Source organism: Cydia amplana, chromosome 8 (assembly GCF_948474715.1).
Source record: "Cydia amplana chromosome 8, ilCydAmpl1.1, whole genome shotgun sequence".
Lineage (NCBI taxonomy): Eukaryota > Metazoa > Arthropoda > Insecta > Lepidoptera > Tortricidae > Cydia > Cydia amplana.
In genome coordinates, this window is record NC_086076.1 from 14,742,924 (window position 1) to 14,856,851 (window position 113,928).

A 113,928-nucleotide genomic window follows, 5' to 3' on the forward strand; every position below is an offset into this window, starting at 1 on the left:
AAAAAAGTGATTTTTAATAAAACTATATACACGTCAAGATCGCTTACCTTCTTTCTAATGCAAAAAAACGGACAATATCAACGATTGTCATCTTGGCTAGGTCCCTGGTCTAAGATAGAGACGACCAGGCCCGCGCAAAATGTTTTTTTTTTGTTTTTAAATGACCGAAAACAATATTGAATCTGTCCGCATATTCATGCAAGGATAAAGTAAACAATTTTAGATATATAGTCTCAAGATTTACTTTGTCATGAAAATACAAGAATTATTGTAAAATGTTAAAATATAAAAGTCAGTATATTATTAAAATGTCATCACTCCATTACACATCATTCTATATAACAGAATAACTCTGGTCAGATACAGTTAAGAATAAGTACACAATAATTACTTACTTAAAAGATACACACTACACAGGCATTAGATTACTGTCATCTTACCAGTACAATACAGCATATACAGGATGCTTCCTGTAACAGGAGCAATAAATTAAACTAAAGGCTGTACTCCTCAAACTGACCAACATTTGTTCAGCAACTTTCAAAAATTATGAATACTTTACTTCCACTTATTCATACAAAATAAATATTGCCTTTAATGTACGCTGACATCAGTCTGTTTGACGTTGCTTGTCACGCTTTAAACATAACAAAATTTGCAATACATTGCGCCTTAGAATAAACTTAAAAGTGTAATAAAAATCAAAACATGAGTTATTTTAAAAAGTTGCTGAACAAATGTTGGTCAGTTTGAGGAGTACAGCCTACAGTTTAATTTATTGCTCCTGTTACAGGAAGCACCCTGTATATAGCCTTTTGTACAACATCTTGGCTACATAATATATATTATCATTTTATTAATATCTAATAACAACTCTATTGTTAGAATTTTAGATATTGCACAATTGCACTTTGTTATACATAGGTATATGTATAACAAAGTGCAATTGTACGAGTATGTATAATACCGCAAAAATCATGTCTTAATTAAGGCGATTCCAGTAAGAATGATAAATGTAATAAAACAACCTCAATTTAAAAAATACGACTGCCGCAGTAACATTAGAAATTCTCGCTTTACCAAAATAAGTCTTAAACGCGTATCCAAGTTAATTAATAGTCTTTCGAAGCTCTTTATTTTGATATCCCATTTGATAGGTTTGTAAGAATATAAGATTAGGAATACTAAGCCATATTGATTTTATTGTAACGTCACAATACATATTCTATGACGAAAGGGTTCTAATGGTAAGTACCTCATACGTCTAAGATATTGATTAATAAGGTTTTTAAACGTCATTAGCATCACTACATAGTATAAAACAAAGTCACTTCCCGCTGTCTGTCCCTATGTATGCTTAGATCTTAAAAACTACGCAACGGATTTTGATGCGGTTTTTTTTTAATAGATAGAGTGGTTCAAGAGGAAGTTTTATGTACCTATAATTTGTTAACCCGTGCTAGTGATGAAATAAGGTAACTGACATAGGTACAAACAAACATGAACATTGAATACTATATAAAAATTTTTGGGCAGTCGTATAAAAACTGGGGCAAATCCCTTTTTTAATTCGATTCTAACACATTGACGCCGGTTCTATTATATGTCAATATTACATTTTTCCTGCTTTGAGCTTTTTAAGTAATTAAGTCAATCGGATATACCTAAATACAAATCGAGAGTCATTTCCCGCTTGTTAAATATCTTTGTTCACTAGAATCACTATAAATGGAACGTATTTTCATTTCTATTACAGAATATTGTCATTCACGTTGTTTGACACAACGTTACATTAATTTATATTATACATTATTTGGATATCGCTTTACATACGAGTCGATATCAAAAAACTTTTGTGCATGATACAATGGGTTTCAAACGAGACCTGAATAGGGTAGAAATCAATGCGATATATAAAACAATTCAGTCAAGAAATGTGAAAAGCTTTCTTACAAATACTTGTTCGACGGTTTCGACACAATCATATGATATTTACGTGTAAATTCAACATTCAGTATACATTCTCAATCCTGTTATTTCAATACATTTAACGAATAACAATCTTTGATCAGATAACATTTGATTTATTTATACCTACGTGCAGAAAATATAGCATTTAATCACCAACGTAAATGCGAGATATATCCAGGTCGATTTGGATATTATTTTATTAAAATATATTCTTTTTTTATTAAAGGAATAATGGAAAAAAAAACACTGTATCGGAGAAAACTCAATCTTGCGACCTAAAACATGTTTCGTTTATTACTAAATAGATAGTTTAAGTGACAAACTTACTGTTACACAAAAAGGCTTGGGTATACGTCGCCTTATTTGTATTAAATTAAATAATAATATTGCCCTGCAAAATGATTGAAGCTTAAAATGATTTGGTTTTGTAATCCTTAGGGCTTAATTTATAAATGTGATGTTAGACATACATACAATAGGTATAGAGATGTTAATCCACAAAAAGTTTAAATATATGTCTTACTCTAACTTCTTATGGTGCATACTTGTTAACTACGACGTATTTGCCCAAATATTGCATTACTTTCTTGAGTATTAGGCAGGGCTCCTTTAAGAGACGGAATATGTAGACGAAGCTCTCGGTACATTTTTGACTTCTAAATTTAATCTTCTAATAACGATCCATATGACTGACACTTATCTGACACATATCACTGAAAGTTATCCCTCCTCATAGTAGTATTACTCGTACAGTCAGCAGCACAAGTTGCTAAGCGGGCGAGGTGTTCAAAATTACCTTGACACGCTCTTATTCTCTTAACAATAAAGGCGCGTCAAGATCATTTTGAACACCTCGCCCGCTTAGCAACTTCTGCTGCTGACTGTACATACGGACGGAATAGACAAAACGCTGACATTGCTGACGAACTAGTTTCCATATTTCTGTTCCGCAGAATTCAAGCCAAAGAAAGCCCTGTTGAATATTTTACTTTGAATTTTAATACAAAAATATTCCTATGAGGATTCATATCTTCGACTTTTCTTATTATCTGGTTATTTTAATAAATTCCCTGAAACTAGACTTCATACCTTAGCTTTGATACCATATTTACTCAGAATTGTCACTCAGAGTTACTCAGAGTTGCCCGCTATTCTAATAAAAGATTTTTAACCAAATTTACAGTAGGTACATGTATGGTGCTACTGTACCGCCCTAGTGCGGTAATTAGCACTATACGTGCCTATGTCTGACATTTAAAGGGCCATAACGTACTGAAAAACGGTGTACGATACACGTGCGAATGATGATGATCCTTCCGGTTGATTTCGGCCACGACCACTTCGACTCCTAGTTTGCTCGGCGCTCGTGCGCATGAAGATGGCTGACGTAGGTGTTCTTCGAGGTGAACCCCCGCTATTAGTTATTCTGTGCCCCCGCGCACCTTGAGGGCACGTGAGCAGTAAATGGGAGCAGTGTAGAATTCGCAACTCGTGTCGATGTAAAACAGTTGTATCGCCGCTCGTTGTGAATTTCCTCCTTTTCGCACTTGTATCGTAATTATTCCCATTGAAACTTTTCCCACTGCACGTGTGTCAATCCAATTATTACCAAACTATAATTTAGGTAGTTTAATTTTTGTCAAATCTTTTATTTAGACTTAATAAAATTAGCAAATTTTTGTTAAACCACTACGAAAAATTTTTTATCCAAAGTAATGGTTAGTCAAAGTTTTTTTTAATTATAAGTTGCATTATAATATGTTAAGTATACCATATCCCTTTTTTACTCGTCATTCAAAATACAACCACGCATTATCACAAGAGGTCAAAGGACGGATATTAGATTTTTATAAAAAGTGAAAAATATGTTCCTTCATCACTCAAAGTTAACCCAAAATGTTTTAGGAATGCCGGGTTGCCGCAAACATTCGTTCCACGCCTCAGCGTTAACTGACTTCTCGTCGATGCTCGCTTTACCGAGGATCTCCTTCTTCGCCATCTTGGTCTTGCAACCGAGGCTTATATAAATGCTGACTTTGCACAAACTGGCTCTGAACACCGACAGCTTTACCGTCGCAGACTTCGGGTCCCACCTGGCCGATATAGTGGGAACGAATCTGTCACTTTTCCAATAACATTCCGCTTTGTTGGCTTCCAATATTGTGGCTTTCAAATACAGCGGGGCTGAAACAGACAATAAAACGAAGTTTAGTTTCGTTGTCATTCGTAATAAGGCAAGCTAGGAGACGTCTGGCGAGTAAATTGCGGGTGTTGTCACGCGATTATAATTACTCGTTTACTGTCAATTATTTACGGGTTACACACGCTAACGTGTCATCAGTGACTTAACTCAAGACAAGATTAGAAACAAAGTTCCATAAAACAGAAATGGCAAAAATATGAACCTTTTTTTACTAGGTAAGTAGTATTATGTAAAACGAAAATGAAAAATGGATTAAGTTAGGTTTCGTATTTAGGAGTATGTATTCTATTTTAAGACAAGCTTAGGAACAGTGTCCCGAGCCCTAAACTAGGTAAACCCGTAGGTATTATAGGGATCAGGGAATAAAGCACCGATATTTCTAGCAATGCAGCAAATAGTAGATTGTTAACGCCTACAAACTCTTACATACTTAGACATGTTTTTACTCTAAGAGTTTTTTATTTTGTGTGTTATCTACGCGTGTAACATTACTATAGCATTAGGTTAGATATAGACTGACCCAAATCTATTTGTATCGGTAAATTTGTGCACAGGTGCTCCAAAAACCCTTTCGATCCATATTCAGCGGTCGTTCGTCACATTTGCGTTGTTTTCCATGATTTACATTCAGAGCTACTTTCATATGAGAAATTATTTGTTGTACGAAAGTAGTGACAAATTATTTTTCATACGAAAGTAGCTCTAAATGTAAATCATGGGACGCAAGTGACGAACAACCGCTGAATATGAATCGAAAGGGTTATTAGATATTGTAGCGGGACAATATTTGTACGTAAAAATTCAAATATTGTCCCTTCACTAGCACACGACACGTGCCGATAGAATAATTGCTTTTTACAGTGTAGGTACAGTCAAGTGTAAAAATATGGGTGCACTCATCATACTCAAAAATATGTCCCTTATGTCAGCGAATTAACAACTATGGGACATATTTTTGAGTAAGTTGTGTGCACCCATATTTTTACAATTGACTGTACAAATACATAAGGCACTGTGCAGGCGATCAAGCGTGCTTGACAAGCATGTTGCGCCATAGGCTTGTCAGTCGCGATTGATAATTGCCAGCGTATTGGTCAACCTATTTGCACACATTATTTGAAAACCAATACAGTCTCTGCTGATCAAAATCGACTGAGGCCAAACGGCGCTTGGCTTGCATCACATATGCTTGATTGCCTGTGCGTCCCCTAAAAGTAGCACTTCATGGTACCAACTTAGGACATTTAAAAGCAGATAGAGTAGTAACGTACCTACACGATAAGGAATATAAATGCCAAAATATGTAATGTAGTTTAGGTTCTGCAGCAAATCTATTTTTTATATTTCTTAGGTGGGCAGGTTTTATTGTGTTGAAACCTGGCACCTCAAGATTCCACTGTTGAAAACACTCACTTTTAAGTACCCTCGCTACCCTTCGCTACCCGTTCAACGCTGGCGTCTAATAATATTTTCGGATAATAACAAAAAATAAGTATTGTGTTTACGCAAATATGTGGGCGTAACTACAATAATGTTTTTTCACGTGCCCTTACGCTGTCCGGATTTCTTCATATTAACTTGCCTTTTGATTGATGGTCGTTACGTCTACGGGAGCGCGGATGGCCATTAATCATGGTGCAACCATCACGCTCCTGTATTGTTGCGCCATTTAAGGTCCTAACTAAATTGGTTGTTCAATACTTACGCTATAGAATTTCCAATTTAGCAAGAACCCTAAATGGCATAACAATCCCGTGTAGTGACTGTGACTATAAACATAGTACCCATTACCATTGGGTAATCGTAACCAAACAATGTGTTTACTTTTCTTACTGACATATACATATTTCGTCGAGACAGAGATATGTGTCGAGGAAATGGTGGATGGACTGTGTGAGAGATGATATGAAACGAACGCAAGTGAATGATGAGATGACGAGCGACAGAGGTATGTCATCTACATAAACAAAATTCGCTTAGTCGTAATTTGTCAAAATTCAAATAGTATTGAAAAGTCTCTAGGTTTCTACCCAACTCATTGTTCAAACTTCAGCGACTACAAACAGAACTAGGGCAAGATAAATTGAAAATAATCCACATCCTTCCATTAATCGTATTTACCGACTCTTTGAAGTGAACTTTCCATTTCGTAATAGACTCCCACATAGTGATGTACCGATTTCACAGAAAAATCTCCTAATGTCCTGGGCCGTAGCGGTTATTTTCCAATGACGTGTGATGATTGTAGACGCACGACAACTCTCTCCTTTTTAATAAGCAAAGAGCATCGCGCGAGTCGAGGGGCCTTTTCACTGCAATGCAATGCATTCCCTGTAGTGGTCAATGTGAGAGATTCTTTGTAAGAAGTCTCAATAAGAAGGTGCATTATCAATCTTAAGGTGCAGTAGGTTCAGAAAACGGATAAAAAAGTAGTAGCGCTCTTTTGGATCACAGTACGGCTGCTATAAATTTAATTAGCAATCTTGAGGCCTTTCTCTGGAGACTTCAGAGATTCGAATCCTGAGTTGAAATTGTTTCGAAAAAAGAGCAATAATATGTTTGAGGGAACTCAGGGATTACCTACTTATTTATTTTTAAAACACACGAAAAATTTAAATTTAAAAACATATGATCGCTCCCGGCTAGCACGCACTTCCATCTCGCTCTCGCTTACGCTCAGTGAGAGTGAGAGAAGATCACGAACTTACTGCACCTTAATAAGGAGTACTATTTATTTTTCAAGTCCATTCACAGGTATCCTATACATCGCCATTAAGCCCGTGAACCCTTCGACAACAGGCACTTATGTAGATTCCAAATGGACTTTTGAATTGCGGGGTAGCTTAATGGACCTCTCTATCAGCCGAGCTTTTTTTAGCTAGCCCTACCCTAAAAGTATACAGTTGATATCAAAAGTACATGTACTATATACTCGTAGTTACCTCGTCCCTACACATATTCCAGAAATAGTAGTTTATGTGACTGCTACATAATGAGAGGCATTAAAATACTTGAATGAGTTTCTTAATAGTATCACACGAGTGTTTTCATGCCTAATTATGTACAGTTACATACACTACTTTATCTAAACACAAACTTAAAACTAATTAAAAGATAAACTGTACGTCAAATGGCGGTGAATTAAAACTTTTTTCACGCATGTCACGCATCCATAGTTGTTTTAATTCCTAGACAAAAGAATGAAGTCCCTATTCTCATGTCATTCGAGATCAAATATCGTGCGGTTTATATTAAAAAACATACTAAATTGACGTTTCGTATCGATAACTGTTTTAATATCTATGGATACTAGAATAGACACCCACTTGAGTTTTGACTGCTGTTCCAAATTTAAACTCATAACCTTACAAAAATCTATAACGTTATGTACATATGTACTTGGTCAACCAGATCTTGTCAGTAGAAAAAGGCGGCAAATTTGAAAAATGTAATAGGCGCGAAGGCATATCCACCATCATATATAGGACACCATCGCAAGCGCGGACTTCTGGCCGAAGGGGGTGGTGTTTCGACGGTTCCGGAACCCTACGCCGAGTCAGACGACGCAATGGAGCCACGCTGTTATGTCGTTGCCTGTCGTCGCCCAAATCTAACATTTAATTTGTTTTTTGTTTTCATGTTTTGTAGTTTCACAGTGCATTGGTTTTACTGTAATGCTGTGTCACTTATTTGAGTAATAAATAAATAAATATCGTCACATAGAAAATTTGAATTTCGCGCCTTTTTCTACTGACAAGATTTGGTTGACCATCTATAAGTACAAATTTTTCTACTACCACAGATAAGAAAGTTCTCATAGTAAAATTGGTTGTAATAAAGCTTGTCATTTCCTACGGTTTCTGAACGCATTATAGAGCACTAGAGTTAGACCAAGAAAAGTCTGCAGCGATTTTGATAGCCCACGCAGTGCAAGTGTTATTTACACGTCATAATTTCATAGATGTTTGACGTTTAAAATGACACTTGCACTGCGCGGGCTATTAAAATCGCTGCAAACTTTTCTCGTTCTGGCTCTAATGACATGTGTGTAGATAAAAAATAATATGCGCTCAATAATTATGGCGTTATTCACAAACGTCTGTCAAATCTTACAAACCATTGATAATCGTTTGTTCCTATCCGTCATTTTGATTATTTCTGTTTGTTAGTAAAAGACAAAATTTAACACAACAAGACAAGAGGTTGATAACTTGATAAGTTTTATGAATTATTATTATACAGTATTTAGGGTCATATTCAGACATCTGATGTACTAATTGCACATTTTTTGACAATACTAACCAATCTGTAAGTTTTTAGTATATTAGTGCATTAGTTTTATTTTCAGTACGTATTATCATTTAATAAAATTTTATATAATTTAATTAGTAATACTGAGACAAAAAAACTATTACAATAAACTGAACAAAACCCTAAATTTAGATTATTGAAATTAAATTATAATTCCTGCGTTACCAAAAGTTGCAAAACTTATTTGAGTTGGGTCTTACAAACCAAGATGTTACCGAAGACATCGTAATTTATTTCAATTAGGAAAGTTATAAGCGTCCGAATCCAGATATGGAAGTAGTAGATTAATTAGATAATATTCCTTTACGTTATATCCGTATTCCTACACATCATCCACTTGTGCTTATTCAAGATTTAAGAAAAAAAAAACAACGGATTGCACTCCGGGAGTGCCGACAGAAGTGAAAACTCAATGACTCGTCCAAAATGTCTGCATCACTATGTAGGTATAATTAACCCATACTCCTTTCTATTGAAAAACTATAGTTCCGAAATTGCTCGTCAATGAGCTTTAATTTGTAGCGTTAATTGTTTAAAATTCGAATAGAAATTGTAAAGTGACTTGCAGACCTCGCATCTAAATATATTCATGGTCATGATATTTTGAGTTTTATTCACCAGTACTAGAGTTCACTTTTATTAGCGATTTCATCAAGATGTAGCTTTATTGAATTATATTTGAGTGATATGAAGTTAGAATGTAACTGTGAGATCCTCGTATTTCAGCCCGTACAAGATTAGAACATTGAACTTTACTGCTTAATATAAAAGTCCAGTTTTAAATAATTGACCTGATTATGATGTATTATGTTTTTATTCACTAAAGAATTATAGTCATAACGTTATGACTATAGTTCTTTGGTGAATAAAAACGAAACAGCAGGCTCAGGCATGCATTTTTGCCGCGCGGTAGAAAAGGAGGGTTATGTCTTACGCCTTACGGTCACCACTCACCTATTACGAGTTTAACATTTTTTCCCCATCACAAAAAGTGCACAGCGCCGCTAAAGAAGTTTTCACTTCAAAAATATCTGCTATGTCCTCGACTGTTGTACGTTTCTGGAGTGCTCAGAGATTGTGTTTTTTTCATACTCTTTTTAATTTCGGAAACCAGTTTTTGGTTCCCATATTTTGCTAAAATGACATATCGGTCAGACAAATTCAATGGAACTGTCATTTTAGTATCACGAAAATAATAAGAGGTATTTAAATATAATGGGTATTTTGTTTTAATAATTAAGTTCAAACCATTGTCTTCTCAATGAAAAGCCGTACCAATGCCATAGAGAAAAAAATACATAGAGTGCTCACTCCATACATCAGTCCTAGTGCCAAAAAGACTATTAGCATCTAGCATCGAGTAGCGGAACTATCAGTACTGCTACATCTATTGTCAAGTAGCAGTACTGATAGTTCCGCTACTCGATGCTAGATGTAGACACTGAAATTAATAGTCTGAACCGATGTATGGAGTGAGCACGCTTGTTTTACTATATTTAATTTTCTCTATGCCAATGCGCACATCATCAGCCAAAATATCGAAATACTCGTTTCGACTGATGAAAGTTTTCCAACCGCAAATATTTAAGCGTTTACTACAAAAGTCGACTTTATGTTCTATGGGTTAATGTAGTGTTTACAATGGGAGGCAGGAGAAGTAATCAAGTAACATTACCTATTACTCACTAGACTGGATATCTCTCGATGTTCACCGAGTTTTTTTGTCATTTTACGCATCATCAAACAGGCTTATTACACGAAAACATAGAGAAAAAAATACATAGATTGCTCACTCCATACATCAGTTTTGATACCAAAAAGACTATTAATTAATGCTTACAACATAAGACTTTCCGGTCGCTGCTACATCTATTGTCAAGTAGCAGTACTGATAGTTCCGCTACTCGATGTAGACACTGAAATGAATAGTCTTTTTGGTATCAAAACTGATGTATGGAGTGAACACTCTTGTCTTACTATATTTCTCTATGATGAAAATGAAACAAAAAGGTCGGACCAAGCTAAGTCTGCATGACATTTGCAAAGACAAAGTGTCAAATTTCTATGAAAATTACGTTTATAATGACACTCTCTCACTTTGTTCTATACAAGTCGGTGTAGGTAAAGTTAGCTTAGACGGTCACTAGTTCTCAAGATATTATAAGGGGAACTCTTGCTTTCAGTACTAAGTTTACTAGTAGTTTACAACTTCTAACGTGTGTGCAAGTTTTGACATACCTACGTTTAATTTATCATGTATATAATTTGCATAATAGACATTATATGCGACTGGGAATCGCACAAAATGTACAGTCACGCTCCGTGATTGTTGAGCGATTTAGGGTTTTAGCTAAATTGGTTGTTGATTACTTGAAATTTCTACCAAACTTGTCTGGCGTAGGTCGCGGTTTGGTAGAAACTTGCTGGCGCATTTTTTGCGCAAAAATCACTGTGCAGAGAGGAAACGCGGCCAGTGTCCTGGGAACTAATGCCTCAGGTTAATTTAGGTTTAAACTTATTGATCATTCGTTTAATCTCTGTTTTAATAAATATATATATATGTACGTTTTAACATTCCATATGTTAAATTTAGCTAGAACCCTAAATGGCTCAACAATCACGGAGCGTGATGTAGGTACTTATAGTCATAGTTGTTTTTTCACCACACCAGCTCGGAAAGACTTACGTTGCACTTCAAAAACCGATAGCAAATTTGCATTTTATTCATATGTGAGGCCTTTGCCTCAAATGCAAATTTTGAGTTATTTTCTTATTTTTTCTGGTAGAATTGACTTTTAAATGATGATTTTGGATGATAAATATTTAATAACTTTCATTTGTAATTGATTTGGTTTGATTTTGTTTGATATTTTACATTTAATATTTGCTTCGGGTTGGTGTGGTGAAAATTTTTGTGTTTCACTCGAGGGGCAAATTTTGTTTAACCCTCGTGCTTTGAAACCCTCGCAACGCTCAAGATTCTATTAATCGAACCACTCGCTACGCTCGTGGTTCATTTCTGGAATATTTCGCTTGCTCGGGTGTCAATATTAGCACGAGCGGTTAAACAACAACTTTGCCCCCTTGTAAAACAAATAACTATTCAAACATAATGGTCTCAAACCAGCCACTGCAATGTAGATTTTGCACGTTGCTGACCATTTAACATCAATTTACTTCTCGCTTAACGAAATCCGTAGAGGTATAGTCTCTCATAAAGGAACTTCATCAGTATTTTTTTTCAGCTTAATCGGAAATCGGTAAAAGGGTCAAATTTAGCGTCCAAGATTTGACACACCTTATATACATACTAACAGGGCAAGTTAAATAAAAGCTGGTAAAAAGCGGTAAGTTTTTTTCAAAAACTCGGCTGGATGAACCTACTGCAACTAAAAACGGAAAAGAACAGAAATCCGAATCGTTAACCTTTTCACCCTTCCGGCATGTGACGTAAATCTAATGTTTTATCCATTTATCATCCGATACATTCTCCCATTTTCCACATTACGTTTTTTGTGACCTTAGTCACATACGGCAGTTTGTTGGCATTGCGAAGTGTGTTGGCAGTTAACATGAATATATAACTCGTGGAAGTCCCGGGTTCGATCCCGGTAAGGGCATTTATTTCTGTGTTTATCAAGGGTTATGGATATTTTCTATGTATCTAATTATTTATTTATCTAAATATATAAGTACCTGTGCATATTGTCGCCTGGGGGTCTAGCAAAGATGGCCTGGCTAGCTAATGGTGTTAGTTTATTTTGCTGGCATTTGCAGAAAACGAAACGCTAAATTGTCTCTCTAGCTCTCTTCTATATTAAGTAGTGCGATAGAGACAAATAGCGTTTCGTTTCAGTAACGATTGTCATGTTGACTAGGCCCCCTGGTACCCAAAGTACAAGCTTTGCTTAGTTTGGGGATAGATGAGTATCTGTGTAAGATTGCCCCCAAATATTATTTGTTTAATTGGCTGTTACCTTTTCACGGCTAACGTATGAATTGAATCAATTTTGATGAGGTTTAGGATGTAGGTACCTTATTAAGTCATGGGGATAAATATAAATTACGTATACAAGGGAAGCGTTCTCGGAAAGGATGAGGAAATAAGGCCCTATACACAGTTTTAGAACAAAAGTTTCAACTCCTATGAAACTGGCTCTACATTCAGTAGTTTCAGACTATTGTAAATTACCGTCACAGACCCTCACATGTATTATCATAATGATAACAAATTATACATCGTCGTCCACGCGAGACTCAAAAAATGTTTAACCAATACTGTCGTGAGCGCTGCGCTGTTTCATCGACTGTGCTTTGGTGTTATCTCTTTCACACCTTTGTTCATAAAAGTACACAGTTTCAAAACAACCATATTTGTGTTTAAACGCAGGTCTGCTTTTCCAATGGCCGTTATGATTGTTATACGAGGTAGGACAAGTAATTATGATTCAATCAGAAATTGCTCTTGTTTGAAATCAGGAATTGCTTGTTCATAATAATTTAATTATAACAATTAGTGCCCTGCAATGGTCAATGATTTAACCTCGAACATTCGTGAAAACTGCAATTTGTGTGCAATAACAGAAAATTGGGAAGCACAGCGCATTGAACAAATTAACGCTAAGAGTTTACCTTAGTTTTCGGTTTATTTATTGGGACTTCTGGTAAAGGGATTTTTTTTACGTGCAGTAAATCTCCTTATTACAATTTCGTAGTTTTACAAATATGTCATTTTATAAACTCATCTTATATTGGGGGTGAAAAATCGACCTAGCTAGGTTTTATCTCTGGGAAAACGCGAATTTTTGAGTTTTTATATGTTTTGCGAGCAAAGCTCGGTCTCCCAGATATTCATAAATTAAAGTTGAAAGAAACTTGATTACAAGTCGATACATAAGTAGGTACATATAGATTTAATGTATTCTTGAAGTAAAAGAGATGAACGTGACGTAGAAATGACTGGCGTAAAGTTAATACATTTGCTAAGGCTTCTACAGACATTGCAACTAATGGCATGGGATTTTAGAGAATTGCTGGCTAAGTAGGAGCAAAGAATTCAATCGATCGATCAAATACGGCAATGTATATCGGTGACGTCAGAAGGGGCCATTAGATAAACTTGAATGCAGTTAGCGACTTTACCTGTACAAGTACAGAAATAACAATAAGTACTAGTAGCATGCTTTTCATAGTTTCATTTCAATATATCTTTGTAACAGCGGCTACCGAACCCTAACCTGCGCATGGCCGGTTTTATTGTATTCGTCGGATGCCAGACACTACGATTGGACATAAACAAGAAAGGGCGACGTGCTTTTTGCGTGTTTCGAACCTATAAAAGAAGATTAGAAGCCTTTAGAACTTGGTGCGGCGGGTATAGGCACGTAGTAGGTATTTTGAAGAAGTAATCAAGGGTGACACATACTTTGTGTTTTATGTTTGTCCTTTGTCATTGTATTTGTCTAGGCAACTATTTTATTTAACTATGAGTAGCTGAGTAGGTACACATATGACCATCACTTCATGCAACATAAGTTTATAATAATATCGTGGTTGCAAGTTTGTGACCATAGCGCACAACAGCTTGCAGTTTACGCATATTCGCTACGTGCACAACTGGTGCTGCCCTCATTTTGTCGGACTTTCGACGTTAAATCTCATGGAGTAAAATTAGTTCAAGCGGCTGCCGCTAGTACTAATATCGGACATTCCATAAGATTACCTGTGTTTGTGACGATCAACGCCACTTCCCCCTCCACCGACTTCGCACATTGCCAATAAGTAACTACTTACAATTAATTAAGCAATCTAATTTATTTGTTAACTGTTGGTAATGTTTTATTTCTGGATTTCTTCTTTGTTTGTTTTTGTTATTGTTATAATGTTTTTATTGTTGACTGATTGATTAAGTATTTATTTGATATTTTATTATTGTATTTGAATGGCTTTTGTCTATATTCGCAAATAAAGAACTGAATACTGCATACTGAATACTGAATACTGAATACAGCTGGGTTGCAGTACTGGCAGCCTCAGTAATCAGCCCTAAAATTTAGGACCCGCCCTTTAAAAGCGAAAGATAGAAATCTCAATCTGACTGACATGTAATTTGGCACGGACTTGTTCCTACCCTAATAAAAAACCGTTTAGACCAAAATTTACGACGTTCAATAAAAGGGCAAATAAATGTTGAATTCATTCTTGAGCTCGTCTTCATTGGCTTTCAGTGGACGCTGTTATTTGTGGATCTGTCCTTTATATTGATCTTGTTCACATGGTAAGTACGCTGCAGTGCAGTGTTGGTGGGGAGCGTGTCGTTGTTCCTAATCTGTGTACAACCACAGAATAAATAATAGTACTAGGTACAGAAGACTCACTCTCTAACGCTACGGCTTACGTAGGCGGACAACGCGCGAACGCGGCGCGGCGCGGCGAGGATGAAACAAACCGTTGATACGTATAGGTATGTCCTACTCGTACGTGAGCGATTTAGACGCGAAGCGGCGCGGCGGCCGCGCGGCGTTCGCGCGTTGTTCGCCTACGTAAGACGTAGCGTAACAAAACTCGTCTGTTACGATCAGGACAGATATGGCCGCTAGGTGGCGACAGCGCCACGCGCGGCTTATGGCTAGCCACCAAAATCGGTGTGGAACGTATGTACTTTTAGCTACCTGTAGCAAAGCGACGAAATCGCGGAGTGAGCCACGCCTGGTACAACAGGGTCCAGTGTACCATTGTTCCCTTTCCCTATGGACAGGAGCGCACTATTTACCTGTTGGCGACGAATCTGACTGCATCCTTAATCCATTAGGTTAACTTTCAGTCGACCGTTCCTGATCTCTATGGAGTTAAGCTCTTTTATTGCTTATATTGCTCGCAATATTTACCTTTATATTGCTCTTGTTCCTGCATGGTGAGCACGCTGCACCGTAGCCTGTTGACTGTGAGCGTGACCACGTCGTTGAGGCCATCTTCGCTCGCTGTGTATAACAGGGTCACTTCCAGTTGACCCTTCTTGTTCTCTCTCTGTGGACATGGACAAATTATTTAGGTAAGGTTCCTGACAGCATATCCATTAATTCAAAACTATGCACTTAAATGTACTTTGTAACTAGTCATTTATACTACTTCTTAAGCCGCAAAGTACTCGACAGCGTGCGCTGCTTACTCAAATGCACTTGCTTAACCCAGTTTGACTTTTTAGTAGATGTAGCAACCTCACTGCAGACCTTTACTGAGTCGTGTTTTGGAAACTTGATTCCGGAGCCATTCGCGCATAGTAAGTTTATAAGTACGCATTAGTAGTTAGTAGTGAGTGACATATGACAAAAGTTGAGATAGGCACTGTGTTTCACTACGTGATAAACTGACAAATATTGTACTACCATACTACCTACTACTTCTACTGCTGTGGCGCCTATGTCGCAATAACCCGAAGTTGACCTCAAGAACACCATGCTACTCTGTCCAAAGCCGTTTCTGTCCAGACTCCGCAAGAACCATGAGACAAATATTGTACCCAGTTTGATTTGAGCCTGCCATGAGCAGCTGACATGATGAACGTAGGAGCTGTATGCTTGTTTAGGACAAACTGTGCGTTTTTGATGCAAAGGAAATGTACATATAAACAACGTAGGTAAACATTGTACTCTTCCTACAGCCTTTGCAAATGACCTTATCACTGATTTATCACAAATTCTTTACGAAGAACCGCAAATAGATCAATGAACTCCCTTTTGGGCATAAACGAAAACATTATTTTTTGCGTAAGGTAAACAAAATAATCAATCTCTGTGGTACAGTCTCCGTTTCATCGTGGATAAAAATAGCTGTTTAATTTTAAATAAGTACCTAGTACAATATTTATTTAGGATACCTACTCTTTGCGTCATGTATTCAGGAAGTAATCAATCAAACATTTTATTCTCGTTCATTTGATATCCAACGCGATAAACGATATCTAACATGACAATTATTCTTATTGACAAATTCGGAGGCGGACTTCTGTTGATCATTTTATGGTCTTATGGTGTAACGCTTAACAAGTCTAGCAAGCCCTTCAAGTACAAAATAAGAATTTTGCCAAATATTTAAGAATTAAGGACCTCCTGTTTCGAAGTTCGGAAGTTGGTTAAAAATTCAAACCTTTAATTTGATTACTGAAACCCTGCTCTTACTGTCTTTTATTTATTCAATTCAGTTACTTTTAAATTCAATTGATTAACTTGACCCAGGCTTTAAATTCAATTGGTTGTCGAAGAGTAATTACGCGCTACATTGTACACTCAGCAGCAAAAGTTAGTTAAGTAAGTCAGGAAAAAAGTTGTTAAAAATGCTATGTAGGTGCTCTATCAATTTTTTTTTTAGCAGTTCATAACAGAGCTAGTTTAGTAGCTGACTGTACATACAATAAGTATACGAACACACAATATAGCAATTAAATGATTATTCATCTGGGGGCACGGCAGTGCCCCCGCCAAGTCGAGCAAAACAAAGAGGCACGGCCGTACCATCCTTTTCTCGAAGCGATTCAGGCCATTTTCGACGTCCTCTAATTTTGTGCTGGCTGAAGCTAGAACCCCGAATTTTCAGTAATATATAGGGCTTAACATGCTTAAGATATATTCTCAAAAACATTCAATTTGAACTTGTAGTTTAAGAATTATTGTACGTCAAAGTTCCTTATTTTCGACACTGACACACTCACGATCATCATAATTCTAAGGTACTTCTAGCATACCCACAAGCTTCAAATTTTAAACATAAGTAGTTTTCAGCTTATCAAGCCATAGAAAACCTAGAAATATTGCAATATCAGTCACGTTTTAAAGATCTAAGAACTGCATTAAGTAAGTTTGTAATCCCATATAAATATATGCTATTACAATGTTACTGTTGCAGTTCCTACAAATAGTAGGTAAAGTAAAGGTACACTACGATGCACGATGTGAGTATGAATGAAGATGTATTTAGTTATGATATGTGTATACATAGTATGGGTATGAGTACCCGAAAAGAAGGACTGCCTACAAAAAGAGATGAGATCCCATCAAAAACATTACTTACATGTAAAAAGGTGCATGTCTCGCAACGCTTCTACTACAAAAAAGTTTTGAGATGTAATGTGAAACCAAGTCGGTTATTTTAATCAGTGCCAGGGGGTGTTAAAACTGTATCAAATATATATCTTCAATTTGTAATACATATAATGACTTGGCAATCGCACATAATGCTTTACTCGTACCGTACTCGTAAATATGTGTAATGCTCAAACTGCAATTAGCGCTAGCGTTATGTTCAATTAGAATTATTTTTAATAGGTGACGATGATACTTATGTCATTATGCAGCCGTGCGATGGCCAAGTCATTTTACGTATTACAAATTAAAGATATCTTATTGATACGGTTTTAACACCCCCTGGCACTGATTAAAATAACCGACTTGGTTTCACATTACATCTCAAAACTTTTTTGTAGTAGAAGCGTTGCGAGACTTGCACCTTTTTACATGTAAGTAATGTTTTGATGGGATTATTTTAATGTTAGTTAATTTAAGTAGTCAAACCCCGAAACCCCGGCAATCCTAATCCTAAGACTGAACTGATCAATCCGACACACAGGCGCGTTTTCCGGGCGGGGCGTGAGCGTTTTATATGTAAAAGCGGTGCGCCCCGCTCACGCCCCGCCCGGAAAACGCGCCTGTGTGACGAAGCCTTTAGACAGTTTAGCCTCAAAACAAGGAGATTACGTTAGTTGGGTTTGTCAGTTTTGAAGTCAAAGCCGAAATACATACTGGATTTAAGCTTTGACCGAGACCACTAGGTAAACCTAGATGTTCTGGTGTTTCAGGGCTTGATTACAACATACCCACCTAATTAACTAACTATAAGTACATATTCGGTTCGTTAGCTACTTTCCGGTACGTTGCTCAATCCGCTACGGTAAGCGAGGGGTAGAAGCAAGGTGAGGTGAGACGACATGTTATCTAAATTATTGCTCAGTCAAAAATATTTACATCTTAGAACAACCCCTGGATTAGAAGTATAGATGCATGTTTTGGGGATATAATTCTTGTATTTTTAAGAAGGGCGATAACAAGCAATGTCATAATTTGTAAAGTCGTTAATTTCTTAGATACGAACAATATTAAACCATAGAGATAAGGCGATAAAATCGCTTTTCGAGCAAATTTTATTTACGGGTTTGTAAGGCAACCGTGTTTTCGACAGTCAACCACAGTGCTCAAGAATACAATGGCTTTGTTTAAGGGATTAGGGTCCAAGCCAAAAATTCACTTCTTTTTATCCCTACTATACGTTACCTATTTGAAGATTTGAGAATCGTCGTCAATAGATTTAATATTTCAACGACGACACAAGTAAATAGTTTTTATCTATCAAGGGTTATCAATAACAAAATAATGGAATCGAAATACACAATGCTGTAAATAACGACATCAAACAATGCAATAACATTGATTAATTTAGACAACATTTTAAATCGTTTTTAATGAGGCCTCACGGCCTGATTCAGGTCTTTATATTCCTTGACAGTTTTTTTTTAATATTGGTACGATAGGTTGTAGCTTATAATCATTATATTGATTAAATTTAAATTATTTCTCTTAAGATTGTAATTTTGACATAGATTTTATTATTTATATAATTAAGATTAATATTTTGTATGCCAATGCCTTATTGTGGCGGAATACTTATGCACTTGTGAATTTGTACCATACTTACTGACATGACCATTAATTTAATCTGTGTATATTAACTAAAGAAATAAATAAATTGAAAATTGAACGGAATTCCTGGCGGCCATTCATTTGTTCGATGACGAAGATAAGTTGCTAAGTAGGTAGGGTAATTGTGTCTGTTTGCCGTCCAGTGCCTGTTTCCGTCCACTTGGCGGAGTTGCTACAAAGAATTGCGGAAAATTTGAATATAAACAAGCCTTCTCACACATGTTTGGATTTGTTGCAATCCATAATGTCTAAGCAATATTTTTACCAAAATAAAAGTGTTATTTGACAAATAGCGGCTTTAAAAAAAATTATGTAAGTGGCGGCATTGCATCCAGAGCTTGAAAACGTCATTTTGCAAGAAAAAAAAAGTGTTGGCGGCAAATGTTCACGGTAAGTTTATTAATTAATTTAACTAGTTTAAGTTACGTTATTGGCACATACTGCAACTTAAAAGTATAGTAAACGCAATTTTAAGTGTTTTTTATAGTTTTTTCATAATAATCTTTGATAAATTTAGTGGACGAGTACTGACATACTAATTTTGAAAAATATTTAGTTTCCGACCACACGGACGGTAACTGGAACAGCCAGGGGCGTATTTACCCTAGGGCCAAGGGGGCCATGGCCCGGGGCGGCAGGCCGCGGGGGGGGCGGCGAAGCCGTTCCCTCGCGGCTTTTTCTGGGCGCCTTTTATAATCAAACTTAGCTATATTTTTTATTATATTTTAATTGACATTTAAATTAATAATTAATAAACAAACGAACGCTTCAAACCCCACTAATTGCTTAAAATATCTACCAACAAGTACCTATATTAAGCAACATTTTCGTTCAATAAGTATTAGTACTCCGGTCAAGATAAAAGAAAAGTGCTAATATGCGACATACGTGCCTTGCGCGGTACATTCGTTAGACTTCGTTGGCACCTCGGCAGCTGAAAGTTGCGTAGAAGCTACCAAGTTTTTCGGGTTGCTGCAGAATCTGTACGTTTATTTTACAGCGTCAACAGACCGCGCAAAAATTCTACAAGGTTTTTTGACCACGCCCGAAAACGTAACTTTAAAGAGCTTATCACAGACGAGATGGTCAGCAAGGGACGATGCTTGTTCCAGTCTTAACAAAGACTGGAATCAATTGCTAGCGCCAACCCTTGAAGCCATAAAGGGTGACTCTGGCAACCAAACCGTGTTAATGAAAAATGAAGCTATAGGGTTGATTAAAGAGCTAAATTCCCTGGAAACGGCCATCTTGTCAGAATTTTGGGGAGCTATTTTGAAGCAATTTAACATAGCTTCAAAAGTTCTGCAAGGGGTTGACTCAGACCTGGAGGTTGTTTCTAACCTTTATGACTCCTTAATTAAATTTATTCAACCGAAGACTACAAGCACAACCAAAAAAGAGTTATCAAGAGGAAAAAACATGATGATTGATGACGAGAGTCGCGAAGGAGAAGTGTTACTACAGGGATGTGACCACTTTCGAGTCAATACCTTTTTCCCAATTTGTGATCAGTTGTTAGCCGAGTTGAGGAAGCGCAAAACGTCATACGACGTATAGTGACGGCCAATTTTGTCTTCTTAGGTAAATTAGACACGATATCTGAGGCAGAAGTTAGAAGGAGTGCCGTAAACCTTCAAACAGTATCCCCGTTAGATCTCGCGGTAGACGAATGTGTTTTATTAAAACACTTTTTGGCCGCCTACGAAAATAAAATGAGCTTAAGGCAACTAAGCTTACTCATAAAAAATAAGGGCCTTAAATAAGCATTCCCATATGTAGAAATTGCATTGCGTATTTTTCTTTGCACCGCAGTTACTAATTGCAGTGCAGAACGATCATTTTCTGCACTCAAAAGAATAAAAAATTATCTACGTTCCACTATCAGCGAAGAGCGCCTGAATTTAGAAGCTGAGCTGACAAACGTTTTAAATTACGACAGCGTCATTGATGATTTTGTCAACCAATTTGTACATAGGAAAACAATATATGTAAATGCCTATGTGAGTAAATGGTAAATGTTTAGTTTTTAGGGTTCCGTAGCAAAATGGCAAAAAACGGAACCCTTATGGATTCGTCATGTCTGTCTGTCTGTCTGTCTGTCTGTCCGTCTGTCTGTCCGTCCGTATGTCACAGCCTCACAGCCACTTTTTTCCGAAACGATAAGAACTGTTAACTGTTGAAACTTGGTAAGTAGATGTATTCTGTGAACCGCATTAACCTTCTGAACGCCACAGACGGCAATTGACGTCAACGCAAAATCGTGACAACGACGCCAAAGACGGCATTTGCCGTCGATCGTTTTTTGATGAAAATCTACTGAAAAACACCCCACTTTTAGGTTGGCATTATTTATTCACAAAACTAAATTTTACCCCCGTGGCGTCAGTGGCACGGCAAATGGAGGCGCCGTTTGGCGTTCAAAAGGTTAAGATTTTCACACAAAAATAGAAAAAAAATTATTGGGCGTTCCCCATACTTAGAACTGAAACTGAAAAATTTTTTTTTCATCAATCGTATGGGACGTATGGATAGGTCTTCTAAAATGATATTGAGGTTTCTAATATCATTTAGTCATTTAGTCATTTATTCAATATTGCATTCTCATGTACATAATAAGGTGTTACAATTTAAGAGGCCAGTTCATGACACCCTGTAAGGGCACACAATAGTAGGTACTTATATTTACAGTTATATAGGACTTTATACGATTCTATCAGGTTATATAACATAATCATTTAAAGTTACCAATTATTTAATAAAATAGCATCTACATAGTCACATAAATTAATTCAGGATTATAATGTCAATAAATAAATTGGAATATTAAATAGTTAATGGAATTATTTTGTCAAAATATAGTATAGTTTATTTTCCGGACGTCTTTTCTAATCGTATAGTTAATAGTAGATTTATTGTTGGTACTAGTAGGTCAAGCTATAATTGAAAAAAAAAAAATATATAAAATCCTAAATTAATTCAATGTCATACTTATTATCTAGCGTATTATCTTCGAGAAACGATTTGACTGTGTAATAACAATTTTCTATTAACAGGGTTTTTAGTCTAGTGTTAAACATTTTGTCATCTGGTTCGGCTTTGATAGCATTAGGGATATTATTAAAAATTTGTATACATTTGTACTGCGGTCCTTTTTTATACATAGCTAAGGTAGATCTTGGCACTAACAGCTTATTTCTATATTGGCTTCTAGTTTTATACGTATCGATTTTCGGTGGGAATAGTTCTGTATGTTGTCTGACAAAAAGTGCAGCCTCCATTATGTATATTGAGGGTAGTGTCAACAGCTTATATTTGATAAAAAGAGGCCTGCAGCTGTTAGGAATGTGTACATTCGCTAAGATTCGTATACACTTTTTCTGTAAAATGAATATTTCTTTGGCGTCTGTGCTATCACCCCAGAGAAGTACGCCATATCGGAGGCCAGAATAAATATATGCAAAATATACCGATAAAGCCGACTCAAAATCCGTGTTTGCTTTTAGTATGCCAAGAGCGTAAATAAATCTGACTATTTTTGTTTTAAGACCTTGGACGTGCGCTTTCCAGTTTAGCCCTGAATCTATAGTTATACCCAATAGTTTGAAATCATTAACCTCTTCTATTGTATTGTTATTTATTTGTAGTTCTAGTTCTAATGGTCTTTTCTGTGTCGGTTTAAATTGAATGATTTTTGTTTTCTGTAGGTTTATGTCTAAATTATGCTCGGCAAGCCATTTTTTGACAGTGTGTAAGAGGGTCGAAAGTTTTAGGTTGGCTTCGGTACTGTCCGTAGCGTTAAATAGCAAAGAGACGTCGTCTGCAAACATGACACATTTTGTACTTTTATCTAAAACTTTAGGCAGATCGTTGATGTACGCTAAGAATAGGGTGCAGGCTAAAATACTGCCTTGAGGGAGGGAGCAAGTGGTCTGACGTAGTTGAGAGTTTGCGCTCGTAATATCACGGCTCTGATGGTCGTAATAATCTATTTGGACGTATTGTTTCCGATTCTGTAAGTATGATTGAAACCATTTGTGGGCCATGCCGCGTACTCCCAGGCCGTAGAGTTTAGCTAGTAAGATCTCATGGGATACTTTGTCGTATGCCTTAGTCATGTCTAAGAGTAGCCCTATACTATATTGTTTTATATTTAAGTTCTCTAAAATATGTGTTATATATTTGTATACTGCTAAAGCTGTTGAATGGCATTTTCGAAATCCGTGTTGATTTGGGTCTAAGATATTATATTTTTCGAGAAAGTTATACAATCGATTTGCCATAGTTTTTTCAAAAATTTTTGACACAGATGGTAGCAGAGCAATAGGTCGGTATTGATTAGGATTATTTGCAGTACCGCCTGGTTTTAAGATTGGTTTAATTTTAGCTATTTTGAGTAGTTCTGGGAAAGCGCCTTCGTTAAACGATTGGTTTATCATTTTTTTCTAAACTGAATAGTTTGCGCGAGAGACACTTCCAAAGTGGTAAAATGTGTCTCCCCCCCTGTAACTTCTAAAATAAGAGAATGATAAAACTGAAAAAAATATATGGTGTACCTTATATACCATGCAAACTTCCACCGAAAATTGGTTTGAACGAGTTCTAGTAAGTAGTTTTTTTTTAATACGTCATAAATGACATAAATCCCCTAAATACGGAACTCTTCATGGGCGAGTCCGACTCGCACTTGGCCGCTTTTTTTTTTTCACACCCCAAAGGTACTTGTTGCAGGTTTTTTTTCTTAAATAAAATACTTTATCGTCACTGAAAAAAAAGGAGTGTATAGGTTTTTAAAAAAAGGTCGGCAACGCGCATGTAACACCTCTGGAGTTGCAGGCGTCCATAGGCTACGGTGACTGCTTACCATCAGGCGGCCCGTATGCTTGTTAACGGATGAAGGGGGGCGGCAAATCAAAATGGCCCGGGGCGCCAAATTTGTAAATACGCCTCTGGGAACAGCTAGGTGAGTATTTGTTATGATCGTTTTACTTCAAAAGACTTATAAACTACTATATATTTTCTCTTAAAATGATGTTTCTTGCTTATAAGATTATACATTTTAGTTTTCGTCCACGATTTTGTCAGTGTTGCTTGATTAAAATCATGTTTAAAATACGTGGTCGAAAACTAAAAATAGCTTTAAATATTGTTTCAGTTTCCGTCCATGTACTATGAGTGGTGTAGACGAGATTTATTATTACGTGATTACTGAGGGCGAAAATAGCAATTCGTGGATGAGTTTCGATTTTGTTCGACGAAATGAAAGAATTGAACTGAGTCCGACAATGAGACGATTCCACGAATTGCTATTCCCACCGGAGCATAGTGGTTTGCCCCAAATATGCGAGGAAATAAGTTAAAATAGGCAATTAATTATTTAAGCATCAAGCATTACTCGAATCTTAATATAAAAAATGTCAAATCTTACGATTTTCCCTCCTTAATATCTCGCGCACGAGTGTGGAGCGGGCTTTAAAATAATTGAAATGTCTATGATTATTAAGCAGTATTTACACGATGTTACAAAATAGTCCTGCAAGAATGAGACATATAATTGTCTCCCTATCTCGCTCTATATCCTACAGCATGAACTGATAGCTGTACCAGGCCGTGTGGATGCTGGTTTAATAAGTATCTGTTTTTCGCTCTCACTTAAGCCCCGCATTCACACTCCTACCTTGTAGGCCGCCTCGTAGTCCGCCTCGTTGGGTAGGATTGTGTATGGGGGTTGTAGACTACGAGCCGTCCTACCGTTTAGCCGTTTGTAGGACGGCTCGTAGTCCACAACCCCCATACACAATCCTACCCAACGAGGCGGACTACGAGGCGGCCTACACGGTAGGAGTGTGAATGTGGGGCTTTATAAAACTGCGTCCTTAAAAGCCATCTCTTTCTCGCTCTCACTCATGGGTGCGGTTGTCTGTTACACGGCTTTAATGGACGTACATACGGCGGATCACCTTACACACGATCGAACGTGCGCCGGACCGCAAAGTCACGGTCCGGGCGTCTGTAAGGCCAAGCGCGCACCACGATTTTAATTTTTGCGAGACGATTTTAGAATCGCGCTGTAATTTATCGCAGAAAATTCACTGCGCGCACTGCGATGAAAAGTCGACGATTTGTTCATTCTCGACATGGATTTCGTACCAGTCGCCAGGCGTGAAACAATATGCAATCGCTGTATGACTGAGTATTTATACCACAAAGGTGATCTCCTTCTATTTCTATAATTAAACGGTCAACATCTAGCGTCTCATCTTGTGACTCCATTGGAGAAGCAGGTTCCGATATGTTGACTCTTGGAGAGCGAAATGCCGATTGAGGTCCGGGGTGCGATTTTATTATCGCAGTGCGCGCGGGGCCATACAACTCCGTATGCTGCAATTCACTTTGTGACAATGGCGTCGCGAGCAGTCGCGGAAAAATGTGACAAATCACAATTTTAAAATCGCTGCGATTTTTTTGTCGCATATGCGCGCACTGACATATAAACACATACGTTACATTTCTGCGACTAAATTATCGTGCGACAAAAAGTCGTGGTGCGCGCTTGGCCTTACTGTCGCATTTGTCAAAACCCATGTTGCTGCATGGATTTTTGACATTTGCAGCAATAATGCAGTCGGCAGTATTGTCACGCTGCAATAATGCTGGTGTAGTCAGAGGGGCTACCGCCAAAATCGAAATTCGCAAAATTGCGGGGCACTTTCTCTTTTACTCCAATGACGGCGTAATTAGAGTGACAGAGAAAAATGCCCGCAATTTGCGAACTTCGATTTTCGCGGTTGAAGCCCTGAATCCGAACTGTATTTTTAAAAGCCTGGCCGCAGACGTTCGGAATTTTCCGTAAGGAATGACATGTGTAAGCGAGACAGCGCTATGCATTTGTAGAGCGACGTCCCGTTCCCACATGTCATTCCATACGGAAATCGAATGAAAATTCCGATTGTCTGTGGCCAGGGTTAAGGAAGGCGTCCGACTGATAATTGCAGCTGCATTACTGTTGCTGTATCTGTCAATTTCCGTAATAAAATAAATGACGTTCACCGCCGTACTACTGCCGCGATTATTACGTTCATTCCGTCATTAATTTTATCAAGGAAATTGTCATCAGATACAGCGGCGGAAATAATGACGCCGCAACAGTCAGCTGCACCTTCACCTAGGCCGGGTACTGCACGCACGCGACCGGCGGCGGCGCGGCAAGCAGGGCGGCGGGCGACGACCGCCGTCGCCGCTGTCGTCCAAAACAGTAGCCGCACCATGAGTTAACGCCAACTTGACGTTTACGTTAGTGACTACGTAAACTCGATCGCAGTCCATCTCGCTCGCACTGATGTATTGTTACTATAGCAAAAAGAATTGATTGTAATAGAGAGGTAATGTATATGAAAAAACGTACCCCTTCGTTTGATTTTACACATCTTACTCAATCAATGGCTATAGAGAGGGAATGCGATTGAGTTCACGCAGATGCTAACGAAACAACTCGTGGTACGGGTACAGATTCATTAAAGTCTATCCACAAGTTATTTGTCTATCCACAATTCCACACATGAGGCCACAGACTGGACGCACGCCACCGGTGTTTCGGCATGCGAGCGGTGGTTCGCGCGGCACCAACAAAATGTATAGATTTTAATGATATATATATACTAATATATATATCATTAAAATCTATATCTATATCTATCTATATCTGTGCGTTCAATCCCACTTGAAGTACCAATGACAGCCACAGAAGACCTGGTTTCATCCGGCGACGACGCCACCGAAAAAGAAGCAGCATCTTCTGTTGCATTAGCGACAGCTGAAATACTTACCAATGCAAAAACAGGTCATACAGAAACAGAGTGGAATGATTGTAACAATATAGATCCAACTGAATTTGCTTTAATAGATCAAGAGAATCAATTTTATTTTGAAAATGAGTTTGAAACACCATCATTTAATAGTCCCGAGCAACGCGCCAACTCGAAAATAATGGAATGTCCAACTGCAACATCAAATACCTCAACTAACGAGTCCATACTAATCGATCCTTTTGAGCGCCACTTATATTTACCAGACCATCGTGTATACCCTAAAAAGTCAACGAATAATAAAATTCCCGCTGCGATTTCCTCAGCTGCTTGGAGAGAGCATTATGAAATGCGTGAACGGATAAAAAATTTAAAACAAGAAGAAACCAGAAAGAGAAAATTAGAACGCGTCCAAAAACAACAACGAGCAAAAATATTAAAAGAAAGCAATTCCGAACATAAACGAGGATCAAAATCAAAAACAAGAAAACAAGATTACCAGCCACGAAATACGCCTAGAGTTCGAAAACAAAATCATATGACTCCAACAGCTGCATCTGGAAAAATAAGATGTTCGGAATGTGATAATGATTTAATTTCTGATGTAGAAGAAGACGAAGATAAAAACATTGGCTGTGACCTCTGTCCTCGGTGGTACCACCTTAAGTGCACAGTATTTCAAGGGCAGGCCTATCATGATATAAAAGATAAACCATACAAATGTAACTATTGTGGTTAATAGGTTGTGCTTGCTAAATAATAATTAGATTTATGTGTGGCTATCTAATTGTTATAGCTGTATTCTTTTAATATAGTTTTTAATTCAATGGCTTGTTAAAATGTATAACGCCTTTAGTGTTAGAAATTTTAATTTGTTTTATGCTGTTATTAACATTAATATTTTACATATTATTTATCATAAATTCTTTATAAGGCACATACACGACACGAGCTGTTTTTCTAAAGAATTTCAGTGCCTAAATCTCTATGGTCACTTAATTAATTCAGAATGAACTCCCTGACGACTATGACCATACATAGAGATCTTTTCCTACAAAAAAATAAATTATTGAATGACCATGTATATTGAGACTCTGAATTTCTCAAATAATAATATTATCTAAAGTTGATAAATAGATTGTATTAGATTGTTAGTAATTTAAGAAAAACGAGTTAAATATCTGTAATTAATAAATTAAAAGTGGGTAGGTATTATAATTATAACTGGTGTTTATCTTAATAATGCATCTGCATTCGTTTTTCCTATACATAAATTAACACAAGAAAACAAATAACTATCATATATTTAAGTGGGTATTTCATGATAAATTTTACTGTCCAGCTACTCTGGCAGCTCCGATAAGTTGATGAAAACTAACGCAACGACCCTATATACAACAAAACTAAGTCGGTACTAGTAACGTACATAGCTTAAAAATAAATGATTCCTTATTATATTGATATTATATATTATAAATGCGAATGTAACACTGTTTGTCGGTCTGAGTCCTGAGGAAGGAAATATATATAAATATTTATCACGAAAATAACCATTCTACGCGGTCGAAGTCACGGGCAGAAGCTAGTAACTAACTAAGAATTATCTATATAACATAAAAACAAAAAATAAAGATAGGTATAATTGATTTTCAATGCAATAATGCACCCTACAGTACTTTTTCATACAGTGGACGAAAACTGACTCATACGTGGACGAAAAGTAGCTCACAGGCGGACGGAAACTGAAATAACCCTACTTTTTCATAATATATTTTTTATGAAATAAACCGTAAATATTATTTAAGGTCACGTAATATTAACCTAAAATAGACAATATGAGCAATACAAACAAATATAGCACATTTAAGTAAGACTACTTAAATATTTTTTTTCAGCATTTCAAAGTAGACATCTCCTATAATTGGACGGTATCTGACACAATTACCCTACAATATCGATCATTTCCATCAAACTACGATGTCGCGCAAGGTCAGAAAAAACTGATAAGTACAATGCATTGCTTTCTTGTTATGTCATGTAAGTAGGTAATTGACTGGTATTGGTTGATTGTGAAGAGTAATCAAAGGGAGATTAGAAGATACGTGGAGGAGGTGCTCAAAATATACCTACACGGGATTCTATTGTTGTTAGTATAGGTATCTATTTTTAAATACCTCGCCCGCGCAACTGCGCTATACAACATATTATTAACTGTATCTGTACGTCTATGTTTAAGTACCTATTGTTTGGCTACTTACATCAATTATGTTCAAAGTTAATTAAATTAATATTGGTTAAGTACCTACACGAACCAAGTAACTGTTTTTTATTAAGTACCTATTATTTAAATTTTGTCATTATAACCTACTTTGTGTACGCTCAAACTTTGATGACCGTAAGGTGAGTTATTAGGTAGGTAAATATAATTTTTCTCAAAAATGGACGGCAAAGTCGACGTTGCCGGTTAAAAAATAGGTCGCGAAGTGCGTTGTTTATGGTCATTCAAAAAATTAAAAAGTTAAAAACATTGCAGTCTCGATTTCGGGACTGCAATGTCGCATACAAATTCCATTATTTAACGAGTTCCAAACTTTTTAAAACTTTAAATGCCCATATCAAATGAAGGCATAGGTCCCTTTAAACAGCCAAACAGATGATCAGCACTTATTATTATAAAGCCTGTAACAGACTATCGCACCGCACCGCGACCTTGGAGCGTCGCACTCATAAGTGAGAGCGAGAAATAGATATCTCTTTCTCGCTCTCACTTACGGGTGCGACGCTCCAAGGTCACGGTGCGGTGCGATAGCCTGTTACAGGCTTAATGTTGGTACCGCGACTATTTAGGTGTCTCAAATAGGTTGGCGTATTTTCAGCAGAAAATACACTTCTTTTTTTTTAATGGCGGCAAGCAAATCTTTTTAATGGTTTTACCTTTTTCTGTGAAAATTTGAACGTTGCTTCTGTAAAATATTTCTATTTCTTGCACCATTTTTGAGAAAAGCACTATATATGACTCGGCTGGAAGGCTACTTGCTGGCTTCGGATTCAATTAAACGGACTCCCAAGGTCGTCCGTTTAAAACGAATCCTCAGCCTGCAAGTAGCTACTTCCGAACCTCGACAATAATGTACTATTATTTACCCTCATTCGACCAGTAATTAAACACATGTATCTTATAACTTAATTAACTGATATCTAGTATGTCGTATGTATAAACTTTGCCGCAATCTTTTTTAAGTTTCAAAACCCTACTCGAAACAATCCTTTTGTAGAGATCAAAAGTAAAAACGTACAAGTCCTAAATAATCCAACCTAACAACGACGACTTAAAAATATCGTAAAATAACATCTTGAGTCTTGACTCTAGAACAACACGTACCTACATCTAACTAATGCATGTTTCGTTTTAAAGATAAAAACACAAGCACACAGCCTTGGCTCACGAACCAACGATAATGATTTTATGATTTCAGTATAATAATTTAAAGAAAAACTCAGTTGCCCGCATAAATATGACGTCTTACAGGTACATAATTATAAGGTAGGTATTAGGTATGCAGTGATTGCAGTGGCCGAGGTCAAAGCTATTCTATTGTGACGCCCGTCTGAACTCATCATCTCAGTTCGATCTCCGTATGCGATGACTCAGACCACACCTTACCAATTGAGGAATTTAATTGCTGCTGATTAGATAAAATTTTGGTATGTTCTACAATTCCTATAAATTGACTTTAAACATTATAGGTATTTTGGTACTCTATCGTTAAACTGATTTGATAAGAAGTTTATTATGATTTGAGGACCTGCCGTGATTTTGTTATCTGCATCTCTATATCACGAATACCTATAGAAGAGCAATAGAGAATGTGATATTGAATGAAGTTGACTTTGGCTGCATGAAGATGATTTGTATTAGGTATGCTGTTATGTTAAGTAAATATTGATAAAGTGTATAACTATATTAATTTTAAGCCCAAGATTTGGCTAACTTCTACTAGTATATCACCGCGCAACTGCTTTACCAACCGACTGAGACAAGTAGTCGCTTCCGCTTGCTTCTATTGATGCTGAGTAAACATATTCAAAAATACTTTGCGAGTTGTGTCGTATTTGTATTGACCATCGTATGCCATCGTTATAAACGAACCTATAATTATAGATTTTATGCACATTATTTTAGAACAGTGACTTTTTGGATACCTAAAAGTTAAACGGCTACTATCTCGCATATCGTTCCACATAAAATGATGTTGTCGTGCCAAACTGCACGTGTTTATACGATTTTAACTTTTTTCAGTCCCAGGGCTCAATATACTTTGAAAGCAAAGCTAAAACATGTTGACGGTATTTTTATCATGGGTTAGGTTCGAAATATGTTCGTAATATCTCTGTGTGCCAAATACACCTACGTAAAGAGGTACACGCTGCGTGTGTGCGCTGTGTGTAGTGTGTACCACGCAGTTGCAAATAAGTTCGTGTGTGTTTTATATTGTGTATACTCAATTATGGAATCTACCTAAACAATTTATTTTGTTTTTGTTTATTTTGTCTCGCGCCGTCTTTGATCACACGCACGCTGCTAAATCCGTTGGTGCAGAAAAATATTTACTTAATGACTACCCCAGCTGCTGGTAATACGTTACAATTTGATGGTGCATTAATTCCAGTTGAAACAGGACTTAATTGCGTTTAATTTGTATTTTATTTACCACATCTGAATTTTTTAATGGTCTCTAAAATATGTTTGGTTAACATAAAGTATGAAAAGTATAATTAAAATCTGTATAGTTTCCCCAGCTAGGTATACAGGGTGTCCCAAGAAGTAGTGATATACTGAAGCTGGGAGGTAGAGGACCTAGAGGGCTATCTGAATCACCCCCATATATGTTCCGCGATTTTTCGTATTTTCGGAGTTATGATTTTTTTTAATTTTTCACCTATCGCCGAGTACAATGAGATTTTTATTTATGGTGACGTGAATTATTGCGGTAGATGCTTGATTTTTTTTGTGTGCTAAGCTGATAGATAGGCCAATTCAGTATGGTAACATTTACTATCGTTAGATCTTTGAATGGAATTAAAAAAAAATTAATGCCAAGAAAGATAAAATTACCCAGTATGTTCACAACTTCAAGGGCGCTTAAAAAAATAAAACATACTGGGTAATTTTATCTTTCTTGGCATTAATTTTTTTTTAATTCCATTCAAAGATCTAACGATAGTAAATGTTACCATACTGAATTGGCCTATCTATCAGCTTAGCACACAAAAAAATCAAGCATCTACCGCAATAATATATCACCATATCACCATAAATAAAAATCTCATCGTAGTCGGCGATAGGTGAAAAATTAAAAAAAATCATAACTCCGAAAATACGAAAAATCGCGGAACATACATGGGGGTGATTCAGATAGCCCTCTAGGTCCTCTACCTCCCAGCTTCAGTATATCACTACTTCTTGGGACATCCTGTATTATATCCTTAAAAATTACTATGAGAAACGAGGCTACAGAGAAAAACAACATACAGAAGTAAGCATTGGAAACTATTCGAGCAATAAAAGAATTAACATAGTTACTCACTCTCGTGTCGGTGGCGGCCAGACCGCTCGCTATCGCATTAATTGGCCTCCATATGTCCGGAGTTCCAATTAACCCATTCTTCAGATCATTCTGGAACAGCTTCGAATCGAAGTTCCACGTCGCTGCTCCGACAGTCCTTCTCTTCTCCAGAACAGATTTCTGCGCCATCGCCTCGGCTTTAGTCGATTTGAAACTACCAAATGTCTTCTCTAAAAACCCAGTTTTCGCTTTTGGCTCTTCTTGGTCTGCTACTTTAGAATTCTTCTTATTGTCTAACGTTTTTGCACTTTTTCTTCTGTCCGATTCTGATTTGGGCGGCTCGAGTAGCGCGTATATTGTGAGAGACAGGAAATGCCCGGCAACTAGTCCTTGAAGATCGGGTTTGTCTGGCTTCTTGACATCTTTCTGTTTCAGCTGGAACTTGAAGTCTTCGTTCCAGACCGGCCATGAACTTTCCTGGAGGGTACTCTCGAATTTGCTCTCACCCGGGAACACTTTGACCTGAAATTAAATCGGAATGTTTAATAAACGGGGATAATAAAGGAGTTATGGCAAGGTTAGTAAAAGTTAAATATCTATTAGCCTTTTTGATGACATGGTTTTCAAATTAAGGTTTAATTATAGAACATCTCAGACAAGATTCGCAATAAAAAGACAATCATTGCATTATTGTTATAAATAATGCCGTATTTACGGCAAATCAAATTATTTTCTAGATTCATACCAGAAAGAAATGAATCGTGAAGCAAAAAATCGAGTTTTCTTTGAAATGCGTCTAATTTGGCGCAGACAATAGAGTCCTTAGATATGCAGAACGCAACAAAAGACGATCATAAGAGCGCCTCCTACGACCAGCATCTCAATTCTCATGTGATCTTATTACTTTTTTCGGATTTCGTACCGTCTGAGAGTTTAGGTATACGCTCTTTACCCGAAGTAATTATGTACTTATCAGTTATATGAGTGCAATGCTCACTCATTATTAATGAGTCATAACCTCACCTAAGTCACCATATAGTCCTGGTTTTGATTTCTCATGCTAATTGGTGCGCACTAAATCCACTGCGAGTAGTGTCTATTTATTTTTATTATACCTACGGGCCCACAGGGTGCAAGTCACTTTAAAATTTGATATTTTTTAGGGTTCCGTACCCAAAGGGTAAAAATGGGACCCTATTACTAAGACTCCGCTGTCCGTCCGTCCGTCCGTCCGTCCGTCCGTCTGTCACCAGGCTGTATCTCACGAACCGTGATAGCTAGACAGTTGAAATTTTCACAGATGATGTATTTCTGTTGCCGCTATAACAACAAATACTAAAAACAGAATAAAATAAAGATTTAAGTGGGGCTCCCATACAACAAACGTGATTTTTGACCGAAGTTAAGCAACGTCGGGCGGGGTCAGTACTTGGATGGGTGACCGTTTTTTTGCTTGTTTTGCTCTATTTTTTGTTGATGGTGCGGAACCCTCCATGCGCGAGTCCGACTCGCACTTGGCCGGTTTTTTTCTTTCAGTTGTGTGTTTGTGAGTTTTATTAATAAAAAAATATTGAACATACCGACTTCATAAAATGAATAAATTACATGACATTGTATCTAACAATACTGTAACATTTAGAATTTCTATATGTTTAAGTACTTAAAAAATATAATGTTTACTTCAAATAATTGCCATTAGTAGACGACATTCAATTAATTGAAACATGTTGTTTTCGCATATCTCGTCCTTTTGTTTCCAATTTCTTCCTATGATTAGAGTGGAGTCAATTCCTTTTGGCTACGTTTTGCCTTTGCTGCCTTTTAATAACATTTATTACCAAGCAAAGAGATCGTTTCTAATTATATTTTTGTTAAAGCACTGATTCACTATACCAGGCGTGTCTCACTCCGCGATTTCGTCGCTTTGCTACAGGTAGCTAAAGTACGTACATCCGTTCGGCCCCACTTTTGGGGAAAACCATAAGCCGCGCGTGGCGCTGTCGTCACCTAGCGGCCATATCTGTGCTGATCGTAACAGACGCGTTTTGTTAGAGAGTGAATCTTCTGTACTTAGTACTATTATTTATTCTGTGACTATACTAATAATAGAGTAATTAGGTACTCTAGTCATGTCTCGCTCACACTTAAAGAGTAAGAGTGAGAGATAACGACAATTATCACCCTCCAATTGAGACCATACATGAGCGTCGATAGCATAACGGTTCTACAATTGCCAATAAGATAAGCGATGATAACATTAACGACGAGATAAGTCCGTGATAACCAATGCAACCAAAATGTTCAATAGTAGATGTTTTCCGACGCCGTTCCGTTGGCCTTTGGGTACTACCTACCGATTTCTTCCTTAAATGAAATTTTAGGAAGAAAGGCTTATTTCCTTCTTAAATTAATTTGTTTCTATATAAAGACAAGGAATATTGGTTGCTATACAGTGCGTAGTGAGTTGCATATCTTTATTTCTCAAGGTCTTCGACTAATCCCCCCTAATCCCTAAGGGTCTGCAAACATTTGAAGAGTAAGATCAGTAAAAATAAAAATCTATTAAATATAAGTTACGATTATGATACGGATGCGGTTCTTTCTAGCAGTAGGTGTGTATACTCGTACACTTCGTAGAGTAGATACCTATATCGGAGCAGCCAAAGTGTTCACAATATCTGAACAAGCACTCTAACGTGTTGACAATAGAAGCGTGCTCAGATATTTGTGAGCACCTTGGCCGCTCTGATATACGATAATAGCACCTTTCGATCTGGCAAGCCACATTAGTTAGATATTTTATTGAATAGTTAATTTTTACCCAGATGTAAGGTTTTAGAAAGGTTCAGTTGTAACCATTATAATCATAGGATTTTAACTATTTAACCTCATTAAATAATCTCAAAGTCTACTGCATAAAGTGCCATGGGGAGAATTGTATTAGTACCTAATAGACAACCTAATTAGGTCCTAGAACTATAACTTTTTACACAACTGCCCAAAAAAGGAGTGTATTGTTTTTCTAACAAATACAGTTGTTAGAAAAAGTCAAATCAAGCCGTATAAAAAGCGCAATAGGCAATTCATGGGGCTTTGTTTCAACTAAAATGCAATCAACCAGAAAATAGGTAGGTTAGGTACCTACTTATATTATAACCATTTAAAGGGGGTCGAATGTTATAAAAATATTTACTAAAACCGGGAAACGCAGCAAGCGTCCTGGGGACGATGCCCCAGGCAACTATAGGTTATTCATATTTTATCTTGTAAGTTAATAATATCCTGTAAAATCCTAATAAACCATGTACACTAAAACCGCTTGAAAACCACAACTAAAGCTACTATCATAACGGCGAAGTGTGCTTTTGCGCTTTTTACTTCATACTACATTACAGGTGCAATAACAGTCCAGCTCTAGCATCCAATTAATCGGCGTTGAATGAGCAATTATGGTAGGTAATTATTAAAGAGGCAACATGAGGGGCCATCTTTAATTAATTCAATGCTCCTCGGTGTTGCACAAGAAATAGATGTTTACCTGTTTAGGTATAGATGAGATTCATCTACATACATATCTATCTTGATGTTTGTATATGTATACCATTAAGGGCCGATTGCACCAAAAGGTCATAATAATATGTAAAGTTTGTCCGTTTTTAGGGTTTCGTAAAGTTGGGAGGAATTTTATTTTTCGCTTTGTATCTATGGTCTTTGGTGTAGTTGGATAGGTCGTTTTCAAAACAAAGGGTTTTCCAAAGTAATTTTTTGGATAATATGAATATTTTCGGAAATAACTGCTCCAAAAAGAAAAAAAAAACATAAAAAGAAAACGGTTAAGTACTTACGTAAATAACGGAAATTTCGTACCTACGTATAGGTTAGGTTAGGTTAACCCTACCTACCTAATATAATCTGAAGGTTTGGAATAAGAAAGGCATAAAAAAATTAAAAAATACAGGCCCATTGTGTATCTACCTTCTACAATATCCATATCAAACATTAACTCTTCTCTACTCTACTAGACTAGGTATCTGAGGCGCTAAAAATATCTGAATGCCGTGGTCAGAATATTTTTGTTTAGAATTAATGAATTACGCGAGGCCGTTGGCAATTAGATTGGGTTTGATAATTAGATTCGTGTCTTGTTTCAATTTAACCTACTTAGAAGGGCTCTTCAAACTTTACAATTTGATCTTATTTTGACTTCACTTGCAGCGTATCTCCTTGGCGCTAATATAATTACAAGTGAGTAAGTAGTTAATACGACGGAGATTTTTTAACTTTGCTGGGTTTCGTCGAGGAGCTGGGGTAGTGGTTTAGTAAATTAGGTTTAGTTTAGTGTTGCACGCAAAATACCTAGGCATAACATACGTACCTATACTTAGCCAACCAGATCTTGACAGTAGAAAAAGGCGGCAAATTTGAAAAATGTAGGCGCGAAGGGATATCGTCCCATAGAAAATTTGAGTTTCGCGCCTTTTTTTACTGACAAGATTTGGTTGACCAGCTAAGTATATGATGGCAAACAGCGAAAATGTCCAGAAAAACAAACTACGAGCGAGATGCATTATTTATAGCCGGTCAAACAACTTTGTCAATACAAAAAGGCGCGAAATTCAAATTTTCTATGGGACGATTACCCATTTTTTTTTTAATTGTGCTTTTTACTACTGACGGAAATTGCATGACAGATTATAAATTTATTTTGGGAATAGACGGAAATTTTTGCCCGTTGCTGGAAAACGAATAACGGATGTGGCTTGCCGTACCTACATTTAATTCCATTGTTTTATGACTGGATTACATCATCGTCGCTTTTTGTTCAATTGTGTACAGCTTGTTTGTGGTTTTACTTAATTACCTATTAATTTTAATTTACCATAGGTTTACAACTGTTCTAACACTGGTAGTTGAAAGTATTGGTAAGGGTATTCGGGTAATTCCGTAAATCACTCATAATTTCATATTTTTACATAACTAATAGTAGGTAATTAAGTATTTAAGTAAGATAAAGTTCCTATTGACATAATATACATATGTGTAGTACCTATATTAATATACACAATTAATACTTATTACTAACGGCTACGTACTTGAATTAAATGCTTTTTTTTCTATTTATTATTTAGGACTGAATTAAATGCTAGAAGTGCCTATTAATCGCAGGTCTACTACACGCGAGCGAGTTAAACTGAGTAAGTTTCTGCAATTGGCTCGTCGTTTTGCCAAGATTTAGTTCTAACTTGAAAACTTACCGTAACTGTTTCGTGCCCAGAGAAACAATTGAAATTCCAACTCCGCTAAGTTCCGCTACATACCAAAACAATGCCTGGAAGTTACCTTAACAAGATATCCATGTGCGCGGCTCAACCCAAATAAGGACGGGAGGTGTCGGGCCCCAATGACCGTCACGTACAAGTTCTTGGAGATGGGGTGAAGTGCCAATTTGAACCCTATTTCTGGCTCAAGGCTCCCACTCCCAGCCAGCTGACTGTCCCGATTTGTATTCAAAAAGTTCTTCAATTTATTTAGAGAAAACGCCATGATAAATATTCACTTGACACTGCAATCACTGACCGAAAACCGGTTTGTTTATACGAATTTATCACGTAACGCAATTTTCCATCACCGTGCTTGTTAACAATCATTTGCCACATATATTTCTTCGTACACTTATTTAATTATCACTTTATTCACACATCGCGCAGGACACCGTTAAAATAACCGTGTAACGAGTCTAACTTGTTCGTTCAATTGCAACTCGTGTAGATAAATGAGCGCATAGTTGTCACTTCCCACTATCAAAACATGAAATAACGACTAATTTACGAAGCGCATACGTTAAACTTTAACTCTAGGTTGTCTCTTTCACACTCTTCAGTAACTCCTGCCCCACTGACGCCACTGATTATTACAAAGGTATTTCATTGTTGGCTGCGTTACACACCATATGTTACGTTAAGCTAGCGCCATCTATCGATAAATATGTGTATTTCTTCAATTAATTGATAGGATGGTAGAGTTAAGTCGATATTCATATTTATTATGTTAAAAATTCACCTTGCCTCGTTTGACCTAAAATAATGTACGTATTGCACCTTTTTCCTTAGTAGTTATAGATGAAAATAGGTAGCTGCAGAGCAGAACTGCATTGCCGGAAATAAAGGCGAACTGAATTTCCACCAATAAGTATTATTTAGTAAAATCCAGTTAGTATCGTATTTATACTAAAACCATTTCAAATGGGAATTAACTGATATAGTTGAACATCGTGTAATCCGATACTTACTATAATTGCCTTAAATGTCAATTAGGTGCAGGTCAACTAGGTCAGATAGGGCCATAGGGGTAAGATGGAATTTAGGTGAATAAAATTAAGAGAACTTTAAGAGCAGGATTAAGTTGAATGGCGCTTTCTTAGTTCCAGGTTTTGCTTTTTAGAGTACCTAGGTACATGTTCAGCTCTGAATTATTTCTATAGGTAAGAGAAGATTGAGTTGATATTACAGAACTTTGCTACATACGGACCTATGAGTAGATTGAGTAGATACAGTGCAGCACTTCGCTACATACCGACCAGCATAAAACCGACCCACGTTTATTAATCGTTCCTAAGAAGCTCGGGATCAAATTAAACTGGGAACTAGCTTACCTACATACGAGTAATGTAGACAAGTTCATACCGGGGAAGGTCCGGGTTAAAGGAAGTGAATGGAATTAGGCCTGAGATACACTTGTAAGTTTTACTTACATAAGTTATTTGTTAGAATGAGATAACGATATTCATCTCTCATTCTGTAGTATTGCTGTTTGCTGTGTCCCTAATTACGTAAATAAAGCTTACATGTATCTTGGGCGTAGAACCAGCGGGTACCGTGATGGAATACCTTATTATGCATTGTGTTATTGCTTATTGCATGGTTAATTGCCCAGAGCAAGGGACTTGAGCATGACCATAGAGAAATATAGTAAGACATGAGTGCTCACTCCATACATCAGTTTTGGTACCAAAAAGACTATTATTTTCATTAGTCTACATCTAGCATCGAGTAGCGGAACTTATGTCTTGGAGTCTTATGTTGTTGAGCATAAGACTTTCCGGTCGGTGCTACATCTGTTGTCAAGTAGGAGTACTGATAGTTCCGCTACTCGATGCTAGATGTAGACTGAAAATAATAGTCTTTTTGGTACCAAAACTGATGTATGGAGTGAGCAATCTATTTTTTTTCTATGGCATGACTCACGTTAGACCGGGCCGTGTCCGGGCCAGAGCTTTGTTATCTATGGAAAGCATCACGTGATCACCTGTCATTGTTCCGGAAACTCCGCCCAGTCTAACGTGAGTCATCCTTTAGATTAATCGTCATCCATTGACCGCCACAGTCGGCTGTGGCCGTCATCGAAGTCTTGCCACGGACGCCAACGACGGCTACAGCCGACAACTTCGCCAATGTAATAGGGATTTACGCGGGACTCCGTAAAGTTCAATTTCGCTTAAATAATTGCGATCGCCTGGCGTTGGGAGCACGGCATATCCTCCTAAGGCCCAACGAAAAATTGAGTATGTAGTCAGTACGGCCCGTAGTCCTACCAGTAGTACTATTGTTTTATACTCATTCAGACCCAAGTACTTAAAAGAGTTGTTATTGTACTTATACAGCACCTCGTACAGCACTTTGATTTTTTTTTACGAACTTGTTAAAGGGCTCACAGACAAAACAAAACAGTCCTTTAGAAGTTCGTACACGCCAATTTCGATAAGCGCAAAATTTGAAAACAAAATGATGGGTTTTCTATTAAGTCCTACTGGTAGGACCGTAGTACGCTATGACTACACAATTGTTGTAGGACCTGGGTCTGAATAAGAAAGTTAATAAGTACTATGGGTAGGACCTTGGGCCTTAGGAGGATATTACTTCGCCATCTGGCGGTTAAAAGTACATACTTATGTCTTTCTTGCATTCGGATGCATATTTGTTCCATGATTTTGGCGGTAGGTAGTTGTAGTTCAACTACATGATGAGGACGGACTCTGCTCTACACATCTCACCGATAATCGCATGCGAATTGCGTTACATTGCGGCATTTGATCGATCGATTGAATTCGTTGCACCTAATGGGAGGCTGATTGTTATCTAAAATCGCATGCGATTTGCAAAGACGATTAGTTACTTACAAGGTCTGTAAACGCCTTAACGCGACCACTGATCTCACCCGTCCCCCTAGGCAATAGTTGGTGAGGTTCTTGACTAGAATATGTACATTCGTTATACATAGTTATCATACTTACCTATATATTATCATATTGACTGTTGACCACGCAACGAGGGCGTCACAGTCGTGCATTATCTTAAAGGTATCAAACTGATAAAATAAAATAAATTATCAACAGATATTTTTTAATAAGTATTATTACACAATTCAACGCAACTGTCCTCTGTACATAAAAAAGTAGCCGTAAAAATAAGAACCGTATTAATTACCTACACAACTCTTGTCACAAATAAAATTTCTAATTCTATAATTATAAAATCAATTCATTTTATTTAATTGAAAAATCTTTATCAGTTTATACACGAGTTATTCAGTATTATCAAAGATTTATTGATTGTACCTAATATAAGATTGCGTAAAGTTTCCAAAAAGTTGGAAAAGTTATAGGAAAATTCAGGAAAATTTTATTGAAAAAATAAAAGAAAAGAAATACTGTTTAATTTACAGCTTGTCCGACCAAAGGCGATTAGGGAATAACGATAGGCGAGTATTTTCTGTGCGAGTCTTTTTACTTACAGTTAGACGAAGGTACTTGCTGACAGCTAGTGAATTTATAGCTATTATTAAATTAAATTAAATATAAGACATGTAAACAGATGTGCAAGTTGCGGAAAGTTTTGAAAATGTTGGAAAATATCTCGGAAATTTTAAGAAGGAATGGATAATGTAGGTTCCTATACAAAATTATGGATTGTTTTCAAAAAATTTACATGTGGAAATTATGCAATTTTGCAAAGTGTCTTACATCAAATCAGTACAGTCAGCTGTAAAGAAAAGGGCGCCTCCAACACACCCTTTAATTGCGTGTTCTACATCTTTCGCTCGAGGAAAGTTGATCACCATACCTTTTGGCGCCGTTGGTCGGATAGTCCGTATAAGCCAACTCAGCACCGCATTACAAGCTACAAAGCGTGGCAGCTTCTCTGTAAACGTCAATATTTCATAGCATTTTAACGTTCAACACTTTATACACTGTTGCTTGCCAAGGCCTAGCAGAGTTAACACATTCATTGTCGCCCAGCCAAACAAGACATCCGCGCCAGGCCACAAAAATTTCGTCATATAAAGCTGTAGTACCACGATCCCGATTATGGGGTCGTCCGGCCTGGGAACGAAATCATAAAATACCCGACAGTCGGGTTTTCGGCACTGAATATGTTACTATTAAAGTCCCATTTAGACGGTTCCAGAACTTGCATGTGATTTTCGTTACATGCGGTATTTAGTCGATCGACTGAATCCATTTGTATCCTGTAGTTATAGGAAACGCTTAGCACGAGGAATTTCGTGCTTTACCTGCCTGTTCATATCTCTATCCCACGCGCATAATTATATTGCTGTCTCGCTCGCAGTGTCATTGACCCCCGGCATCATGTATTAAATATTGCATGCAAGCTCTAGAACAGTGTAAAATTGTCTTTAGGCATCTGCACCTGATGGCGATTTGGCGCGACAGTATCTCGCGGCGAGATATACTACCCGTCTTTTTCTATGTTAATAAAAGAGGCCGCTAGATGCTGTCGCGCCAATCATGCGCTAACCCGTCTGCTTTGACTAGTGATCGTTTATTTAGACTTGGAGACCATCTTGCTCAGGCACACGACTATTGTGTCGTAATAGTGCACCAATATGGAGACTATGAGGACGAATAGGGCGAAGCAAATGCCGGTTATGTACATGAACTGGCTCGCTTCTTGTGGAGTCGCGAGCAGTTCCTCGCTGCTCGCGTCCCGGTCGAGGGCGTCGAACTCTGAAGTATCTGGAAGTAATAGGGTTGTATTAAAATAATCCGGGTCGTTCCTTATGCAAAGGTTGTCCATCGCGGTTCAACGTGGCGAGCGTGATGGGCTCCTTTGCATCTGGAGGGGCGCGGGGCGAATTTGGTGAAGGATCTATATCTAAATCCCTAAAGTCTTTTCTCCTATCGATGCATTCCCTAATATTGTTTGTCATAATGATCAGTTGTTCTAACACTAAAAACCCTAATTTTGGTTATCCTAATATTGATTAACTTATCCTAATGTTATTATGCATATTTTCTTTTTTGCGAGGGTCGCAGTTGAACCCTAACCTAACCCACTTTTGTGGCAGCAAGTTGTAAAACCTAACCATTTTTCAGAACCTTACATTATGGAAAATAATCGTTATGACAATTGATCGTTATGGCATGTGCCCATTAGGACAAACCAGTTAGGGCAAGTGACTTTAGGACAAACGTTGTTAGGGATTCAGAATGACACCCTTTGGTGAATAGGTTGTGAATTTGTTAGTTGTTAGTTTAGATTAAGATTTAGTAGCAGGCCTTGTTTAGCTTTAAATTGTGACGATTCAAAAAGTGACTAATATGTTCTATAAAGTGTTACTTGACAATTTTAAGAGTTTATTTTATAGTTCAGTAAATAATCGTAGGTATAGGTACTGGCCGAATGTAGCTATATGAAGTGTATATATAATATGTATTAAAATTGGTATAGATATATATAGAATACTCTTTATTGGCACACCTCAGCAAAAGATACAGCTATCTTCCATAATCTGACTTGGCAGTAAGGAATCAATACATTACGCAGCATTTCGTCCTGATTGGAGGGATGCGAAAGTGTTAAAAAAAGCGGCCAAGTCACCAAGTGCGAGTCGGACTCGTCCATGAAGGGTTCCGTAATTAGGCGATTTATGACGTATTAAAAAAACTAATACTAGATCTCGTTCAAACCAATTTTCGGTGGAAGTTTTCATGGTAATGTACATCATATATTTTTTTTAGTTTTATCATTCTCTTATTTTAGAAGTTACAGGGTGGGGGGGGGGGGACACATTTTACCACTTTGGAAGTGTCTCTCGCGCAAACTATTCAGTTTAGAAACAAATTATATTAGAAACCTCAATATCATTTTTGAAGACCTATCCATTGATAGGTACCCCACACGTATGGGATTGATGAAAAAAAAATTTTGAGTTTCAGTTCTAAGTATGGGGAACGCCCAAAATTTATTCTTTTTTTTCTATTTTTGTGTGAAAATCTTAATGCGGTTCACAGAATACATCTACTTACCAAGTTTCAACAGTATAGTTCTTACAGTTTCGGAAAAAAGTGGCTGTGACATACGGATTACGGACGGACCGACAGACAGACATGACGAATCTATAAGGGTTCCGTTTTTTGCCATTTGGCTACGGAACCCTAAAAATGGAGCTAATAAATGTCCTTATGGTTAGTACATACATTAAATTATTTGCATTCAATAGCAACAGCTTTCCATAAAAGCAGTTTATTGTTTACGGGAGCCGTTAAGTTTAATATAATTATTGTCATAAAACGTAATAAAGTGACGAATATCTGGTCGTATAACGCCATCATAACAGCGAGCTCGGTGTAAATGGGCAACTGGGCAAGGGTTATGATTCTTTTATGCCCATAATATAATGGCGAGTTAATTTCAGTCTGATGACTCTGATGTCATTTGACACATTAACATAACTTTTGAACTACTTCTTGAATGTTGTCCTGGCCAGAATTAATTTACTACCTTTTTTCTATTTTGTTCGCTGGTATGTGTATGAAACTTGGTAACTACAAGAATAAAAAGCTAAGTCACATTCTTTTTAAATTTCAACAAGCAAAAACCTAAAATTACGAAAAGAAATATGATTGCACATTCCTACAGAAAAACTAAATACAGTAGAGTCCGGTTATAACGACGCCCAAGGGACCGCTGATATTACATCGTACTAACCGGACGTCGTACAAAACGAACTGCGAATTTTAATATATTTTATTAATCAAAATAATTACGTCATTTTGTATTTATTAATACTTATGCGACAATCAAAGAAAAAAAACATTTTCTTTAAAATATTTATTTACGTTAGTATTACAACACTTTGTCTTAAATGGAGAGACTTGTGTGTTTAGAAGAAGCCACACTTTTCAAGGTACGCGTAGTCAACTCACTCGTCATCCGCAAATTACTCGAATCCCGTAAAATAAAAAGTCGTAATTCTTGGGGATCTGACTTTGTTTTATCACACAGTTCCTATGGCCATCTCCTGTGTGCATCATCAGATCAGCTCGAAGGTACCTACCAAAATATTGCATTGTACCCAACCTATGTACATAATTATGTATGTGAAGTTTAAGCTCGATTGAATAATGGGAATTGGGTTTTATTTAGTTTGCAAGATTACGAAAAGTCACATGACTATTTCATCTTGCTGCGTATAGGCAAAAGGGGGAGGGGAGTTAGGTGCGCGGGACGGAGTAAGCTTCTTACAAACTACCTATTTATTTGTAAAAACTACGTCGCTCGTCGTTGTAACCGGACTCGAAGGACGGATTTGGAGTCAATTTCCGTCGTTAAAAGCGATCGGTCGTTATAAGCGGAGTCGTAATAAACGGTTGTACTTTCATAGTAGCTCATACTAAAACCAAACAAGTGCCTATACTTACGTCGCTATAAGCGGTTGGTTGTTATATGCGAAGTCGTACTAATCGGACTCTAATGTACTCGTCAAAAGGGCTCATTAAAGGCACGCAGTCTCACATCTCCTTTTGTTTAGTACCACGTCGGTGACAAATAAGCTTACAGCCCGCCTGATGGTGGTGGTCACCATGACGTCTTAGGTCTCATTTTGTGAGAAAGTATTTCTACATTTCGTCTTACGATACTACTTATAATTATGGTTTTTAGGGTTCCGTACCCAAAGGGTAAAAAACGGGACCCTATCACTAAGACTTCGCTGTCCGTACGTCCGTCTGTCACCAGGCTGGATCTCATGAACCGCGATATAGTTGAAATTTTCACAAATGATGTATCTCTGTTGCCGCTATAACAAATACTAAAAATAAAATAAATATTTAAGGGGGGCTCCCATACAACAAACACGATTTTTATTGCTCTATTTTTTGTTGATGGTGCGGAACCCTCCGTGCGCGAGTCCGACTCGCACTTGGCCGGTTTTTTATTGATTTATTACCTGCAGGTGTCTCCACATCGCACACGACGTCGGCCTCAGTGATCTGCAGGTCCAACAGCTCGCGGACAGACAGGAGCGCCTCGGCGGGCGCCTCGCCGGGGAACAGGTAGTCGCAGAGGAACAGGGAACCCACGGGAACTAGGACGCGTCGGGGCGGCTCGTTGAAACACACTTTCTCTGGAAAATTCACATTTGGGGGCGTTTTATATTCACTCGGGCGACTGAAAAGTTAGAAAAAAGAGAGTATTATTGATTATTAATCGAATTTAAACTGTTGTGAGACATGCTAACATTGAATAATTTTACGGTTTAGACTCGCTTGTTTTAAGTCACTCGCGCGACATGTTTCGGAGAGCCTAGGACTAGGACTCCTTTCTCAAGCACTAACAGTGCGAGCAGCGTTCACGACGGCCGTGTATCGCGTACGCGTAAAATATTCAATTGATTATTAATCGTTAATAATCGTTAGTAATGGCGGCAATATTTAAAATGCCAAAGAGGCGGGGGAAAACGTAGCATCGTTTATTTTTTATTTTTTCTTTGTTTTCTAGCCTAGGCCTCGAATATTTCAGCCTCCCCTTGTATCTACATTGAGGCAAGCATCGACGGACACTATAAGAATTGGATTTGAAGTTGCAATTACCATAATTTATACAGCAATGACATTAAATCGGTCGGCATGGCAATCTTAAGTTTGCATGCGACGACTATATTATTAGAAGATCAACGTGTTTCGCATTACAAAGACTACTTATAATTTGAAATATTTACTATCAATATATACGTCTGAACTCCGACAATTTGTGTTCTTGTTGACTACATGTGTTTAAGTTTGAAGTTCGGCTACGTGCCTCTTTTATTTGTATGATGTATGCTCACTTACTCAGTAATAAAATAATACGTAAGTTAAACTACTAAACTACATTCACCTCGCAACTATACCAAACGACGTTTTCCAAAAAGGGTTATTCTTATATGCTTTTCATTGAAAAATAAGCCCTTTTGAAAGCAAACTCCTCAAACGTGTCTTTAAAATATGGTAGGGCGATGAACGATAGACTTGTTTGTAAAAGTACCTAACAAAGTGTGATGCGTGAGTACATTCATTTAAGCACGTACATTCTTATGTCAAACTTCGTCTTTGAAATGTGAAGACTAGAGATGCAACGGATAGTTGTTTGGCCGGATACCGGATACCGGATATCCGGCCTGGACACTGGCCGAATATCCGGTATCCGGCCGCCGGATATTCGGCCGGCAGAACTATACCTATATTTTGAGTTTTGCAGGTGCGCGTCGTGCAGGTTTCGACCTGTTTCGTAGTGAACGTTCGCGCGGACACATTTCTAGGATCGTAACGAGTTTTATTATGTCATTACGTAAATACGTACTTAGGTAGTAAGTTCGTTTAATAGTTACAAGTGCGCGCGCGTATTTTTGTGTAAACAAATAAGTGTATTGTGTGACATTGGTTACGTATTCATTTCTATCTACTGTGTCGTTAGCATTATGACCGTGACTGTTTTTCAGATTCCATTTTTTACCCCAAAATGTGTTAATTTTACTATCCGGTATCCGGCCGGATAGTAGGTCACTATCCGGTATCCGGCCGGATACTAAAATAACGGCCGGATAGGCCGGATACCGGATAGTAACCGGATATCCGGTGCATCTCTAGTGAAGACCTTCAATTCCTATTCTGAAGTTTGAGAAATATTGTTACTTTGACTTTATCTAGATGAATGTCAAAAACCATAGTGAATTAATCATCTCTGAAAGTAAAAAAAATCTTTGATTAATGATTAACAGTATGTTATCTCGAACACCTGGTAACACGCCCACGTATAACATGTATGTAACTTTTTGTCGTCGATTTTATAAAGATAAGGTATGCCCAGATTTTTTTACGTTTTGGCAAAACCTAGATTACCTACCTAACCTAACCATCGATCAGTGTCGTAAAATATGATCTAGCAAGAGGTCGGCGACCAGACATTTGGTTCCTGCCTTATGTATGAGTAATATATGAGTCAATGCTTTAGATCTTATGATAACAATACCGTCATATAGAAGTTTTTTTGCTCTTCATTAAGTTTTTTTGCTATCGCAAGTATACAGCTCTTTATACCTAATTCGCTCGTGTATAAAAAAAGTTAGGGACCTTCTGAAAAAACATATCAAACCCCTTATACCACATCAAAAAAGTACTTATTCTAAGTTTTCTTCATTCCATTCCGTTGCCTTTTAACAGGGGCTCCTACAGCTATTTTTCTAAGGGCTCATTTAGACGGTGCGAGAACTCACATGCGAGTTGCGTGGATATCATAGCCTATGGACATTTGTAAGGTATTGGATGTGTGATGTGTGTCGTCAAACCATAGTTGTACCTATGTGAACTTGGTATTTTGTTAGCTTAAGCTTAAGGGACAAATCTAGTTCATTTATGTTAAACTTTCTTACTGTTAGCGGCATTTTCGAACGTAGCCCTAACTGACAGCGCATGCAGCTGTCATCGGGGCATTCTGTGAAGATGGCTTCCCGCGAAAACCATGGAAGCGTCGGTCGAAGGCATTGTCGTGTATCCAGTTGAAAATAAATCATTTATTCAAGACCTAGTGCGTTTCACTGTTATTATTACCTTCAGGCAACAGATTATCATCAATCAAGGCATCACAGTGCATAGTGAACCGGGAAGCCAGGGACCGCACTATGTCCTGTTTGACCGCGGTGATGGCTTCGCTGACCGTCGCTTTTGGGTACAGGAACACACTGGACGAGACTATGAAGTGTATGCTGCCGTCGCGTTCTAGGTATTCTATGTGTTGATAGCTTATAGAACAAATCTAGTTCATTTGGGCGTTTTTTTTTTGTTGTCCCAAAGACTTTTTTCAAATTTTTTATGTTTATTTTACTCAGAATCACGAGCTCTTTCTATCCTAATAGGAGAAAAAAAGTGTCCTAAGGTTTCTTTCCATTCCGTCACCATTTTTCATAGACTTTGTATGGCGGTCGCGTAATGGAAAGATCGAAAAATGTATGGAAATTTTGGGACACTTTTTTTCTCCTATTAGGATAGAACGAGCTCGTGATTCTGAGTAGAAATAACATAAAAAATCGCAAATTTGAAAAAAAAAAGTGTTTGGGACAACAAAAAAAAAACGCCCATTTATGTTAAACTTTCTTACCTTCAGGCAACAGATTGTCATCGATCAAGGCATCACAGTGCATAGTGAACCGGGAAGCCAACGACCGCACTATGTCCTGTTTGACCGCGGTGATGGCTTCGCTGACCGTCGCTTTTGGGTACAGGAACACACTGGACGAGACGACGCCGCTGAAGTGTATGCTGCCGTCACATTCTAGGTATTCAACCGTTTCTGGGAGACAGGTCTCCTGGAAATCAAATTTGTTTTATAAAGTTGGGTTAGAATGAGGGCTTAAAGTGGGTTACTATTAATCACTAATGGAAAAAAAGGCAGTCAACAAAATGCATCCACAAAACTCTATATTGCTGCCCGGCGGCAGCAGCATTTTGCGTGAATTTTATGAGCAGTTTTGTTATGTAACTTTTTCGGTAGATTCAGTTCTTGGATTTTTTTTTAATGGCCACAAAGCCACTTGTTCTCCAACACATACAGACAGACAAGTGTTGTATATAAACATTAAGCATTGGAGATTTAAGACCACGGACACTGCCACAAATATATGGTAATTTTACTCCATTTTCGAGTCAAAGTGTCTTTGTGTGACGTCCGTGCCTTTGAACGGACCAATCACGGCACGGGACTCGCTCACCTCGTCCCCCGCACCCCAGTATTTTTGGCAGCATCGGTTTCATGAAATAATTGCTCTAAACTCCGTCTAGAGGATTTCATGAGGAGTCTATGTTTCAGACCAGCTCCGCAAAGAACTGGCTTACTCTAAAGAAATGGACCACCCAAAGTTCATAGTGTTACCTTTAGTTAGAAGACATAATTAAATACTTACAAATGGCACAAACAATGACACTTGCATGGACTTCAGGGCTTCTTGCTGTGTGACTTTAGCATTAGTCTTGAGTTTCTTCTTCTTATTTAGATTCTCTAAAGCTTCTGAATCAGTCTTTAGCTCTCCGTCTATAAACATAACGCTGGACTCTATTGTCTTCTGCGCTGATTCCAATATTTGCTGTAAGTTTAAGGCATGTGTAATGTCAGTTTGCAAAGTAGGTCAACTAAACAGGCAGCTGACTAGACTAGCTATATACAAAAAATTAAAGTTATCTCCTTCGGAAATTGTGTGACTGAACATAACATAAAATTTTTGAACACAATAGGTTTAGGCAAATGTAAAAATCATTTCACTTAATTTCAAGACCATGATGAACCTAACTAGAAGAAATAAAAATCAACCTTTAAGTTGCCCTACAAACATAACTTTAAAATCTCCAAAACAAACTTACTTGAAATTGTTGCTTAACAGAAATACCACTCTTCTTCACAATGACCGGATAAACATCATCAAATTCAAAATAGCAGTCCAGCCTCTGCCACTGCTGTGGCTTCGGCAAAAATTTCCAATCAACAGGTCTTGCAAGTACATTTTTTACTGAACCAACTTCCACACTCTTACATGTGAGGACTTTTGTACTTGTTGACATATGGAGAACAAGCCTTTCCGCTACACCTGGGCAGTTGCCGTACATATACGGGTTTGTGTTAAGCGACTTGTATGTGTAATTCACTATTGCTTTCACTCTACTGAAGCAGTTCGGGTCCTCAAATATATCTTCGTCACTTGTGATGAATATACCTGCAATTATTGCGTGCTTGAAATGAAGATTCTTTTTATTTTTTTTATTTACTCAATAAAAAATACACAGCAATCCATTACACATATTCTTTCGCCAAACTGCATGACAGTTTGTTGGCGATTTAATAAAAACCAGAACCTGTGTATAAAAAAAATACCAGGCAATGACGATCTAAAGAAAAATTAGAAAATACTTAGACTAATAATAACCAATGTTGAGTAATTGACTAATTTGTAAAAACTGTTTATTTAAACATTCAACAAGGGTGCTAGTCAATTATGATAACTAATTTGACCACTCATCTTTGCCAGCGTAAAAATAACCAAAATATAAATAAAATAGTATCCACATAAAATAAATTTGGAATTTCTGGCATAGCACCTATTGTCCCAGAGAAAGACTTGGTATTACTTATAGCTATTTTAAAGCAGATATTTCATCATTATTTTACACTAAAACACTGGTTTTGGTGTCACTATCATAAGATAATTAGCATTCTAAAGGTCACCTTGTATAGTTAAGTAAACAATTTGCCATAATTCTTTAGCCTAGCTGCAAAATCGATCAACGTACCTTGAACAAACATCCCTCCGGGCAGCATTCTAGTAACATGTTTGGCGTGGTCTGCTATCCACGCCTCCGACACTCCCGCCAAGCTCCTAACAACCTCAGGCTTGTCTGAGCCTGAGAATGCCTCGGTTTCCGCAGCATTGTCCGGACTTTTCTCCTCTGGAGTACGAGCCAAATGTATCACATTCTCACGTGAATCTGTCGTCTGTAAATTTACAATTATTACTTATATTCTATCTCTTTTATTTAATTACTTAACTTTAAAAAATTACAAACTTGTGATACGTGCCTGACCTAGAATAAGTCCTATTACGAAAGTTTCTTTTGATGCATACTGTTCGAGATACTGAAGGCAGTATTCTGGGGAATACACTGTTCTAACCATGATGATGAATTTACAATAATTTCATGAAGTTTTACATCAACAATATGGTTTTGACGGTTGGATTTCACTTCACTGTAAGCAATAAGTAATAATGTCTTGCCTGCCACCGCTGCAGGCTGCATTACATTCAACTGTGCAACTGTCATTTGTCGTTGTCAAATTAGATCTTAAAGGCCTATCCAGACGAAGACAATTTTTCGTCTGATTAAATTGTCTGAACAAATCAGGACCCGAATTCGACTGCCGATTATGACTTATACCCTATAGTATTATAGGTGCGGACGCAAGAATACCAATTTGTGATGCTAGTATTCGCGGTTAGCGGTATATTTTTTTTTTAGAGCGGTCAAATATCACCATAAATTTAAAATTGGTGAAAGTGGCCAAATTGACATTTGCGTACTGATTTCATCGGACAATTTAATCAGATTGGCGATAAATTGCCTTCGTCTCGAGACGCCTTAAGGCCTCTACACTCCTTTGCCAAGCCTTTGCCTGTCCTTTGCACAACTTTGCAATATAATGGGACAAACTGAGTGAGATAGAGCGATAAATAAAGCTCTAACAGACGCCCGTCATTTTCAAATTATGAAAGTGGAATGTGATAATGTCAAAGCCATAACACACTACCGCACCGCAAGGTAGCATTCCAACCAATGTCGAGATTGACGATTGTGTCCTATATATTATAATATTACTACTCTTTGGACGATTGGCCGTCAGAAGCGTAGCAAAACATTTTTGGTAATTACTGGCAACTTTTCGCCTGGCACTGAACCATGAACATTCACGAACCACACAGAAACTTTTGGCGTCATGAAACTAGTATTAAATTGGATTGGGCATGAGTAGTGGGGATAACTGACAGAACGGGATAGTCTATGTATCTTTCAGTAGGAGTAGCAGCGAAAGCGCTATTATTCTTTGTCCTTGTCACAGTCTCGCATTTTTTTTATTCCCCACCGTAAATTAGTATGGATTATGCAGGATTATGGCGGGCAACAAATAAATTCGACCAATCATAGCGTCGCATTGCGTATGTTTTGTCCCTCACGGAGGCACGCGTAGACCTCCTATGTTTGGCGCACATATGCGCAATAAGGTATTTGACTACTAGTCAAATATGAGTAAAATCAGTTTCTTTTTTCGAACTGTCAAAACGATTTTCCTACTATGGAATTTATATGAAACACTAGCATATGACGACACAATCAAATAACCTCTTTATAGTTTTATACGGGTTTTAGCCTTGTATAAAATCTAATGATGACAAAAAATAGGTATAAAAAAAAGGCCTTAATGTATCTTGAAGTGTTTATTTCAAGTAATCGGTATCAATCGGAATGACTACATATTTGTTAGGATAATTTGCTAAAGATTTTAGTTCCCTAAATATAATATTTAAAATAAAACTGACTATAACACAATAGCAAGTATAATAAATACGTGAATACATTAGATAAGAACCAGATGAGTTTAGTCCGCTTGTATCGCAAAGCTTAGCACAATTTATAGTAATTGAAATGAAATGACCCTTAGGGCGGTTCCAGACTAGCTATTATACGCGTGTATAAGATCGTTTTTCGCTCGCGTACACAGGAGGGCTACCGCGAAAACTGAAATTCGCAAATTGCGGGGATCTTTCTCTTTTACTCCTATGAAGGCGTAATTAGAGTGACAGAGAAAGATGCCCGCAATTTGCGAACTTCGATTTTCGCGGTTATAGCCCAGGCCTAATGTAGCTTATGTAGCGTTATGCCAAAACAACCATATACACGCGAAAAAAATGTTACATTTCCAAATGAATACTAAAAATAATTCACGAGGACAAAAATACAAGCAAGCAATTAGGACAATCTTAAATTGAGTTAAGTGTCATTTAATTTAAATGTAGTGGGTACTTTTAATGCGATATAGAACTAAACATAAAATCTTTGTGTGTAATTTTGTGTATGGCATTAAAAGGCAAATCCATGCGCCATGTTATGACGAACAAAAATATAAAATCAGCTTATAAGACACTATAATATTAACTTAAATTAGTTAAATTTGCACTTCGAGAAGTCCATCTCTGGATGTTGTTCCATGAATCTGAAAATACAGAAAGTTAGTACCTATTACAAGAAGAAAACAAAAAGGCAGCAAGGTAGAGATACGTTAGTCTAAAACACGTACCTAAGTAAGGGCCACTTGCACCATCCCACTACCTAACTCGAGGTAAAGCGGTTAAACCGCTAACCCAGTGTCAAATTGTACTGGTAACCATGGTAACTCCAGGTTTAGCCGGTTAACCCCGGGTTAGTGAATGGTGCAAGTGGCCCTAATTGAATAAGAACTCAAGAAAATTATATTAATTTTGTAATTATATTTTAAACGTTACCTAATTAAATTTTTATGAAAAACAGAGGTAGGTACCTCTTAACCATTTTTTAGACTACTGTGATTGAAATGTAAGTTCTTTGAGAGAAAATTAATTATTCTTTAACCCGAAAATGAAACCTATCTAAAACGATTTTTAGTCTTCGTCAATACATGGTCAATTTTGTGAAGTCATATAATAAAAGTATAGGAGAATTTCCAATATCTAATTTCTAATATCTGAAGTCTTATCTATTAAGACACACCGTCTGTCAGTCTGGCAATGTCTGGATATAATACATGTGCCAAATTAATGAAACAACGACTATGGCCTTCTGCAACAGTGTTAGGCTAGTAGTGCGTTTATGTTGCATTTCGATCGACAGATTTTACGAACCGCGCGTATGCACAATAAACTTTATACCACCTGTAAAACGCTTCAAAGATCCGTTATATTGCTTATAATATTACAAGGCTAGTTATAAACATTTTGCCAATTAATATTAAGAACGATCGCTACTAGTAACAAATTAAAGTACCTACTACCACTATCTTTTATTTTTAAGATACAAACAAAAAACTAATCCGTACTTAATGTAAAGTTTGCGTTGTGTTTGGCAAGCAAGGCCTTGCCGGAGTTTTAAATTACTTAGTCCCACTTGCACCATTCCACTAATCCGGGGTTAACCTGTTAAACCTGAAGTTACCATGGTTACCAGTACAATTTGATACTGGGTTAACGGTTTAACCGCTTAACCCCGGGTTAGTTGGATGGTGCAAGTGGGCCTTACACTCTTTCGAATTATGGCGATTAAATGTGATTAGGTGATTAAATTTTTTTTGTCGATATATTTAGTGGTTTCTCTATTATAATTAGTACTCTTATCAGCTATCTGGGAAAGATTCATGTAGATTGTTCATGTACTTACTTTTTGAGTACGTCTTGCTTCTTCTGTTCATCGCTGGTGGGCAGCCCCATTTCCTTCTGTCTCTGGTCGTACATCATCTTCTCGACTAGCCCGCGGGTCTCTCCGTCCAGATCAGAAAGTTTAGATGGCTCTGAAATAGTAACGTAATCTTCTATCATAAAAACTTTTTTCTACTCCAGCACTTAAATGTGTCAATTAAATGACTGACAGTGATATCTAAAGCAATGTCATTTGAATGATTTGTCTATAGGCTCATAAGATGACTGCTAGCAGTCATCTTATGAGTATAATACAACTGCTTTATTTTTTTTAAAGATACAAGTTCCGATCATCTTGATTGAAAGAGGTATGTTTTCATTTACAATAATAACTCTTTTTTTTTTAAATAATAACTCAATTTTTTTAAAATAATAACTCTTTTTTTTTAATAATAACTCTTTTTTTTTGCTGCAGCTGTCATAGAAAAAGTAATGTATGCAACAGCTCATAATTGGTTCTTAAAATTCTCGGGTCTTTTTTTACAAAACTCGACTACATCTCGTTTTGTAACTTCGACCCTTGAATTTTAAGAACCCTTATTATATCACTGTTGCATAAACTACTATTATTGCATCGTCATCTAACTTAAAATAAATTTCGAGCCAATCCCACTATTGGATGTAAACATCGTAATTATTATTGCACAATTACTTTGTTGGTTCTGATTTAAGTGCGATTAATATAAGGTATGTAATTAAAAACTAGTTATTAAAACATAAAAACCCTGCCTGGCTAGTTTCCATACTAAAGTCGCTCTTTGCGGATTTGACTGCCGTGGGAGGTCATTTTTTCTGAGCAGATATTTGAGAATATCATAAAAGTATCAGAAAATTGTCTAATTAAGCAATCAGCAACTGCATGGCCAATCATATTTCCGCGTTTACTTTGATTACATGGATGAAGATGGCAATATTTTTATATAAATATTATTCCATACCTGGGTTGATTTTCTTTGTAGAAATCTCAGGATCCGTCGTGACTAATCTGCTCCACCAATTCATTTTGTTCACCTAGAAGAAAATAACAGCAGTGTAACTAACAGTAAACTTAGCCATTAAAATTGATTGAAGACTAAGATTGCTTCGCGTAAATTGCGCGTAACGTTAAAAATAAATTAGTCTCAATGCAAAGTGTTACAAGGTGTTCTAAGTTAATTCAAAGTAAGTAGTATGCCAGTATTTTTGTAAAACATGCCAAAAGGAACGCCGCTCAGCGGTTACAAAGAGGTGAGGCCGGTCATTAAACTAATGAGGATGGCTTTTAGACAAAATGCGAAAGGTTAATGCGATAGCGAGCTCGAAAAAACAATAGTATTAGAATGCGTATGACTTTCCCCGGTTTCGAACGGTCACCTGCATATTTAAAGCTTTTATTTGACTCGGACAGTTTATCAAAAGATCTGCGGCAAAAAGTTGTCTGGAAAACGTCACCGGTTCCCGTTAAATATTTTAATCTTTAGAACCCATCAATTAACACATTCACTGCCAAGAACACGTATGTGTGTTCATTTTGTATTGGAAATGGGGCGCTTGGCACTAAAAGTGTTAAGCAATGTGCTATTGTCATGCTATGTTTGACTTTATGATATTTATTACAATAGTTTATATAGTTATTTAGTGTTAATCAAAAACTTCAAACGTGAAAAGGTTTTACGACATTGAAAAATAGTATAAAACAGAATATGATAGACAACCAATTTAAATAACATTTATTTCCATTTGTTTAGTTCTTTAACCTTTTGACAGCTATTCGTCATCTACTAAAACCGCTAGTTTTATTGCATGAGAGCGATCTTCAATACAAAGCTCATCAATCTTATCATAGTCTGGTATTTCTTGAGGGTTATGCCGTTATACACATTTTTTTATGAAAATGAAGAAACTAAAATGTGCCCACTGGCCCTTAATGAGTTTATCTTTAGGTATGTCATATATAGCCCAATTATCATTTTTAACGACAACGTCTACTCCGCTATGAGATTTTTATAAGAAGCGGAAGGATTCACTCCCGTCGCGCCTTTCTGGCTTCGACCAATCTAACACCCCTCATCTTATTCCCTGCCCTCAATTTCATCTGCCACTGCGCTACTTTTGATATACGAGGCCCTTTATACCTTTATTGATGAATGCAAGCAACTCACCTTTTCCAAATTGACAAGCAGGTTGCGTCCATCCTGTAGCACCCACGTGGACTCCTCCATCTTGATTTCTGCGTCTAGTTCCCCGTCGATGATCAGCGGCTGGCCTTTGATGCCCACTTTGAGATGCTTCTTGGAAATCACCACGGTAAGGTCGCGGGGCCTGAGCACCTGCCGGAGTGGGACTCGCAGCTGGGGACAAAAGGGCACTATGTTAGTTCAGTGGGCAGTAACAGTAGGTACCTACCTAAGATTTAAAAAAAACCTTCGATAATGAACGAGATGCCATTATTGTCATAATGCTAATCTGTAATTATATTACTAACATTTGTACTGATCGATCAGGTTACTATTTGTCACAGCAGGTTTAAGAATGATTCAATCCAATTAAAAGAGACATAAAAATAAGCATAGGGATTCATTAAATTAACAGACCAATAATATTATTGCATCAAAGCTAGAAAATCTTTCAACTCATCGGACGACAATAATCTTTATTAAAAAAACAAGATTTAAGGTGAGTTCGACTAAGATCGGACACCGGGTAAGATCGTATGATTCAAATTTCTGCCTGTTGCGGGGCTTTTTTTTAATGCTGGCAAGGTGATGCAATGCGCTGTTTTGTCCCGGGCATTGCATCACCTTGCCAGCATTAAAAAAAAGCCCCGCAACAGGCAGAAATTTGAATCATACGATCTTACCCGGTGTCCGATCTTAGTCGAACTCACCATGTAAACATGACCCGAGTGAATGATGACACGTGTATAAACGATTTTGTAACCTTTATACATAATCATTCAAGGGCATTTATTTATAAACAGATGCAACACTGTCTTCCTAGAAAATACATATGTATTTACCTACATGGTACAAACTGTGACAGATCCACTTTATATATCTTCAATTCTTCACGTGGTGTAGGGATATTTGGACCATCTACTAGTATAAATTGACACACTCTGTATTAAAATGATGTAGCAAAGCATGTGTAGGTACCTATTTTTTCCATGAAGTTTCGGTGTTTTTATATAATAAGCTTAACCTAAGCGGATTAAGGATGTAGAGAAAGGAAACAACTTAGGCGATATCATTACAGAATTTGAATGCAAACCAACCAGGATACCTACGCGCGGTTAGGAAATACCCGAGTACATGTTTATTAGATTAGAATTTCCATTTAAATCTAGCAGAATCTTATTTAGAATAAATATATAAACTAAATATGGGATAAAATACATAATCATACATTATTTTGCAATGTTTCTACTATGCAAGAAATTTAAGAAATGTTTCTATAGGTAGGTACCAATATTTTATCAACTTTTATGTTTATTTTGTAGTTTTTCTCATCTCATAGAGGATATTTTTTATGATGAAATTTATAAAGGCTGAAGTCACATCGTCCGTTGTTATTTTTTTTATCGCTAGGCGCATTTAGTCCAAGACCTGCTTTAATGACGTGACTTACAAATGGCGGTTGTAACGTATTCGTGCGTATACTCCAGTTTGAATGGTGACTCGTGTCGCGGATACGAATCGAAACGGCCAATTCGCTGAGCTATTTAAAGGTTAAGGATAAGGGTATAGCATTTCAAAGCGGACCCGGTCGATTTGGTCGCTGTTGCGTCACGATCTAGTTTGGATAAGTCATAATTGACGTCAAATTATTTGCACGTAGGCGAATTGACATTATAGTAACGTACATATCGTAGGTTTAATAAGCCTTACATATTAGGTAAGTAAACAAAACAGATGGTTGCCGTATCCATGACAATGATCTTACATAACTACAGCTAATTTTACGGTTTAACTCACGTATTTCATCGTACATATCTAAATGAATTAATTTAGTAATTATTAATACACCCATGCCATAACAAAAATACAAAGTCAATATTATTCGTTGATTACCAAAAGAAAATTTTAAAGACAATAAATATTTCTTATTTAAGAAAATTTAAGACATTCAAATTTTCTTATACTTAATTAAAATAAATTTGATGAAGTAACTTACTTTTTCTACTCCAGCACTTAAATGTGTCAATTAAATGACTGACAGTGATATCTAAAGCAATGTCATTTGAATGATTTGTCTATAGGCTCATAAGATGACTGCTAGCAGTCATCTTATGAGTATAATACAACTGCTTTATTTTTTTTAAAGATACAAGTTCCGATCATCTTGATTTAAAGAGGTATGTTTTCATTTACAATAATAACTCTTTTTTTTTTTTAATAATAACTTTTTTTTTTTTTTTTTTTTTTTTTTTTTTTTTTTTTTTTTTTTTGCTGCAGCTGTCATAGAAAAAGTAATGTATGCAACAGCTCATAATTGGTTCTTAAAATTCTCGGGTCTTTTTTTACAAAACTCGACTACGTCTCGTTTTGTAACTTCGACCCTTGAATTTTAAGAATCCTTATTATATCACTGTTGCATAAACTACTATTAGCGTTATGTCAGTAGGTGAGCGTTTCTTTTATTTTTTGCCTTTTATATACATTGTGACCTTTTTTGCCACTTTTGTGTTATTTCTAGTCAGGATCACGAGCCCTTTTCATCCTTATAGGAGAAAAAAGTGTCCTAAAATTTCCATAGGTACATTTTTCAAACTTTCCTTTTTGTTACCGCCATAAAAGTATAGATTAGATTAGATTAGATTTATTTATTTCACAATATATTATTACAGTACAAATTACATTAATGTCAATTTATAAGAATCTATATTGTGATCGTCAGGAATACATTTAAATAATAGCAAGATGCTTAATCCAAATAAATTCATAATATGAAAAAAAATCACCTGAGAAGGATCGTCAAATAATAACAATAATTAAACGAAAACAATGTCAAAAATAGGAACGCGATTATAAATTATACAGTTATGTCAAAAAATATATATATGGGGAAATGGTAACACAATAGGAAAAAAACACTGGGACATTTTTTTATCCCATTAGGATCGAAAGAGCTCCTGATTCTGAGTAGAAATAACACAAAAGTGGCAAAAAAGGTCACAATATATATTATAAAAAATGACAAAAAATAAAAGAAACGCTCAGGTAACATATAAGTAATTGCCACTTGCGAAGTCAATACCGATTATTACCAATTTAACTAATAACCTGCAATTATCAACGGATTTGCATGTTGTTAATAGCGGGTCAAATTTGGCTAAAACCGACATAAGTACGAGTTATACGGCTGCGCAACTTATCACATTAGCAGAGCGTTAGTCGGCCGCGAGGTGGACAGCACAAGGTGTGACCCATGAACCGTCATAATCGCATGTGTAGAATACGGAATGAGCGTTAAAACAACAATTATGTTTCACAAGAGGACCGCCACAAAAGAACGCGACCGACGAAGGCGTGATGACCTCGCATTCCTGGCAAGGACGATATGCGCGACCCCCGCCGCGACCGGACCTGAGGGCCTACCGCGAACCACGTTCGACGTGATGCCTCCCTGTCACACTTACGTACGAATTTACAAGTGCGACAGAGAGGCAATACGTCGAACGTGGTTCGCGGTAGGCCTTCTGACACTACGATTTGTGACAATTGTGACTCATTATCATGAAATTACTGTTTAATGATGTCCCGTCTTCACGTAATAATTGCGTGGCGCCTAAATAGTGACGGTCAAGGCAAATGCAAGTCTGTAGCAAAGCAAGGATCGTCTTGTGCCGGAAAACGAGCAATTTTTTTAGACACAGTGGCGTGCCAATATTACACACCACAATCACGATATCAGTAGTATCAAAACTAGTTTGTCAAGTGTCATAAACCATTGAAAAAAAAAACATTGAACCATTGAAATGTTAGACTTGTTAGAGAATATGATATTGGTAAGCGCAATCTCCACCGATATTATAAAATCTTAGCAGGTTTATAATGATATTATATTATTGACAGCCGATCATTAAGTTTAAGGACTCTATCGGAAACCGATTTTATCAACACATTCTAGCGATAATCTATTAACGTTGTATTTATAAACAAAAACAACAGAGATTTCTAACTGGCCATGATCATTATTCAGTTATGCAAAGGTAATGTATAAAAATATTAAGTTAACATAGTTGCGACACAGTTCAATGCCGTAGTTTAAAATAAATGAGACGACACAAAAGGTTTTGCAACACAGGAATTAGTTGCTATAAGAGAAATTTAACAAAATTGCCAAACGTCACATGACCATACCTACTAAAAATAATATAATAATATGTAGCTACATAGTTAACGTACCTAATAATCATCACGAGATTCGAAAACAAGTTTATCCACTCTTTTTTGTCGAATATTATTTAAAATTCTGTAACGCTTCATATTCTACAAATACATAGGTGTAGACAACGCCTAGGTACATGATTTGTCGATAAAATTTCGCCTCGGTCTATAGCAGTGGTTCCTAACCTTTTCAGTCCGGTCACCCCTATGACTAACTAAGGAATCTGATTTTACCCCTCCTCCCAATGGTAATAAAAAATAAAACGTGTGCGTTTGTTGTATTGTTATATTAGGTTAGCTTATTACCCCCGTAAAATACCAGTTTTACCCCCACAGGGGTAATTACCCCCAGGTTAGGAACGACTGGTCTATAGCGTTATTAAGACCGCTTATGGTTTTGGACTATCCTATATAAAACCCTATCAATAGGTATACTTAAGCATCATTGATAGCGTTTTATCGCATAATGATGAAACTGCGTTCTTAGGGACTCCCCTCGAGTAGGAATGCCACCAATATCCCGGTCTGAGTTAATCTCATTCAGAAGTATGGGCATAAAGGATTCATTAAGAGGATATTTTAGTATAAAAAATAACACTAAGTAACTAAACTTAATAAAAAAATACCTAATACTGTGTTGACTTTTAGTAGGCTTGGCTTTGACATAGAGAAAAAAATACATAGAGTGCTCACTCCATACTGATGTTCAGACTATTAATTTCAGTGTCTACATCTAGCATCGAGTAGCGGAACTATCAGTACTGCTACTTGACAATAGATGTAGCACCGACCGAAAAGTCTTATCTCAACAGCATAAGACTTTCCGGTCGGTGCTACATCTATTGTCAAGTAGCAGTACTGATAGTTCCGCTCTTGGAGGATATAATCAAACGGAGACGCCATGTCTGTAATTTTCTGTACAAAACAGTCTGCCGATTTTTACGGGGGAGGGGAACGTCAAATGTATGCGTAACGTAAAAATAGCCATGTCAGATAAACGTCAGTCCATACATTGTGTATGACCGTTGGCCGCCTATTTTCGACAGAGGGGAAAGCCTGTTAATGGCTACTCCGTTTAGTTGTATCCTCCAAGGTTCCGCTACATAATGCTAGATGCTAATAGTCTTTTTGGTACTAAAACTGATGTATGGAGTGAGCACTCTATGTATTTTTTTCTCTATGGCTTTGATTACAAATCTCAAGAACGAATAATATTTGCTAGGGAAAAGGATTACTCTCTATAATTAATTGGTAATAATAGCATTTAGTGCAGCTTTAAAATGTAAATATTTATAAAGCAATTAAATAACGATTTCTGTCAACACCGGTGTAGTGATTATGAATGTGAACTAAAGCAGATTTTTAATGATAGAGTAAAGTGAATGATATAATTGCAAGCCAATTAAGCCCAGCAAGTGCGTGGGACTGGGAGATTGAGCGAGCCTTCAATCTTTTGTTGCCCAAATGAATTACTCTTACGAACCTTGCGTTGCGAGCCAGCGGCGTACCTAGATTGGCGTGGTGCTGCCTTATACACAAAACCTTTGTACTCGTTTTGAGCCAGCGTCTTTTATATTTCGACCTCTACGTCTTTGACAACTACTCGTAAAGTGAAACCGGCTAAACTGGTCTTATTGTAACGGCCGATATAGGTAGCTTTTAAATAAAATAATAATGGGTGCCTTCACACGCGCCGCTAATTGCAGCCCCGATCTGATGGGAACCTGGATTCTCTAATACAATCGTATTAGTATCTTGCATGAGAATTATTCTACATTATAGGTACCTACCATTGCATATGGATATACCTAATGGTCTGTAACAATAAACCACGAAAACCAGCCAATTTGATCAAATTCAACCAATTGGTAATTAAAATATTCATTGGTTAACTAAATACTCGCCCACTCTTAGTAATTATATACCAAAACCGACTTTTCTGGAGGTGGTAACTAACGAAAGAACCTGCGCCGTGACTCATCCTAATTATGAGTAGGTACTCATACTCACTCCGTATTCCAATGAGATCAATATTTGATTCGTGGAAAATCGTCACCGAAGGTTTTGGAGCCGCTGACTTTTTATTGCTGATCAAGGTAAAAAGATAAAGGAAAAATTCCACAGAAATATATCATCATCATGTGTAGCAGCCAAAATATGTTCACTGCTGGATAAAGTTTTCCCCCAATGATCTCCACAGCTACCAGTCGTGAGCTGCTCACAGATAACAATTTTCTATGCGGGCATGAAAAGGCCACAGCAACTATAATAGAAATACGATACGGCCAATATTGCTTTCAAGGTATTGTATGATGTATTCCTAATTACCTATGTCACTCATTAACCTTATCTAGAGGTATAAAGTATAAACTTAAGTATTCATTGAAAATGCATAATGTATCTCACCTATCTAGTCTGAGTCTGCAATAGTTATACCACTTATTGAGTTTATGCATAACCATAACAGGACTGTAGAAAAGTAGAATTATTCTTACCTACGCAATAATTTGACCATAAAATATACAAGCACATATTTAAGCACATACTATAAAATTTAACGAAAAAGTCATTGAGTACGTAAAACAACGCAAACCGCTATAATGGCTAGAAACCGTTACTTGTTAAAGACATTGATTCAAGTCTCCCACAAGGTCTACGAATAGTATAAATAAAATCTCTAGGCCGTGGATTTTGCAAACAAAGAAAAATTAAATATAACTTAAAGGGGCCCACTGATTAACAGTCCGCCGGACGGTATCGGCCTGTCAGTTGTTCGGAACTGACAAATTTTTGTTCTGTCAGGCCGATGCCGTCCGGCGGACTGTTAATCAGTGGGCCCCTTTAGACACGTAAATGTCAATCAACTCGGTTACCATTACACCATTAGTTATACCTATTTACACGAATGACTCAGAGTAATTGTAGCAAATTATTGGGTAGGTGTATGGATATTCACACGTTTGTATGATGTAAGGAGACGCCTTGGCCTACCCAAGTACCATCATGTATATTAACACTTCAGGAAAATCAATATGCAATTCTGAATAAATAGCGGTTAATATGTGAATAAGATTTTTTTGTATCTCACATTTTTCCAACAAGACTTTAAATTTAATAATTTATGCCAACTTCCGGACATAGGATCAGAAAAAGTGCCAATAATTTGGTCCATGTTCGAAATCAATTCGTGAATCATTCGAAAATGCAATAAAAATGTAAAATGTTGAATGTTATTATTCTTGCATATTCAACGAGTTTCAAGATTAGACTCAGTTTGCATTTTGAGTTATCATGACCGACATATATGTATACTAAATAAATATAACAACATCACATGCAGGGCATTCATTGATATAATTAAAACGTATTTTAATACCTTTAGAAAAATGACATTTTAATAGCAACAGACAAAAAAGTAGGTATTTAATTATTTTATGCTGTTACATCCTTGATAAACACTCTCGTTTTCTGAGAGCTTGTACAGTCGCCATCAGATATATCGGTGAGGCCAAGGTGTTCACAAATATCTTGAAGCTGAAATGCTCAGAACGCTTGAGCTGACGTTTAATTTGAGTAGGTAATCTACCAAAACAAAAGAATAGTTATTTGTACAACAAGTGATCAAAGTTTGATATTTCTTCGAGTGCTTATTTTGAGTCCCGTGCAAGCGAAAGATTCTATAATAGATTCACGAGCGTAGCGAGTCACCGTCGTCGTCCGGAGTCGTGAACCGTCGCTACGGTCGTGTCGTTCGCCGCGTCGGCGCCGTCGACTTTCTCTTGTCGTCCGAGGTGACTCCGAGACGCCGCGACGCTGCGGGCCGGCGCCCGAAGTGTCGCGGCGCAGGCGCTTCCGGTCCGCGGGACTCCGAGAGACGTCACGCGCCCGCTCCTGTTGCTGCGGTCGCGGCGCGGGTGGATCGCGGACCTCTCGGTCCCGTCCTGGCGCCAAGGTGAAGGCGGACCGGACCACGGGGAGCACGCTACTGCATCTGAGAGCGTAACGCCTCCGGTGACCGATAGATGCCGCTAGCGTCTATGTAGTCGCTCCGCCGCCTCGCCGTGACGTAGTTCCGCTTCCCTTTCCTGCAAACAGACGCCCGCCCCCCGCCACTCGCCGCCGCCATGTCATTGTTGAGGAGAAGTACCGTCGGTATAAAAGTAGCCTAGTAGCCTGCTAGGAAGGCATTACTCAGATCTCAGACGTGGAAGGAAACATAATAATAATTTTATTGGAAGGTAAAATTTTTATATTATGTGTTCCGTTCCACGTCTGAGATCTTCATTGAGACCTGTTTATTATCTCCTGGTGGCGAGTCAGCGGGCGCGCAAGCGTTAGGGCTACACCTACTGTCATATAACTCAGAGAAAGAATAAATATATACGCCTTATTGCAACCCATGAAATCACAATAACTCGTTATAATGATGCATTACAGGAAATTGAGAATTTAAACTGTAATCCCAGGTTCGAATCTGACGTTAAACTGGTTTGAGAGATTTCTCATTCGAAATCGCATCCGATCCGCAGAATCTCGGCGATAAGATCGTCTAAAGAAAGAGTCATGTTCCCAATTAACTTAAGCCAAAATATCGCTAAGTAATTGGATAGTTTTCCAGCTAATTTAGTGATTAAGTACATCATGGATCGAAAGCAATCGTAGGCGAGGCCGGATTGGATGAGACTACTGTGTCTGAAGGAAATAAGCGCAGTGTCCCCTAACATTTTGTGTAATTCTCACAAGTTGACGTACCTAGACTACCTACTGGGTCTATACTTTATTCCGAAGCTTCTAAGAGAGTCCAGTCGATGAGACACGTTATCTGGTTTAGAACCGAATTTCGGACACAAAATAATAGCGTCAAAGTTATCTATGTAATTGCCTGGGCTACAGTGTAGTAGGGTAAGGTCATTGACCCTGCGGCCTGATGCTAACAGTAAAGGTGCGGCAGCTCTTCTATATAGGTACGTTGCAGGATTATTTAAGTTAGGGCAAGTAATTTGAATAAGATTTCTCGCGTCCCAAGCTGGTGGTTTGGGAGGCGCTGGTCTCGCTATGTCCGATAGTGGTTCACATACAGCACTTGTTACAGGCTTCTGAACAAGTATCATTCTAAAAGCTAACATGGAGAATAGAAATAGATGTCCGAGATAGCTTGATACTTCACTGGGTATTAGAGGTACCTGGCAGTCGATCTCATTTTTGATGCACCATGAAGATCATTTCTACATTGTGGGCGTACAGCGACCTCGACGAGGGGACGATCTAGGGAGTGCTCCCCGGTACTGGTTTTCTAGACAACCAGTACCGGAACCGGAAATACCCGGTTATCGCCGGCTCGGTGTTGGAGCGTCCTATCTGACAGGAGCTACACCTCGATTCTTAAGGTCGTTGACTTGTAAGGGATGGTGGTCTGACGTTGTGTTCACTAGGACCGCCAGTAAATTGCAAGCTTACCACAGCTGCGAGAAAGCTCTCCTCATCACGCCGTCACAGTAAACAGACTAGCCCGGGAGGTGGAGATATCCATGCCAAGTCGTATCACCGGCAGCTGCCAAACGCGTCGTGGTAGCACTTCAAAGAGTCGATTAAGACATACCGTGGTACAGTGCGAGGGCTCTCGAAAGCGGAGAGGCCGACCAACAAGGTGCCTATCAGGCGAAGATAGCTCGGCGGCTTCTGGGCGCAGCTGCCACTCGGGGGACGCAGTGACTTTTTGATAAACCGTCGCCTTTGGGGGTTATACCGACCTGGTAAGTAGCAAGGAACCAGCGCGAACTATAGACGATCTGCTGGCATCAGCAGTTTTTTCGACAACCGTAGTAACGGTTGTATGTTTGTAGTACACTCCTGTCGTTAGCGCTGCAGGTGCGGCCCGTTAACGATTACTCTCCACTTGAAGGGCCTCACTTCGTACATTGTCTACCATTATTAACGGACTACAGGTATAAGGTGAGGACTACGACGGTGCAATCTCCATAAACTAACGTTTGCGAATTTGAGACTGAACAGGAGGCATCGAGTATAGTTTCTGTGAGAAACTCGGCAGCAAGGCAGGTCTGTATGTTGAGAAAACGAAAAACCTTCAGTCAAACTTGTATAGGAGCATGGTAGCATGCTTTTAAGGAAATCGCACTGATGAAATCAAGTCTAAAATCGATTTTGGCGCTTTGCTTAACAAAACTGTTTCGATAAAGTCGAAGACAGACAGATGGCAACTGCTGGAGTCCTCCTGGCCCCTTTCTCTTGGCACCGGAAACACAAGCTCGTTCAGGCGCAGCGGGTTTATTTGTCCCATTTTGTTTATTAGGGGCTTGGCGAACGAGTTCGTCTTTGTAAGACGGAACTTAAGCTGGAGAGCGCGGGCAAGCAGAGAGATAATTATGTGAGCACTGCAAACCTTTTCAATGCCATCAACCTCGGTTTTGAGCGGAGCACACGGGACCTTGTCTGCCGTCGCCTTGGCGACGGAGGAATCCTTAACCGAAAGCAAGAGTTTAGCGGTCTGCTCGTGCTGTTGCACCATAGCTATAAGCGCCTGCGTACCTCAATGGGGCCATGTGGACAGGGAAAACTGGTACCGTGGCACACGTGGCGCCGGACGGCGGCGGCGTGGCGCCCGGCCGGCGTCGGCTTGGCGGGCTGCATCGACACGGCCGCTGGCGATATCATTGGGAACGGCAGCAGGTAAGTTTTCTTACGAACAGAACATGGGTGCCATTGCAAAGGACGACAGCGTCGTACTTGCAGCATCGACGTAATTGCCGGCGCTATCATGGCAACCGCCGCCGCTCGGAAGGTGCCGGTGCGTGAGGTGGGCGGCGCCATCGTGGCGGCAGCCACCGCCAGCTCGGGAGGCGCCGGCGCGTAACGCGAGAAGCGCCATCGTGGCGGCAGCCACCGCCAGCTCAGGAGGCGCCGGCGCGTGACGCGAAAGGCGCCATCGTGGCGGCAGCCACCGACATCTCGGGAGGCGCCGGCGCGTGACGCGAGAAGCGCCATCGTGGCGGCAGAGGCGCCGGCGCGTGACGCGAGAGGCGCCATCGTGGCGGCAGCCACCAACAGCTCGGGAGGCGCCGGCGCGTGACGCGAGAAGCGCCATCGTGGCGGCAGCCACCAACAGCTCGGGAGGCGCCGGCGCGTGACGCGAGAAGCGCCATCGTGGCGGCAGCCACCGCCAGCTCGGGTGGCGCCGGCGCGCGACGCGAGAGGCGCCATCGTGGCGGCAGCCACCGACAGCTTGGGAGGCGCCGGCGCGTGACGCGAGAGGCGCCATTGTGGCGGCAGCCACCGCCAGCTCGGGTGGCGCCGGCGTGCGACGCGAGAGGCGCCATCGTGGCGGCAGCCACCGACAGCTTGGGAGGCGCCGGCGCGTGACGCGAGAAGCGCCATCGTGGCGGCAGCCACCGCCAGCTCGGGAGGCGCCGGCGCGTGACGCGAGAGGCGCCATCGTGGCGGCAGCCACCGACAGCTTGGGAGGCGCCGGCGCGTGACGCGAGAAGCGCCATCGTGGCGGCAGAGGCGCCGGCGCGTGACGCGAGAGGCGCCATCGTGGCGGCAGCCACCAACAGCTCGGGAGGCGCCGGCGCGTGACGCGAGAAGCGCCATCGTGGCGGCAGCCACCAACAGCTTGGGAGGCGCCGGCGCGTGACGCGAGAGGCGCCATTGTGGCGGCAGCCACCGCCAGCTCGGGTGGCGCCGGCGTGCGACGCGAGAGGCGCCATCGTGGCGGCAGCCACCGACAGCTTGGGAGGCGCCGGCGCGTGACGCGAGAAGCGCCATCGTGGCGGCAGCCACCGCCAGCTCGGGAGGCGCCGGCGCGTGACGAGAGAGGCGCCATCGTGGCGGCAGCCACCGACAGCTTGGGAGGCGCCGGCGCGTGACGCGAGAAGCGCCATCGTGGCGGCAGCCACCGCCAGCTCGGGAGGCGCCGGCGCGTGACGCGAGAGGCGCCATCGTGGCGGCAGCCACCGACAGCTTGGGAGGCGCCGGCGCGTGACGCGAGAAGCGCCATCGTGGCGGCAGCCACCGCCAGCTCGGGAGGCGCTGGCGCGTGACGCGAGAGGTGCCATCGTGGCGGCCAGCACGGGAGGCGCCGGTGCGTGAGGCGAGAGGCGCCATCGTGGCGGCCAGCTCGAGAGGCGCCGGTGCGCGAGGCGGGCGGCACCCTTGTGGCGGCCCGCCACCGGCTCGCAGGTGCGTGAGGCGAGAGGCGCCATCGTGGCGGCCGGCGCCATCGTGGCGGCCGGCGCCATCGTGGCGGCCGCCACTGGCTCAGGAGGCGCTGATGAGGCGAGAGGCGCCATTGTGGCGGCCAGCTCGAGAGGCGCCGACGCGTGAGGCGGGTGCCGCCATCGTGGCGGCCCGCCACTGTTTCGCTGGTGCGTGAGGCGCCATGGTGGCGGCCAGCTCAAGAGGCGCCGATGCGTGAGGTGGGCGGCGCCAATCGTGGCGGCAGCCACCGCCAGCTCGGGAGGCGCCGGTGCGTGACGCGTCATCGCGCCTGATGGACGTTGCCGGCTCAGGAGGCGCCGATGCGCGTGGCGGGCAGCGCCACCGTAGCGTCTTTCGCCGGCACAGGGGGGGAGGCGTGCGCGTGGCGACTGGCGCCACCATGGTGGCGTAGTTGCACGCAACATCACGGCGGCACTGTTGCCCGACGCCTTAATAGACGGCAACCGGCGCGGCGAACGGCCCCGCCGCTGTACTCGTAGTGTTTCCACAGAGGGGCTTCCATCCGATTCGGAGCGACTTACGTTACCACGCGTTGTAACAAACGACACTTGAAACGATTTGTTGACGCACTTCCTACTTTACTCTCGAAAATGCGAGTTAACGGTAACGATTTTAGCAGCATGGCATGTAAAAGATAATTTAGCAAGAAAAAAGTGGGTAGAATCGAAAAGCACCGTTGGAAGATCGATCCCGAGACCGCCAAAAGACTAGTAGTGGCGATCTCTGGCTATATCTCGCTATTTAATCGAACAAACTTTGGATCGAAAATTTTTAAAGCACCATGCTGCAAAAATGTTCGCAAAAAAATTTGCGGACCATCGGTCAGGACGGTCACGAGCGTAGCGAGTGAATCTAATTTAGAATCTTGAGCGTAGTAAGGGACTCAAAAGCGCACGAGATGTAAATAACTTTGATCTCGTGTAGTACACAACATTTTTCACCTGAGCAGTGAGAACATACCTATTAGACAACTTGAAAAATGTAATCCTTCTTCATCACTTAATACCTGCACTCATGTTGTCTTAAGAAATACAAACAATTAAGTTTAATTACCGTAATGGAACACAAAAACAAAACGTAATAATAAATTCTAGTAAAATAATATAGAAATAACAAACATTAACTGACACTTCAATCGACAACTTTTTTTTGTAAAAAAAATCTTTGTAAGATACGGTCCGAATTGCGGATACGTACTATTTGTCAACTATGGCAGAAATTCTGAAAAGTAAAATAATTAATTTTGCGTGATGATCTGTGTATTTTTTGAGTTCATTATTTTAATTGTACAATAAAATACCTAAAATATAGTATTTTATCAGTTTTTATCAAATCTTAAACTTTATTTTTATTAATTAATTATTAAGAATTCATACTCGTACGTGGTTTGGAACGATGCGACCTGAAGTTTTCGGGGGCCTATTATAAACCGTGAATATACCGTTGAATGTCGTTTTAACTTTTTTTTGTCTGTTTCTTTTTGCTAACAGTGTGAAAGGGACAGAGATAATAGAACCCAAGTATTTCGAACTTTTATTAGACCCCGCATGTTGAAATGACATTTGACTATAAAGGTCACTTGAATGTCATTTTGTCTCACTCAGTGAGCAAAATCGCATTTTGCTCACTGTTTTTAAGAATCAAAGTACCCTTGTTCGAGCTGCTGAGGTGAAAACTATATTTTACTAAATTTACATAAATTTCCAGCACAAATGTTTCATAACATTTGTCTCTCTGTCTGAATTTACTTGACAACAAAAGTTTGTGGTTACCTACTCTTTTTTGGCGATGGTCGCATGAAAACCGTTAAACCGATTACATTATGTATTGCCTAAGCGTTTGGATTTTGCCTGGGCATGTTTTATTATAATTACGTAGGTAGTAGGTACGCAGGCTACGACGTGCAGAGGTTACGTGACCAGAAATTGCAGAATACTAAAGCTACGTCATAACCTAAGTAGCTATTAAGGGTCGTAAGTAATAATCTCGAGATAAGACTTAGACCACGTCTTCTCACATCCTAAATGAAATAAAAATGTTTATTATGGTTACAATTAGGTTGTCAAAGTGAAGGTCTTGTCAAAAAAATATTGAGATACCATCGTCCATACTGTTAAACAGTTCACAATTCGTAATCCATATTTATAGGTACCTAACAAACAAACAGTTAAGTGGTTAGTGAACAGTTAAGGGCCACCCACACTAGGGTCTTTTGAACGTCGCTATGAGCTATGGTAAAAATCATAGCGCTGACAGTTGGGCCAACGTTGCGTCGAGCAGCAGCCATAGAGTAGACTTGACGCTGACGTTCGGGAGATGCTAGTGTGGGGTGGCACTAAGTGTTGCTGTTAGTACTTGCAACAAGTAACAATAAAAAAAAATACACACTATTATTGTTAACTCTTTTCCCATTTTCTGCATGTTTATCAAGTACTTCTTGAGACCTTTCTAATGACTGTAAACTCGATGTGTTGTGTTTTTCCTTAGAGCCATCCGACTGCATCATCACTTCATCATCGGAACAGCTTCATGTCATGTTAGCATTTTATTGCATTGTCATATCAGAATTACAAAATTATTTTATCCGGGAGAGAATAGAAAATCAGGTTATAAAATTGAAATCGCAGCCCGCAGGTATTTGATGCAAATGTTTATCAGCACACGTGTCGTCCAAAACTTGTTAGAACCGTGGGTTATTAAATGCGTAATACGGCATTAAGTTAAAAATATACATTAGTTGTTTTATGCGTGATATATATTTTATGAGTTGGTCTAAAAATAAATATATATGTATAGGAAGAAACTGTGGAAAACATTTTTATTATATAGATTATTCATTAAGCATATACGAATGAAGTAAAAACAGGAAATCGAAGTCGCCAACCATTATTGTGATGTGATTCCATTAAAAACAAAAAACCCGTGTCTAAGTGTCTATTTTGTTGCAGCATTTTTTAATGAGTAAATCTAATATCACAGGGCGGACACGTCATACATCAAAAATAATTTGCGTTTATATGTGTGCGCGGCACGTCTGTACACGCGTCATTGAGTTTCTGACAGAATCCTGACATGCTCTCAGTAGAGCGACTTACGCACACATTCATGTCGCGGCCTGTCGCGGGCGAGGTAATCCGAATCGGGGCGGGGCGGTGCGTCTCCGTTCTGTATGATAATACTATTACTAATTCTGTGCTAATACTGAAAAAAAAAATCGCTGTGCGCTTGTTAATTTTGCTCTGTGATCAAAATTACAATTGCAGCGTAGTTTTGTGATTTTAGGCACTTCTCGTAAACGTTTTCGTTAAATGAGGTGTAGAGACAAAAATAACTGTACCTACCTCAGTAGCTACAAATGTATGAAGCGAAGTAAATACTCCATTACTGTTTTGGTCATTCGCCTTACATTAGTAGTATTAGTACCTTCCCACATTACACAATTCTTGTAGTTTAACCTCATAACTCTGTGACCCAAACATCAAGGGACACGCCTCCGAAGCATTCCATTAGGGCGGACGGCGAGTTTCAAAACATGTTGCAAAAGTACTTCGCGACGTTAATATGAATATGACGTAGCATCTCAAAGGTTATTTTGAGTCGCAAATAATCAATAGGCAGACGTGACTGTAAACGATGTTTTCGTAAAAACCCAAGGCGGTGCCAGCTCAGAGTCCTGTAATATAATTCTGCGAGCGGTCAGCCTGTCCTCGAGTTACACAGCTTGCACAACCCAGGCGATAGTCCGAGATATAATTTCTGTATTCTGACATGATTCGATAACACAAACGTTGAATGGCATCTTTAGGGATTATAAATTTGTGTCATTAGCTATCAATAAATCGTTTATTGTAGCCATGGTATTACAAGATGTTATATTTTAGTTAGTACAAAGTATAACTAAGTTGCACACAAACATAAGATAAAGATAACATAATATTTCCAACAATACGCATTTCCAACGAATCACCTGACCTCCGACGACTATAGGTTCTGAAGAGGGAAACCGAGAAGATCGTTAAAAATCCGGCGCTGCTCGTTCATGACGAGTTCTGCCATCCAACTCCCCAGCGACTAAAATCCCGAAATCCACCCACCCTGTTCTGCAGCCTAGACTCTAAACAAATTCGATATCTCAGATCGGTGGAAAGCGGAGTGCCCTTCTGCTACAACAGGGCTGACCGCCCGTTTACCCGATCAGACAAAAAAACCAAAAGGGTTTGACCTCGCAAACTTTAAACTCGCTTAAATAGGCTGAGAACTGGGCATGGCCGCTGCAATTCTCTGACATACAAAAGAGGTTGGAAAGATTCCAAAGGTTACTAGGGATACGCTTGGCGCCACTATATTTTTCGGTTAACTGATCACACGCAGAAAAAACGCATCGTCTCTCGGAGCACATCAACAGGACACGTCATGCGCTCCCACATACACGACGGAGACGTGACATCGCTACTGTATGGCTCGTTACCGTTTTCCTGCAGGACTTGGTGCAGTTATTGGTCATTGAGCACGCGTAACGCAAGGTACAACTTGTGTGTGTGGTGTTTTAAAGTGTAATATAAAAAACATATTCGGATCAATTTTTTTTTAAGTTATTTAGTGCAACTGTAAATTACTATATTTTTTAACAAGTTTACCAACTTATCCTATTAAATAAGATATATTAATCTGTAAGTGCTGCATGATTTTGGCAGACTCGGCACAAGAGGATGATACACTGGTAAATCAGCAGCAAAACGCAGAGGAAGTTGCTAGACTTTTTTGTCAAAATAGTAGAGGAGTTACTCTTTTGCTTTTTGTCCTATTAGCTACCTACTAAACTTTGCTGTCGGCGACTCTACTAAATTTTTGTAGCATGGATACGTGGGATAGTCCTACTATTAGTTGTTACCTATAGTGTTATTTTACGTACCTACAAAATTCTATAAATTCTAGTTTGAATTACTGCGGATTAATTAAAAGCAAGAGGAATATTGATTATTGGTTTACAATTAACTATATACATCTTCATCAATGATCAGACAGCAGTCCGCACTCACGAAAAGCAAATAAGATTTGCTATGTTTGATATGAACACAGACTTATCAGATTTCAATTAAAAAATCAAATTAATCGATCACAGGCATTAAATCATGAAGCATATAAAAATAACTTTGAAAATTGTAGGTTAAGACCGTTTTGTAACTACTTTATTGTGTTTTATTGTCAAACGATTCCTTGACATTTTCAATAATGGATCATTTAGAAATATTATTAAGCGTTTTCGTAATAACATGCAGATAAATTATAATTGTGTCAAACCATTAAATGCATTAACGATAAGTACCAGAAAATTCAACTACAATACTTCCAAGCCAAGTGTTCAAGACGCAGGTTTCGAAATCGCAAGAATGAACCATTGCACTGATGAATAAAAAAATAAAGTGAGAACTTGTGCGAATTATAAAAATTATTAAATAATTTAATTGAAAAATTTCAGCAGCTTTATCATAAAAACTGCAAAAAATATAAAGAGAAGTAAGCTGTGCAACCTCATATATAAACCTTGGCGATGGTTGCAACACTCTCAGTCAGACTCTAGTCGCTTTGCCGCTTGGATCAGGCGTGTCGCGCCGGCAAACGGAGAGGGCGAGAGAGGCAAGTCACCCCGACATGTGGAGTGAGTGTGTGTAGTGACATAACAGTGCAGTTGCAGTCCAAACAATAATAGCGTGGAAGTGCTTAGCAATGGATACCAAAAGCTCGGTAAGTGCGATGAGGTTGCAGTAGTGTTAATTAACGCAATGAACCCTTGCAATTAGCTGGACACGGTGCGACGACACCAGAGGCCCATGCCACAAGTGTGTTGCCATGGTAACCACCACTAAATGACAGTTAAACACTTGTTAATAAGAACTTCGTAATACTTATAACTTCATAGTGTAAAAAGTATGTCATTTCGTTAAGTGACAACTAAATTCACTAATTACACTACAAGTTAAGTTAAGAGACAGGGAACCGCGCTACTAATAAAACGAAGTTTGTTTTTGCAGTTGGTGAGTTTTGGTTGTCACCTGACGATTTGTAAACAAAATAATATATGTTTATGTTTACTTAGTAACACTCGACAATTTGTAACTTTATAAAATTAAAAGCTCTCGTCGGTGACTAAATAAAAATAGTACTTAATAGTACTAGTAGTAATAGTAATAGTACTTAGTAGTGGTAGTAGTAGTAGTAATAATTAAGTATGTAAACAATAGATGTTGACTAAAATGTGACTGTGATGAGTATAACCATACATGTTATGAGTGAGTAAACTTTAGCCGTTACAAAAAGTAAAATAACTAACTACTTATGCATATATTATGATTTTTTTCTACTCCAGCACTTAAATGTGTCAATTAAATGACTGACAGTGATATCTAAAGCAATGTCATTTGAATGCTTTGTCTATAGGCTCATAAGATGCTGCAGTCATCTTATGAGTATAATACAACTGCTTTATTTTTTTTAAAGATACAAGTTCCGATCATCTTGATTGAAAGAGGTATGTTTTCATTTACAATAATAACTCTTTTTTTTTTTAAATAATAACTCTTTTTTTTTTAAATAATAATTAATTTTTTTTTAAATAATAACTCTTTTTTTTAATAATCTCTGTTTTTTTTTTTTTTTTTTTTGCTACAACTGTCATAGAAAAAGTAATGTATGCAACAGCTCATAATTGGTTCTTAAAATTCTCGGGTCTTTTTTTACAAAACTCGACTACGTCTCGTTTTGTAACCTCGACCCTTGTATTTTAAGAACCCTTATTATATCACTGTTGCATAAACTACTATAGAAAAACCCAAAATCAGTTAGAATCTACATCCGCTAGAAATTTTAATGGTATGCCGGAATGCTGTATCACAAACATTCAGGACAACTCCGACCGAAAACAACAAATATTATAAATTTTGGCGCCGCCAAACTGGATTAGATCCGCGTATTTCTAGAATAGCGAACAGACGACCCGTAAATGGGTTGTAGATTAATCACATATTTGCCGATGCCGCTGAGATATAAAAACAACATTGGTGTGAAAAGGAGTCTGTTTGCAGGCAAATGTTTGATTAGGATAATCAGAAGCAGTGATATTTAATTGTTGAAGATATAAATATATACAACAATGATGAAGACAAAGACTTTTGCATGTTCATGTCGTGAGCAATTTGCAATAATAAGAGGCATTGCACGTCTGTCAATCAGTCTGATGTTTAATAAGTGCATCTACAATTTACGATAAAGCAACTCTTCGAATGTACATACTTAATGCATTTAACAGGGTAATTACAATATTTATGAAACTTTGGTCACATGGAACCAATCAGCGAATTCATAAAGACCGACAATGTTTTTAGGTCAATGATATAAGTATGTATGTAAGTTTTGGCGGTATGAATATTTTGACGGCGCGCCAGTAATGGAGACTTGTTATTTACTAATTTAATGCTCTATTGAGTAACAAAATGTTTACTAATGTACGACTAGAATTTATAAATTGGAAAGATATATGAAAATAATACCCACTGCCTCTGGTTCGCAAATGTTAAAGATTCCATCGTGGGTTAATTTGAATTTAATGAATAACAAACAGCAGACAGTCCTTGCCAAATAGCGGAAGAAAAGTAAGCCCAAATGGTTAACAAAGTGGTTTATGAAAAGATCGCTTTTGAAAGTAGGCGAGGCTGCGCCTGGGCAACCGGCCATTAGGCCCGAGCTAAATGGCACAGGGACTGAGTAAAGCTGCCCTCGGCGCTGGCGCGCGGCCTTCACATTTCACAAAACCCGGACTTGCGCGCATCCAGTCGGGGCGGTGCATGCGACTAAAAAAACTATGACGGAATAGTAATGCAGGCCGGTAGAAAGACGTATAAAATGCTTTTAAATGTGTGAATATGTCAGATGGACATATTCATATTCATTCAAAAAGTAAGAGTAAAACAATGGATTACTTAAACACAATTACCTCCCCCATTACGTTACGCTGTCGGATAAAATAGACCAAAATTGTTTAATTATTTAATTGTATGAAAACCTTTTTGGGAATCTGTTAAAAAACCGCTTTTCACATAACAGCTAATCTCTTCACCCTAGAAGATGGCGGAACTTGCATATCTGTATTCTATGCGTCAATATTTTTACCTAGATAACGTTATCAAAGTAGTAAGTAGCATCATTGTAATCATACATTTTTACATTGTATATAAATACCAAAAAATATCTGCGTTTAGACGCATACCTCGTGTGAACTCTAACATTTGACACTTAATCACTACGCGTTGGATTACGCGCGAATTAATGATAGTAAGTTTATTTTGACAGTTGAATCGATAACGCATGCAGACGGCGCCTGTGCCGCGTCGGCCGCCGCGTCATAGCCAACAGCTGATCTAGCAGCATTCCTAGAGATTGTAATAGATACTTAAAGTTCATTCATATAATTCATACAGGTCAGTTAATAACAGTTAGTGTTTCATAGACATTCGGCGCTAGGGCTCATGAATCAATCCCAAATACTTCCATACTTATCTTATGAGTAGCGTTTGCTTACACATAATAATTATACATGAGTATACAAGTGTGCCGGGAAAACGCAGTAGGTAGTACATATCAAATACATCAAATATTGATTTTTAGAGCAAGTAGGTAAGGGTAATCGACTGCTATACGGTTACAATGTAAACAACGATTCCGCAAAAGCTCTAAACTTATACGTGCTATTGATCACGCAGACTTAGTTAGAAACGACGTCTCTGTACTCAATATTTTTAGCCATTGTATCAGCCACATTCAAACGCTCAACTTCAGGCAAAACATTGAATAATTTTACGGTTTAGACTCACTTGTTTTAAGTCACTCGCGCGACATGTTTCGGAGAGCCTAGGTCTCCTTTCTCAAGCACTAACAGGCAAAACATTCCTGATTTCAGTGCGTTGCCTTCCAGTTCACCATCCTGACCAAAGACCAATTCTGAAAGAGCCCGGGAACAAATCACTATTTAATATGCTTGCTTGGAACATTTCGAACCATACATTTTAGTACTTGGTGCATCGCTACCTACAAGCCCTCACGCCCCGTCACAGGGTTATTATTACGTCACGAGCGTCACACAACACATGACTCAATACGTCATTGCCATAGGCAATTATGGAGTAGGTCAGTCGGCACTTGCATTGCAAGAAAGCGCGACATTTGTGCTGCGACCTTATTAGGAATTATGAAATTTACGTGAATAGTGAATATCGTCTTTTATTGGCCTCTTATGAGCAAGTAATTTTTTATAAAGCTCCCTTTTTTGGAAATCTCTTAAATCAAACTATTTAGAAAATCCTTTAATGTTGTATTGTATTGTTAAGGTGCACATTTTAAGGAAGGCGACTATTATGACAATTAACATGAATAACATAATAAACATTGTATGTTGACGGCCGATACATTCAGAATGACATAACAAGATGAGATTCCCGGCAGTTTGACTACGGCACAAAAAGTTTCAATGTCAAGGAGCCGATAATTTCCGTGAAACCAAAGTTCTAAACGTCGGTGACTACTTATATCTATGTAGTCGCATGATTCACAGATTTTTGTCAATACATACTTATATTTGTTGTTAAATTATCGATTTGCAGGGTTAAAACAATTCGAAACAGGAAAGAAAATTAATACATGTGTTCAGTGCAATTGCATAATTGAAGTAAGTTATATATTTATCTCGACGCGATTCTTTTTATAAACGTGTCAAGGCCGTACATTTAATCTTGCCACGAATTCGTTGATAAATGAACGAACAGATCAGCATGTCGGTTAGACAGTAGCAAGGTAAACGAACTTTTTCCTCAACCTATAGCCCCGCGAATTTGTTTACATCACACGTATCTACTGCTGTAATACTAAGGAAAACTTAGAATAAATTTACATAGAGGATGTTTAGGAAATTTCCTTAAAATAAAATTTAAATTCATTAGTTTCGTAATTCATTACGAATGGGTGAGGTTGCAAGGTCGAGGTCGACTGAAGTAAAGTATAAATAAGTAAACCTAGGCTAGACCGATGTCCAGGTAATAGGACCAAGATACTTAATAGTAGGAGTCTCCTACTATTAAGTATCGTGGTCCTATTGCGATAACTCATAAACGGCTTAACTTATCAAGTTTGTTTTAATTTTGTTTGAATGAGTTTTTTAAGCACTATTTTTATGATTTTTTTCATATTTTTTGCATCGATTTTTCAAAAGTTAGAAGGAATAACCGTTTTTTGTTCTTTCTAAATTATTATTTCCGAAATGATTCACTTTATCAAAAAATGTTGTTTGCAGACCCCTATTTATTTTTAAAGACCTATCCAACGACACGACAACACCACAAAATCATAAAAATTGTGCTTAAAAAACTCATTCAAACAAAATTAAAACAAACTTGATAAGTTAAGCCGTTTATGAGTTATCGCTAAAAGTCTTCCCTTCTTATTTTATTTAAAAGCCTGGCAACCCTTATTTGTGACCGGATTTTCGGAGGCAACCCTATGCCACTGTATTCGCAATAAAATTACCATCATTTTGATGTACCTATAATTCAAGCATCAGAGAGATGAGTGCAATTATCGATAAAAACTCACCTGTTTCTCACCTCACACGGCAACCACATAATAGTGACCGGAAAAAGATAGGCAACCTAGTTGATTTATGTTGTACAAGTTGTATACTTTCCATTGGAACTTATTTCGTTTGTCAGACAGATCGGTGAAATTTGTAGAAATTTTTTTTGTTTCAAAAATTTATTAAAAATAGCCTTGACCATATTTCTTTAGGCAACCCTATTTATTTATGTTCAGGAACATATTTTTTTTCATAATATGTAAGTTTCATCCGTCAGACATATCGGTGAAGGTCGACCATATATGTGGGATCTTAGACTATAAGTAGATCCTGCAATATGATTTTTCGAGTAGAGACAGGCACTTAGCACAACTGACGGACTGCTCAACGGCACCCAGCAGTGAACTATAAAATTTCGAATTTCTGAAAAATCGATGACAGACGCTTTGGTGCAGCAGACTAAGACACACATGGAGTTGGATTGAACAATGAACAGTAGTCGGAAATTGCAATTAATAGTCCCGAATGAAAGAATAGTGAGCCTTAATTTAAAAGCATAAATGTTGAAGCATAATTTTGGCTCGTTGGCAGGCTGGTTGATATACGAGACCAGTATTCAGTAAAGTTTGATTTATAAGCAGACAATAGTCGATGCGGATCCGAGTTGTTTGTGAAGGGATTCCCGTCCACAAACGGATCTGAGACACAAAAGTAACGCATGATGTAATTGCTATCATTTACACGCGACAATGAAACGTAAAAACCATGGATTAACCAGTAACGAACTCCGAATGACCGAGACCCTGAGAGCGGAATGTCGCCACATTGAGATATTATTATTGTAAAATAAACATACAAATTTTAATGCAAATTAGTGTTCCGGTAGCATGATCGAGAGTATATTTATAACGTTTTTACGCAAAATACGAGGATTAATTAATGCATTTTTCATATAGCTGTAGAAACAATTCGAATATTATCTTTTGGTGAAGAGCCTTCTTAACTAATTAAATTCCGGACTTTCAATCCTTGGTCGATTATTACACGCTTAATTGAAATCAAAATGCAGCGTAAGTACCTATAGGTAGGTAATATATTCGCCTTTCAGCAAACTGTTTTATGGTAATCGAGGAAATAATATAATCTCCGATTTTTTTCTAATTTACAGCCAATTCAAATAATGGTTTCACAGGCAAGGTCGTACCGGATATTTTTAACTTTTTAAGATATGTACATACTTACTTTAAACGCGTGTGACTGTGACGACATGCAACAGGTTTTCGATTACGAAATATTTGGTCGACAACAATTTTTCGCGCCACTGAACGATCGATGTTCGCAACCACGTAAATGAAGGTCGTTGTTTTACCTCTTTCGAAAATATTTCAAGTATGTATGTACCGTATATTAACGCGTCTTTCATCAAATAGGCCATGCAATGAATGCTCAAAAAAGGTTATAGAGGGAACACAATTTTTGACTTCGTAACTTTGTTTGGACTACTTAGGAGGAGAACATATCAAAAGTCCCCGGCCGTACTAGTATAATGATCATGTCGCTAGGACGCATAGTTTTCGAGATATAAGCGAAAAACGGAAAAATGGGGCCTTCAAAGCCCATTATCCCCCTCGGCTCAAGAGCTGAGACGGTGGACTTTTGATATCTTCACCGACGAAGTCACGATGTCCAAAATTGTGTTCAAAACATTTCCCTTTTTTTCGTTGCCTGACCTGAAACTGATTGTGCTTGATTTGGTAATAACCAAGAATCTGTGAATTTTTGTTTGTCAAACATAATCTTAAACAATTTAAAGTGGGCAATGGGCATTCTATTTCGTAATTTGTCCTACACCTCTACGGTATGCTTGAAACGAATGGTGTTAGAATCACGCGAAAGTCATTTTAAGCCAACCGGTCTTACACTCCCAACAAGGACAAAACATTTTCTTACATTGATATCAATGCGAATAGTTGAAGTAGTGCTCGACGGTGTTTTCGGCAACAGTATTTTAAGGTTATTCGAAACGTATAACTGTTAAAATCGTCTAGAAAACACTAAGTACATATATTTAAATTTTCCAGATATTCCGTAATCGAAATGCATTTGGACAAGGTATGATAAAGAAGTGACCTTAATCGCTTTAATGCTGGAGACGAGTACCTATTTGTTGTTCAGTTAACATGATAGGAAGCGAAGACACTTGTGAACTATATCACAAAGACTCAAACCCGTCAAGGTAACGCTTTACAAGAAACAGGCTGGACAAAACGATGACTATTATTTTAGCTGTAAAGATAAAACACAAAGAGTTCTATGTCAGTACTATTAGCTCCACGTGTAAAAATTAAAAGGAATTCGTCGATGAGCACATAGAAGCAAAAAGTAAAACAATTACTATCATCAAAAAAATATAATAAAACGAAACATTAAGTCCGGCATGTCGATTAAACGTAATATAACAGCAAATTGTAGACGTCAGCAAATGATGATGATATCATGATGGCGTGAGTGAACGAAGAATCCGGCTATGTAGCCCATTTCATGGCCACTTTTTCAACAATATCGTCCACTATAAGTATGAGATAAATATTAATAGAGACTAATCACTTTAAAGAATGCAGCACGATGTATGGAGATGATACCTCTAAACCATTAATTAAAAACTCTACATAAGGTTCCGGAATGAATTCATTATTATCAAATGGTTCGGCATATGGGTCATCACTCGCTCAGTAGTGTTTTGTATAATTGCTACTCTTCACATGTTATTTGAACAAATTGCCCATACACAGCACGACTACGCTGGGACGACTAGATAGATTAATCGCAGCAGTTTGAATCAGTCATTAAAATTATAAACATCGGTATATTACTGATATTAACGAGTCGTTCTCAATCGGTAGCCGAGCTGGTGACATTTTAATCGACAGACGACAGTTGTTGAGATTCTCGAGAATCTATAGGTCTAATATTACTGGTTTTCCCTAAAACTCGACTCGGCCTCGCTCGCGCAAGCAACGGTCAGCTACCACGGCTTTGCATTGACACGGTTCCCGTTAGCTTCATAAATACAACCAATTGAGTTCAAGGACGCCCATGAGCATCAAGCCAGTGTGACCAGCGTGAACAATGAGGCATGCGGCATCTGTGATGCGTTCCTATTGCTGGCAAGCGTTTGGCTCAAGTGCCAGTTGGCAATCCTTGTTCGCATAGTCGTTTCTGCTCTAGAGATCACCGTTATTATGGTTTGACAGGCCGCAAGCGCTTGCCACAGCTCTGCTTGTGATTAGAATACAAGGCCTGCAATCGCGTATAAAATATGATAATTGGACGCTCAAACGCACGTTTCGTCTCGTCATACTTGCTAAGGGACAACTACTCTTAATATCAAACAAATGCAGTTGACTGATGAGGTACATAGTTATTATCGCATGTGCATTTTTAATGAGAACCAAATACGAGACATGACAACCGTTATCTGAAATCTTCGGACAGGCAGATTTCGAAAACCAGAGACTATTAAATAGTAGACTGGTGGTCTCTATAAAGAGTTGCGTTTCTCTTTGTTATAGTATCACATTGTTGCGCTTTGATCTCTGCTTGCCACTTATTTTAACTCTGTCAAATACTTATCTATGGTATTAAGAGGGTATAGCATTGTACAAAACAGCGTGTCGGCGCCATCTACCAAAATGACGATGAACCCGACGACGTTGTATGCAGATCGACAGTATTTATTATTGTCTCTGCGAAAACGAAAGCGTTTAATGGATCGGTTTGTAAGAAATGCTTTATGTGTGAATCAAAATCACCACGGTCCGTCCGTTATCCATTGTGACATTTGCATCTCCGAAAGTGTTCCAACTGTTCCAAGAAGTGAGATGCAAGGAAAGGAAGTGGGTACGCTTTCACTTCTTAAGGAGAATGGTTTGGTTAGGCATTAACTGATTATCATAGTAAATATAGCAACCATTGTTTGGAATTATGAAAGTTGTTGCGAACACTAAGAAGATTTGAGCCATTCAATTCCTCTATGAATAAAAGCAATTTATTTAATCACGAGTAACTGAATATTTTATGTAATCGTTTAAATAGATGTGTTGCATCAGTTGCTCCTAATAGACTTGAGGCTCTTGACAAAGAGAACATGAACAGAAACTGTTTGTTTTAGCAAGTTTATAATTATGGGCGGAAGAACTACTATGACATGGCGTGTCATCTTAAGTTACATCATATATAATAGGATGTTGTGATTATTTCTGCAATTGCATTGCAAAAACATACAAGTAGATGCGTGTTAAATTCCCCTAGGTCAATCACTTTTTCCTCGTTTCCCTCTTCATGTAATATCATCATGTTGGTAAGCAAGTTTAACAACATGCCGCAATTCCTCTCTTCTAGCTGCCTTTTCCAGTCCGCAATCATCTACTGAAGTTTTAACCAGATCTTTAGTAATTAGTCTGACCTTTTTCTACATTTTATTCCTTTCTAAACCCTAAACCACTCCCCACCACATTAAGTCAGTAAGGGTCTCCCCTATGTGGGGGAACCCTAACACTACTGATATACTCTATTATGAATATAGTTATTACGTGATAGACATAGCGATTTGTTTTAAGACAACGCAACTTACAATATACACAGGTCCCAAATGCCGCAACAATCCAACGACATTTCTCACGACAGCGTGCACAAAATCGCGTAACATTCGTTTTCATTCAGTGCCATTCTGGAGATTATCTATCTGGGAGTATTCTCAATGGTTGCGAGAGCACAGGTTACCAGTTTTTTTAGAAAGCCAGTGTATCCCGACGCCAAAAGCCGTTACAATGGAGCTTAACCGAAGAACACATAAACTGGTTCGTTGTAACATTATACGCTCATGTCATGTAAGCGGTTGTTATGACACGCCCAGCCCAGGGCCTGGGCGTGAGATTTGGGAATAGTGAACACACTATAAATGAGTTCCGCGCATGATTACAATAAACCGTTATGGACACGAGCGCATGCATTGACTGTTGATTTGTGAAGATTACCGCTGTTGCATAACTAGACAGTTCAACAATTTACGCAGCATCAGTATCTTCATTCACTGTGGGGATCCCCGTCTATTGTGGGAAATCACTACATAAGATGAGATTTTCATTGAAGATTAGGTTGATTCGTGAGGACCGTTTCAGTTTATAAAATAACTACACCACGATCATGTTAGCAGGTATGTATGTCTTATTAGACTTACTGTTATTAGTTTGTGTAAAGTACAGCATGCGTTGCAACTTAATGCGACACAAAATTTCGAAGTCACGAGTATTTGCGAATTATGTTTATTTGTCACACTAGTATGAATATTGTCCTTTTAAATTATCAGCAGCCTGTGCTCTGCTCATCTTCTGGGCATTGCATACCTACTTAACAAAAATGATTGTGCGTAATGCGTCCTGTACGAATTCCCAAGTTCCCAATGGGAACTTCCCATCGATAAGTCTTAAGGTAGATTGAGATGTTGGTTTTTTTTAGCGATGTATCTTCAGCAAGAGTTTTCAGCCTATAATGCTTCGAATCCCCTTAGTAAAAAAATTAGTCTCCCTTTAAATTCTGCAGTGGCGAATATCCAACAGTGCAAAAGTTTTCTTTATAAGTTATTGCCACTACTAGAGGCACGCGCTCCGTTGCACTAGGGAAATCCTGATTTAGAGAGTGATAAATCACTAATTTAGAGATAAACAGGGTCACACATTTGTGATTTGCTTTGTCTGAAAGCAGAGTCAGGTTCCAAGTACCTACTGATATCGAAGTACTGGTGACGAAACATGTGCTGTGACTAGGCAGAGGCAGTCCCGCTTGTGTTTCACAACATCTGTCCACCTGTTATTGTGTTAACTGAACCGTTAAAGTACGTAGGCAGACGCTCTAAAAAATACGCATGTTATCTCCCATTGACGGCACTTAATCATACTCATTCAATTGTCTACAGCAACGTTCACCTTCAACCATTCGCACGTCACTTCCTGTATCCAACACGACATTTAATGTCAGAACCTATAATTGAAGCTAGATATGTGACGTCAAACGCATCCGTAAGCAAGAATCAAAGCCATCAAAAAAGACACCTACTACCACCATACAACCATTAATTCCCTTTTTTTTACTCGCCGCGTATGAGGGTCTGAGGCCTCGATTTACGGATGTGAAAATTTGTGGAAAAATATTTGATGAATGAATACTAAAACCGTAACCGTTAAAACATAGATATAAACAATATTATTAACTGAAAACATAAATATTGCGTAAATCACTTTTTTGAAATATTAGGACAAGTAGTTTGATTTTTTTTCCACAAGGCGTGCATTTTAATATGCACCAGGAACGGAAGATTTGCAATTAAATAAGACTACCAATTAAAATACAACAAAGTTAACCCGCAAATGGAATAAATAGTGCAAATAAACCTTGCGTCTCACGTGTCCCACTTGTAACCAACGCAATATCAGACAAACAGCCAAGTGCAGGGGCCCACAAACGTGCACAAACCACGTGCCGTTAGTAATTATAACCTGAATCATGTGCACACATCCGTGACTAGCACTGGCACGTGTAGACATCCGACTGTGCGATATCCTAGCATAATTAATTCAATGCATTATATTCAAATTAAGTGACCAATGGTTGTTTATCTATGTTCATTATGAGACTGACTCAGTTGGATTAGGATATCCCAAATCAGGAAAAAAAACACCAATAACGCCATGAATAACCGATGATTTCCAAAAATGATTGGTGTGCTGTACACTTTCAATGAAATGCATGTCACTAACTTTTTTCATAATTTAATATACCATTCAAAAAGTAATAAATGTGTTATTTGCAATTAGAAACACGAATCAGCAAAAACTAACAGAATCAGGAAAACCTACATAAAAAATTCAAACATTGTGACAGCAATCACAGTTATTAAACATTAATCCGCAAATATTTAAACGTCAAATAAATGGTAGAAATCTGTCATGGCTCCAAATGTTGTACTTATACCTATAGTGAGACAAGACAACATTGGCTAATGCTTTGCCAATAACAAAGTACGGCGTTTCTACATCGCATGACAAAGGTTGGAACGACCGAGTTCCCACCTGTTCTGTGTTCTATGTTCGCATTTGGACAGAGTATATGCGTATCGTTGGAACAATTAGCACATTCGACGAAGATTTTACTCCTGTCATGTTTAAGCATTGGAATGCTGTGTCAAGATGACATTTCAGGGTAGGTTAAAGTCTATTTTTTAATTCGGTAGACTAAAATGACATTTCTTAATATGAAATGACATTTTATGTTCATACTATGAACTGTCATTTTAGTCTACCGAATTTAAAAATATATTTTACTTCGTTTACGAAAAACGTCGCTATTTGCAACAGCGGGAACTAAATGTCCTATGGAGAAATAATGATTGGTTAGTAGTGTACTGCCGAAGTTTCCGATTCGGCAGGTTTCGGCATAAAAATCATGTTTCGGTCAAACCTTAGAATAACTGGCGAACCTCTCAGCCGAGCCGAAACTAACAAACTTTAGAACCGCCTTCGTCTAGTTTCCGTAATAAGATAACTCTAATTCGGTTTCGGTTCTGGTCCATATGCTTGTTTGCCACCGATGAGGTATAAAAAAAAGTTTCGGACATTATTTTTTAGTAGGTATAAGATCTCTAGGGTAATGTTTGCCATCTATGCCATACAGTCTCATTAAGCCTTCGCCTCAATAGAGATTTCACAAAAAAGGATGCTGAAGATCAAAGTGGAGAAGATAATGCCATAAAGCGCACACGGATTCTGTATTATCTGAGGATACAACCAAGAACCTATGATAAAATAAATTACCCAATGTTCTAAAGTTCTAATTCGTGTAGTCATCCTATTTACGAACATGATAACCATTGCCCGATCAACAACCTTGTTGATTAGACTAAGTCATATTGAGAGCGAAAGCGTTGGAGCGTGCCACAATGTTTTCAATAGCGCCGTGTCGCATACCGTAACGCCTTTGTTATCACTAATGCTCCAAGATCAACCACATAAGTGTGACCTCATGACCCGTAATGACTATGCATACTCAGAAATCAAAATAACACTGGACGCCTTAGGCGCAGCGCTCGGCAAGCAAGAATAACGAGCTGGAACCGGTTGTGTGCATTTGGCGAAACATTTTGCAACGTACCCCGCTATACATGGAGACGATATACGTCCCACTGATATTTACTAAGGATACATTTCAAAATTACTTTCTTACATGATCTTTAGCATGAGTAAATAATATCATACCTTGAGTCTACGTTAATACGCTTTACGCGGCGTATTTGAACGAGTTAATGGTGAACGTGCCCTAATTATATGTTACTAGCTAAAAAAAGACAAGGCAAATCTGAATAGCTAGTATTCAATAAAAGAGAAGATTCTCAAATAATCACCTTTCAAATTGATTGAAAGAACAGATATGACACCCGTATCTATACGTTGCACACAAAATATAAATGAGAAGGATGCAAGAAATAAACGAATAACTATGTATTAGAATGTGCATAGTAGGTACCATTGCCGGTACCTACCTATAACTTAGTAACTGCAGGGATTGCAACAGCACACAAAGGGTCTGGCGAGATTTCGACTGTCTATAGGGCCCTTATTCATTCAAAGCACTTACCTAGCAGATCGCCTCAGGCAACCCAATATATTTGTGATCTTCTATAACGAAAGGTGCAGTTACTACAAGCCGCGAGGTCAAGTTATACTAAAGATGAGCAGTAGATACAAATTGTAGGCTTAATTAGGTTGAGCGTGTTTTATCGCGTCGTAATCAAAGTTAACTTAACCCTCGCCAAAGTTCATGTTTACAATGTAAGCCTCATTATCCGAAAATGTTCCGCCTTGACCTTGTCGAGGCTATAAAAGAAATTCATCAAGATACGGGCAAACCTAAAATGCCTATCCATCATATTATCAAAGCAACAAAGAGGGCCGTGAAGCCGAAAGCAAAACTTAAGATTTATTGCGTCAGAGGCCGAAACAAGACCGCAAATAAAGAGAACGCGAACCTTGAACACCGTATCTGACAAAATCAATCGGACTCTGAACAAAACTTGACCCAAAAATGTAATTGATGAAACTTAACAGACAAAACTACTGAGCAGACGCTTGTGCATGTTAATGGTGGACAATTTCCACAATATATGGGCAAAGGCTAATTTTCTAAAGGTAAGTCTCGATTTACCTGAAAGGAACTTGTAGTTAACGTCGAAGAAGATAAGGAAAATAATGTTAATACCGTATCCTGTCCTACTAAGCACCATAACAAGTCTAAATGACTTAGGAATTGTTCATCACATAAATTAGGGGATCCGAACTTGGAATCACCAGCAACGTAGATAGGAGTTAATAAGCCCATTCAAGTTCATTTGTAAAGTAGCAACTTGTCCTAACGAAGGCTTAAACTACATTAAGTTCAGTGAACCAAATCTCATCAGTACCACTGCCATAGGAACGTATATTTCCGGAGTCTCCTTATTCGTACTATACAGAAAAAAATATATCACGATTCTTACCTAAAACGGAACATCTTTACAAAAAATCTAACAAAACTAGAACAAGTTGTTGCCATGACTGCAAAAAGACAAGGAAGAATTGATAACATACAAGTATTCGTAACGTAACGCACACCTACGCTTATCTGAGTTACACAACAACACAGGTAATATGCAGTTTTTATGGCAACGGTTTTGTTCATTAACCACAAAAGGTTCCTTTATTTGCTCATAAATCAAGCGTGAAGAAACTTGCATGCATTCGTTTACTTTGACAGACCACAACGTCTATGTCAGAGCTTGGACTCGATTTTATATTTAATTACAAAAGTAAACACAAATCAGGCAGTTAGTGTTAGTTCTCACAAAGATGAATTTATTGTCGACCGTGTCTACGTCACGTCTTATCCTTTCCTTGGCTGAGGATCATTTCTAGGCATCATAATATTTTGTCAATTTTTAGCTGCGTGTTGTCATATTTTGTATGTCATGACTACATGTTTTTCTTTCCATCTAATATTAGTTGCATTGTCTTCGAACTTACGAAAGTATCTATTCCTGATTTCAGCTCAGTAAGAAATCGGCAATTGATTCAATTTAGTAATTCTATACCTATAATTTTTAATGACGGCGAAAAATCTATACCGAGATAAAAATCTAAATTAAGATGCCAGCTAACATGGCCGATTAGTAGGACGATAAAATAATGAAACAAGAGATCCTCAAGATTAATGGCACTTGTAAGTTGAGTTTATTAATTACTCTTTTTTGCACTAGTTACAAAAAAACGTAACAAAACATCGGCAATGATTATAAATTAACTGGAAGAATGTGATCATATGATCGATCGATTTTATTTCCATCAGCAAATTGAGCATTCGATAATGCCAGCTATTTTATCTATTGCTCTATTAAAGTAATAAGCAATATGATTATATAAAACACGGACAAAGACTGGAAGTTGTTGTCCCCTATTTAGGTAGGTATAGGTACTTGACAAGAACTAGGTTTTGACCTAGATAGAAACAGTCATCTCGCAATATTTGCATATTCTACAGAAGTTCTAGCTCATTGGAATTACATACATAATAATTATCATTGCAGTGTCAAGTGATCTAACAAAGTTAAAGATCGAAGGTTAATAGTTTTACAAAATAAAAATAATAAATTGAAAATATATCTCCTAATGTGTTTAAAAATTGCTTACTGATAAATGATAATTATGACTGACGATTGTCATTTGTATGAATTATTCTTAATTTGATTCGATTATCTTACATTGATAGGTAATTTCATGATTTATATTTTTAAGAGCGTTAAAAAACTAGTGCCCACGCCAATTACTGGGATTAGTTGCCAAGCGGACCCCAGGCTCCCATGAGCCGTGGCAAAATGCCGGGATAACGCGAGGAATATGATGAAGAGCGTTAAAATTACCCAACAGGCAACATAATAATATTCACCGCTCATTTCATTCATAACTACAGGTTATTTTTATATAATAGAACCAAAACCTCTACCCAACAGAATAGCGTGACTGTTAACGCAATGCCACAAGTAAATCAATTAAGAATAATCGTTGTTGCAGATCTGTTCACACGAGTGGCACATCCCGCGGCCGTCGCTGTCCGGCAGCAGCGACTCGCGTTCGCGCGGCGGCTCCGCCTCCAGTCAAGGCTCTTCCAGCAACCACAGCACCCACGTAAGTCTACGTCATTGCGATCATCATTTTACGAAATACGATCCGTTTACATTTTTAGAGTTCCGCCCCCGCTACGTCACATTAGTAATTTGACTGGTGTAAAAAAGAGTAGGTGCGATTGTCAGAGTTCCTTGGTAGAACGCTATTTAGAAGTCATCACATCGTCTGTCTTCGGTCCGGCTTATAGACCTTAATAGATAGCAAGTCGAAAATTTAACGGATATTTCTAAGAATAATTTTTACTTATTGTAAAAAAAAACATGAAATAATAGTGGTTCTCATGACAGAAACGATATCATTGACTGTTTTTAAATTTGCTGTAAATTGTAATGTAAACAAATGTACACTTAGTATGATTATACAATTTCCTATAAAAATATACATACCTATACTATTTAGGTATACCTGTCATTTCAGTACGAAACCATCGATAAGCGATTCTTACTCACGCGTGACTAATTTTTTCACACCTGCGATCAATTTACAAGCTAAAGGTAACCAGTAAAAAGAGCGTTTTTTGCGAGAATTAGGTAATAATGGAAGGGGTCAACATACGATTTACAAATTGCTAAAGCCGTGTCCGGTACATGATCCGACATGTCATGTTCTTGGAAGACATTCCTTATGCGTGATAGGATTCCTTAATTATGGAGCTGACAGCTATTGATCGAGACGTCTAAAGATTTTATTTATTTTATTACCACAATTAGTATATGACTTCGCATTATTACAGTGAATACTTAGATAAAATGACCTTATTCGGAACATAAAAGTTAACCTTTGAATTGCCAGACGTAGAATTAATATAATTTTATATTACGCGCAGTAGTGAACGGATTAGCCTCATCGTTAAGCCGTTTGATGTGCAAGAATATAAAACATTTTACTGCGAATCAAGTTCATTTCCTGCGGGCTCAGCACGGATCCATTTTTATCCACGATCACTAAGCCCGTCACTTTCGCACTTACATACTTGTTAGCACGTGACAGGCATGGTGATAAATGATAAAAATGCGACCGTGCTACTAGGGCTGGGGTGTTATTCCAGATTACCTCGCACTGCCGAGTCGTTCTCAGGCAAGCAAATGATTACGTTGGTTTTCGCGTTTTTAAAATGACACCACGATGCTATTATTCAAACAAATATCGAAAAAAAAAGCAGTAGAAATTGGTACTCCGTATAAAAAGTCAAACAGAAGAAACACAAACACACTAAGAATTTGCATCGCAACTATTTGACTCGTAACTTAATTATTAAGGCGTATCGATCTAGGTTCAAGTACTGATGTGTTAATGTTTTTCGTTACCTATAGTCATTGACGTTTGTTTGATTCGGTACTTTGAGTATATAGATTCGGTAATAATAACACAGTTACACTGGTTCGCCTGAACGTTCGACCAGCCTTTGCACAGTAAACATTGGTAATCTGTAGTAATCGGAATCGCATTAAAGACCACCTACTCTTTTATGTTTAAGATTCCGTAAATTATGCTAATGTTTGATCCGCATTTTTGCAGAGCGTGTCATCGGGTTCGCTACTGTTAAGCGCTGCGCACCTCGCTCGCATACACGGAAGAACTACGGAGCAGCCCCACCCCCCAAGATTGGGCAACAGCCGCATATCTAACTACGAGACTGCCGTGGTCACAATTCCCGAAGAAACGAAAGATTCAGACTTACAAAGTAATTACTGGAAGGACGTGAAGCGAGCGCCAGAGGCGGACACGGCGTCTATAGCCAGCTCAACCCATTTTACGGTCGTGAATGGGTTCACGAAGCACCGAACTACGAAGGAACCAAAGTCCTGCTGCTGCAGCCATTCGCACCAGATTACTGTCCTCGTCATATCGATGACGATTCTGTTCTCTGCGTGCATTCTCGCGGCTATATGTTTTGTTGAAAGTAAGTGTTGCACAACTCCGCTACATTAATATCATGCTTAAGCGTACGTTGGCAGGTTATATCTTTGGAATCGAATATGAACATAAATAAGTTTAACTTAACTTGAATTTTTCTGGTTGAGGATAAGCCAAAGTGAGGTCAGTTATAGGTTCGTTACATTCGAAACGATCTATGTAAGGCCGTATGGTTGCCTCGAAAGCCTAAATACTTCCATCCGATTTGGAGAAACGAGATGTACGCTTCGGATTAAACATAGTGAGCTTATGTAACATTGCGCACATGAAGTTCGTAAATAGCAATACCGAGGCTATAACATTACATAGTATTATTTAACTATTGCAACGTATAGATAACATGGGATGGATAGGACTCCCATGTTATCTATACGTTCCCATGATCAAAACCGAATTGGTCAAATTAATTTCGTTTAGGGTTCAAGGTATTTGTGATAGATTTAGTGACGGTTTTCAAAAAGTAGTACTAGTAGGTACTAGCCAGAGAGTGCTGTCGTATTTATTTGCCGGGGATTTTTAAAACAGTTATTGTGTTTAATACTTATTACATAGATTGTACATTGCGAAAATTTGCAAGTCATTAGAATGGCCAAAATGAGATCTGTGAGATAATATAATAATGAATGTTATTAAATGTAAATGTAAATTTTACATGATCTTGAAAACTAGTTGCAACATCGCATATAAAGTAAGAGTGCAATATTAATAATTTTGTTTTTATTTTTCAGTGAGAATGCGGAAAGAGACCGGCATGTACAAGTACTCTTAGAAGAAATCTTAACCTTAAGATTCTGAAGCTGCACAATATTGACTGCTTAATCTTCGATTAATCTAACTTGCAACGTGAACTTTATCTCCTACGGATCAAATGTGTTTTTGCAAGAAAACAATTGAGGTAGCCAGTAATAAAGTCAGTAGCGGATCTGCAGCGCGTCATAGTATTATAAATGTAATGTATAGGTACTTAACAGTAAAGTCACTAATGCAGTCTATGTACAAACAGCAACACTCCTAACTGTACATGTAGATGTACAGTTAGGAGTGTGGGCGATGGTACTGTCAAATAAATAGAACCCTGGGCCGCGGTGGACTAAATTTGCCACATAATAATAGTCTATCCAAACATATATATTAATCCTTAAAAAAATAACGCAAAATTCAATCATGTGTTCAATCTTCTTCGCTTAGATTGTTTTGTATTTTTTCCTATGTTAATAGGGTATCGTCTTGGGTCGTCCCATTCGTTTTCGTCAAGTTCTTAAATAAGTCCTATTCTGCTTTCGTCACCCATTCTACATTCGTCACAATCGTCGGTGGCTTTTAATGTAGAATGCGTGACGAAAGCAGAATAGGACTAATTTAAGAACTTGACGAAAAACGAATGGGACCACCCAAGACGATACCGTTAATAAGGATAAATGGTTAGAATTTATTTAGTAACTACAAATACTACAATTGTGGCCCAGATTAAATTTATTGATTGTATAAGTATACATGAGTTATCTTGTATGGGTATGTGTTTCCACCTTGTAAATGGTGTATTTAATATAATTTAAAACTAATGATGGGTATTTGGGGAACTGAACTTTAGACCCACATTACATAAAAGTTATTCACACGTGTTTTTTATTTTAAGTTTAGGTGGGAATTTAGCTCAGTCTCCAATTAAATCAAAGCTTTTAACCAGTGAATATAGATAGGAAACCTATACTTGAAAATTAGAATGTCAATTCAATATATTAAACCATTCCTGCATTCTGAATACTTCTATACAATTTGTTAGAAACTTTCATACATTTACTTTTATATAAGTAGGTAATTATGTAATGGCAAATTTCAGATTATTGAATTTAATTTTTAATATAATGTGCAAAGTTGCGATGCTGTGGTTTCGTCTTAAGAGGACAAATTTGGTATAGCGTAGCTTCAATTTTAGAAGAGGGAACAGTTAAGAACAGAACCTCGAAATCAATCATTTTGTATGGATTGAGACCAACTCACATTTTTGATCTTGAACCAACTTTTGCGACAAAGAGGAATCTAATATTTAAAACTTTCGCGTTTTGAACACATATTAACTCACATTTATAGACGGGTCTAACGCGAAATTTTTTCAATTACCTTTATTTACCGACGTTTCGACACAGGTTTCACTAGTCGTGGTCGCGGCTAACTGATGTCCCAGCAAAATGTCAAAACAGAGATTTGTGCAACTACCTCTGTTAGATCCGTCTATAAATGTGAGTTAAAAGAGGAATCTGTATTTGCGCAATTTTAGCATTTGTACACTGGTTATAAATTATTAGTGCAATATACCTATTATCATTATCCAGTAACTTATTTAGTTCAATTTAGTTATACATATTTAAAGTAATGGATGTTAATTTATATATTGGGATGTGAATGATGATTGACGTTGGTTTCTTGTTATAATTTAAACTAGGATGAATGAATAGTAGAGTCCGTCTAAGCTAACTCTGAAAAGTGTTGAAGTGCCACCATAAACATCAAATTTCTAGAGTCGGACCAAGCTAATTGTGCATGGCATTTTCAATGACAAAGTGTAGCAATGTCATAACTGATGTCAAATTTCTATGAAAATATGACGATTATAATGACACTCTCACTTTGTTCTGTTCAAGTTGGCGCACAGTTAGCTACTAAGTCTTTAAAGTGGCACTGCCAAACTTTGTCGCTGACAAGTATGTGTAGACTTAGCTTAGACACCCTCTACTCGTAACGAAAAGGTACCAAGTAATGTATGAAATTTAAGGTTATTATGAAAAGGTTGTTATTACAACGCCGTATTTAGGAATTTTGGTAACTTTTTCTTAAGCATATCTTGTTAATATTTCAGTGATAGTTACATAGCTAGAACTTAAGGTCATTTCATACAAATTAAGGCATATTTGCCTAATAATGTGGACTTTGTCGTTGCGTTAATGTCCACGAATAAACGAAAAGTGGCATTGGTGGTGCCTAGATACGTTACACGAAGTGCGTTTTTATATTGTTCTTTTGTTCTCTATTTAATCAAGGCCACCTGAGGAACCATAGGTACTTAATCTTTTCTAAAGGTTTCAGGGTGTATCAAACTTTTATTTTAATTCTATTACTTTTAACCAGGTTTTAACCCAGATGCCTTTTAGAGAAAAAGGATTAGTGGAAAGTTGTAAATTTTCGTTATTTCACATGAAAATTTGCATCTTTTATAAGTAACATAAGTACTTAGTAAAGCAAGAAAATATACTTTTACTATAATTGTAAAATACTATTAAGGAAGAACTGTGATAAAATTAAACAGAATATATCCCTGAAAGTTTTTGTATTTTTTCAACACCTCAAAGGCTAATTTTATACCACTCGCAGACTTTGCAATTTATTATGGCATCCCACTATCTACTAGCGACATCTAGTTTCAGTGGACGTACCTACTATTTAGAACGAGAAATAGATAACCGATTGCGCTTGCTTAGATCTAAATCCTAATATGTTACGCTAACTAAAGTAAGGACGCTAAGCACAAAGAATTTCGTACATTAACCCGCCTCTTCCTGTCTCTATCTCACACGCGTAATAATATTGCTGTCCCGCCCGTTACATATTAGAAAATTTCATGAGTATAGAGTCTGTACACCCTAAAAACCTGTAATAAGAATTAATAAAATCGCTTACCTGACCTACACCAAGAAACCGCCAATCCCGGCGAAGACCTGGAAACTTAAGACACCCGTACTCACTGCGGGGACCTGCCCCAACAAATCAGCAATATGCACCTAAGTACTAGACACATCATAGATATCCTCTATACAAAGAGCAACCGGCCGCCCGTATTTCTAGCGAGGACCAATTGACTCACACAAGTGATACAAAAAAAAAAAACATTCCACGACTCTTCTCTTTCCGCACAGACTCTACTGAAGAAAGCGCCTGATAAAAATCCGCATACTTCTGTGGATTTCTTTATAATGCCAAATAAAGTTATCGTGGTGCCTATCTGAAATTGTTTCCAACCACTTGACACATTGGCAATCCTCATACAGAAGCTTATAGCCAGTGATCAGGGATTTCTATGCCACACCGCGGGATATCAAGTCGAAATGGTAATATGGATACGCCACTTGGCCCGCGATAGGAACAAAACTGTTCGAAAAGTAAACGCTATTTCGGTGTTGGTAATTCGTTTATAAAATAAAGGACTGTAAAAAAACAGTGTTGGTTATGATTTAAAAAAAAAATATTATTCAAAAAATTATTAAGTTTTCAATTTTTCAATTTCAAATTTTCAATTATTAATATTAATAATATATGCAATGCATGGTTAATTGATTAACAGTAACATGCCAAAACACTCTCCTATATCGCACACGAATCCCGGAATCCCGCGGCATATCCATACTACCATAATGATTGAGGTCATTCACCCCAAGTTGCATAGAAATCCCCGATCACTGCTTATAGCACTTACCTCAACCTCTTCCAAAGTCTGCGTCCACCGGTAGTGCTCCAGATCACAACCGTTGCCAGCGTTAGGCTTAATCTTGCCTTTTTCTTTGGGGTCGTCATCTTCTTCTTCTGCAGGTTTGTCGGCTTCAGTGCTGCTTTCACCACCATCGCCACTTCCAACCTCTTGTGTTTCTAGAAAAGAAAATAATTACAGCATGATAGATTTTGGGGCTGATAAATTACTTTTTTCATTTGTGGTTTTAAATTACATATATCAGCCATTCTCAAAGTGTGTTCCGCGGAACCCTAGGGTTCCGCGACACCCCTGCAGGGGTTCCGCAAGAATTTAGAATAATAAAATAAGCATAATTATTATGCTTATTAATAAAAAAATACAATTCTAAAAACTATTGTTTTATTGTAGGGTTCCATCAAGTATTTCGCTTTCCAAAAGGGTTCCGTCAAAAAAAAGATTGAGAACCGCTCACATACATAGTTTAAAAATTATACAGAAGACCTAAAGGAACATAATAAAGATTCATTAAAGCATGGTTTATTAGCTAATTTAGCTGAGGTTCCCAAACTATTTTGCAGGTTTCACTGTTCCTTAGTAAAAAAAAAATCCTCAAACAATTAGGACATTACCCCCTTTTCTGCAACACTAAGTTTTCTAAAATTTCATGTCACTTAAAAAGTTTGACAAAACATTTGCATCAATTCTTATTTCTGTTACAAGTTGTTTGAGAGATCTACGTAAATTATACTTTGTTAACTTAATAGTTAATATGATTTAATAGTTAATAGTTTATATGATTCCCACCAACGGGCGGAATCGGCGCGCATTTCACATTTGTACGGCCGCAAGCCCGTCGGCTCCTCGCGGACGGCTCCGGTCGGACTCTCGGTGCCATACACACATTGAAAATGCGCTCTGTGGGAATCATATATTTAACAAAAAGTTGTTGAATGTAATACAGAGGTAAATTCGAAGAATAAAACGTGCCGCTACTTTTACAGCTGAAACTGAGCCATATGTTTTCTGGTTACTGAATTGTCCAACAACAATTTTTCAATCAGTGTGACCACATAATACATGTTGCTGTACAGCGCTATCTCATTTAGCCGTCAAATTTGAAGCACGAAATTATCTTAAGAGTTTGAGCGGAAAGAGAAGATTCGTGGAATGTATGAGGCCCAATACATACGACTCTTCTCTTTTCGAACAGACTCTACACATCTTGCTCAATAAATGTGTTTTTGACTATAATAAATAACACACTCACTGTTCTTTTCCAAATCTATATCGGCTTGCATTTTATCAGCCTCTTGTTCAGTCAGCTCCACAATCTTAGCTGGCTCGAAATCTTGTACAAGACGCTCTTTCTCTTTCTTTGCCTGTATATCTTTCAGTCTCTTCGCTTCTTCCTCTTTTTCTTTCTTGATTTTATCTGCTGCCTCCTTAGCTTTTGTTGCATGGGCGTAGAATGTATCTTTGACCACCTGAAATTATTTAACCTTGTATTTAGCATTTGATAAAAAAATTAGAATATTGGTGCTGTTATTATTAAACCTCTGTATTAAAACATTTATTGAATAGACAAATAGAAACATTAAAAAATGCCATTTTCAGTGTGTTCACCTTTGCTTATTGGACATTGTGAGCTTGCAATAATGGATATTTTTTCTTTTACTTTAGGGCTTTCCCTATAGGGTCTGTGCGGAAAGAGAACAGTTGTAGAATGTATGGGCCCCTACATTTCACGACTCTTCTCTTTCCGCACAGACTATCATCTTTATTGCACAAATCTCTGTTTTGACATTTTGCTGGGACATCAGTTGGCCACGACCATGACCAGTGAAACCTGTGTCGAAATGTCGGTATATAAAGGTAATTGAATAAATTTAGCGTTAGACCCGTCTATAAATGTGAGTTAATATCTTAATTGCTTGTTTCAATCAAATTATTACTAGAATATTAAGCTGAAGGAGCTAAAGTGGTATTTAGCAAACTATAGTGGCTTTATAAGTAATACCTAGATTTGAATCTCTTACCTTTTCCCATTCCCCATCTTTTCCTCCAGTAAAGAAGTCAGTTTTTCTTGAAAGGAAACTGACAATGGTTTGAAGGAGCTGGAAATATTCATGATATTTACACAATGATTATGTTTGACTATTCAGCAGATAAAAATATAAATTAATAAAGTTTCTGAGGTTGGTTGCACCAAATTAATTGTCATAGTTAAAACATTTGCAAAATTTTAGAGTATGGGATTGGGAAGTTTCATAGTTCTCCACCGAGTGACTTTGATCAGTTTGTCTGCAACTGGTCCATATGGGCCATTTTATTTAAAGTTGTCCCCTACACTTTTTTTTTTAATTTGTTAATTTCTATGTTATTTGTACTCAGAAGCACGAGCTCTTTCTATCCTAATAGGAGAAAAAAGTATTCCATTACCATTTTTCATAGACATTGTATGGCGGTTTCGGAATGGAAAGATAGAAAAATGTATGGAACTCTTGGGACACTTTTTTTCTCCTATTAGGATCAAAAGAGCTCATGATTCTGAGTAGAAATAACATAAAAAATCCCAATTTTGGAAAAAAGTGTAGGGGACAACTTTAAATAAATTGGCCCATATTCATTCTCATATCTTCACATAGTCAGAATTCAAGTGTTTGTCGAATTTAATAATATTAAATTAACTGTAATCATATTATGATTACAGTTACTGAAGTTCCAAATATATTTGAATAGACTCTCTATTAAAATTGAGGCAACTTCATGGATCAAGGATAGAAGATGGTTGGTAAAGTCTACTGCAGTGGTTCCTAACCTTTTCAGTTCGGTCACCCCTATGACTAACTAGGGAACCTGATTTTACCCCTCCTCCCAATGGTAATAAAAAAATAAAACGTGTACGTTTGTTGTATTGTTATATTAGGTTAGCTTATTACCCCCGTAAAATACCAGTTTTACCCCCAGGTTAGGAACCACTGGTCTACTGCTTCAAAATATGATGTTCTCAATTAAGTGATAGTGAAAAAAAAACAAATACATTAAAAACTAGAAGAGTACTAGTATAGAACGATATGAAGATCTCATTAGAAATAGATAATTTACCAGTCACTGTTCCTAACCTCAACGACTTTGGTTTAGGACTTTTAGGTCAAGCTTCTAGACTCAAGTTCAGCAAGTAAATAATAAAAGTAGATAAAACAACATATAACTTACGTCTTTGACACCGCCCTCGTGCTGCTGAGCCATCGCTAGCAGCATCGTATCAAACCTTTCGGGATCGTTAGCCATTTCAATACAACTGCCTTAGACTTTTGTCACTAGTAATGCCACTTAATGTTATTTGGAACAAAGGATGTTATTCGTGTTTTCTATACAAAGAAATAGCTCTGTAATGATGATCGAATTGGCTTCTTGTTTTGTTTGCAGAACCGCAGAACGTAGTTACCGGTTACCGCGACTACCGCGTTGCTCTGTTTTTCAATGCGTCAAGTACCAGCTGTCAAGTAGACAGAAGCAGGCTGACGCAACTAGGAACAAAAAAATTTTTTGTATGGAAGTTGGTGACCTGACCATAGCAAAAAAAAACAAAATAAAACAACCTGTGCTATTTTATTTAGCTGTCAAGTCAACTGTCAGCCATATTGCTTTACTTGTCATGGATGTGTCATGGCGCCTTGCATGTGTTATTCGTGTATTTTTTGGACTTTAATTTTCAAAAACATTTACCATTTTCAAATACAATCAAATGCGATAAAAACATATAGTGACTCCATAGATGTTGTGTAAATGCCACCGAAAATCAAGGTCTTTAAATGCGAAATATGTGGCAATCGCTACACTCGCGATGTTCCCAAAAAATTAAAGTTCATGGCGAAATTTCCGTTAGATAAAGACCGGTAAGTATTTCTGTATACTTTTAGCCTTATTTTGGTGTAGCAGGCTATAAACACATTGAAAATAAGATATTTCATATCCATTTTCATTGTCAACTAGGGATGTACTACAAGTATCGATAACTGCAGCTTTATTTGTTTATCAATGTAAATAATATTAGTAATATGAGTGAAATTTCCTGATAGAGTTTGGCCAAGAAAAGTCTGCAGCGATTTTGATAGCCCACGCGGTTCAAGTGTTATTTATACGTCATAATTTCAAAGACGTTTGATGTTTAAAATAACACATGCACATGAAAATTTTCCCAGGTGCATATCTTCCTTGCAGGAAATTTTCCTTTTGCCATTATACCTACTCACATAATTTCCTATTTTTAGAATCTCCCTTTCACGCTACATTTTCCTGGCAAACTGTAATTATATAACACATTTAGATGTTTTCTGTATGTTTTCAGGTGCAAGCAGTGGGACAAATTAATTAGGGAACGAAGACCTGGGAAGAAAAATTACATGCATTAGAATTTGTATGCGGAGACCAAGATACCATTTCGAAAAAAATAAGCTTTTAATAAAAAAACATGTGTCATTTTGCTCCATCCTCCAAAATATTTCTGGTCCACATTTAAGTCCAACCATGTATCAGTCCACTCAAAGAACACTATATAAATAACGTACGACTTAAATGTGGACTCGATCCTAACCTGAGTACGAAATTTGTTGACAGGAGCCTATGTTTTTCAACCATCCCCATTTTATCGATATTGATATTTTTTTATCGATATCGATAAAATACGCAAACGTGTAGGATGCTACACTATTTAAGTCTGTTATGTTGGTAGTATTGTTCTTTGACAGTTCTTTGTCGTACATGTTGGTAATGATTGGAGAACCAAACATACACAGACTGGAAAAATTGATTCAAATCGCTAGTATGGAAGTCCCGTCTCTTAAAACATAGTGATTATATTCTCTTTGGACAGGAGTTTCAAAATAGTTATTTTCGATGTGTGCGAAAAAGAGGAAATCGCACTTGTATCGAAAATAACTATTCTCAAATTTGTTTTCTAGAAAGAGAAAGAGAACGACTCTTTTTTGAACCACAGATAAGAAAATTTGTCTTTACAGTTTGACCAACCTAAGACTCTTGATCATCTCTTGATAGTGTATCTGCATTTTTTTCATTAGCTTAAACAGTTTTTAAATAGAGGGCAACCAACACACACGATACGCGCGCGCCCTCGAGTGAAAGAATCAATGGAGGTCATTCATTGCATTTTTGTGCATTTCATACGACCGATAACAAATAGTTGAATCGAAAAGTTACAGTTGTGAGTGAAAGTTTAATTAGGACTATTGTAATGTGTGTTTCTGATGAGACAAAATGTAGTAAAGTGTCCTTTCTAAAAAAACAATCATATTGCCGTGTGTCAAAATAAAGGTGGTCAGCAAGCGCGGAGTATTTTCTAAAAACGTAACCATGGCAGATCAGTTTTGTTTACGTTGGAACAATTTCCAGACCAATATAGTGAGTGCATTGGACTCATTGAAGTGTTCTGAGGATTTGGTCGACGTGACACTTACATGTGAAGGAAGAAATATCAAGGCTCATAAAGTTATACTGTCAGCCTGCAGTCCGTACTTCAGGAATGTGTTCAAGGTGAATGACTCGCTACATTAACAACCTTGGAGTTTAGTTTGTACGGCTCCTCTGATGTAAAAGTATGTTTTCCAAGGACTTTGTAGCTACTGCCATGATGCAATTTCAATGAACATAACTATTTGTTTACCTTCTTATTTTATTGACCTTTCAATTAAAGATATTCATTTTTTAAATATTTTCACCTACATCTTTAAAACGCTACTAATACTTTCAATCATTTAGCAGGTAATTTTTTATTCTGTTACTGTTTTTCATAACAAACAATTATACTATTTCAGGAAAATCCATGTCAGCATCCTGTGATCATTCTCAAAGATGTATCTGCCGATGACATCGTCAGCTTGCTCTCATACATGTACCAGGGAGAAGTGTTCATAGAAGAGAGCAAGTTGTCTTCATTCCTCCATACGGCAGCCCTGCTGCAAGTTAAAGGATTGACTGGAGTAACACAACAGGTAATTATTGCTACCCAGAGATAGTAATTATTAAAAATCAACTTAAACCCTCAACTCGCAGGGTTTTGCCAGCCAACAAGCCTTAAAGTTTTGAATTTGGAATTGAATTTTCATTCTTTTTGCTGATCCAATATTGCATTAGTGGAAACCAAGGCGTTAAGAAATAGTTTTACTATGTTTTTTTTGCTTCAGTACAAGATAAAAGCATAAATTGGAAATAAAATAATATTTTTTTAATTGTGCTTGTTTTTTTACAGAAAGAAAACTTTATATCTCCAAATACATCAAACAAACTTTATACACAACTAACAATATCTTCAAAAACACCATTTGGAGCTTCAAGCAAAGAAGTAAAAATCCCCGCTCTAAAGAAAAGGAGGAGCAGTACATCTGATAAACCGAATGATATTGGAGAGAGTCACAAAAAGAGTAAATTATTAGAAACTTGTGATATTTACAATAAGAGTAATCTATCACATTTAATGGTAGATAATCCGGTTTTTGTAGCTGAGAAAAAAGTTGAGAAGAAACCTGAAAACTGTCCAGAACCCATCATGGCTAATGGGAAAACCTCTAAACTGAATCAGGTATTTATTTTTCACATTATCTACACTTACATATTTTGTGGAAGACTTTATTTCTTTAAATTTTCTGATTATGTTTATAATTTGTTTTACTGTAGACCAAATAAGACCAAAACACTTATTTATATTAATATATATGTTCACTCACAAGTCTTCATACACAATTTCATATTTTACAACAAAAAACATTTATCCTCCTAAGGCCCAACGAAAAATTGAGTATGTAGTCAGTACGGCCCGTAGTCCTACCTGCTAGTACTATTGTTTTATACTTGTTCAGACCCAAGTACTTAAAAGACTTTTTTTAATGTTATTGTACTTATACAGCACCTTGTACAGCACTTTGATTTTTTTTACGAACTTGTTAAAGGGCTCACAGACAAAACAAAACAGTCCTTTAGAAGTTCGTACACGCCAATTTCGATAAGCGCAAAATTTGAAAACAAAATGATGGGTTTTCTATTAAGCCCTACTGGTAGGACCGTGGTACGCTATGACTACACAATTGTTGTAGGAGCTGGGTCTGTATAAGAAAGTTAATAAAGTACTATGGGTAGGACCTTGGGCCTAGGTTATGTTTAATTTGTATCAATTCTAAATTATCTGGGGAGAAATGAGATATGACAGAAAAATCCCACACAGGCAAAGCCATGGATATACTAAAATACTAAAATAGATAGAATTATACTAAAATAAAATTCTTTATTTCGTTTCAGGCTCAAGGTGACAACATTCCTTTATCAATAAAAACAGAGCAGATTGATGACAACAATTCACCCATCTCGGTGCCCACAAATAACTCGGAAAATGATGACAGTCTTCCAGATTACGAAAACAGTATGCTTGCCAGGTCCTTGTTACAAGGTAAATATTGGTTTGAACCCATGAATGATCAATCTAATAAATTAATCAATCCCATGTGGTATGGGTAGGGTGCAGAAAAAGTCCCTGAAATGCAAACTATCTTTATCCTCTAGCCGCCCATACGTCAAATCTTGCCAAGCAAAATGAAATTTTATTTTGTCAACACAAAGTTCAAATTAGAATGGAACAGGAGACATTTTTATAGGTCTCTGGGTGGCTAGAGGTTATTTAGGTTTGGGGTTCTGAATGTTCTGATTTATCTATCCTCGAAGTTCTTTAAAAAATATTGTAACATAAACTTCACATAAAACCTTAATATTGTAAAGTATTAATTACTTACTATTCCTCAGATGACAAACAAAACTCACTAATTGCATAATAATAATTAAACAAACACCCCTCCTATTGCATTGGGGGTTAAATATCAACCTTGTTTTCTTAATAGTATGGTTCACTATTGCTCTAAATTTGTTATAGTAATTACTGAGTTTTGGTTGTAACTTAATGATATATAAACACTAAATGGTGTAAAACTGTGTTTGTGAATTATCAAGAGGCATGCAAAACAAATAAGAGGCAAGTTACATTGTAATATGATTGGCAAGAGTAACTAAGTAAATAGGCAAAACAGATTTCATTACCTTATTCTACATCAAAGTACCTAGCTCATTATGATAAACATTAGTTGTAGTTTTTTGGTAAAACATGCAGTTAATATTAAATTATAATAGTGTATTTTGACAATTTGACATTGAACAATTTATTTACCCTATTTTAAAACATACTTTTTTCTTATTTCAGGAATTAACCCATCTAAAAGTGATATCAGTGCCAACAATAATACAACAACCAAGAAAGTGTCAAACATAGCAGATATGTGTGTGTCGCGAAGTAAGGACGCAAATAATGAATCTCCAACAACCAATCCTGCAGCAAAGAGCCCTCTAAAAGTAGTGTCTGGAGAGGACTTTTTAGTGAAACCTGAAAAACAATCACCGAAGTCAGATATTGAGTATGAACCGGAAATATTGCTCTCGGAGCAGCAAGACAGTACAGATGCAGAAAACACATTCTCACAGGAACAATCTCAAGCGTTACTATTACTGGCAGGCATGTCAAGTGTCACCGGATTATCAGTAGGTGCTTCAACTTCACAGGGAGTCTCCCACCAGTCAAACCATGCCGCTATCTGCGGTGACTGTCCACATTGCGGCATGAAGTATTCTAACCAATCTGCGCTAAAATACCATGTCAGACTTATGCACTCTGACTTAACCAATCGTCTTTGCTGTTATCTTTGCCCCAGGTCTTTTACAATGCGAGAGACGTTTAAAGAGCACATGTGGTCCAGCCATGGACAAAGAAATTAAATTTTACTAATGCAAGTTAATAAAGGATAAAGTACACTACAAAATGTTTATGCTAAATCGTAATCTACGTTATGTAGAGAATGTCTTATTTAAGATTTTAGATTTAATTCCAAACGATATTTAAATATGTAATGTCAGTGAGTTATTTATGGTGGTTACTAAGGATTCAATTGTGCCTTAAAGTTATGTAGTTGTATTCAGAGTTTAGTAAAATAAACGTGCCTTTTAAAAAAGAAATTTGCCGTCCTACATTTATCGGAAGACACTTTATGTTAGCGTAAGCAATTTTACATAACATTTGGCGAAAAATTGGGATAATCCGATACCTTTAATTGAAATTTATCATTTATTAGCCTTTTAAATGTTTAGACTAAGACAGATTTATTGTTATATTGTTTTTAATTTATGGAAACAGTCACTTTATTTCATTATTTCTAACTAGATTTTTTCAGTTTTAGCTTAAACTGAATGTTGGGAGTAACTTTAGAAACAAAATGTGAGGTGTAAATAACAAAACAATGAAAATTTTCTGGTTTGTAATTGGTGCTAATTATTAATCTCCAATGAAAGTTAGTATCGCAAAATGGGGTGACCTTAAAAAATTGGGATTTTTAAGAATATCAAATAGATATGGAAGCAGCTGTATTAAGCTTAATCAAGCTGAACATAGAGCTAATGAATTTATTGGCTCTAGGCTTCGGCCGCTTGTCTTGCGCGTTTTTTAAAGAATCCAGAACTTCAGTATTGGCAACATAAGCGAAAAAAATAAATTTACGCATGCCTTTTTCGAGGCTTTTTTCAACTTTCAAGCATACAGCTGAAACTTTTTGAGGTCATAGTCGCCCTATTTAATGATACATTTATGTTTTAATGTAACTAAGTGTGCCTATACGTAGTCGATGTCAAATAACTAAATTATATTTTATTAGTTCTCAAAAGTGGAATTAACTTTTGAAACTCACAACAAGTTTGTGATATTATTAGGAGTAAGTAACGTGTATCGTTTATAAATTAAGTGCTTAAAATTAGTATGACCAGTATTGAGAAACAGTCAGGATAAGAGCTACACGAAAACAGTGAGAAAATACTTTATTACCCCAAATAGTATGTAAGATTTCATTTAGTTCTATTTAGATACCTTATTTATTATTTATTTGTTTAGCCTTGGCTCAAAGGGTTAATTTTATTGTTTCATTTTGAAATGAAGCAAATTCAGGACCTGTTTAAGGTAGAAAATAATTATAAGCCACATTATTTCCTTTTCCATATACCCATTTTATTTCAGGGGCCTATTTTTGAGGGAGTATTTGTGTTTCTATATATTTTTATGCAATGTTGTTGTTATTTGAGACTAAACTACTATTTCGAATTTTATTACAAACTAAAATCTATTTTTTTATTCGGTAGACTAAAATGACATTTCATAGTATGAGATGACACATGATGTTCATACTAAGAAATGTCATTTCAGTCTACGGAATAAAAAAATAGACTTTATTACAAATATAAAATTATTTATTGATATTATTATTTTGTCTAAAAAAAAATTACTGGGCAGGAAACTTACAGAATTGCCTCTGTTAGTTTGTGCCAAACTAATATTGCAAAATAATTTAGTAAAATGTTATTGCGTAACTTATTGCTAATTAGTAATTACTAATGTAATTACATTATTTTGGTAGTTGTTAAAAGATTATCAGGTAATTTAAATGTCGAATTATTTTGTTTAGTGTTGAATGTTCTTGTTTCTCGTTTCAATTTCATCTTGAAATGTCAAATTTTAAATAAGTTTACTATTTTTTTAAATTAAGGTCGATCGAAGTAATTTCAGCCTTAAGGGAAATGCGCCTACTCTAGTATTACAAACAAATAGCGCACATGGTGACATTGCTTCCAACAGTTCCCATCTTATTAATTTTATTTCTAGAATAGGAGCATTTACCTCTTCGTTGCATGTACTCCCGTTGGCCACAAATGCCTTAGTGAAATATAATAGATATTATAAGAATCTTAAATAAATATTATAGAACGAATATTTATAAGTCTATTAAGTAATTTTATCGTAAAACTATATTTAATATATTTACGTTAATGTAATATTGTTACATATTTTATTCAAAACTTTACAAAATTTACATTTTGACTATGTTATAAAAAATAAATAAAAATGAGCGCTTCTTATTTATTTTGTTTTATTCTATTTTTTTTACGAAAGCTACATCTTCCACTTGAGAGGAAAGGGACCTTATTGGTATTAGTCCGGTTTCCTTCTGATGTTTTCTCTTACCAACAAGCAATACCTAGGTAAAGGTAAAAAAATAATAATAGAGTATGTTCGGAAATAGAAGATTCGTAGAATGTATTGGGCCCCATACTCGTACATTCCACGACTCTTCTCTTTCCGCACAGACTATGGATGGTTACAGCAATAGGGAATATTACGTGAAACTCTGCGTAGGGGACGCCACTCTATAATCCCTCAAAATCTGAGGGTCTACTGCAAACGAGAGTGCACGAGTGTCGAAATTTTGTTATCTAACCTCAGGGGGCCGATTTTTGAATGTCGACCACTCGATTTCGTGTATTTCTTTAAATAATATCTCCACTACTAGGCATTTAAATTCTACTAATAGAATTAAAATCGAGTGGTCAATACCAATAGATTCCAAATTTCGATCGCTCGTATTTCAAAAATTAGCATTTCGCCGTTTTCCACCGATTTTCGAGTGACGAAATCGAGCGATCGAAATTCAAAAATCGGCCCCCAGTAAGTATAAAGTTACTCTATGGTTTACGATGGCTGCTAGTTCTGAACTCTGGCGGCAGAACATTGCAGTAATACCCTCTATTGAGCGAAAATAAACTTTGTATTAAAAAGTTAAGGTGCTGTATGTGCAGTGAGCCAATTATCAAAGGCGCTAACGGCGTTATTTGCATTAATTTATTAAGTAAATTAATTGCATTGTAAACGTATTGATTGCATGCCTGCAGGCACTATCGCATAACTAAATACATACACACATAAAGCGAACATAAGTTAGTTTTGAATTACTTGTTGGTGGCTAAATACGGACCCTGATAACTCGAGAGCACTTTAGACTTTCACCAGCTCATTTAATTGTAGGTACCTAATTCCTGCAATTGTCAATTTGTAAGCCAATTTGTTTGTTTGATTTGGCATCATAATCATAAGCATCAGCTATCAAGTAGTCAGTAGTAAAGATTAGTAGGTATACGAATTGGACGATAGATGGCGCTATAAAGTTTAGTAAAAATCCTGAATCGCGCTATTAAGATTTTTCTTAAAATAATGACCCCAGGTTCAAGCAATTTTTGGTTAGTTATCAAACCGCACACTAGGTGGCGCTGTACAGTGCAGTGAAAAACCTGAATCACGCTATGAAGATTTTTCTTGGGATAATTACCCCAAATTAATGAAATTTGTGTTTAGTTTATGAAACGCGCACTAGATGGCGCTGTACTATGCAGTAAAAATCCAGAATCGCGCTACTAAGATTTTTCTTGGGGCTATTATTATTAATAATTCCAAGAAAAACCTTGGTAGCGTGATTCAGGATTTTTACTTAACACCAATTTCATGAATTTGGGGTCATTATCCCAAGAAAAATCTTATAGCGCGATTCAGGTTTTTCACTCGACTCTACAGCGCCATCTAGTGTGCGTTTTGTATACTTACTAAACAAAAATTGCTATGCGCTGCTAAGATTTTTCTTGGGATAAGGTAAAGGGCCCCAAGTTCGTGTTAGTACGTTATTTCGTTAGTTTTGTTTCTGGCGCAAATAATAAGGAATACAAATATTTTTTATTCAAATTATACATATGAAAAAAATCTGTATTATTTAATCTCTTCAATAAAATAATAACCAATATTTTAGTGATTAAATTGAGAGTAATACGACGGTCGAAACTGTCAGACGGCCGCGAACAGCTGTGTTGTATGCGTGCACTTTTTTTAGGCGTAAGGTGTGCGCTCTCACTTGTTAAGCTTATAGGAAGGAAAAGCTAAACCCATTCGAAAAAAAGTTTTTAGGAGTGTTTCTGTGGGTTCCTTAGTAATTGATTTGATAAGAAAAAAGATTGAATATATGCATAGAAATACCTTAAAATTGCAATAAATCGACCCCCGAAATAGCGGTCATTATATTTTTCGTGTTTCGTGCCACTAACGAATCAAGGATTTTCTAGATACATTTTGAGTGCTTGTTTTTAAATATAACAACGAAGATAATTAAAAAAATAAATTAGAAAACAATTAATGTATTTCATGAAGTTTCGTATGAGCGAAATTCGGTATATGTTTTTTTCACTAGAATTCTCATAAAACGAGTTTGAATGTGACCCGAGTTTAAATTTTTAAGGTATATTCCACGTATATTCTCAATTTCTCATATTAACTACTAGCACAATTTTATTTATAATTCAATTTATTTTATTTATTTTTGTGTATGTTTATATTTAACGTATAAGATAGTTAATATTTTTTTTGTAAAAAAAATATATTTGGTAAAAAAAAGTTTTTTTTTTAATTTTTTATTTATATAGTTTCGGCTTTTAATCAAGTATTAAAGTACCCATATGGTTTACGAAGTCTTAATTCAACCATTAAAGTCGACGAGTACAAAAAGCTTTAAGCTACTTAGCTCTCAATTTTTTTTTTTTTCAATATTATTTTTAATTTGACCTTACAATTACTCGTAAGTAGGTAATTTAAAATGATTATCAGCAAATTATCACCTATTACTCTAAGAAAACTTTATTACGAAACAGGGGACACGAATTCACGAACTTAGGAGCTGAGCTAAATTTGTATCACGAAATGGGAGCCAAATAAGAGGTTCACGAAAAAATTCATATAAAAAAAAGTTTCAACTAAAACTCTATAGTTTATACATTAAATTACTAACAAAGAACTAATATAACTTACTCAAAAGCTTTCAAGGTGTTGATATGCTTAGTAATATTTAAAAAAAATGCTTGGTAATATACAAACTCTCAAGAGCCTTAACCTGCCGAAACAGGGGCCCTTTACCTTAATGACCCCAAATGAATAGTATTGCGTTATGACGCATATGCGTTATGACGAATAACGGTTTTCGCACATTGCGGCGATCTTTCTCTTTTACTCCAATGAAGGCGTAATTAGAGTGACAGGGAAAAATGCCTGCAATTTGCGAACTTCAATTTTCGCGGTTATAGCCCAGTTAACATACTCTGACGTATACTTCATCGACTATTATAGTACTAGCTTTTGCCCGCGACTTCGTCTGCGTAGAATCAATAACATCAGCTAGAGTTAGTTTACCGCCTGGATAAAGTGTAATAGCAATCATTCAATTTGAGCATTGCTTACATCAATTAACAGACAATTCGTTAATTTTCTCATTTCCACCCCCTTTTTCACCCTTTTAGGGATGACTTCCAACATAAAAACTATCCTATGTTCTTCCCCGGGACTCAAACTATCTCTATGCCAAATTTAAACTAAATCCGTTCAGCGGTTTAAGCGTGAAGAGGTAACAGACAGACAGACACACTTTCGCATTTATAATATTATATTAAGCATCAACCGATACTACGAACTCTCCAATCGATACTATGGATATGGATAGTATGGATTAGTACCTATGGATATAACTTCGTTGTGATGATGATGAAATCAGTTGCATGCATCAAACACAATTAGCGGACTGATCAACATCAGTCACTCAAAATTTAGCGAACGCTTTCACGGTGACAGAATTGAATGGTCTGGTGCACATTAATACTAGCTTGGCCAATGGCAATTGGCTTTTAGACTTTGGCTTTAGGAGGGAAAATCGAAATTTCGTTATCTGCCTCTCTATCGCACGGATATAGAAAATATATAGACAGGCAGATAGGTAATTTATGAATGAATTTTCGATTTTTGCGGCACTCAGGGTCGCAAACCAAGCGCGTCTACCTACGCGTGGGTACCTATGTGTGGCGTGGCTGGGGAACTAACAAGTTTAGACTAAAATGTAACTTTAATAAAATGAAGTCCTGTTATCTTGAAGTGAACTCTGTCACAACAACCCTGTCTTGTGTACAGAAAACTTTAATTAAGAAAATTTCGTTTAATTGCTGTTTCTTCGTTCGCGGTCAAATTTAATTTTCTTATTTAGTTTTTCACTTTAAACTGTTGCTAGGTTTATGTTATGATTTATAAAGCTTTTAATTTAATATAGGTAAGCAGGTATAATACTATAAATATCCATAAAACTAATGAACTAATAAAAAAAATGAAATAATTTAGTTACCTGCCTCCTAAAATCTGCAAGTTCATTTTACTTAAGTAATGTCTGTTTCGTCTCCTGTAAGTGTAATTGGCGAAATAATACCTTATTAAGGCGTTCAAACCGCCATGATGTGGAGTCAACGGAAATAAATAATAAAATATCATATAACCCCATTTTGTACAAACAAATCGACATGTACTTACCTAAAACAACCGTCGCATTATTAAATTAACTGTCATAGTGTAGGTATCCCGTAATTTCATCATATTACAGTCCATTTTTAGAATTACCCGACATTCTGAACTTTTCGTAATTACTCAAATACACCTTACCTTCATAAATAATATATGCATGATTTGTATATTGGGTGGAACAGAACGAAGGACTTTTACGCAAACGGGGAATTGTTTAGACTACGTTCTTAAATCTGTGTACTTAGGTACTTAAATAATTGCATAAAACCTGCCTAACAACATACAGCTACGTAGGCGATAGGTAGTTAGGTACTTTCGAAATGTACCTTATTTAATCGCCCATTCTAAAAGACGACACACACGTGTACGCGTAGGTACACTTATCAGCATGCAACGATAATGTTCACGTCTAATATATTGTGTAAGTAGAGAAGCCACGCGGGTTATCATGCAGATTGCGGCGAATCAATAGGCGCCTCGCCGCTGACGATGGATGACGATCAATAGCCTCCCAGCGGAGCTGTCTCCGCATTGAGGGGCTTCCTCGAACACCAGATATAAGTACACTTCATAGAATGCATGAGGGTCTTGTCAGTACGTGCAGTGGGATTTTAACTTTTATACCGGGTACTTTTGATGTTGCGTCTAGGTTTTATACAATCGATAGTCGATGTATGTACCTACATATAAGGAAAGCGGTACGTATCTTCCTCATTATACATTTTTATTCGATAGGAAAACTGTTTGACAACGAACCTAAGGTACCTATCTTTTTTCCCTACCCTATAGTATTATATTCTTTGTTCTACACCCAGCATCAGCACCCTTATCGACGCGA

The 113,928-nt window shown here is 37.6% G+C and overlaps 5 protein-coding genes across 5 annotated transcripts; 2 read left to right on the forward strand and 3 right to left on the reverse strand.

Annotated features, from left to right (window-relative positions):
- Positions 1-3,749: 3,749 nt before the first annotated feature.
- LOC134650088 (uncharacterized) lies at positions 3,750-38,486 on the reverse strand. Its single transcript, XM_063504917.1, has 4 exons — positions 37,943-38,486; positions 32,624-33,124; positions 15,373-15,511; positions 3,750-4,155 (listed from the first exon to the last, which is right to left on the reverse strand). The coding sequence occupies exons 1-4, from the start codon at positions 38,144-38,146 to the stop codon at positions 3,848-3,850; spliced, it is 1,152 nt and encodes a 383-aa protein (XP_063360987.1). The 5' UTR covers positions 38,147-38,486; the 3' UTR covers positions 3,750-3,847.
- A 3,940-nt stretch (positions 38,487-42,426) lies between these two features.
- Positions 42,427-51,700, reverse strand: LOC134650089 (protein odr-4 homolog). The gene is made up of 7 exons (XM_063504919.1): positions 51,502-51,700; positions 51,216-51,417; positions 50,292-50,641; positions 49,838-50,017; positions 49,036-49,243; positions 45,851-46,027; positions 42,427-42,635 (listed from the first exon to the last, which is right to left on the reverse strand). Exons 1-7 carry the CDS (start codon positions 51,595-51,597, stop codon positions 42,442-42,444), a joined length of 1,407 nt encoding a protein of 468 aa, XP_063360989.1. The 5' UTR covers positions 51,598-51,700; the 3' UTR covers positions 42,427-42,441.
- Positions 51,701-53,500: 1,800 nt separating this feature from the next.
- LOC134650090 (nuclear migration protein nudC) lies at positions 53,501-101,231 on the reverse strand. Its single transcript, XM_063504920.1, has 8 exons — positions 101,006-101,231; positions 99,826-99,903; positions 99,057-99,273; positions 97,796-97,965; positions 57,064-57,252; positions 55,861-55,933; positions 54,885-55,014; positions 53,501-53,688 (listed from the first exon to the last, which is right to left on the reverse strand). Exons 1-8 carry the CDS (start codon positions 101,078-101,080, stop codon positions 53,637-53,639), a joined length of 984 nt encoding a protein of 327 aa, XP_063360990.1. The 5' UTR covers positions 101,081-101,231; the 3' UTR covers positions 53,501-53,636.
- Positions 75,078-94,309, forward strand: LOC134650584 (uncharacterized). Its single transcript, XM_063505537.1, has 4 exons — positions 75,078-75,270; positions 91,297-91,410; positions 92,929-93,313; positions 94,056-94,309. Exons 1-4 carry the CDS (start codon positions 75,253-75,255, stop codon positions 94,094-94,096), a joined length of 558 nt encoding a protein of 185 aa, XP_063361607.1. The 5' UTR covers positions 75,078-75,252; the 3' UTR covers positions 94,097-94,309.
- Positions 101,232-102,892: 1,661 nt separating the features above from the next.
- Positions 102,893-107,168, forward strand: LOC134650091 (broad-complex core protein isoforms 1/2/3/4/5-like). Its single transcript, XM_063504921.1, has 5 exons — positions 102,893-103,342; positions 103,624-103,800; positions 104,058-104,387; positions 105,101-105,248; positions 106,050-107,168. The coding sequence occupies exons 1-5, from the start codon at positions 103,163-103,165 to the stop codon at positions 106,616-106,618; spliced, it is 1,404 nt and encodes a 467-aa protein (XP_063360991.1). The 5' UTR covers positions 102,893-103,162; the 3' UTR covers positions 106,619-107,168.
- The last annotated feature ends 6,760 nt before the right edge of the window (positions 107,169-113,928 follow it).

Bases quoted from the DNA above. Each gene is read 5' to 3' on its own strand.
- LOC134650091 (XM_063504921.1), top strand. From the start codon at position 103,163: ATGGCAGATCAGTTTTGTTTACGTTGGAACAATTTCCAGACCAATATA. The intron at 103,801-104,057 runs GTAATTATTGCT...GTTTTTTTACAG, and splicing joins TGACTGGAGTAACACAACAG to AAAGAAAACTTTATATCTCC. The intron at 104,388-105,100 runs GTATTTATTTTT...ATTTCGTTTCAG, and splicing joins AAACCTCTAAACTGAATCAG to GCTCAAGGTGACAACATTCC.
- LOC134650090 (XM_063504920.1), bottom strand. From the start codon at position 101,080: ATGGCTAACGATCCCGAAAGGTTTGATACGATGCTGCTAGCGATGGCT. The intron at 57,253-97,795 runs GTAAGTGCTATA...TTTTGTCCCCAG, and splicing joins AGACTTTGGAAGAGGTTGAG to CTGCGAGTCCCACTCCGGCA. The intron at 53,689-54,884 runs GTAAGTACATGA...CTGTATTTTCAG, and splicing joins AAGCAAGACGTACTCAAAAA to ATTCATGGAACAACATCCAG.
- LOC134650088 (XM_063504917.1), bottom strand. From the start codon at position 38,146: ATGGCGTTTTCTCTAAATAAATTGAAGAACTTTTTGAATACAAATCGG. The intron at 33,125-37,942 runs GTAACTTCCAGG...ATTTAATTTCAG, and splicing joins CACATGGATATCTTGTTAAG to GTCAAAGTGTTCCCGGGTGA. The intron at 4,156-15,372 runs GTAAATATTGCG...TGTCTGTTTCAG, and splicing joins GGAACAAGAGCAATATAAAG to CCCCGCTGTATTTGAAAGCC.
- LOC134650584 (XM_063505537.1), top strand. The intron at 91,411-92,928 runs GTAAGTCTACGT...GCATTTTTGCAG, and splicing joins CCAGCAACCACAGCACCCAC to AGCGTGTCATCGGGTTCGCT. The intron at 93,314-94,055 runs GTAAGTGTTGCA...TTTATTTTTCAG, and splicing joins GGCTATATGTTTTGTTGAAA to TGAGAATGCGGAAAGAGACC.
- LOC134650089 (XM_063504919.1), bottom strand. From the start codon at position 51,597: ATGGTTAGAACAGTGTATTCCCCAGAATACTGCCTTCAGTATCTCGAA. The intron at 50,642-51,215 runs GTACGTTGATCG...CAATAATTGCAG, and splicing joins CGGAGGGATGTTTGTTCAAG to GTATATTCATCACAAGTGAC. The intron at 50,018-50,291 runs GTAAGTTTGTTT...TTAAACTTACAG, and splicing joins CTGTTAAGCAACAATTTCAA to CAAATATTGGAATCAGCGCA.